At 34.9% G+C, this 107916-nt stretch overlaps 1 protein-coding gene across 1 annotated transcript; it reads left to right on the top strand.

Moving 5' to 3' along the window:
* The first annotated feature begins 16145 nt into the window (after window positions 1-16145).
* On the top strand, window positions 16146-74182 carry LOC136041945 (uncharacterized). The gene is made up of 8 exons (XM_065726759.1): window positions 16146-19559; window positions 25717-25845; window positions 32137-32280; window positions 38670-38759; window positions 59921-60040; window positions 68341-68592; window positions 72694-72848; window positions 74017-74182. The coding sequence occupies exons 1-8, from the start codon at window positions 16485-16487 to the stop codon at window positions 74165-74167; spliced, it is 4116 nt and encodes a 1371-aa protein (XP_065582831.1). The 5' UTR covers window positions 16146-16484; the 3' UTR covers window positions 74168-74182.
* The last annotated feature ends 33734 nt before the right edge of the window (window positions 74183-107916 follow it).

Below are 107916 nucleotides of genomic sequence, written 5' to 3' on the forward strand. Positions count from 1 at the left end.
TAGAGGGATATTCGGCCATTTAACGAACCGCTAAGTTTCTCAAAAAATATATCCCCTTAGTCAATGCGCAATCCGAAAAAAGACAAAACATTAGGATCTTGGAGTAAAATAATCCTCTTTATTTCTCAGTAAATGCTAGATGGTATTCTATTTGATTACAGAGGAGTCTATGAGGGAACAAATTCACTTAAAAGAATGGCTATTTTTGTTTTGTTTGAGATTTTATTGCTGTTGGCCGAAATATGACAAAAAAGTTAAGCGTTTTAATTTTTATATAAAAGTTGTATAAATTTACTATCAACTGTTTTGCTTTAAAATGTTAAAATGTTTTTTTTTTTTTTGTCCATTATTACAGTTGGAAATGAAATAATCGAGAATAGGGACAAACGACGTCTCATTCTGTAGTCAGTTCAGGATTATAATATTAGTTGTTTTCTTAAAATCTGTGGGATTAGAACTCCACAACTAATTTTCTTTCTTCTTATTCTCTTTATTTCTCCAACCGCATGCGTTTATTTCTCCTTCACGTATGTGAAAAATTGTACACTGTGCTTTATTTATAGGATGCCATAATTGAGACGTTGAGAAAATCACGGCCAAAGTTTGTGTATTGTTTCCTTCCCCACCACAATGCCGGAATATCAGTTGAAGCGCCAAAAGTTGGTGATGAATGTGTCAATTTGCCTCTTTTAAGATCTCAGGTTTGTGTTTCCTGGGACTTTAGCGATATTGTACTTATTATTTCAGTGCCCATCGTAGGGAGTGAATGAATTGATTGAATGAGGGAAATGGATTATTGAAAAAATATTTATTATTTAATAATTACAATGCAAGTTGGGATAGAGGATAAGTATTTTATTTCCCTCAAGTGTTTTTTTCTGAATCAGGTAAATTTTCTGAAGAATATATTCAGCAAATTCTTGTATTTTTAAATTTTTTGTGGGGGGGGGCGTCCATGGTTTGTCGTGAAGCTAATACTTTCCAACTCTTCGCATGAACTCCCATTGTCTTTATTTTGGAATCAGCAACAGCAAAGAAAAGGGGAATCATAAGAAGTCGTGATGCAGTTGTTCACTTCAACAACGGTTTCAGGAATGGGTAAACATTCCAAAATAAGTGCAAAATAAGTAATGTTTTTCCCCACCTCCACCTCTTCCCTTCGTGTTCAGCTTGAAAAGTTTTTTCAATATATTCATGCCTTTCTTAACTTAAAAACAATACTTCAAAAAACGATCTCTGGTCCTGAGGATCACCGTCAGAAAAAAGAAACTCAAAACATGTCCTAAAATAGACGTGAAAAATTTATAATAGACGACATACAGAATGCGTTTGATTTATAAACAAAAGAAGAATGTGCCGTAGGATTGTCTTTAGCAATATCACCCCGTTAATTTTGCGTTAATTTTGTCGCGTTAATTTTGGCAAATCTGGTTATCTAGCTTTTAGTTCTGCTAGTAGTAATGCAGTTATTAGCAATTCGAATAGCAGCTCTACTCACTAAATCTAACAGCAGTAATATGGGTATCATCATTCTTGGTAGATACCCTGGTGACTGTTTGCCCGCTTGCGTTTTTATACTTCTTTTTCTATCTAATATACTATCTGTTCAGGTAACAAATCTATTTATTACCTCAATACCTGAATTCAGGTTTCTATCTTATATACTATCCATTCAGGCAATAAATCTGTGGTGCAGTGTAAAAGGTTTTTGATACGGAAGAAGTAGATCGTATAGGACCCGTCTTCATTGAATTATTCAAGCTTTGTAAATAGAAAAACTCTCTCTCTCTCTCTCTCTCTCTCTCTCTCTCTCTCTCTCTCTCTCTCTCTCTCTCTCTCTCTCTCTCTCTCTCTCTCTCTCTCTCTCTCTTTCCGTCTTTCTCTGTCTCTCTCTTTCCCTCTTTCTCTGTATTTCTCTCTCTCTCTTTTGTCTAAGACTGCTATATTTCGCAGTACGAACCAGGAAAGTCCAACTCATTTTCTTAAGGTAACCTCCATATGAAATTTAAAGAAATTACAATTCTATAGAAAAAAAAAATGCTTGATTTTTTTATGAAGGTATCTACTATAATTCGCTTGCACTATCATACTAACAACGTTATCAATTAGTAGTTATCGTCAGGGGATAATTGAGCCTAGTGATAATTAGCTCACGGAGAACATCTACTTTGGGGTAATCAAGAATTTGATTGCAACATTGCTTATTTAGAACTTTTTGTTTTTAAGAAAGTCCACTGTTTGGGTCTCACAATGAAAATCTTTCTAAAATTTTAGTAAGATACTTAATATTGTCTCTTTCTTTTTCCAATACCATGTTTGATATGCCGGAAATTCCTTATTCACAGTAAATTTTACTAATATCAAGATTTAACTAGCACTAAATTAAGCCAATCAGAATTTTGTTTTGAATTTTTCAACCAATTCAAAATTTCTAAGGAAGGGCTGATTGCATCAAATTAACGCTAGCTGTATCTCAGTATTACTGAAATCCCATTGAGAGTAGGCGTATTGTACATAATCAGAACAAACGCATTAGTTATTCATACTAAATAATGTTTCGCTTTCTGTTAGTTATAATAATGGAATTATAGCTATAAAAACTACCATTTTGCTAGTTATAATGGCGAAAAAATCTTCCAGGGAAAAGCATTTAATTCTGCAAGTTTGAATTGAACTTATGATGTAAATTCTGACTTCATATTCTTTCAGAGGAAAGTAACTACAAATAAAATACTCGTGATTAGGAACGACCCGGCTCAATAGTAACCGAAACTCTAAAAACGGATGATAATAGATACATCATTTTGATGTCCATTCCGATGACAATACATACATCAAAAGAATGAGCTCTGAGTCAGGAGGTCCTTCTAAATATCAAAATTCATTAAGATCCGATCACCCACTCGTAAGTTAAAAATACCTCAATTTTTCTAATTCTGCCTCTCCCTTCAGCCCCCCAGATGGTTGAATCAGGGAAAACGACGTTATAAAGTCAATTTGTACAGCTCGCTGACACGCCTACCAATTTTCATCGTCCTAGCACGTCCAGAAGCACCAAACTCGCCAAAGCACTGAAACCCATCACCTAACTCCCCCAAAGAGAGCGGATCCAGTCTGGTTACGTCAATTACGTATCTACGACATTTATAAGCGTTTTCCAAGATTTCCGGTCTCCCCCTCAACTCCCTTCAATGTCACGGGATCTGGTAGTAAAATGAGTGTTCTAAAGCACGAGATCCTTCTAGATATCAGATTTTATTAAGATCTGATCACCCGTTCGTAAGTTACAAATTCCTCATTTTTTCTAATTTTTCCGAATTACTGCCCCCCCCCCCAACTCCACCAAAGAGAACGGGTCCGGTCCGCCTATATCAGTCACCTGTCTTGGACTTGTGCTTATTGTTTCCACCAAGTGTCATCCTGATCTCTCCACTTTAAGCGTTTTCCAAGATTTCCCCCCCCCCCCCAATTACACTTGATCCGGTCGGAATTTAAAATAAGAGATCCGAGTTTCGAGTTTCTTCTAAATATGAAATTTCATTAAGATACGATCACTCTTTCGTAAGTTAAAAATACCTCATTTTTTCTAATTTCTTAGAATTAACCCTTCCCCCCAACTCCCCCAAAGAGAGCAGATCCGTTCCGGTTATGTCAATCCTGTATCTAGGACTTGTGCTTATTTTTCCCACCAAGTTTCATCGCGATCACTCCACTCTAAGCATTTTCCAATATTTTAGGTTCCGACCCCCCCCCCCCCCAACTTCCCCTTCACCACATCCGGTCGGGATTTAAAATAAGGGCTCTGAAAAATGAATCCTTCCAAACATCAAATTTCAATAAGATCTGAGCACTCCCTCGTAAGTTAAAAATACCTCATTTTTCTAATTTTTCAGAATTAACCCCTCCCCAACTCCCCCAAGAGAGCAGATCTGTTCCGGTTATGTCAATCACGTATCTAGGATTTGTGCTTAATTTCCCCACCAAGTTTCATCCCGATCCCTCCACTCTAAGCGTTTTCCAAGATTTGAGGTCCCCCCTCTCAATTCCCTCCAATGTCACCGGGTCCAGTCTGGATTTAAAATAAGAGCTCTGAGACACAATACCCTTCCAAACTTTAAATTTTATTAAGATCCGATCACTCTTTCGTAAGTTAAAATACTTCATTTTTTCTAATTTTTTTTAGAATTAGCCCTCCCCCCCCAACTCAACCAAACAGAGCAGATCCGTTCTGGTTATGTCAATAACGTATCTAGGACTTCTGCTTATATTTTCCCACCAAGTTTCATCCCGATCCCTCCATTCTAAGCGTTTTCCAAGATTTTAGGTTCCCCCCTCCAACTCCCCCAATGTCACCGGATCTTGTCGGTATTTGAAATAAGAGCTCTGAGGCACTATATCTTTCCAAACATCAAATTTCATTAAGATCCCATCACCCGTTCGTAAGTTAAAAATACTTCATTTTTTTTTTTTTTTCCGAATTAACCGGCCCCCACTCCCCCCAGATGGTCAAATCGGAAAACGATTTCTAATTTAATCTGGTCCGTTCCCTGATACGCCTGCCAAGTTTCATCGTCCTAGCTTACCTGGAAGTGCCTAAGTAGCAAAACCGGGACAGAACGACAGACCGACAGAATTTGCGATCGCTATATGTCACTTGGTTAATACCAAGTGCCATAAAAAATTGTGAAAATAAATCAGTGAAAAAACTAGACAGCCGGTCATAACCAATAAAATCTTAAGTACCCGGTAACGATACTGGAGTCAGATGGTGTGAATCGACAAAAATCATCTCCCCGTATTGTGGTACTGGGTTTCTACCCGTATCAGTTGATATGGACGGCAAACAGCTTCATTACGATGACGCACGAAGAAGGATACGGCACTGTTTAGATCGTCAATGAACAATTTTTGGTTTGCAGCACCCGAGAGGTGCTCCGTGGAGAGGCACCGTTGTTGCCTTATGCGACAGCTGGCGAAGTAAAACCTACGTCTAAGTAATTATTTTTTGCAGAGCCAATGTTACTCTTTGCTAGATGTTAAGGAAGCACTAGTAACTATTTCTTTCTTAGATCCGTGGCTCTCAAATTCTTGCGGCTCTTCGTCTCCATCGACTTGGATTTCCTGAATGCATATTGATTGAAGAATTCTGCCGACGTTTTTCATTTAAGTCAGAGAGCCAAAAGCTGACTGGAAATGAAGTTGGTAGAACAGTTGAAGTGTGCAAAGACATCCTACTCCAACTTGATGTTGAACCATCAGCATATCAAATAGGACTTAGTCAGGTGAGCAACATTGTGCTTCTCATTTTGACCTTAGGCTGGTAAGAGAGGATTCATTTTTTTGGGGGGGGGATCAGCTTCTCCCCTGAAACTTTTATTAAGCAAAAGTTATTGAAAGTTCGGCTTGATAATTCGGCATAAGCAAAGTAAGGGAATAAAAAAGGAATAGAGACCACTTAACCAAAAAAAAAAAACTTTTCTACTTATCATTCACAAATACTAAAAAAATAAGTTTAACCTAAATCTTATGGTAAACGGCTCCAAAAAGAAAACGAATGCAGAATCCGATTGAACCATTTCAAGTTGAAGATATTCTTTAATGTTTCTCGTTTTATTATTTAAGTGACATTACTAGCATACTGATTTCTAATATTGGAAAAGGTAGCTGTATCGATCAGAAATACAAACAACACTAAATTATCGGAGCCTCCAATATTTTAATTTTTTTTTCAAGCTTATTCATGCTTATTGTCATTCATTTAAAGTCTTTCACTTATGAAAAAATATCCTTCGTCTTGGCTATTCTGCTTTTTACATCTTCACTGTATCCATAATCTTTACTACTACTCATACTCAGGTAAATGAAACTATCCACTTGAGTGACTTTCTCTCTTCCTAAAATTATTTGTTCATCTTTCTTTATTCCTAGTCTAAGCCACTTAGTCGTCCTAACATAAATTTCTAAATCTACTCTTGTCCAAAGTTTCGAAATATCCCAAAGTTTATTCATTTTACATTTACATTTTTATCATGAACACTCAAATTGTCTGCACAATCTAAGTATGGTAGAATATTAGATTCCAATTTTATGACAATTTCTACATTTGACATTGACATTTTGACATACACATTTTACAAACATTTTTGTCTTGGACTCTCAAACTGTCGGCATAATTTAAGTATAGTAGAATATTAGATTCCAATTTGACTACTTGTTCTATTATGGTCTTATATGACAATTTTGACACTTCACAAACATTTTTGTCTTGGTCACTCAAATTGTCTGCATAATTTAACTATAGTAAAATATTAGATTCCAATTTGACTTTTCGTCCTCCTATAGTCTTTTTTATACGGCAAAATCTGTCAATGTAATCCACATAAAGGGGGGGGGGAGGACAGAACCTGCTTAACCCCCAATTCTATACCAAACCAAGAACTAAAATTACTTCAACCTAACTGCAACACTATTATTTCTGTATATAGCCCTAATTGTTTTAATATACTTATCTTGTATAGCATATAAGTATAGGACTTTGACTGAGGCTTTTATTTCAGTTGAATCAAATGCCTGTTCACAATCGATGAAACTGAGGACTAAAGGGATTTGAGCATTCAATCACTTCTCAGTTACTAATTTAAGAGTAAAGTTTTGTTCCGCACATCTTCTTCTCTTCTTAAAACCAAACTGTTTTTCTTTGAAAAATTTATCTGTAACGTCTTAGTCTAATAATTATCATTATAGCAAGCTATTTGCTTCCTACGGAAATTACGCTATTGCCTCTGTAATTACCAAACTCACTATTGTAATCTTTGAAAGTGTTAAGTTATAGTGTTCCTAAAATCATTAGGTACTTTCCTCTTCTCAAAAATCATATTCATAATCCTCAGTATTTTTTCTCTAATTTCACGACTACCATATTTCAGAAAATTTGTTTGACATACTATCTGCACCTCAGGCCATCTTGTTTGTTAATGCCTTTATTTGTAACCTTAACTCCTCCCCTCAAAATAAATCTTCCTTCACTTCTAAATTGTTGATTTTTTTTTCTTATTCTTTTCTGTATCAGTTCCTGCAGCTTTATTACGTTTTAGTCATCTTTTTGCCCTACTTTCTTCAACTATTTCCTTATAACTAATTGAGGCTCCCTTCCTATCTTTAGCTGGGACAAGTCCAGATTGACTATTTTCTCTCAAAATGCAATATTTTACTAATTTTCAGATACTTGGCAATTTGTTCATGATCTCAATTTCCTATCTCTTTAATACATTAGATAAAAACGAGTTTTTTTTAACTGCAAGTAAGGAGCGATATTAAAACCTAAAACGAACAGAAATTATTCCGTATATGAAAGGGGTTGTCCCCTCCCCAACGCCCCGCTCTTTACGCTAAAATTTGACTCTTTCTCTCGTAAAGATCGAGGTGATGAGGAGGGGACAACCCCTTCCGCATATGGAATAATTTTTGCTCGTTTTAAGTTTTAATGTCGCTCCTTACGTGTAGCTAAAAAAATTTCTTCTTATTTTTTAATTTCTCAACGTTTTTCAATTAAGGCATGTTTTGATTTTGGCTCACCGTAAATGAATAAATAAAACGAAAGTTGCATATTTTTATTTTTTTTTGTTGCTAAATGGCTTTCTCATAGTTTTGATCGGACGATTTTGCTAAAAAAAGGGATGGTTTATGGGTCTTTAATGTCAGTCAGTGCGAAAGCTTTCGAAAGATTAAGAAAGTCTTGGGGAGGGGAAGTGCATACCTAAAACAGTCGAAAAAGGGTACGCAAAAACTTCTTAAAGTTTTCGGAAGGTTGGATGATCAGTGTACTAGTGCAAACAGGACAAAAACATACATATGATTTTACTTATATAGACAAGACGTTAGAACATCGCTCAGAAGCTTCTTGTACAAATACCTTCTCTCTTCTATCAAGCTGAAAGCATTTGCGCTAATATAAGTCAACTTAGTTTATTATTTTTTAACCTTTATCCTTCTAATGGTATTTATCCCATCTTCTGAATATACTTCGGAGGTTTGGAACAGTACACATTTGAGTCATAGAAACGTATTTTCTTCGCATTTTCTATAATTTCGTTACAAAAATTGAAGTTTCGTTGCAGAAAATCGGAATTCACACATTGAAACGTATTTTCTCCGTCTTTTTATAATTTTGTGCAGTTCAAGCTATCTAACTATGTCTTCACTAATTATTTGGAAAATACGAGAAAATGTTTTATCATAATTTTTCTATATATTTTTAACTAAGTATATAAATATTAAATATTTCAATATTATTTAAAATATTTGTAATATTTGACCAAAAACCAGTGAAGGACAATATCTGATTCTTGCTATCAAGATCTGTCGAGATCCGGTAAACTTCAAAAGCCAACTCTTATCCCAAGTTCTTAGGATCAGAAATATATAAAAAAAAGAAGAATATAATTTTTGTATTCAATCCTAGCTTCCACAGCAGTGGGAAGGGACATGACGCTTGAAATGTACGAAGTTGGACACTAGATTGGCTAAAAACCCGATTGAGAACCAAATATAGGTACTGGTAGATATTTTAATAGCTAAAACCCGGCAGCCCCCTACTTTTGCTTCTGTAGTCACAATTAGTTCAGTTGCCCTTAGTTCTAACCATGTTTGGTTGAAATCTCACCATCCTTTCTGGCAGATATCCTAGCTGCGAGTATTGAGGAGCCGTTACCCCCCAAAAGAGATCAGATCGGGTTCAGACCCCAAAAAGCCACAGGGTGGGTTTTAACATTTTCTTTTCATCAGATATTGCTGTGGTCTGACAACTTGTTCTGGCTATTATCCCAAGCTCATGAAGCACATCTCCATTCCTGACAAAAACTAATTAGATCAGAATGGATCCTGAAAATGCATCAATAGGAAATCATACTTGACCGAGATCCCATCTAGCGTGTTATAATGATTAGTATTTATGGTCGTTCTCTTCTTCTAGTAAATGTCGACCCCTTCGGCAACTCCTAGTGGACGTTGCAATGATTAGTATTTATGGTCGCTCCCTTCTTCATCTCTGCTAATCAGATCGGGTACGATGCCCCAAAATGCTCAATTGCAATAAAGGTTGCCAAATCAGGAAAATCAACGGTTAAGCAAAAAATAGCGGAGGGGGTAATTACCCTTTCCCCTCATTGGTACCCTGATTGTGGAACTTAATCTTGCTTCATACCAAGCTTAACTGATCTTTGACCACATATTCCGGTAGATATTCTGTTCCTTTGAATTTATTAACCATCTCTCTGGCCAGAGGTCAAGGATTGTTACGAATCTCTGAAATTCACTATTAGTATACTTGGTCTTAATTCTGTCGAAGTTAGGCTGGGATCTGATAACCACGTCTTCTGGATATTCTGATCATAAGGACTTAGGTACTCCTCCGCCCAGAGGTCAAGATATGTCAACAACCCTTAAAGGTATAAACTGTAAGGGCTCCCTCCCTTAATTGCGGTCGGTTGGCTCAACTAGGATGCCTACTTTCGTTTACCTTCTGCTATGTGTCCTGATGAGAAACCAAACCAAATCCTTCTTGACCTAAGAAACTCACAAACCGGCAATACGCTGAAACTTGTTTTGTCTCTTCATAATATTTAATGCACAATGAGTAAAGACCTACAAACAAAGTAAATATTCATTCATTTTGCTAACATTTTCATCTAGGATACTTAAATTATCAGCATAATCTAAGCCTAAGGGAATGTCACTTCCCCAGATCCCTTCAGTTACATGGCTAGATGGCACAAATTCATAGATCTCTCCTCACTCGATCCCACAAGGGGTCAGATCAAGCACAAATGCAGGTTGATGGTCAAAAAATAAGACTTTGGGAAACCCTTCGACGATATTTCAGAAATTATAAAAATGGCACGAAATTTTCTTACAGGAAAACATGAATTCGAGATTTCCATATTGACTCTCCCAAAACTATTTCCTAGATATCCCAAGTGATTTAGCGCTTTTGCTTTGAAGTCACGTAGACAGGATTCCATGTGCTACATGGTCCCTTAAACATTAAAACTTAAAACGAACAGAAATTACTCCGTATATGAAAGGGGCTGTTCCCTCCTCAACGCCCCGCTCTTTACGTTAAAGTTTGACTCTTTCTCTCAACTCTACTGTTTAAAACAGTAAAAAACAATGAAAAAAGGAGCGGGGGAGGAGGCCTAGCTGCCCTCCAATTTTGTGGCTACTTAAAAAGGCAACTAGAACTTTTGATTTTTTACGAACGTTTTTATTAGTAAAAAATATACACAACTTACTAATTAACTCACGTAACGAACTTCTATATTCGTATGTTTTTATTACATATATGTCTCCCCCTCGTCAACACTTTACTCTTTACACTAAAGCTAAAATTTTGTCCCAATTCCTTAAGAATGACCCCTTAATCACAAAGGCCGTAGAATAAATAGTTGAAATTACTAAAAATACTTTAGCGGAAAGAGTGAGATATTAGGAGGAGATGAACCCTATTTTCTAATAATTTCTGTTCATTTTAAGCTTTAATGCTGCTCTTTACTTTCAGTTGTAAAAACTTTTTCATATTTATTTTTTCATTGTTTTTTAAATAATGATAGAAAATCCTGCTCCCCTTTCATGGACATTCTCTTCCCCTATGACAAATTCCTCCATGGAAAGATCCCCCCACGCAACCGCTCCCCTTAACCCCTCCTCTCCCCAACAAAAAAATCCCCCTGAAAACGTCTCTACGTGTCCCAATAACAATTACTATACCTAAATAATGGTCAAAGTTTGTAACTTGCAGCTCCTACCCTGGGAACTGTGGGGGAGTAAGTCGTCCCGAAAGACATTATTATTAGGTTTTTCAACCATGCTGAATCAAATGGCTATCTCAAAATTTTGATCCGGCGACCCTGGGAAAAAAATGAGCGTGGAAGGGGGCGTAGGTGCCCTCCAATTTTTGGGTCACTTAAAAAGGGCACTAGAACTTTTAATTTCCATTAGAATGAACCCTCTTGCAACATTCTAGGATTACTGGGTCGATACGATCACCCCTGGAAAAAAAACTACCACAAACAAATAAACACGCATCCGTGATCTGTCTTCTGTGAAAAAATACAAAATTCCACATTTTTGTAGATAGGAGCTTGAAAGTTCTACAGTAGGGTTCTCGAATACGCCCAATCTGATGGTGTGATTTTCGTTAAGATTTCATGACTTTTAGGGGATGTTTCCCCTTATTTTCTAAAATAAGGTAAATTTTCTCAGGCACGTAACTTTTGGTGGGTAAAACTAAATTTGATGAAACTTATATATTTAGAATCAGCATGAAAATGTGATTTTTTTATGTAACTATTGGTATCAAAATTGTATTTTTCAAAATTTCATTGGTATTCCTTTTTTTAGAGTTTCGGTTACTATTGAGCCGGGTCGCTCCTTACTACAGTTCGTTACCACGAACTGTTTGACTAGAGGAAGGTGATTAGGCTCACATGTAGTTTTGAATTATCTGGTATCAATGGTTCATTTAGGTAATATTTCGACTGCTCCTTTACCATGTCATCAAGCATTGTGGAATTGATATTATTTTTGTATCTACGTGTGTTTTGACTGTGAACCTAAGTTCAAAAAATCTTGATGATGACATATGGTTAAAAGGACCGTATAGTTTGTGGACTTCATATTAGTCCACATACCCTTATGGAAATTCTAGAACCAGGATTGACACTGCAGAGGACCGCTCGAAATATCGGTTAATTGAGCAGTTGAAGGCAGACCATGTATGGCCAATAGGGAGCCTAACTGGTTCGTCTAATTATGTCCAACAATCAGGCTGGTATAAGAAATTAACCCTTGAATTTTTACCATTAGTTAAAAGCATCTATATATTCCTTGATCAATTTGTCCCTGTTTTCTGACAAATTTTTATTTCCACCTACATTACTGCCTCAGCCTCAGTGAATCGATATTCATATCCTTCGACCATGGACCTCAAATATTTTCTGAACAGATTTTCAGCTTAGATCTTGTCAAAACGCAGCTCATCCAAGACTTTGTGGTTCAGTTTTTCCTTTTTTTAGTCATCCGATAATTCATCCCTATTATTGTCTTTCTGTAACTAATTAGTGCGGTTTGATGGCTCTTTGTAATACACTTCACTGTGGCAAGCTAATTCCACTTTAATGCAACTGCGGTAGGTAAACAAGGATCTTTCACTCGAATTCAAGATGACTAGCAGCTATGAGCTGCTATGTACCTATTTACATCTAGCTCAGGGGCCTCCAAACTTTTCAATGTAAGGGCCATATTATATGTTCCCCATACTTATGCGGGCCAAAGGGATAAAAAATGAGAGAAAAAAAAAACAAATCAGTGCCAGTAATTTAATTTCCTCAAATATTAGAGTATAAACCTAAAAAAAAATTAAAACATATCTAGTTGGAAAAAATCAGGGTAAACTAAATAGACTCCTGCCTATAGTTTTATGCAACAAAATTAGTGTGACGAATGATACTGTCGTTTTGACTTTAAAATTTCATTAAAATCAGGTCCCAGATTAGATGAGCCAATTGTAAGAATAGACTTCAAATGATCATCAGACAAATTTGCCCGATAGTTAGATTTCACATACTTCATTTTGGAAAACGTTTGTTCACACGAGTATAATGTACCAAAAATGGACAAAAAACTACAAGCAAAATTTATCAAATTTGGAAACTGATCTGGCTGCAGACATTTATAAAACTCAAATCAGGTTTCCTTCTCTATACTTATCTTTCACCCTGTCATCTGCCTGGAGATCCATAATTTCCATTTGAAAATGGGCTGGAAGATTTTCAGCATTGTGGTCAAATGGATTATGAAAGAGCCTGATTTCATTTTCTTTGGCATCAAGGTCAGCAAATCCCTCCTGAAACTGCTTTTTCAAATCTGAAATTATTTCATTTGCAAATGAAATATGAATCAACTTTAAGTTCTGCATGAAATTTTTCACAACATGGAAAATGAGCAAAATTCTTAACTTTCACCTGGCCTTCTAGTAGCGCAAGCTTTGCTCTGAATACCAGCGAAAGCTTTTTGTTTTTTCCTTTATTTGCCGACTTATGTCGGCTCCTAAATCTTCAATTCTACGAGCAACAGTATTTGACCCAAGACTTGTCATTTTGAAGGGGTTTACTTTTTATGGACATACCTCTCCTGCTGCTTCCACTATTTACTCTTTTATGATACTAACATCAGTGAAAGGTTTTCCTTTTTTAACCAACACATAGGCAACTTTGTAACTGGCTCTAGTTGAAGTTTCATTTTCAGATTTTTTCTTACTGAAAACAGCTTGTTGAGAATGTAGACTGTGCTGAAATGATTAAACTTATTAGTGCGTTCTGCTCCTGTGATGTGAGAATAACTTGAGCCATGTTTAGATTCATAGTGCCGACGAATACTGTATTCCTTCAGAAAAGCCACACTGTCTCTACACATGAGGCATAAAGCTTTATCATTTGGTTTCACAAAAAAGTACTTTATTTTCGTTCCGTCATTGAACTGACGACACTCACTGTCTACTTTTCTTTTCTTTTTCTTTTCCGAATCTGGAAACATAACGGTAAAATAAATAAAATTATTTCTACAGGAAACACAGCTTGTATGTGCTGTTAAAAAGCACACGAAATCCTCCATAGCCAATGGTTCGTTGTGAGGGCCGCCGATCTGCTTACATGTGAATGCCCAAACGCGCCGCTGAGCTCCATTCCGCTCGGTTCTGCTCGTAGTGCGAAAGCACCCTAACCACACACCACGCAGCCGATGACAACACTGTTCGCAACACGTCATCAGCGATCAAACCCTATCAACACCTCAGTTCACTAAACCCCACGCTCTATCTTACATAACCACGCAGAATACAGTGAAGCCCCACTCGCCCTTCATCCCTACAATATACAGTTATACACGACTGATTGGTTGTAATGCACAACACATACCTACCGGTACTACTATCTGTGATTCACAAAATCGAGAGAGGGAAACTGACTCGGGCTGAGCCGCCTGACCGCCATTAGTCAACAGCTCAGGCTTTGAATAATTCTACGATGCCATTCGAATGATAATTTTTTTTCAAGGCCACCACACGGGGATTTGTTTTGGCGGGCCGGATGAAATTATGTGGCGGGCCGGATATGGCCCGCGGGCCATAGTTTGGAGACCCCTGATCTAGCTGATACCATAAAAATAAAAAGTCAGATTTTAGCAGCCTTACCAGACAAGAACATGGGAATGTATCGAAGCTTCCTTTGCCTTCCCTCTTATATTGATTTTTTTTCTGTTGTTCCTTGACAAAAAAAATTGTACATCTTGTCTTTAGGGTAGAGGAAAATAGATCTTATAGCTGGGGGAAGAGTACCTAAAGCGTCAAAAATTGCATTTTCAGACCTGAATTTACAAATTTTTTACAATTGGGACCTCAGATAAATATGGAGTAGGTTGGAATTTAACCTCCATCTCCTTTAATTGGACGTAATATACCCTGACTATACGTACAGGGTTGGTGACAAGGGCTGAAAGATACTGTGTCAACGGCAGTTTTAACGGGAAACATTATTCTAGAATTTCGAAGAATTGTCGAAAAAAATGTTTGCTTAATTTTAAAGTGGAGGCTTAACGGGTGCAACAGTCCCCCTTGTATTTTTGAAAATTCTTTTTAATTTTGAAAACAGGTACTACGTGATTGTACAAAAGTTAAACTTTATATTGTAAGGAATTTTGGGTTGAGGGGGCTCATTCGGCACACGTATGATGGGATTGTAACCACCCTAGACTCCCCGCTCTTTGCTCAATAGTTTGACTTTTCACCTTTGCTTCAGTAACAATAATTCTCAAACAACAACAGTCTTATGAAGAGCGGATTTTTTTTATGTCTAAAAAAATTTTAATGTCTGTTAAAGTTCTATAGTGTTTTATATTCAAATTCAACGGCCCTTGGATATGAGCAGTGGTTCTTAAAAATTGGGACAAAAAGTCAAAATCTAGTATAAAGAGATGGGGTTTAGGAGGAGCCACCCCCCTCCCCTTGTATACGGATTAAATTCTGTTAGTTTTAAGTTTTAATGTGCCTCTTCACTTTCATTTGAGAAAACTTGTTTTTTATATATAAATCGAAAAACCAATCGATTTAAAGACACTTAATTTTTAACGTCCAAATGCTCAGCGTTTTACTTGGGTTGTTATTCGAAACTAGGAAGTGCTTTGATGAAAGAGGTGTCCACGGGGCCTTCTAAATAGTGTTTTTTTTTCACTCATGGCCCTATAAAAATTTACTTTCCAAAATTTTCTATAATTTACGTTTTTCAATTCTTTGTGGTGAAACGAATTTATAGTTACCAAATAGCCCCCCCCCCTCCTTGTCTTTTTTGCCTTGTCTGAATCTTTCTTTTTTTGAATATTTTCTGGGCTAGATTCAATTGAAATAATGAGATCTCTTCGTCTGGCTGAAAACTTAAAACTTGTTGATATCTAATACACAGTGCAGAACTTCTTATTCATTTTTTGAGTCAACAACATTTTTTGTCGTTGGCTGAAATAGTGCAAAAATATAACCAAAAAAAGACCATCAGAAAAGGGATAATACGAGTATACGAATTTTTTTTTAAACTTTAAAGTTTCCAAATTTTTAGAAATTCCAAATTTTTTATGGTAAAGATGAAAACAGTTTTAACCGTTAAGAGGGTTCATTATTTCCTCAGTACAAATAATATATAAAAGTTAAAAATTAACTTACATAACTTGTAGAGGGTAAATGATAAATGCGTCTAACTTGAGACGTTTTACAAATTTTCAAAGAATAATGCATTTCAAATATTTTATCTACCCCTCAAACAAAAGTTTGTCCTTTTTTAGAATTGAGGTCGGTATGAAAGTCTCATAGTTTCGTATTGTGGCACACTTTTCACTTGTTGTTGTATGTGGTTTTTATTGTTCGTATTAAGTAGACCAAATAGTGAATAAGTCAGTGGTATTTATTAATTATTTTTTTATTTGAAGTATAGTAAAGCGAAAGTGTAGTTTTTATAAACGCTTACATAAATCTCTGAGTTAAATTTTGGATGTCAATGCAAAAAACAAGGTTTTTCTCACGCAAGAAACTACTGTTTGTAATTAAGATGAATTTTTTGCATTTATTCAAACTGATTTTTAACTGCATGTAATAACTTTAACCACAAAATTGCCATGTTGTGCGATTCGCTTAGAGATACGTTCCATTTGAACGGAGAAAATCTCAGTTAGATTTTGGGGTTTATTGGTGAAGGAATTATTTTTGGATGAGAATCTTTTTTTCTCTTGTGATTGTGCATGTTGTTGATCTATTGATGTTGCTTGAAAACTTGAGGGAGCTTGCAATAGTGTTGGATTTGTTCTTAAGCTTATTCTATTTCTTAAGTTAAATAACTTGTAAGGCTGAGAAATAGTCTGATTTAGTATCATCATCAATAGTCAGCGGAATGAGGCCTATTCACAGGAGCTATTCGGTCACTACTTCAAAATCAGACAAATCTCACTTAGAGAAAAATATAAAAGTTGAAAACCCTAAGGAGGAAGCACATCGTTCAAAATTGATTGAACTTATCTCCCGATTTAATGGTAATAGTTTAAAACGGAATTCTGAAGTTGAAAAATATACTTCCATAAATGATGAAAATCTTAGTGTTCTCCTCAACAAGCCATCTGGGTCTGTCAAAAGGCTATTCTCCAAACGTGTTACTGACGAAATTGAGTCAGTTTTGAAATATGATTCAGCGAGAAAACTTCCAGATGTGGCCAAGGACTGCTTTCTTCGGCCATCTATTGGTGTTCCTATTGCTTTTAAAGATGAACCCATTTATGATATACCCAAAAGATGGGACCCGAATGCTGATTTGTTAAAAGTTGAAGATGCTTTATTTGATATTGATGGGGTTCAAAGTTTTGCAAAAGAGTTGTTACACAAGAATGTGGCTTGTGAAACTGCCACCACAAGTGAAGCAAAAATCATGGATAAAGTTGAGCTCTACAACCAACTTAGTGACAGTGTAAAGAGTAAAACCAAGAAAAATTACCATAATCTTAGAAGCTGTAATGCTGAAATAGAAGTGGTATACAAGACGCCTAAAATTAGAAGCTTTAGCACATTTCAAGAATCCCAACCTAATAAAAAGCTAAATATCGGCTCTCAGAATGCTATTTTAGCCAAATATAATGTTCAATCTACAAAAACAGTTCAGAAAGACACTGAACCAAGTAATGACAGAAAGAACGATATTGACAAAAATACAGTATTTTCATTTTTAAAGCCCAAAGTCGATGAATCAAATAAAGAACCATATTTTAAAAGCGATAAAACCAAAGAAATATCTGGAGAAAAACTTTACGATATTTTACCAGCGTGTCGCATAGATTTTTCTGACTTTCCCAAATTTCCCACGTTTGTAACCTCTTCACAGGTTTGCAGTTTAGATAGTGTACCATCTATAAATGACAAAAGCTTGACTCTCTCATCATCAGACATGAAAGCTGATGACCATGTCATTGAGAAGTTACAGAATGTCATGAAAAAGTTTCATTATGCAAAGAAGGAAAGTGGACCAAGTTCTTTTGAAGATGAAATAAGGTATAAATCACACGAAAATATTTCACCTTTTAATTCCAGTGAGGGAAATGAAGGAATGGACATAAAAAGAAAGAATTCCATCCACAACCTTAACAAAACAGGCTATGCTGACATATCCCAAGGTTCCGAGCATGAAGAACGTACACAAACAAAGAATGCGAAAAAAGTGACTGTGGTGGCGTCTTCAAAGAAAAATGTCTTTAATGAAGAAGTAGAATTAAAGACAAATAGACAGTCGTCTCATCAAAATCTTTATGAAACAGAAAATTCTGATACGTTAAAGCGTTCTGGGCATGCAGAGAACGTCCGAAAACAGTCTAATTTTAAAAAAGCAACTGCAACTTTCAAGAAGAATTCCTCAGATGGCGAGATAGAATTAGGGTTGAGTAGTGTTTCGTCTGATTTAACACGGTTAAATTTGCTTTTGGACGACTGGGAACGCAAAGTATTAACACAAATGAACGATAAGAATACAAATATTGACAACTGTCTTTCCTATCAAATGGTGTATCCTCCATATAATGCTAAAAATATGACAAGTTCTTTTGAGAAAAATTATCCCAATCCTACGAATCCTTTATCCGATATTCCCTGGATGTTAACTAAAGTTGGGGAACCCGTTGATTCCAAGCAGAATTTTAATATGGGTAAATATCCGGCCAACGAACTTTGTGACTTGAAGTCATGTGATATTCAGAAACCTGTTAAACCACAAGACGAAATTGCTCATGTAGCTAATCTCAGTAGTGTTCGTGAATTTTGGAATTCACGCGATAGCGGAACTTGTAACGGTGGGAAATATGGGTTAAGAAGAACAAAGTCTTTGTCTAACTCAAATAAAAGAGATTCTGCTCCAACGGGACCGGATGTAGTAGATGGATTTAAAGAAAAACTCTATCAAGCTTCATTAGCTTCAAGTATCGGTAATGATCTTTCAAGATTAGACAGTTTAACGAATAAAAGTAAAAATATGGTGCAACTTGATTTAAGAAAGGATCAAAACCTTATAAACGCCAAAGGAAATAAAGTTGTCGATCCCAACACTAAACAGGCACACAAAAAGCGCGTTGTTGTTAAAAGTGACTCATTTAAAGTTCATGAACTGAAACGGTTTTGGGAAAATGCGAAAAGGCATAATTTAGTACCCTTAAATAATGAAAACGATGAAGTTTGTTCTTTCAAATCTGATTGTAGCTCTGGTGAATTCGTATCTGCTTTAAATAGTCATCTGGTTTGTGGAGTAGAAGGGACATTCCCAGCAAACTCTCAAAGTTTTTCTCATTCAACAAGTAATACCTGTGACAAAATTAGTTTTGGATCCAACACAGTTATTTTGTCTGACGGCTATAATAAAGAAAGCCTAAATTATGATAGTAATTCTCGCATTTGCAAGAAGATTAGTGTTTCCAGTGGTACATCAGGATATTCAAGTGGACATGACTTGACTGAATCGTTTGGTCCAGATTTTTCTGAAATTGAAAAGCAGTTTGATCAGATTGAAAGTAATGATTTATCGATTAACTTGGATAATTTTGAAACGGGTTGTAGCTTTGCTCGGGAGGCAGTACCGCCGCTTCCACTCCGTGCTGCAACTCGAACCAAAGTACCAGAGAGACCAAATCACCCAAAACCAAAAACACACATTGATGAACAAAATAGGGAATCGGAATTGCCACCTGTGAAGTTCATATCCTCCATTAGTAAATCCCCGTTATTTGACCTGAAAGGGAGCTCAAACTTACAAAGTTTGGCTTCTCCTACCACAACCCCGGCTATCTCTGGTGATTTTAGTACTACTGAGCCTACGGTCTTACCTCAAAAACATGATGTATTCTTTAAGGCTTTAAGCCAAGAAAGCAAAGTTTCTATCAAAGAAGCTAAGACTGCATATTGCAGTACTGACAAAGATATTTGCAGGGATAAACTAGAGGTAATAGTTATAATTCAAGTTTTTCCTTTATTTATAGCTTTATGTATTAACGAATTTTCGGTGGGAAAGCAATATTTTCTAGCGAAACTCCTAAGTATATCGTAGTTTACAGTGAATTAAGAAATGGTTTCGGGTATATCTGGCCAAACCCTCTTGCCTTGACACACATTCAACCCTCATGCCAGTATTTAAGGTTGAAAATGTTGCCCTACATGCTTGTGACCAACATTCTTAAACAAGTAGGGAAGATGGCAACCAAAAAGCTTTCTGATTGGCTGAATTTTTCAAGCAGACACAGAACTCTAGGATCTAAGTCTAGTTGCTAGTCCTGAAGTATGTTTAGCCAACAATAGAATTGAATGTGTTGCACACGCTCCAGAGACCTATACAGCTAGACTTGGATGCATTTCAACCCCCGCTTATGGTTCAAACCGGAGCTGTTGCAAAGCCAGGCGATTATTTTAATTTTTTTTTTTTTATTTAGTGAGAAAACAAATATTGAATTGCACATAGTTTTTAATTTCTTTTGGCTGACACTATCATTGATTCACTTTTACATCCCACAAGTTTATCGGGCGTATAGAAAAAAGAAAGTGAAAAAATAAGAGTTCTATGCATGTTCTTTTACTTTTGATGTGTTGAGTTTGTATTTCTCGTAAAATGTTTCCTAAAACAAACTTGATATTCGAAAACAGTGAAATCTTACTTGAGATGGATGTGTTAACTTAGATAGACAAATCTTTGACTTAAAAAAAAAAAAAAAAAAAAAAAAAAATCAGTATGTGAATTCCTTGGTGCAGGGCTGTTTTAAGTTTGTAAGACGCCATAGGATTGCCATTTAGCCTCTCCGATAAAAAAAAATCAGGAGACATATCGTCCAGAAATAGCAGACGAGAGGAAATCACTTGCAACAAAAATCCATTAAATTAAATGGACGAACTTCTTTTTTTTTATGAGAAATCAGTCACATTTTTAACTATCTAAAAGTATTACCCAAAAAATAAATTCTGGAGACGTTTAAATGCAAAAAAGAGAAATTAGGAAAGCAAATAGACAGACACAAACAGTTTTGAATATATATCGCTTGAACATACTACAGGAAAAAATGTGGCAAAGCAAAAAAAAAATAAATCTAAAAATAAATTATTTTGGTTTATTGAAATGCCAACAACTACTAGTGACTAACTGGAATAACTCGGTCCAACTTTCATGATACTACCAACACATACACACTTAATGCTCTACTGTTCTAGCAGTGGTAATAGGAAAGAATTACTTGGAGTGTTGGAGATACTGACAAAGGAAATACATTTATACATTACCGTCAAACTAATGGTTGAAGTTGAAAACGGCTTGAATTTTAAATTTTGACTCGCAAGTTCATTTTAGGGTTCCGAAGGTCCACACGTCACCTAGAGTAACTCAGAACTCAGAATTAGGCATCAAGCGCTGTCTTAAATTTCAGTGAATGAATGAATGACTGTATTTAAAGCCATTTTTCAGGCCGTATACATACATATATAACGACAAACAAACTAAATTATGTAACAATCGACTTTCGAATAACAAGACCCTTCTGGACAAAATTTGCCACTGCTACTATATTTATTTTCGACGTCGACTTCCAAGTTCCAAGAAGGGGCTCACGACCATCCACCCCAAGAAAGCTCCCTCTTAACTCATTTAGCCCCTGACACCTGAAAAGAAAATGGTCTAGCCCATCAAGATCACCGCAAATTCGACAAGTATACCGCATTTCCGGGTGACACCTATTTTTCCAAATACTGTGATGAGGGGACAGTTTGCTCGCACTTGTATCCAAGACCTCAGGGATTCTTTTGGAATCCCTAATTTAAAATATAACTCTTCACCATAATGTTCTTTCACCTTATAGTAAGAACTTAAGCTTTCCTACTGGCTAAGGTCATTCCACCATTTCTGAATTTCTTGGTCTTCCAGCCTTGTTTGGATCTCTGAGAGAAAGGCTTTTTGGTCTGAGATTGGGCCCTCTCCTCCATTCCATGCATACGATAGACCTGTGCTGTCCAGTAGTTTTTTGACATGGAAGGGCCATGACGATTTTTGTCCCAGGGTAAGTAATACATCATACGCTGCTCTGATGAGTCTTGAGGAGGGACATTGCAGTATTTTCAGCCAAAACTTAATGAATTGGATCTGTCTATGTTTTCTCATGGAGAAAAGTCCCAAATCTCCCTTGATGAAAAGTGTGTGAGTTGTGGCGTGCAGACCGAGCATTCGTTTATAATATTGTAGCTGTAGAGTTTCTAATGAATTTGCCACTTCTAGGCCCCATACTTCCCCTCCATAGTGGAGGATTGGCCTTATTTTGAGTTGAACACGTTTTTGTGCATCTTTAAGTCACCTATTCCCGTCAAATTACTGTTCCTGAACAGCGTTGCCGTTGCTGCTTTTCCTCGATTTGCCATCTTCGAAATATGATGTTAGATGGAATCTTAAATATATTGCCTGAGACACAACCTTCACAGCTTCACCATGTGATACTTTTGCTAAATCACAGATTGCTTTTATTGCCTCTACGATTAAATTGAGTGCAAACGATAGCTAGTCTTCCGATAGAAGGTTATTAGATTTCGCCCATGATGCAAAATTTCCTATTCTTGCCATTTTCAAACGAACAGTACCAACGGAAATGACTCCGTTTGTGGATTGGTGGATTATTAAGTAACAAATTGAGATAAATAACCTTTTGGGATATAGATTTATCGAACCGATATAAATAGTCTCTTGGAGTCAAGCACCAAGAACTAACACAGTAGCAATTTCACTTTTGGAATGATTTATTTATGTAAATCATTGTGTATATATATATATATATATATATATATATATATATATATATATATATATATATATATATATATATATATATATATATATATATATATACATCTATCTATATATATAAAAATAAGTTGTCTGTCTGTCTGTGGATGTGTGGATCAGGTGACGTCACCTGAAAAAACTGGATCAGGTGACGTCAAAACTGAAAAAACTAAAAAAAGGCAAAAACTACAAAAAAAACTAAAAACTAATAAAAAAAATAAAAAAGCTAAAAAACTAAAAAAACTAAAAAAAGGCAAAAACTACAAAAAAAAACTAAAAACTAATAAAAAAGCTAAAAAACTAAAAAAACTAAAAAAAGGCAAAAACTACAAAAAAAACTAAAAACTAATAAAAAAAATAAAAAAGCTAAAAAACTAAAAAAACTAAAAAAAGGTAAAAAACTAAAAAAAATAAAAACTAAAAAAAACTAAAAAAAAGGAAAAAACTGAAAAATAAGCTAAAATAAAGGTAAAAAACCAATAAAAAACTAAAAAAAAAACTGAAAAAACTAAAAAAAGGCAAAAACTACAAAAAAAAACTAAAAACTAATAAAAAAAAGTAAAAAAGCTAAAAAACTAAAAAAACTAAAAAAACTAAAAAAAGGTAAAAAACTAAAAATAATAAAAAATAAAAAAAAAATAAAAAAAAGGAAAAAACTGAAAAATAAGCTAAAATAAAGGTAAAAACCAATAAAAAACTAAACAGAAAAAACGGAAAAAACTAAAAAAAATTTTCATCTAAAAAACTAAAAAAAACTAAAAAAGGTAAAAACTAAAAGAACTAAAAAAGAAAAAAATAAATGACGAAACTCAAAGAGAAAGCGACCAGGACAAAAGGAATGTTCGATTAGCAATCAACAAATCACCGGGACACAGGGAGTATAAATGACGACCAGGACATAAGTAAAAAAAAAAACTATATAAAAATAAGTTGTCTGTGGATCTGTGGATCGTGGATCAGGTGACGTCACCTGAAAAAACTGGATCAGGTGACGTCAAAACTGAAAAAACTAAAAAAAGGCAAAAACTACAAAAAAACTAAAAACTAATAAAAAAATAAAAAAGCTAAAAAACTAAAAAAACTAAAAAAAGGCAAAAACTACAAAAAAAACTAAAAACTAATAAAAAAGCTAAAAAACTAAAAAAAACTAAAAAAAGGCAAAAACTACAAAAAAAAACTAAAAACTAATAAAAAAAATAAAAAAGCTAAAAAACTAAAAAAACTAAAAAAACTAAAAAAAGGTAAAAAACTAAAAAAAAGGAAAAAAACTGAAAAATAAGCTAAAATAAAGGTAAAAACCAATAAAAAACTAAAAAAAAACTGAAAAAACTAAAAAAAGGCAAAAACTACAAAAAAACTAAAAACTAATAAAAAAAGTAAAAAAGCTAAAAAACTAAAAAAAATAAAAAAACTAAAAAAAGGTAAAAAACTAAAAAAAATAAAAAATAAAAATAAACTAAAAAAAAAGGAAAAAACTGAAAAATAAGCTAACATAAAGGTAAAAACCAATAAAAAACTAAAAAGAAAAAAAGGAAAAAACTAAAAAAAATTTTCATCTAAAAAACTAAAAAAAAACTAAAAAAGGTAAAAACTAAAAGAACTAAAAAAGAAAAAAATAAATGACGAATGTATATACAGACCGGTACACCGGGATACAAATGACGACCGGGACACAGGGAATATAAATGACGACCGGGACACAGGGACACAACTACAACGGGGACACCGGGGGAAACAGGGGGATATAAATGACGACCGGGACAAAAAAACTAAAAAGAAAAAAAAACTAAAAACTAATAAAAAAACTAAAAAATCTAAAAATCTAAATAAGCTAAAAAAGAAAAAAAAAGGAAAAAAATAAAGGAGAAAAACAAAACTAAAAAACGAATGTATATACAGACCGGGACACCGGGATACAAATGACAACCGGGACACAGGGAATATAAATGACGACCGGGACACAGGGACACAACTACAACGGGGACACCGGGGGAAACAGGGGGATGTAAATGACGACCGGGACACCGGGACAGGGAATGGTCGATTAGCAATCACCATCAACAAAGCTCAAGGGCAATCATTAGAATCATGAGGTATAGATCTGAATACAGATTGTTTTCCCATGGACCATTATATGTTGCATGTTCAAGAGTCGGTAAACCTGACAATCTATTTATATGCAAAGACAATGGGACAGCAAAGAATGTTGTATATTCGCAAGTTTTACGTAGTTAAAACCATATATATATATATATATATATATATATATATATATATATATATATATATATATATATATATATATATATATATATATATATCTATATTCACAGGTGGGACATAGGGACACAACTACAATGGCGCGTAACTATTATGGCGCGTAACGACTTACGCGCGCGGGGGGGCTTGGGGAGGGCGCGAAGCGCCCCCACCAACTAGGTGTTGGGGTGGCGCGAAGCGCCACCCCAACAGCTAGTATATATATAAAAATAAGTTGTCTGTCTGTCTGTCTGTCTGTCGAGTGACGTCATGTTTTTCCGCATATGACGCCTGAATTATTTCATCATATACCAATTCAAAAACGAATGTATATACAGACCGGGACACCGGCACGCAAATGACGACCGGGAAACAGGGATATAAATGACGACCGGGACACAGGGAATATAAATGACCGGGACACAGGGACACAACTACAATGGGGACGCCGGGGGGCACAGGGGGATATATAAATGACGATGGGGACACAGAGAATGTTCGATTAGCAATCACCATCAACAAATCTCAAAGGGAATCATCAGAATCATGAGGTATAGATCTGAATACGGATTGATTTTCCCACTGACAATTATATGTTGCATGTTCAAGAGTCGGTAAACCTGACAATCTATTTAAATGCCAGACAGTGGGACAGCGAAGAATGTTGTATATTTGCAAGTTTTACGTAGTTAAAACCTATACATATATCTGTATTCACAGATGGGACACAGGGACACAACTACAATGGCGCGTAACGACGACTTACGCGCGCGGGGGGGCGAAGCGCCCCCACCAACTAGGTTTTGGGGTGGCGCGAAGCGCCACCCCAACAACTAGAATATATATATATATATATATATATATATATATATATATATATATATATATATATATATATATATATATATATATGTATATATATATATATATATATATATATATATATATATATATATATATATATATACATACATATATATATATATATTCCTTCCGTCTAAATTCTCAATTTTAAGTCTTCACTTTCTTCCAGATATTTTTCCGTGCTGGCACTCTGTCCAAGCTTGAATCTCAGCGAGATGATCATATTACTACTAAGATCACGCGACTGCAAGCCTGGTCCAGAGCTTACTTGGCGAGAAAGCGTCTTGAAAGACGAAAGGTAATGCTCCACTTTAATCTTACAATGTATATTCTAGGCTTGCCAAATAATTGTATCTATGTTTATTTGTTCTGCATAATCCCCTGCTAGCCAAACACTGCAAAAAAAACTAATTATTTATTTAATTCTCAGTCGGCTGTACTAATTCCCTTTGACTCCCTTTTTCTGGATTTATTAAAAATATATGTCGTCCATCAGAAGCGTAGCTCTAGCATTTTTATTGGGGGGATTGGAGGGAAGGGGCTCAAATTTAGAGAGTCAGGGCGCGTGGGTTATATAATAATTTTTTCTCTCCAACTCATTGGGGGGAAACTGCCTCCCCCCTCCCCATATGACATCACTGTTGTCCAAAAATGACATTGACTACTTTCAATTTTTCAATTTATTTACATAAATTGGGAATTTGAAAATTCTACCTTTACAAAGAGCACGCAGTCTAAAAACATAAATATTACCATCTTTTGCATTTGTATCTATTCTTCTAGCTTAGACCATATAAAACTAAAAAAAAACTTTTAGTTCTAGGGAAAGGATCTAGGCCAAAAACTTGTATAAATAGATTGCGAGGAAAAATCAAGAAAAAATTTGGCTTTTTCAGTTTGATTATAGAAGAAACATGGACATGGTTCATCTTACAAAATTCCAAATCATGCAGAGGTTGGTCATTTGCATAAGTGATTGATTCTTTAAGAAAGAATACTCAAGCACAAGGACCATTGAATTTGAGTGATTCGTATGTGTAAAGAACTTTAAGCTTTTTGTGCAAAGAAAGGGGTAAAGAGAAAAAATGGTAAAAAAGAAAAACTTTTGCGCAAAGAGCGATGGTTGAGGTATGGGTAGCTCTCCTCACAAACAGAATAATTTTTGTTCATTTTAAGTTTGAATGCTGGTCCTTACTTTCAGTTGAAATAAAATTATAAATATATATATATATATATATATATATATATATATATATATATATATATATATATATATATATATATATATATATATATAAATTACCAGGACTGACTTTTTAACCATGATGGTCTTAATGTAGAGATGCATCTTCAAAGTGAACTACAATTAAAGGTCACAACATGAAGATACAATTTAAGTATTATTAATGATACTTAGGAGATGTATGATGAATCTATACTATTTGTATGAACCTTTATATGGATAATTTGGTTCTTTCTTTTCGGGAAATGTTACAGAAGCCTCTTTAAAAGTCTATTATATTTCCTTAGTTTACTGAACAAAATTCAGTATAGAGTACGCCAAGACCCGCCAATACCATTTAATTTAGTTAGTCAAAATGTTAGCACAATAAATCCTTGAGCTTTGTAATATGTTGCTAAAGAAATCAAAGCCTCTTACAGAAAGATTAATTTGAAGGAAAAAAAAATATCGAATCACTTCAGCTTCTTAGCAGGAAAATAGAGCAAGGGAGTCCAAAACACTGTAGAGGGTTTTATTCGATTAGGCTCATTAAAACGATATGTTAAAAGTTGGTCAGGTCTATATCACGACCTACTTATTTCAAGGCAAAAAAAAGACGGCTTTTGTTTTTTAATAGGCCAGAACGGTGGTCAAAACAGGCCTTTTCAACAGGAAAGTAGAAGAAGGGAATCCCGAACCACTCCAGAAGGTTTTTGACGGATAAGGGTATATTAAAACATATTGATTTCAAGACTAAAATTAGACGTATTTGGGTTTTAAAAGCCCTGACCAAGTGCTGCTTACAAGCTAAACCTCGCAAGCATAGATTATCGGAATATCTCCAAAAACGAATGCATCTTGGAAGGGATCGGAGAAGACTAGAGAGAACATGCTTAGAGATACATGGAGAGAAAGTATGCTGTCTTGTCGGAAGCAATTTTTTATTGCTATTGGCTCAGATGGCAACTGAGACAGACATTTGCGTCGTGCAAAGGAATTAAAAAAGTACCTTAAAATAACTATAAAAGAAACGCTATTCTTTGAAAGAAATGCTTTTTTATACACAGGATCTTTCGTTACTCGTCTTAGGATATCGTTACTCGTTTTAGGATAATATAGGTTTTGTGTAAAGTCAATCCTATTTATAATTGAAATTGAAACGAAGTGGAATTATTATTTTTTTACAATATCAGCGAGCAGAACGTACTCCAAAATTCGACTTTAAGAAACATCGACAGTATGGGTCGATAACTTTACAAATACTATGGATCTTTGTCGCGTTTTAGAACAAAAGGAACGTTACCCGTCAGGAAATTACTCAGACCCGATGCCTCGTTCAAATTTGAGTTGAGAAGTTGAATACAGGGCGTAAATTGAGGAGTGAATTGCACATGTCCTTTCCTTATTTTGTCCCCCCCCCCTAGGGTTTGCAAAATACCTTTTTGGTGTATTTTGATCAATTTGCCCCCCCCCCTCTAGAATTTCCTAAATTGACGCCATGTGTCGAATGTAGTTTCAATCAGTCAGAAGAAACAATAATCAAATGAAAATAGTCTTTTTCGTTTTTATGGCACTTGGTATTAACCAAGTGACATATAGCAATCGCAAATTCTGTCGGTCTGTCGGTCCCGGTTTTGCTACTTTAGGCACTTCCAGGTAAGCTAGGACGATGAAATTTAGCAGGCGTATCAGGGACCGGGCCAGATTAAATTAGAAATAGTCGTTTTCCAGAATTATAAATAGTCGTTTTGACCATCTGGGGGGGGGGAGTGGGGGCCCGTTAATTCGGAAGAATTGGAAAAATTCAAATATTTTTAACTTATGAACGGTTGATCAGATCTTAATGAAATTTGATGTTTGGAAGGATATCGTGACTCAGAGTTGTTATTTTAAATCCCAACCGGATCTGGTGATATTGGGGGGGGGAGGGGGAACCTAAAATCTTGGAAAACACTTAGAGTGGAGGGATCGGGATGAAACTTAGTGGGAAAAATAAGCACAAGTCCTAGATACATGATTGACATAACCAGAACGGATCCGCTCTCTTTGGGGTATTTAGGGGGGGGGGGTTTAATTCTAAAAAAATAGAAAAAATGCGGTATTTTTAACTTACGAACGGGTGATCGGATCTCAATAAAATTCGATTTTTAGAAGAATATCGTTTCTCAGAGATCTTACTTTAAATCCCAACGGGATCTGGTGTCACTGGGGAGGATCTTGGGAGGGGGAAACCTAAAACTTGGGAAACACTTAGAATGGAGGGTTCGGGATGAAACTTGGTGGGGAAAATAAACACAAGTCCTAGATACATGATTGACATAACCGGAACGGATCCACTCTCTTGGGGTAGTTGGGGGGGGGGGGGGGTAATTCTGAAAAGTTAGAAAAAATGAGGTGTGTTTAACTTACGAACGGTGATTTGATCTCAATGAAATTTGATATTTAGAAGGATACCGTGTCTCAGAGCTCTTATTTTAAATCCCGACTGGATCCGGTGAAATTGGGGGAGTTGGGAGGGGAAAACCTAAAACTTGGAAAACACTTAGAGTGGGGGGATCGGGATGAAACTTGGTGCGAAAAATAAACACAAGTCCTACATACATGATTGACATAACTGGAACAGATCCGCTCTTTTTGGGGGTAGTTCGGGGGGGGGAGTTAATTCTGAAAAATTAGAAAAAATGAGGTATTTTAACCTACGAACTGGTGATCGGATCTTAATAAAATTTGATATTTAGAAGGATATCGTGTCTCCAAGCTCTTTTTTTAAATCCCGACCGGATCTGTTGACATTGGGGGAAGTTTGGGGTGGGGGAACCTAAAATCATGGAAAATGCTTAGATTGAAGAAGATCGGGATGAAACTTGGTGGGAAAAATAAGCAGAAATCCTAGATTGGCATTAACATAATTGGAATGGATCCGCTTTGTTGGGGGGGGGGTTAATTCTGAAAAAATAGAAAAAATGACGTATTTTTAATTTACAAATTGGATCGGATCTTCATGAAACTTCGTATTTAGAAGGATCTCGTAACTCATATTTCTTATTTTAAATCTCAACCGGATCCAGCGTTATTGGGGGGGGGGGGGTTGGGGGAGCGGACATCTTAAAAACTACTTAAAGCGTTGAGATCAGGATGAAACTGGACGGGAAGAATAAAAACTTGTCTAAGATACGTGACTAACATAACCGCACCGGATCTGCTCTCTTTGGTGGAGTTGGGGGAGGAGTAATTTTGAAAATTGAGGTATGTGTAACTTACGAAAGGGTGTCTAGATCTTAATGAAATTTGATATTTAGAAGGATCTTGTGCTTTAAAGCTCTAATTTCAATTCCGACCAGATCCTATGACATTGGGGGGAGTTGGAGGGGGGAACCGGAATTCTTGGAAAACCAGAAAATTGGGGTATTTTTATCTTACGAATAGGTGATCGGATCTTAATGAAATTTGATATTTAGAAGTAATTCATGCCTCAGAGCTCTTATTTCAAATCCCAACCAGATCTTTGACATTGGGGGGAGTTGGAGGAGGAAATCTTGGAAAACACTTTTAGTCGAGGAATCGAGATGAAGCTTGGTGGATAGAATAAGCAAATGTCCTTGATACATGTTTGAAGGAACCGCACTGGATTCGCTCTCTTTGGGGGAGTTGGGGGCAGGGGTTAAGTGACTTGATGAGTCAGGTGCTTCTTTGACGTGCTAGGACGATGAAAATCGGTAGGCGAGTCAGGGACCTGCACAAATTGACTTGATTATGTCGTTTTCACAGATTAGACCGTCTGGGGGGCTTAAGGGAGAGGAAAAATTAGAAAAAATTAGTTATTTATAACTTACGTTCGGGTGATCGGATCTTAATGAATTTTGATATTTAGAAGGACGTCATGACTCAGAGCTGTTATTTTAAATCCTGATCGGCATTAAGCCTCTTGTTTTCCTTTTAAATCCATCTATTGATTCATAGAATTTTGTTACAGCTCACACCATATGATCTCTTGGCTCTTAGCTCTTCTCAGCCTCTGGATTTATTGCCTGTACTAACGATTGAACTTTTATGAACTATATATATATATATATATATATATATATATATATATATATATATATATATATATATATATATATATATATATATATAATATATATATATATATATATATATATATATATATATATATATATATTATGTGTATGTATGTATGTATATATATTTTCTGGGGAGCGAGGAATGTGCCCTCGGGTGCTAGTATAGTGTTCTAGACTTTTGCATCTGAGACTTAGAGGCTATTGAAATATCATAGATAACTTCATCCCTATTTTGATATATTTGATATTTTGATAAATGTTTCATCCCTATTTTGAACTGTTTTACTTTCGTTATTGAAATATCATCTCAATAGTCTAAAGCTAATTAGCTATATCCGAAATTTTGCTTTGTGACCTTTTGACCCTGTTCGGACTAAAATGGTTTCGAGGGAAAATGGTAAAAATCTACGCTTTGCTGGATCTGAGTCTACGTTTTGGTCTTGTCGTTAACTCCGTCGAAATATCGAAAATGGATTTTCCGTCGAAATATCGAAAATGGATTTTAAGAGTACTGTTTTCACGTTCTCCAAGAGTGCTGTTCTGACAAATCCTGAATGAAGGAGTTTAGCGAGTATCCCTCTTTGTTTGCTCCTTCATATTTGTTTGTAGGAACTCTTATTGAGAATTAGAAAAATCGGCCTAAAAAAAAAAAACTTGTTGAGAATTCACTACCACACGGAAACATACATCGAACCACAGAAAGGTCCATCGGCCCTCATCTCTAATTGTTGATGAATAATTGTACACCGTTGCATATAAATCAATGAGGCTTCAATTATTTGTTGGATAGCTCTTCTTGTTTCTTCCTTCTGGCTATAAAACCCCTTGTTTTCCAAGTTTTTCTTCTTTGTTCTCGATCTCTCTAAAATTTGCTTAAATTTACCTAAATCACACTAAAGAATATAAAAGAAAATGAACAATTTAGTTTTGTCGAGATTATTACTACCAGACAGGTCGTCCATTTTATGGAAAAAATTGCAAACGCTGTTCTGTTGGGAAATTATTACAAGTTAATAGGGATGCTAAGAAAATACTTGCAAAACTGAAAAAACAACAATCGCATTTGAAGCAGCAGAAGAAAATTTCCCAACTGGTTGAAAAAAGCTTACATGTGGTAAGGCAGACGCGTTATAAAAAAACGTCAAAGTATAAGGCTTAAATCCAAAACTTTGAATTGGATTCTTACCTATCGCACTCTGCCAACTGGACTAAACATATGACTTGGTTTTGTGTCGCATATGTAGTTAATGAAAGTGGAAGAGTACATTGATTTGTTGTGTTTTAGGTAGAGGACACAGCAGTACGTTGCGTTCAGCGCAATGTTCGAAAACTGCTTGGAGTCCGTGAATGGCCTTGGTGGCGTCTCTTAATCAAACTTTCTCCTCTTTTGAATGTTCACCGGACAGAAGAGGAGCTTCGCTCTGCTACGGTAAGATTACATCTCATGAATATAACCTATTTATCTAGGTAGGTAGGAAGGTAGGTTTTATTTTTACCTCCAACATAAACATAAATAAAAATGATGTCACTAATAAATTATTGCAGCAAAAAGGAAGTCCTGAGGACTTGTACTGCAAATTCATGTTATGATTTATATCTTATAAATAAATATCTAAACAAAACAACTCATGATTATCCACCTAGCCTTTCTTAAATATGAAAACAACAACACATACACATGAACACAATACAACAAAATAATCCTATTAAATATTATTTACCGGTTCCAGCCCCCACTCCACCCGAAAAAACTGCGAAAGAAACATCAAGAACCTCCTGCCCTTGAAAACCTGTTAGTTAAATAAAGTGTTTTCAATTTATTTTTAAACTTTTATAAAGTTACAGACTCACTGATGCTAGCCGGCAGACTATTCCAAACAGAAGGCCCTATTTATCTTACAGAAGGCTTTGGCTTCTCGCTATACCCATTCAGGATTTTCTCTCAGAAAAAGAAAAGTGGAATTTTGCCTCTTCTGCAGTATGGGAGGGGAAACAGTATGTGTTAGGCAGTTACAAAGTTTTTAAGTATAATAAACATACGGCTAAGTAGAAATCGGTCCTCATATAAAACATGCCCAAACGGTATATATATATATATATATCTATATATATAAAAATAAGTTGTCTGTCTGTGTGTCTGTGGATCAGGTGACGTCATGTTTCTATGTTGACTGACGTCATGTTTTCGACTGACGAAATTACAGACCGGGACATCGGGACACAAATGACGACCGGGACACCGGCACATCTATCTATATATATAAAAATAAGTTGTCTGTCTGTCTGTGTGTCAGGTGACGTCATGTTTCTGTGTCGACTGAAGTCATGTTTTCGACTGACGAAATTACGAAATTACATTGGGACACAAATGACGACCAGGACACCGGCACATAGGGAATATAAATGACGACCGGGACACTTAAAGAGAAAGCGACCGAGACACAAGGAATGTTCGATTAGCAATCACCATCAACAAAGCACCGGGACACAAATGACGACCGGGACACAGGGAGTATAAATGACGACCAGGACATAAGTAAAAAAAAGCTAAAAAAAAACTAAAAAAAGGTAAAAACTACCAAAAAACTAAAAAGAAAAAAAAACTAATAAAAAAAATTAAAAAAACTAAAAAAGAAAAAAAATAAAAAAAGGAAAAAAAATGAAAAATAAAGGAGAAAAACAAAACTAAAAAAAATAAAAATAAAAAAAAATAAAAAGAAAAAAAGGGGAAAAATACAAAAATTTATTTCATCATATACCATTTCAAAAACGAATGTATAGCCTATACAAACCGGGACACCGGGATACAAATGACGAACGGGACACAGGGAATATAAATGACGACCGGGACACAGGGACACAACTACAACGGGGACGCCGGGGGGCACAGGGGGATATATAAATGACGACGGGGACACAGGGAATGTTCGATTAGCAATCACCATCAACAAAGCTCAAAGGCAATCATTAGAATCATGAGGTATAACTAAAAAAACTAAAAAAAGGTAAAAAACTAAAACCTAAAAAAAGACCAATTCAAAAACGAATGTATATACAGACCGGGACACCGGGACACAAATGATGACCGGGACACAGGGACACAAATACAACGGGGATGCCGGGGGGCACAGGGGGATATATAAATGACGACGGGGACACAGGGAATGTTTGATTAGCAATCACCATCAACAAAGCTCAAGAGTAATCATTAGAATCATGAGGTATAGATCTGAATACGGATTGTTTTCCCATGGACCATTATATGTTGCATGTTCAAGAGTCGGTAAACCAGACAATCTATTTATATGCACAGACAATTGGACAGCAAAGAATGTTGTATATTTGCAAGTTTTACGTAGTTAAAAACATATATATATATATATATATATATATATATATATATATATATATATATATATATATATATATATATATATATATATATATATATATATACAGGTTGGACATAGGGAGACAACTACAATGGCGCGTAACTAATATGGCGCGTTACGACTTACGCGCGCGGGGGGGCTTGGGGGGGGCGCGAAGTGCCCCCACCAACTAGGTGTTGGGGTGGCGCGAAGCGCCACCCCAACAGCTAGTATATATATATATATATATATATATATATATATATATATATATATATATATATATATATATATATATATATATATATATATATATATATATATATATATATATACAAGAGAATTAGAAAAATTTTACAATTGATTTGAATGTTGGCTCAAAATATTTAAACTAGAATTAACTTTGTCTGAACTATTACAGTTGAATTTCAAAGTTGAGCTGAGGATCGCAATCATTCTTTCAGTCAGTTCGCAATCAAATAAATCAGTTTATTCTCAGAATACCCAAAAAACACAATTCAAACTTCTGGCCCCACAAAAGGCTCTACGGCCTATATGTGCAAGGGGAAAAACTGCACAACTAAATTAACACATAAAAAAATTAGTTAAACACTAATGAAAAACTGTCGTCCATCTTTCAAAACCAGATTAAACCAAGCCACGAGAATTACTTTGCACAAGGAAAACACTACTCACAACAAAAAATTTCAACCCAGCCTAGGGACATCCATCCCATCTTGAAAAAAAAAATGAATAGTAGACATAATTAATCTAGACGTTAAAAAAATTTAGATCCTTTTGAAGGTGCCAAACTAGTGACATTCGGGACCAGATCCATGTAGGGCATTCTACACGATATGACAAGCAGTTATCTCATTGAGATTGGACCTCACCGATGGAGCAAATGGAATATTAATATTCTTTGAATTAAGAAGATGATGTGCAGACCGATCAGTGACAGAAGATGTAATAGTTTTTAAGGCCATAGGACCCCCATGGAGTTGAAGAAAAGTGAAAGAGGAATACAAAAGAATTTAGAGTGACTGTAAATCAAGTAATGGGCTGGGTGAATTTTTATTTATTTCTTGTATAAGGATTCTTGACCTATCATGTAACTTTGACAGTGGTTCCAAAAAAAAAGAGACAAAACGTGAAACAGCTTCAAATGACATGTGTTACGAGAAATTGACTGAAGCAGAAAAAAAGACTGACAAATCAAGGGATTGTTGTACAAGAAAAGGAAATGTTGGGCACCTTTCAAGACACAAGAAAATGTCCTTGCTGTCACGCAATTTTTAGCATAGCACAAACTAGCCTCAAGAGGGACCCTTGAAACAGATTACATACTAGACAACGGAAACTACTTAGGTCTTGTGAAACTCAAAACCAAGTTTAATCCAGTAATGAAAGAACACATTTCAAGAGTTATAATAAAAAAAGCGAATTTGTGTGTCTTTTGTTAGGAAAACCCTCCAAAACGAGCTTCTTTCCTTAAAGGGAAATAAAGTACGGGGGACTAATTTAAAAAGAGCCGAAAAAAAAAGCAAGTACTTTGCATTAGTTCCAGACTTCACTCTAGATTTAGGCAGAAAAGAATAATTTTTTATATTCATGCGAAATATCCATGCAAAAAGTGACAAAATAGTAGAAATATGTGAAAGTTTCGTTGGCTTTGTTGAAATCGCAGACGCCAATGGCAAAGGCATATCTGAAACCGTTTTTAAGGCCTTAGAAAAACTATGATCTTGAAATTTAAAATTCTAGAGACCAAGGCTACGACAACGAGGCCAGCATGAAGGATAAACATTATGGGTTACAGAAATGAATCAGCAAATAAAATAAAAGAGCCTTTTTTGTCCCTTGTGACTGCCACAGCTTATACTTCAGGGTTTGTGATGCAGGTTTCTGAAGTTTCCAGTTCCGAAAGTGACCTAACCATTGCTAGAGCTTGCTCCTAGAGTGGGTTTTGACGTCTGAAGACTGGGCCTTTAACTGGGCATACTTCGCCATTGAAAGATCTCTATATAACACTGCTGGACCACGAATCAACTCACTGAAAATAGTTGAGATATCAGATTGTCCAAGTTCACTTAGCTCTCTGCGATCTTCGGGATGATCTCTCATTTGAGATTAGAAGCAAAGCAAACTCTTTGGCCACAACGCTTGCTGTCATGACATCTTTTTTTAAATTAACTTGGTCAGTAAGATGCTACAATCAAAGGTAATCAGCTTTCCTATAATTGTAGACACTTTCTAAACCTGAGTATCCGAATTCTTGTTTAGCTTTATTATTCTGGATATCCAGACTAGGTGTGATTTTAAGACAAAATCCATAAAACAGCAAAAATCTACCAGGGACAGTGAAAATGGAAATTTTATATATTTGTTTTTATTGGTCGAGTGGAAACTTACACACAGTTTCAAACAGCTTACACACAGCTTGAAGATTAGGATTTTTTGTTTCTCGAATAACCTGGCATGGCGTACTCTTTTAAATCAACTTGGTCAGTAAGATGCTACAATCAATGGTGATAAGCTTTCCTAAAATTGTAGACTGGTTGAAATCCATTTCAAAGTTTCAATCGACTGTCGTTAGAATCGATATTGTATCTAATTTGGTGAAAGTGAAAACGTTAGCTGAATAGCAGAACGTTTAAGTGAAATTCAAAATCACAAGATTCAGGAAGAAGAAGAAACATTTTGACTATACAGGTAGAGACGAATATCTATCTTGCCCACAAGAAAAATTTAAAGTTGATTTCTTCTTATCGATAGTCGATTCTGCTTACTCAATTGTGGAAGAAAAGTTTGAGCATACTTCAAAATTTTAATTTTGAACTGCTATAACTGAATAGCTGCCCGAACTGAACTGACTGCTGAACTGCTGAACTGAATAACTGCCCGATCGACAAAGACTTTGTCAAATGCAAACAGATTGTATAGTTAATATAAAATGGAAATGATCAAGGTGATATTAGAGGGGACGAACTGTGCGACGAGCTGGTTTCTTCTGAAGCTTTTATTAGTTCATCAATTGAACTATATGTTCAATTACAAGAACTATATATCAATATATATGGAAGAAAATTTTCATAAAGGGGCCGCAGGATTTTTTAGCATTATTTAAAAAAAACAATATATGAATTATATATCAATAGCAATAAATAATTTTTTTTTTAATTTCATAGAGTTCTCCTTAGAAGCCTAATTTTAAAATTTAGTTGAATATCCTTAAATTTAACATAAAATTGCTATAAACTACAACTAAGAATATTGAACCTGTTGAAGTCAATCAATAATAAACAAATTGAGGCATCAACTTAATGTTCTAAGTGGTGCAAAAGCGCACAAAAACAATGGTTTTAGACCTTAAATTTCTATTTTTATGCCCCAGACTCCCCACCATTTGGGGGATAAAATGTGAGTCTTGCATACTTGTACGTCTCACCTTAGACCAGCCTTGAAATTAAAGATAATTTGTTAAAAATAATAGACAACCGTAACAACCGAGATAATAAATCGCAAAATACAACACAACAGTCTAATCGATTGAATAAGGAAAATGGAAAGAGAAATGCAGGGAACAAGGAAAAACATTTCCTTGAATAACTATTTTGAATAAAATGGTGTATTTGTAATGTGGATTGTAAGTTATGAAATATTTTACATATTATTTAATATGTAAAACGATTATGTGGATCGCCAGCTCTATCGTAAGAAGATATATTCTAAAATATTTCTAGTGAAATTTTCCTATTTATGGTCGTGTTTAGAAAATAATAACAATAAACATTGTAAAAATAATCTTCTCCTTTTTTTTTTTACCAAATTTCGTAAAGGTATTCAAAATACTGGATTGTTAACGATATCAGAAAAAAAAATCTGAAAAAAAAAATCAGTTGTAAACTAAAACAATAAAACAGACATGCTCTGACACAACATTATTCTACTTTGTATGACCGCTATGTCCTTTATGTCTCATCCCTATTCATATGAAAGGTAATTTAGATAGATTACAAGCAAGATAGATTTACAAAAAATAAAATCTTCTATATCTTCCACCTTGGACAAAACTGGCTTCTTGTGAGTAATTTGGACGTTTTGTTTGGTCTTTTAACAAATTTTTTTTCGGTATATTCATAGATATATTAATTTTTTCGTTAATTATTTCTTTTTTACTGTTTTTTTTTTGTACTCTGTTTTGTGCCTGTTGGTTATAAATAAAGAAATTAACTAATGACAGTCTCTTTCTAACCCTAAATTGATAAACGTCTTAATCCTTTCCTCCCCCCTACTTTGTCTCTGTTCATGTGAACTGACATGGTATGATGGTTAACCGTTGATTGAGGCAAAAAAATAATGGGGATGATAGTAATTTAATTTATTTACTAGTTAAGACATTAAAAACGATTATCTACGAAGCTTTTCAATTTTCGTTTTATTTTAGGATGAATTGACGACCCTGCGCTCACGACTTGATATTCTCGAAAAAGAGAAAACTGAATTGAAAATGCTGAGCAGTAAGCTAGAAATTAAGGTATGGCTGTGTTTTGAGCATCTTGGAAAAAAGAAAATTAATTTTCTAATTAATCATTTGTATTTTTTTTATTCTGTCATGTCAACATTTGTCTATTAGGAAAAAAAGAGGCTATACTTTTCCTATTATGTGTTCAAGGTTTGATTGCAACAACGTTATTTTTTTTTCCGTTTTTAACTCAGAAAGGTGAAAAAGAAGACATAATTTCAAACTCGTGACCTGTCTAGATGAATTTTTAGGCAAAAAATTCTTTTAGGCATATATATACCTTATATATATATATATATATATATATATATATATATATATATATATATATATATATATATATATATATATATATATATATATATATATATATATATCATGAGAAGAGAAATCACCAATGCTACAGCACAAACACAAAAAAAAAAAAAAAAAAAAAAAAAAAAAAAAATTTATTTTTAAAAAAAAAGAGACAGAAGGAGAAAAGGAAGACTGTTTTCTTAAATTAGTGATTAATATAGACCAGCACTTGAATGAGGCCTTAACCCTACTCATCCATACAATCACATAGGTCAAACAGCATAGCTACACACAATCAACCATAAAGAATAATCCATGGACAGGCAGTCATGTCGTCAATAAGTATAAGTCGTCATTTACCAAACAATAGAAAAAATAATATAGACAAATAATTCAGAGGCAACACCCAACATAAGGGCTCATCAGGAGAATACACTGGCCTATATAGGGTTTCGCCACTCTAAATTCTCTACCCAGCACAGTGTTGTGGCTACCACAGAATATCCATGGCATCCCCGCGTCAGGGGATATATATATATATATATATATATATATATATATATATATATATATATATATATATATATATATATATATATATATATATATATAATAGTAACGTGTCAAAAATGAAATTAAAAAACAAAAAAATTGTTCGGTTAGAAATCAAGCGAAAGCGAGATTCTAAAAGAGTCAAAAATGAAAGTAAAGGAGAAAGAAATATTATGTTAGAAGAACAACGTTGTTGCAATTTTCGACGCCATCAAACCGTGGTACAAAACCAGTACAAACCAACAAAGATGGCGTAAACTACACAAGTGTTAGCTACAAGTAATTGGGACCCTTCAATGTTGTATGTATTGATTGTGGAACCCTCCATTTTCCTAAGGAGAGAATAGCAAACAAGGGTGATTCAATTGAAGATAGCTACTTCCTAGGTTGAATTTCATTACCACCTCCATCATTTCCAAATGAACTGGTTTGTTGTTTCAAGGATGTCAATTACTCTCTTAAGAGTTCCAGAAACAATCGAAAATTGAATTCATGTTTTGCTTTAGTTCCATTCAACGTAAACGATGATCAAATCATCAATAGTCGTGATGTTTTCAGCTTCAAAGGATCGTAAACCCCTAAAGGTGACTTTGAACCACCTTCGTATGGCCAAATGTACTTTGTAAACCCCGATGAAGCTGTTGAAGAACGCCTGAATATCCATTGAACATCCATTAAAGAGGATGATTTAAATCAGTGTGCTACTTCACTGAAACAGCCTCGGTTAAAAGACAAGCGACAAATGGAATCAATGTATAAAAGTCTGCAGTGTAGATGTGCTGGGGGCCGGCGTCTTCCTTACTGTTCTCGTGGTATTATACATAATGTATATACTACTACTATTGCTACTAGTAACTCACCCCAGCACCAAGCTACTTGAGGCCAACACTGCTACGTACGCTCCTCCTCTATCCCAATCTATTCAAAGCCTACCTCTTTACACCTTCCAGGAAGTTCTCATTTCCTTTAAATCTTTCTTTATGAAAACCTCCTACCCCAAACGAGGACGACCTGCTTTCCGTTTAGCCGTAGGCGGTTGGCCGAAAAGGACAATCTTCGGCAATCTGTCATCCTTCATCTGCAGAACGTGTCTTAGCCATCTCAAACTTTTTTTCCTTATAGCCCTAGAAAGCGGGATTGAATTACATTTTCCTTACAGCCTACAGTGTGAAACACGGTCAGTCTGCCGAGTACTCAGAACAATCCAAAGCAATTTCTCTGGAAAATATCTAGTAAATCTTAATCCGATTTATCGGAGCGCCCATGCTTCAGAGCCATATTTGACCACTATCATCATCGTACCTTCTAATATTCTCATCTTGGTTTGCAGACTTATCTTCCTACTCTTCCAAACTTTTTTCAACTGTGAAAAAACACCCTGAGTCATTGCTATTATACTTTTGACATTTTCACTCGTCCCGAAGTCTTTACTAATAATACTATCAAGGTAAGTGAAGCTGCCCACCCGATCAATCTTTTCGTTACCCAAAGTCACCTTTTCATCTTCGCTTAGTCTTCTTAGCATTAATTTTCAAACCTTTTCTAGCACCCGGAACTCGCAAAACCTCTAAAATTTCATTCATTTGCTCACACTTTTATCTAGGATGATGAAATCGTCAGCATGATCCAAGTCCAGGAGAGTTTTTCCTCCCTATTTGATTCTCTGGTCTCCCATTGCCTTTCCTGCGCTCCTTAAAACAAAATCCATCAAAATCGTCTAATAAAGGGGGATAGAACGTAAGCCTGCTGAACTCCTGATTTAATACAAAACCAGCTGCCAACCTCATTTCCTGCCTTAACAGCAGCAGCGTTACTCTCTTACATAGCACTAATCATTTTAATTTATTGTTTGGTATACCATACAATTATAAGACCTTTGCTAAAGTTTTTCTAGCAACAGAATCGAACGCTTGTTCATAATCTATAATACTGAAGACCAAAGGTATTTGACAACTAAGGCACTTCTTAATTATTAACCTAAGAGCGAAAATTTGGTATCTTCTCTTCAAACTTTGTCCACAGCATCTCTCGGTCTAAAAAGTATCATATTACTAAGTAATTTGCTACCTATAGAGACCAGACTAATGCCTCGATAATTACGACACTCACTCTTGTCACCTTTCTTATACAGTGGTTTAATTAAGGTTTTCCTAAAATCATTAGGTACTTCCCCAGTACTTCAAACAGTTCATATTAACCAACTATAACAATTTAAACTGAAACTCGAACGAAATTTTAAAAATGAAGAATCGAAGCTGACATTAGCTTAAAAACGAAGTTTTGTTTTTAATACATGGATCAACAGAAATCAACAGAATCTACTATTTAGGCTGATTCTAAATATGCAAAATTATGTCCTTTTTATGTTCTTAATTATTGACCTAAGAGCGAAAATTTGGTCACATCCTCTACCTTTTCTAAAACTACACTGTTTTTCTCTTCAAACTTTGTCCACATGATACTAATCTCTCAGTCTAAAAAGTATCATATTACTAAGTAATTTCCTACCTATAGAGGTTTGACTAATGCCTCAATAATTGCGACACTCACTCTTATCACCTTTCTTATGCAATGGTTTAATTATTGTTTTCTAAAATCTTTAGGTACTTCCCCTTTTTCAAAAATCATATTCATAATCTTCAGTTCCATATTTCTAACCTCCGAGCCGCCATTATTTTTTAATCCTTTCAGTACAGTAGCTCATTCTTTCCCAAAAACAAATCTTTATTCACGTTCAAGGTATCACAGACTTTTTCATTTTTCATTTCCTCTATATCTTTTCCTGCAAATCTATCTCGGTTTAGCACATTCTCAAAATTGCCCACCCATCCTTCTTTAACTCCTTCCTTATCATTAATTGTGGCCCTGTTCCAATCTTTAAAAGGGATAAGTCTGGATTGCCTAATCTTATCCCTGGCTTCCATTTCACGCCTCCTCAGTTCATATTTTAGTTATTTCTCCGCTTTCTTTACATTATTTTGCTTTCAAATGATCTATCGCTCAGATAATGGTTTTACAAACCCCTTCTCCTCTGTATTAAACATGCAGTTTTTTCACCAATATTCCTAGGTGCGGTCTTAACTATCTTGCCTATGACACCATCAGCAACTTCACAAATCGTTTTTCTAAAATTGTTCCGTCCATCTTCCACATCAAATTCTGATGTCAAATTCTAAACTGTCAAGTTTAGTATTCAACTGTTTCTGGAAAGTTTCTCTTAAATCTTATTCTGGAGTCTACCAACATCATAATTTCCAGGGAGGTAGTTACCCTTCCAAAATTTTAGCTTTAAGTTAACCCTAGACAATGCTAGATGATGATCTTTACTTTCAAAATCAATAACAGCACTCCTGTATACCCTAGTATCTTGTATTGATCCTTTCAGTCTCCGTTTGACCATAACATAATCAATAAGTATTAAATTTGCTCGGAAGAACACCAGCTGACAGACCACTGCTCGAAGAGCTCCTTTATAAGTGTATGAAGCGGAATCGATCCCACAAGCGGGGCACTAAACGAACTCAACGGATGATCCCAGTTATCGTGTCATTAAGAACAACCAGTCACGCTTCAAAAACTTAACCCCGTCAACCTATTCTTGTTGAGATAGATTACCCAATAAATGCCAATATGCCATCTATTATTCCTTTCAATCAAGCTCTGGTATGTTCGGCTAGTAGTGTTCAGCCCCCCCCCCCTATTAAGGTCAGTGAATTTTAATTAGAAAAATAGAATGCCAAATTTTCTCGTTATAAACTGCCAGTCATTATGTAACAAAATGGAAGAATTTGAAGTTATCATCCGTCAAACATCCGTATCCCAGTTATCGCAGTTACAGAAGCGTGGAATCTTGATAGGTCATCAGGTCATATAGCAGGCTACGAAATTTTCCTGAGCACAATGTGTTGATCGAGGTGAACATATACTAGGTGGAGGTGTTGCCTTGTTCAATGGAAAGACATCCCCTGCAAATTATTACTGGAGTTTTTGATCCAGCTCATGAAGTATTTTGAGCTATTTGCAAACCAAAATCTCTTTTCCGTTGTTTTTTCTTGTATTATAGTCGCTTCACTATATTACCCACAAAGTTCCAGAAACCGGGGTGACTTGGTTCTCCACCTCCAAACGACTATTGATCACCTGAGAAGTATATACATTACCCCAGCTTTTATTATAGGAGGAGACTTTAACCAGACCAAGAAGAGTTGGTTATCATCTTGTTTGTCTTTAAAACAAGTAGTGCACATACCTACCCATTCTTCGGGGAGCATATTGGGCCTTATAATCACAACCTGTGATGATTGTTACTCCCCCTTCGTTTTCTCTTGGTCCCGTTGGCATGTCAGACCACATCGCAATTCTTTGGAAAGCAAGAGAGTCCTTTCCAAAGCCCAAACTATCCCGTGTCACTGTGCGTCCTTGTATGGATCCGAACATCTGTGAATACGGTCGATGGATCGGCATGTGTGACTTCCCCGAAGTGCACAGTAACAAGCTGTTAGATGCTATGGTATCCGATTTCAAGGCCACTTTATACTGTAAATACCTAGAGATCTTTACAACAAATTCATTTGTTGTAGATGAAAACGACAAACCATGGATGTCTCTAGCTGTTAAATCACTAATAAAAGAGAGGTCTTTCCTCTACTGCTGTGGTGATATTGTCAACGGCAAGAAATTTTGAAATAAAATGGTCTCTTTAGTAAAGAAAGCTAAAGCTCGCTACGGTTGTGAAACCATGCCCTACCAGATACTTATTTCAGACCCCAAAAAGTGGTACAACGTGAAAAAAGTGGCCGGCGAAGCTCCTGACAGCAGTAAAAATATCAGCAGTGCTGATGGATCTTTCATCGGTGCAAAAGAAGTTAGCAAATTCCTCACCACGATCTGCACTACCTATCCATCCATTACGGCTGATGAAAAGTCCACCATACTTGAAAAATGTGAGCCTGAGAGCGGCATATTTGCAAGTGAGTTTGACGTTTACATTGAATTACGTAAGATTAAACCGTATGCATTTTCATACCCTGGTGAATTACCTGTCAAATTGCTACTTGAATATGTAGCTGTCATAGCATTACCACTGTTCATCATCGTAAACGAGTGTTTTACTTCCGGCTATTTCCCGTCCCAGTGGAAACGGACCTATATCAAAGTTACTCCTAAAAAGCGCCCTCCTAGTACATGCGACGATCTCCGCTCGATCTCACTTACACCTTGTTTGGCGAAAGTAGCTGAGTCCCTCATACTCAAGTTTCTTCTGAAACAAATTCATGGGCGTATTGATAAATTCCTGTATAATGGACTCCCCAAGTGTAGCACTAGAATCTACCTAGTACGGATGTTTGCGTACGTCTTCCAACGGCTCGAAAAAGATAGCTGTCTTGTCGACATTTGCGCAGTGGATTTCAGAAAGGCTTTTGACCTAATCCGCCACCTGACCACAGGCATGAATCTTCCGGAAATGGGTGCCAAACGACGCACCCTTGGCCTTGTGTTTGACTTCTTAGCTGTTGAAAACAAAAAGTCTAAGCACTCCACGAAAACAATTCGGATTCATCAGGGTCATATACTTTTTGCGGGTTCCCACAAGGTGCGAAACTAGCTGGAATAATTTTCCTGGCTGTAATTAACTCCCTGCTTAGTTATCGCGACGACCGTTACAAGTTTGTAGATGGTCTATCCATATTGCTCGCTTACCTAGTCAAAAATACTATCATAACAAAGGAATTTTCAGACCATTTATTTGATTTTCTAAAGACCGAATGCTCAAGTCATGACCTTACCGTCAACGTAGCCAAGTGAAGGTAATTCGTTTCAACCCTCTGAAGCAGAGTATAGATATGCCTCTATTCCGTTTCCCGATTGTGAACGAAATGAAAATCTTAGGATTATTTTTCACTAGTGACTGCAGTTTCAGTGCCCATATTAATTTAACCGTCCACAAGGCTACTGCAAGCCTTCAGACACTTACCAAAATGAGGCGTTTCGGGTGTGATGCTGAAAGTCTTTTCCATGCCTACATGTGTTATGTTTACCCGTTGCCCGAGTACGTGAGCCCGGTGTGGGGTCTATCTGCTATCCACACGGCATACCTATTACGCGACATAGAGTCCGCCCAGAAAAGAGCAACAAGGATTATACTCCGAAACCGAGACATACCTTATGATCTAGCGAAATTAAATTTATCTACACCTAAAGTCTGGCTTGAACACCTGATTCTACAATTTGGAAAATCCGTCCTAGCCAATACGAGCCACCGATCACTAATACCCGAACCAGCCCCTCCCAATAGTCGAACTCGGTTACTAAACATACTTCCACCGCATAAAGTACGAACTAATCGTTACACCAACTCATTTGTGCCTTTTTTCACATCGATTTTCAATGCTGAGCCGTAGTATTTGATTTTTATTTACATGCAAGAATTTGTGAAAAAAAAAGCAATTAGCAGCTTCCGATTTCAACGCCACTTGATATTGTAAAACCTAGAGATCTTTACAACAAAATCATATGTTGTTAGTGAATGCGACAAACCGTGGATCTCTCCAGCTATTAAATCACTAATAAAAGAGAGGTCTCGCCTCTACTGCTGTGGTGGTATTATCAACGGCAAGAAATTGCGAAATCAAATAGTCTCTGTGGACTATTTGATTTAAAAGAGCAATTAGTATACTATTATTAATACCTTCCCAGCCTAAACAAGACTTAGCAGCTTCCTTATTCATCATAAGCCCTACTCCCTGTCTATGTACCACATCCTTCCTGCCTGAGTAAAGAAATTCTATATTACCTAATTTCATGCTTCTTACCCCTGTGATATGAGTTCTTGAAACTCCTAATAAGTTTAGTTCGAATCGTCTGAATTCGTCAGTCTAAATGTTGATACGATCGTCATTTTTTAACGTCATAACATTCCAACTTCCAATTTTCGTGTTCTTTAAATCATTTAATTTGTTTTGGCCTCAGGAAAAGCAATGATCCCGAATACCAGTGCAGGACGGGGAGCAGCATATCTTCTCAAGTCTACAGCGAAACGCTTAAGCCGGCTTACTACCGGACAGCAAGACGTCACTGGGACCTCTAGTATGAATGTAGGCTGTGTGCAATCCTGGGTACTGGGCCCATCTTGGTCGCAACGTGGTTTTCAACCTTTGGCAGCGCTCTTCTATCAACAAGAGTCGAAATTCCGCACTGAAAGTCCCAAGCCTATTACCTCCGACTCATTATATATTCATGCCTACAAATATTATGCTAATGGTTTATACATATATGTATATATAATATAATATCACATATTCAGCGTTTTTCTCACAGTTACTTCGCTATGCAAGGATTTGTAGTAATAATATTGATTTTAAAAATAGATGTAAAATCTTCAGCCAAAAATTGATATCAAGAGGTCTTTCTGCAAATAAATTAACTTGGCAATTTAAAAAATTTAGTTCTGATTATAACGAACTTTTAAATAAATATCAAAAGAATTATCTAGAAATACTTAAAGAAATTTTCAACTAATTTCGGAGGTTTGAGAAATGTTGTCACAGCGCCATTTATTTTGAATTGTGTTTCTAATTGAGCGGATTTTCTTAAAAAGTAGCCACATGGTAAAGATGAATTCTATAATTGTTTAGTTCATTCAGGTTTTTTGCAATGTGTTAATATTTGTGATTTGGTAAAATTTATAATATTTAGTTTACCTATTGTTGCTAAAGGGAGGGATATATTAACAGGATAAGCTTGTTTTGGTTTTACTTGGTTGTTTTACATTTGCTGTTTTTTTTTTTTCATAGGCATGTATTTTGGGGGTGATACCTGACGCGGGGATGCCATGGATATTCTGTGGTAGCCATAACACTGTGCTGGGTAGAGAATTTAGAGTGGTGAAACCCTATATAGGCCAGTGTATTCTCCTGATGAGCCCTTATGTTGGGTGTTGCCTCTGAATTATTTGTCTATATTATTTTTTCTATTGTTTGGTAAATGACGACTTATACTTATTGACGACATGACTGCCTGTCCATGGATTATTCTTTATGGTTGATTGTGTGTGGCTATGCTGTTTGACCTATGTGATTGTATGGATGAGTAGGGTTAAGGCCTCATTCAAGTGCTGGTCTATATTAATCACTAGTTTAGGAAAACAGTCTTCCTTTTCTCCTTCTGTCTCTCTTTTTTTTTCTTTTTTTTGTGCTGTTGCATTGGTGATTTCTCTTTTCATGATATATATATATATATATATATATATATATATATATATATATATATATATATATATATATATATATATATATATATATATATAATCACAGTCATAGCCTAGATCACCGAAAAAAAACTACTGAATGTGGATTGACAGTTCAATACAGCCTATATATATATTGATATTCAATCCTGAAAGTCATCATGATTTAGCATTTATTAAAGCTAAAAATAGAGGAAACATTTTAAATGTATTTTGTTTTCAGTGATGTGCAAACTATGTTCTGGTCTTTAGAAATTGTGGGGCCCTACTCCTCTAGTTTCAGCCATTTTTTAGTTTGAGTCAGAGTGAGTTTGTTATTTATTTTAATTTTTGTTCATTTTGGGTTTCACTTAAATACAGGAAATTTATTTAAATAAAGCTGAAATATAGGAAGAGTAACTCCCTCCTTGGAAGTTATCACGTTGGTGGACTCCAGGATGACAATTTCACAGACTTTCCAGGAACAGTTGAATACTAAACTGGAGAGTTTGAAGTTTGACTATATAGATGATGGATTAAACAATTTCAGCAAAATAGTTCGTGAAGCTGCTGTTGATGTCTTAGGGAAGAAATTTAGAAACGCAGCTATGAAAATATTAGTAAAAATGCTTTACTTTTCAAAGAGAGGAGAAGGGGACAAGAATTATTGATATGATTGCTTTAAAAGAAGGATCAGAGGCTGAATGCCGGTAGGGATTTAAAATAAGAGCTCTGAGTCACGAGGTCCTTCTAAATATCAACATTCATTAAGAACCGATCAGCCACTTGTAAGTTAAAAATACCTCAGTTTTACTAATTTTTCCTCTCCCTTCAGCCCCTTTGATGGTCGAATCGGGGAAACGACTTTATCAAGTCAATTTGTGCAGCTTCCTGACACGCCTACCAAATTTTCGTCGTCCTAGCACGTACAGAAGCACCAAACTCGCCAAAGCACCTGAACACCACCCCCTAACTCCCTCAAAGAGAGCGGATCCAGTCTGGTTATGTCAATAACATGTTTATGACATTTATAAGCGTTTTCCAAGATTTCCGGTTTCCCCCTCCAACTCCCCCCAATGTAATCAGATCTGATCGGGATTTAAAATAAGAGCTCTGAGACAGGAGTTGCTTCTAAATATCAAATTTCATTTAGATTCGGTCACCTTTCTTATGTTAAAAATACCTCAATTTTTCAAATTTTTCCAAATTAACAACCCCAACTCCCACAAAGAGAACGGATCAGTTCCAATTATGTCAATCTCATATCTATAACTTGTGCTTATTTTTCCCATCAAGTTTCATCCCGAACTTTCCACTCTAAGCGTTTTCCAAGATTTCTGGTTCCCACCTCCAACCCTCTATGTCCCCGGATCCGATTCGAGTAGAAAATGGAGCATCTGAGACATGAGATTCGTCTATATATCAAGTTTCATTAAGATCCGATCACCCATTCCTTGATCAACCTTGATTTTCACGTTTACCAAGAAATCCAGTTTCCCCTTTCAACTCCCCCAAATGTCACCGGATCTGGTCGGGATTTAAAAATAGAGTTCTAAAGCACAAGATCCTTCTAAATATCAAATTCCATTAAGATCTGCTCACCCGCTCGTAAGTTACAAATATCTCATTTTTTCTAATTTTCCGAATTACTCCCCCCCCCCCCCAACTCCACCAAAGAGAGAGGATTCGGTCCGGTTATGTCAGTCACGTATCTTGGGCTTGTGCTTATTCTTCCTACCAAGTTTCATCCTGATCTCTCCGCTTTAAGTGTTTTCTAAGATTTCTGCCCCCCCCCCCCCAATGACACTGGATCCGGTCGGGATTTCAAATAAGAGATATGAGTTACGAGGTCCTTCTAAATATGAAATTTCATATAGATCCGATCACTCCTTCGTAAGTTATAAATACCTCATTTTTTCTAATTTTTTCAGGATTAATCGCCCCAACTCCCCCAAAGAGAGCGGATCCGTTCTGGCTATGTCATTCACGTATCTAGGACTTGTGATTATTTTTCCCACCAAGTTTCATCCCGGCCCCTCCACTCTAAGCGTTTTCCAAGATTTTAGCCCCCCCCCAACCCTCCCCTATGTCACCGGAACCGGTTGGGATTTCAAAATGAGCTCCGAGACTCGATATCCATTCCAAACATCAAATTTCATCAAGATCCGATCACTCCTTCGTAAGTTAAAAATAACTCATTTTTTCTAATTTTCCGAATTACTCCCCCCCCCCCCAACTCCACCAAAGAGAGAGGATTCGGTCCGGTTATGTCAGTCACGTATCTTGGACTTGTGCTTATTCTTCCTACCAAGTTTCATCCTGATTTCTCCGCTTTAAGCGTTTTCCAAGATTTCTGCCCCCCCCCAATGACACTGGATCCGGTCGGGATTTCAAATAAGAGATATGAGTTACGAGGTCCTTCTAAATATGAAATTTCATATAGATCCGATCACTCCTTCGTAAGTTATAAATACCTCATTTTTTCAGAATTAATCGCCCCAACTCCCCCAAATAGAGCGGATCCGTTCTGGCTATGTCATTCACGTATCTAGGACTTGTGATTATTTTTCCCACCAAGTTTCATCCCGGCCCCTCCACTCTAAGCGTTTTCCAAGATTTTAGCCCCCCCCCCAACCCCCCCTATGTCACCGGAACCGGTTGGGATTTCAAAATGAGCTCCGAGACTCGATATCCATTCCAAACATCAAATTTCATCAAGATCCGATCACTCCTTCGTAAGTTAAAAATAACTCATTTTTTCTAATTTTTCAGAATATTATATATATATATATATATATATATATATATATATATATATATATATATATATATATATATATATATATATATATATATATATATAATATTCTTTTAAAAAGTATATTCTTACTCTTTCAAAAAGTAGAGTTAAGAGAAAGATTCAAACTTTAGCGTAAAGAGCGGGGCGTTGAGGAGGAAAAGCCCCTTTCATATACGGAGTAATTTCTGTTCGTTTTAAGTTTTAATCTTGCTCCGTACTTTTATTTAAAAAAGTTGTTTTTTTCTGTTTAATTTCATTAAGATCTGATCACCCGTTCTCTAATTAAAAACACCTAATTTTTTCTAATTTTTTCGATCTAACCGTCCCCCCACTCCCCAGATGGTCGAATCGGGGAAACGACAATTTTTAATTTAATGTGGTCCGGTTCCACGCCTGCCAAATTTCACCGTCCTAGCTTACCTGGAAGTGCCTAAAGTAGCAAAACCGGGACTGACAGACAGACCGACAGAATTTGCGATCGCTATATGTCACTTAGTAGATAACAAGTGCCATAATAGTAAGGTCCTAGGTGCTGTTAGTGTGGTAGATGACTTTAATATGGTGGTTATGAGGTCAGACACAAGATATTGAAGATTATGAATAGGATTTTTGAACAAGGGGAATTACCTAGTGATTTTAGAAAAAAAACTCCTATTAAACCCTTCTATAAAAAAAGGTTTATTTATTTACGGTGTGAGGAAGAATTAGTGACAGTACTAAAAGGACTAAAAAAAATAATAAGGCCCAGGTGCTGTTAGTGGGGTAGATGACTTAAATATGGTGGTTATAAGGTCAGACACAAGCTATTGAAGATTATGAATAGGATTTTTGAACAAGGGGAATTACCTAGTGATTTTAGAAAATAACTCTTATTAAACCCTTCTATAAAAAAGGTTTATTTATTTATGGTTTGAGGAAGAATTAGTGACAGTACTAAAAGGATTAAAAATAATAATAAGGCCCAGGTGCTGTTAGTGCGGTAGATAACTTAAATATGGTGGTTATGAGGTCAGACACAAGCTATTGAAGATTATGAATAGGATTTTTGAACAAGGGGAATAACCTAGTGATTTTAGAAAAAATTCTTATTAAACCCTTCTATAAAAAAGGTTTATTTATTTATGGTGTGAGGAAGAATTAGTGACAGTACTAAAAGGATAAAAAAAAAATAATAAGGCCCAGGTGCTGTTAGTAGGGTAGATTACTTAAATATGGTGGTTATGAGGCTAGAAATAGTTATTGAAGATTTTGAATAGGTTTTTTTAACAGGGAGAATTACCTAGTGATTTTAGAAAAGCTCTAATTGAACTCGTCTATAAAAAAGATGGTAAAAGAGTGTTGTAACTATAGAGGTACTTGCCTGAATTCTGTAGTTCAGTAAATTACTTATTATGATGACACTTTTTAGACTTAGAGAGAATGTAGATAAAGTTTTGAGAAAAAAACAGTGTGGTTTTAGGAAGGGTAGAGGATGTGTCGACTAAATTTCACTCTTTGATCAATAATGGAGATGTGTCTGAGTCATCAAAAACCTTTAGTCACCAGATATATAGATTATGAGCAAGCATTTGATTCTGCTGGTAGAAGAGTTTCAGCCAAGGTCTTATCCTTGTATGAAAAACCAGACAAATACATTAAACGTGGAATATGAGAAGCGTGGTTAATTGTTGGTTTCGTGTTAAATCTGGTGTTAAGTGGGGTTATGTTTTGTAACCATTTTGATGGATCATTTCGATGAATTTTGTCCTAAGGAGCGCAGCAAAGACAATGGGAGAACTCAAAATCAAATAGGGAAATAAAATTCTTCTGGGCTTAGATTATGGTGATAATTTAAGCATCCTAGATGAAACTGTTAGAAACATGAACAAACTTTCAGGGGTTTTGCGAGTTCAGGGTGCAAGAATTGGTTAGAAAATAAAATTAAGAAGACTAAGTAGTTAAGACTAGGAATGAGTGAAGGTGAAAAGGTGATCTTGGGTAATTGGAAGATCGATCATGTGGATAGCTTAACTTACCTAGGTAGTATTGTCAGTAAAGACGGTGGGTTCAGTGAAGGTGTTAGATAAATAAGAATAGAATAGTCGAGGCCTAGGGAGTTTTTCACAGCTGAAAAAAATTGGACGAATAGGAAGATAGGTCTGCGAACCAAGATTAGAATATTGGAAGCTACAATGATGATAGTGATTAAGTATGGTTCTGAAGCTTGGGCGCTCCAAAAAAATGGAGAAAGTCTTGCTACATTTTCCAGAGAAATCCCCTACCGATTGTTTTGGGTACTCAACTAACTGACCGTATCTCAAAAAGTAGGCTGCACGAAAGTATGGTTCAATCATGATTTCAGGGGCTATAATGAGAGAAAGGTTGAGATGGCTAGGGTACGTTCTGTGGATGGAGAATGACAGATTGCCAAAGATTTTACTTGTCGGCCATCCGTCTAGAGCCAAACGAAAAGCACGTCGCCCGAATTTTAAGTGGAAGTATGTCGCAAGGGAAGATTTAAAGGAAATAGGAACTCCCTGGTTGGGTGCAAAGAGGGAGACTTTGAAAATGCTAGGATGGAGGAGGAGGAGTGAGCTTAGCTGTGTTGGCCTTAGACGGTTTGGTGCCGCAGTGGGTCATTAGTAGTAGAACTATTGATATATATTTGAGCCGTCCTGGCCGAGTGGATTGGTGCGCTGGATTCCCTATGTCTGAGAGGATACAGGTTCGATTCCCAGTGTACCCAATTGTTTGGTTTGGGACGGGGGTCAGTGGCGTGACTCTGTAAGCTTAGCCAGAGTCGACCCAGCTCTAAATGGGTACTTTGAGATATCTGGGGAAGGTAAACAGTAAAGGTGTGCGAAAGCACAGGATGGTTGGCCCCCAACTTCCTGGATTAAGGGCCAAGAAACGGAGATCAGCACACTGGGTAGGGACTGTAAAGTCTAACGCCGTATCCTTTTTTCTTTTTTTTTAGTGGTATATATGCTCAAATACGTATAATAATTAAGTAATTGCAGAATTTGGCTTATTAACGGATCGCATAGTTCATAAGGTAGAGACGTTGATATCGGTAAATTCTTAGAAGAGTACTTTTCTAATTAAATGATTTCTTTAAAAATGACATAAAATACAGATACATAAATCAAAGTTAAGTATATCCTAATGACCTTCCTATGGATTACCTGATATATATCCCCAAAATACACTCGTAATTCAAACTCCACGGACATTTGTTTTCCTCTTGAATTTAAAGATTTGACTGCATAACTTAGGCACTATTTTTGATAAAAAAAAAGCTTTTGTCCAATTTACATATTAAAGCTATTTATAAATATATATATATATATATATATATATATATATATATATATATATATATATATATATATATATATATATATATATATATATATATATATATATATATATATATATATATTAAAGCGATTTATAAAGCCAGACTGGCATTGTACCCACTTAGTAGAATAGTATATCGGTTAATTTCTTTGCTCTTTCAATAAAAAATGATAAATGTCATGCTTTTTGTCGGTATGTTACGTACCTGATGAGAACCTAGAACCAGATGCAATTCGCTGCTTTTTGTGAGTAATTCTCCCCCCCCCCTTCTCTAAAATAAATGGACTTGAAAGTCCTCAATACAACCCATCAGCTTGTTCTGCTAATATACAAAGGCTCGACTAAGTTCTACATAATGAGCCCTACTCCCTTTCATAAAAAATGTAAACTTAGTACATATGAGTATTGTATAGTGTTTAGTGTTAGTATATAGTGATTAGTGTGTAGTGTTAGTATTGTATATGGTGTTTAGAGGCAAAAATAGGCGAATTCCTATCGATAGATGTTTTTGCGAAGTTTTTACTTTTCGAGATTTGCTGGTACTTTTGACAAATCTTCCATATGGTTAGGCCACCCTGGTCTTAAACGAAGGTGACTGCTGATTCCCATGTCTCGTCTTTTTCATCTTCTGTTCTTATTCCTAATTCAGTGACGCCAGGTACTTTTAAGTATCGTATTTACCGGTAGTCTTTTATGTCGGTCCATCACCGGATTTTAAATGTGAAACGCCGAACGAAGTTGTTCTTCAATTACTCTGTTCTTGGCGTTTCAACCATGAAATAGTTGGGTCGAGCTTTGAGCCTTCGTATCTGTCTTGTCGGGCGGACGGTGGGTGGGAACACTATGAGGAAACTTTGAAGGAGGTGAATTTATGTACGTGTAGAAAACAGCGACAATAACCGGATGTATCATTTTGCTAGAGGTTATATCCACTCTTGGTACTGGCCACAAGGCAGTCAAGCCTTGAATGTCTCCAGCGGAATACATATTTGCAATCGTCTAATAGGTCATATACATATATACTTATATACATACATATATATATACATATATATATATATATATATATATATATATATATATATATATATATATATATATCATGAAAAGAGAAATCACCAATGCTACAGCACAAACACAAAAAAAAAAAAAAAAAAAAAAAAAAAAAAAAAAAAAAAAAAAAAAAAAAAAAAAAAAAAAAAAAGAGACAGAAGGAGAAAAGGAAGACTGTTTTCCTAAATTAGTGATTAATATAGACCAGCACTTGAATGAGGCCTTAACCCTACTCGTCCATACAATCACATAGGTCAAACAGTATAGCCACACACAATCAACCATAAAGAATAATCCATGGACAGGCAGTCATGTCGTCAATAAGTATAAGTCGTCATTTACCGAACAATAGAAAAAATAATATAGACAAATAATTCAGAGGCAACACCCAACATAAGGGCTCATCAGGAGAATACACTGGCCTATATAGGGTTTCGCCACTCTAAATTCTCTACCCAGCACAGTGTTGTGGCTACCACAGAATATCCATGGCATCCCCGCGTCAGGTATCACCCCCAAAATACATGCCTATGAAAAAAAAAACAAAAAAAAACAGCAAATGTAAAACAACCAAGTAAAACCAAGACAAGCTTATCTTGTTAATATATCCCTCCCTTTTAGCAACAATAGGTAAACTAAATATTATAAATTTTACCAAATCACAAATATTAACACATTGCAAAAAACCTGAATGAACTAAACAATTATAAAATTCATCTTTACCATGTGGCTAATTTTTTAAAGAATCCGCTCGATTAGAAACACAATTCAAAATAAATGGCGCTGTGACAACATTTCTCGAACCTCCAAAATTAGTTAAAAATTTCTTTAAGTATTTCTATATATATATTCTATGAATTGTTAAGAGCATACTAAAGTTTGTGTGTTATCTTCCAAAGTTCCTATAGAATCTTGACTATCCCTTCAGTTTTCTACTAAGATTTAAGTTGCTATAGCCTAGGTGTGTGAACCACCCCTGTGGAAATCCAAAATCGTTGAATAACTATTAGCGTTATATAATTTATTATTATTATAAGCATTATTTTGACTTAATGTGTTTAATAGCTACTCCGTCCCATCTTCCCCAAATGGTAGGCCGATGATCATAATCAGTAGTGCATCTAATAATTATTTGTATTATCCAGTGAAAGTTATTCATATTTTCTAGAAATTAGTTTGTTTTTCCATCAGATTTGATTCCCGCAGGGTGTTGTAAATCTCTAGAACAATTATTTCTGTATTCCCCGGGTGGATAAGTGCCAAAGAGACGTGAACAGGTTGAAAGCGACCTAGATTAAGTTAGTTCCAAGTGCTAGGTGGTCGAGGTAGTATGTGACATTTTTTTTGGTATTGGTTCAAAACAATACTTTTCAGTTTCAAAGAGTGTATCTCTGGTAAATTGTTTTCTGTTTTAAAACTGGATTTTACTTGTATGTTTAGAAACTAAAAACAGCGACTCGTCTTCACTTCTTGCAATTAACTCTTGATTTATAGTAGACAGAGTGGAAAATACTTTGTCTAGGTGCTTTGGTTGTCGTCAATGAATTTTATTCTGAACAGTGTATTTTGAACAATTTGTTTGTGCTCATCTCAACTAACTGGAAGACTAGTACGCAAGATGCGACCTCTCCCGAAGGTGTCGCAGCCACCGCAAACCTCATTTAAACCGAATCCATTTGGAGTTCAGCTTAAATCAGTGAGCCGTTCTTCACAGAACCCGAAACCGGATTTTTCTGAAGCAAAAAATAACAGTACAGGGAAAATCGTACAAATAAAGAGAAATCCAGAACCAGCTTGTGTTCAGCAAGATACAAGAAATATTAAAGTAATATCTGAAATTTGTCCTGGAAATATGACGGCTAGTGTTTCAAAACCAAAAAGTCTTTCTAAAGTAACTACCCTTAAAAGGTCTAGTTCATCTACTAGAAGCAGTGAACAAGAGAATGGGATTAGACCGTCTCTGTCGGTTTCTCGAGATGCTGAAGGTCAAAAATCAAAGAAAAGGGATAAAAGTCCACTAGTAAAGGCGGAAACTGAAGTAGCTGATACTACCCAATTGCAAAAACCATCATCGCTGCCTCATGTCGAAAAGTTAATGGAATCAAAGTGTTACGGTAAACTGAATACAAATAAAGAGGCTGCGGAAGCAAATTTAATGCCTCCATCAGCCGCTAAGATTGAAGGTACGCAACCAAAAATCCAACAGAATGAAAGTGGAGCTAGATATTTAGCCTCTGACAGCTCCTCATCTGATTGTGGTAAAAATGTAGGAAAAAAGAAAAGAGAATCCAGTCCAGTGACAAAGACTTTTACTGAAACTCTGCAGCGCTTGAGACGTCCCCAATCAAAAGAACCCCCAGTTTATTCTAACTCTTCAGTCTCGAGGCGTGAAAACACACCGACTCGAACCTCTTCTTTTTTGCCTAAATCGGGAGACCAATTGACCAAAAAAAGAGAACCTAGTCCTATAGCTAAGAGCTATGCTGATAAATATGATGAGTTAGTTGATCGTCAAGTGGAGTCTCTTCGAACGGTGCGTGATAAGCGATCACAATCGGGAGAGAACAAAGTGATTTCAATTCGGCGTTCTCCCTCAGTTCCACGTAATAGTAACAGCCGTGCACCAAGCTCAGAGCGTTTCACTTCAAGATCTACTTCCTTATCACGCAATATAAAAGGATCATCTCTTTCTCGACAAGAGAGTTTAAAGTCTGAAAAATCTACAGGAAAAAATGTGCTGCACGAAAGATGTTTTGAAACCTCCGTGAATAAATCAAATTCAGTTGGTTTGGAAAATGGGAACTTAAAACCTCGAATTAAGGCGACTGGCTCCTCGAAAAATGAAGCATCGGAGAAAATTGATAATAAGAAAGGTAAAAATAAAGACGATAGTAAACGTTTGCTTTCTAAAGAAACTATAAATTGTGATTCCAACGTGATAAAGGAAGGGGAAACCTTATTACAAACAGAGCCAAATATTTCTCTTGCAAAAGATGATATTTTATTGATAGACGATTTAATTTCGCAACCTTTATCGTTTTCTACAAAAAATGAGAAATGTAACCAGATAGACTCTAAGGCGTTTAATAATTTCGTTTTGACTAATGAAAATTCTGATTTAAATCCTATGGTAGCTGAAAAATGTGAGAAAGAAACATTGACAGTCGCAGCCGATCCACTTTGTTCAGACGCTGAGCCGTCCAAGAATTTGATTGATGTAAAGGCTTCTGAAAGTAGTTCCCCTATTCTCATTAAAAATAAACTCTCATCTCTAGCAAGTACTTCAAATGAAACGAAAATAGACGCACCAAAATACGCTGAATCGACAGAAGGACAAACAGGAACTTTCTCTTTGAGGAATGATAGCTTTGATTGCACACATGAGAATTGTTCGGAAATAATTACCCCGATAACCTCAAGTAACAGCCGTACTTCATTTTCTTCAATTGACAGTGGAATTGACACCAGAAAACATATTTTAGAAAATAATTTGTGTAAACCGTCCACTTCTTATGAAAGTAAAACAGAAGAAGTAAAGAGAAAAATCAATCAAATAAATAAATCAATATTGAAAAAATCTATTAGTGATGAGACTGGCTGCTACCCGAGCCTGTCTCTTGCTTTATCCGCTTTTCCTACTTCGGAATTTTGTAGTGAATCTTTAAGTCAGTCTATGCGTGCAAGAATGTCTAAAGACATTCGCTCTAAATCTGTTGCTCCTACTCATGAAAATGAAAGTGTTGTCATCAATGCTGGAATGAGCTTTTTGATGGGCTCTCGTAAGCGTCCTGTGGGCGTCAAACATCATTTCAGCACTGCTCCTGCTCATAAGCTTGACAAAACAGTTAGTGCAAAACTAACCAAGTCAGTTAAAGAATTCCTTTCTCGGACTGATCATGTGATGGAAGAATGGAAACAGGTAGGAAACTATAAACCAAGGAGTAAAAGCGTAACAGCTTTTGGTGAGACTTTTTATGATCCTGAGGATGATGAAAGTGAAGAGTGGGCAAAGAGTGAACGGCGATTTAGTTGGAAAGCTTGGAAAAAACAGAGAAGTGGTAGCTCTGAAGAATTTAAATCTGCAGCAGAGGATGGAGGAAGTGAAGTTTTGTCAGAAGATGAGGTTTGTAGTTATTTGAGTACTTTCACTAAATTATATATATATATATATATATATATATATATATATATATATATATATATATATATATATATATATATATATATCTGACCCATGTTCAAAATCATATCGTATAGTTAGATGTAAGGAACCTGTATCTTAGATTCAAACATTTTTGCCAATTTCCTTGTTTCAATGCCAAGAAACATGCTTAAATATACTGGCCAAATTCTTGTTCATGTTATGAACCGCCATTTAATGGTTTTATTCATTTATTTAGGAGATTTGTGCTGCGAAGTTTATAAACAAGACTAATGCAAAAAGCTTTAGACCAATTGCAAAACTCGGCATTTAAAAAAAAAAAAAAATGGTTGCCAAAACTATGAAGCATCGTGTCAGTAATTTTTATGATACAACCCTAATGTTATAATATAACTATAAATACCTTTGTATGTAGACGAAATATTTAACAGACTTACAGATAATGCATTCAATTACCTCTCATGAAATTCTGTCAGATTCACTATCCTGGCAAGTATCTGGGTGTTTTCTTGAGTTGGTCTTTCGTGAAATATATCCGTCCATCTTCTTCTTGTAATATGGATAAGAATTGGCCTAATCTGCACTTACAGTTGGAGCTAGTTTCCGTTCCTCTTCTGGGTTGTGATGCCAGCTAACTGTTGTATGTGTTTGAGTTTGTACGGGTAAAGTTGAAACATATTCATGATTTTTTTTGCTGCCTGCAAAACAAACAACCAAGTTTGATAACCTTTGAATTGTAATTTCAGGTGAGCGAACTTACCAATGATCTAGCTGAAGAACATTCAACGGCTGTTTTAGCTACTGAACGTTTGGAAGCTGAGACGACGGAAAGACTCAAACTTGAAAAAGATGTAAAAGAACTACAGGTATGAGCCACATGTCACACTAACTAATAGATTTTTTTTTTTATCTTGTCATACCCAAAGGCATAGTTATTGGGCCTTTCAACTATGATGAGCAAAATGGCTATCACAAAATTTTGATAGGACGATTTTGGGAAAAAATGGACGGGGGAGGGGGTCTAGTTGTTCTCCAATCTTTTTGGTCACTTTAAAAGGGAATTAGAATTTTTAAAAGAATTTACGAAAGAATTTTTTTTTGAATGAGGGGTGGGTCACAAATAACTTTGAAATACGCATCAAAGATTCGTTTATATTCATTTTTGTTACATTATTTACGAGTCAGACAAACATTTCGGGGGGTTCAAACCCCTAACCACCAGGATACGGCCTGGTACACTACAGTCGTTAAATGATGACTAGGTTTGGAAACTGAGACCACAGAAATGGAATTGGAATCAAACCATGGAATTGTGACATCCTGTAATGATGATTGTAGTCCCTAACTAGCTGTTGTTGAGTATATGGATTTGGCTGCTCTGCTTAAACCCTAATGAGGGTGTGAGGTACCTTGAACAGTCTATTGTTTCAAATAAGTTCTTTTGCCCAAAAAAAAAAACTATAAAACAATGTCACTATCATAAGAATGTCCAAGGTTGAATTAATACATTTAGCATTGATTTATTACTACACTTTGTAAAGTTTAATCAGCTCTAGTAAACATAATTTCGAAAGTAACTATAGTATATTCTGAAATGAATATTAAGCAGATTGAAATCATTTCCGTATCATTTCCAAATACTTGTCAATATGTCAATATTTTTTTAAATTGTCAATTGAGGAACACGGTTTTTTCACCATCCACTTTAGTATAGCCTATTCTGTCATTTTCAGTCTCACTTCGTTCGCTATGGGGCATGGGTTTATCTAGGATTTTGTTTCTGTTTGGGGGGAGGGGGGTACAAAAAACTTCAAAACGAACAAAAAAAAATTTATATGCATTTTTGTTGAGTTTTTACTAGTCGGACTTTTTTTTGGGGGGGGTAATGGTCAATCCCCGTAACTCCTCAACTTGGATACGGCCTTAGTATGGGGGTTAGGATGGCTTGACCCTTGTAGAGGACCAAAAATGATGCTTATTTTCAGTCCTTATGATTGAAAATTTTCTTTCACGTTCATCCTGAATATTTTGTAGCAATATTGATTAAAAATTATTTCCAAAAAATGCCGCTGGTCGAGAATTTTACTGGATTTTCAAAGAGGGGGAGGATTCCATGGGTACAAGTACAAACAGAGCTTCAGAGCTCTTGTACAAAGTACAAGAGCTTCAAATCTAAAAGTTATCAAGTTTAAGTAAAACTTGTGTAATATTTAGCAGGGATGTTAAAGGGTTGAAGTATAGGGAATGCGATGCATTCTCAAGGAATGTGCAATATAAAATTATTGGACCAAAACTTATGTCACTAATGGGTGAAAAGAATCCTGAACGGAAATATTGCCCTTAGCCACCAGTTGTGCTTGTCGGGACAGGCGATCTGAAAATTTTTAAGTAAAAGTTGTGTAATGTTTAGCAGAGATGATAAAGGGTTGAAGTATAGGGAATTCAATGCATTTTCAAGGATTGACATTATGCCAATTTAAAATTATTGGACCAAAGCTTATGTTACTAATGGGTGAAAAGAATCCGGAACGGAAAATTTGCCCTTAGACACCACTTGTGCTTGTCGGGACAGGTAAGTAAAAGTTGTGTAATGTTTAGCAAAGATGTTAAAGGGTTGAAGTATAGGGAATTCAATGCATTTTCAAGGATTAACATTATGCCAATTTAAAATTATTGGACCAAAGCTTATGTTACTAATGGGTGAAAAGAATCCGGAACGGAAAATTTGCCCTTAGACACCACTTGTGCTTGTCGGGACAGGCGATCTAAAAATTTTTAAGTAAAAGTTGTGTAATGTTTAGCAAAGATGATAAAGGGTTGAAGTATAGGGCATTCAATGCATTTTCAAGGATTAACATTATGCCAATTTAAAATTATTGGACCAAAGCTTATGTTACTAATGGGTGAAAAGAATCCGGAACGGAAAATTTGCCCTTAGACACCACTTGTGCTCGTCGGGACAGGCGATCTAAAAATTTTTAAGTAAAAGTTGTGTAATGTTTAGCAAAGATGATAAAGGGTTGAAGTATAGGGAATTCAATGCGTTTTCAAGGATTAACATTATGCCAATTTAAAATTATTGGACCAAAGCCTATGTTACTAATGGGTGAAAAGAATCCGAAACGGAAAATCTGCCCTTAGACACCACTTGTGCTTGTCGGGACAGGCGATCTAAAAATTTTTAAGTAAAAGTTGTGTAATGTTTAGCAGAGATGATAAAGGGTTGAAGTATAGGGAATTCAATGCATTTTCAAGGATTGACATTATGCCAATTTAAAATTATTGGACCAAAGCTTATGTTACTAATGGGTGAAAAGAATCCGGAACGGAAAATTTGCCCTTAGACACCACTTGTGCTTGTCGGGACAGGCGATCTAAAAATTTTTAATTAAAAGTTGTGTAATGTTTAGCAAAGATGATAAAGGGTTGAAGTATAGGGAATTCAATGCATTTTCAAGGATTGACATTATGCCAATTTAAAATTATTGGACCAAAGCTTATGTTACTAATGGGTGAAAAGAACCCAGAACGGAAAATTTGCCCTTAGACACCACTTGTGCTTGTCGGGACAGGCGATCTGAAAATTTTTAAGCAAAAGTTGTGTAATGTTTAGCAAAGATGATAAAGGGTTGAAGTATAGGGAATTCAATGCATTTTCAAGGATTGACATTATGCCAATTTAAAATTATTGGACCAAAGCTTATGTTACTAATGGGTGAAAAGAATCCGGAACGGAAAATTTGCCCTTAGACACCACTTGTGCTTGTCGGGACAGGCGATCTGAAAATTTTTAAGTAAAAGTTGTGTAATGTTTAGCAGAGATGATAAAGGGTTGAAGTATAGGGAATTCAATGCATTTTCAAGGATTGACATTATGCCAATTTAAAATTATTGGTTCAAAGCTTATGTTACTAATGGGTGAAAAGAATCCGGAACGGAAAATTTGCCCTTAGACACCACTTGTGCTTGCCGGGACAGGCGATCTAAAAAGACTTCGATCCCTACAAACATTAAATTTTTGAATCTGAATATATTGAAATGGCAACTTTACACCATATTTAAATAATTTCAATAGTTTCTGTCATCGGACATAGTGACATTGCTTATGTCACATAGTGACATTACTTATGTCACATAGTGACATAAGTATCACTGGTATTGTTTGCCATAGCACAACTATCATCCGCTTGTGAAAAAAAAGTGTTATCGTTTTCTTATCATAGGATAAAAGGGCTTGGTCTTGTGCATCATTAAACGCTGCTGGTTGTTTATGTGCGTGATGGTTTTATCTATTGAGGTCGATTTTCCGTGGGTGCGATAATATATCGACGTAGTTTTACGCAATTCACATTCATCTGAATATTTATTAGCAATATTAGTTAAACATTATTTGAAAAACTACCGTTTTTGTTTTGTTTTGGGGGAGGGGGTAAAAAAACTTTAAAAACATACAAAAAAATTTGTTTATATGCATTTTTGTTAAGTTTTTACTAGTCGGACATTTTTTTGGGGGGGGGGGGTAATGGTCAACCCCCGTAACACCCCAACTTGGACACGGATTAAGTATATGGGTTAGGATGGTGACAAACCATGTTCCTAAATCGATAGTTTAAAAAACATTGACATATTGACGAATATTTGGAAATGATATGGAAATGATTTCAATTTGCTTAATATTCATTTCATAATATATTATAGTTACTTTAAAAATTATGTTTACTTCGATTGATTAAACTTTACAAAGTGTAGTAGTAAATCAATGCTAATCAAAGCCAATGAAACAATTTGGAAAGTGATCGGGAAAAAAAATGTAACTTTCATATCATGCCCGTATATTTTCTTTTTTTTTTTATCGGGTGGTTCAGAAGAATGAGAAGTGATCCGAATATCCGAAGAAGAAGAAGAACCCCTGAAATTTAGAATTTTTGCTGCATACGTCCCTGAAACAACTCCTAAAAAAGAAAAAAAAATACGCGGAAGTTATTTTCAAAACTTATATGCATACCCGGGAACCTGGTAATTTTCCTAGAAATATCCCGCAATTACCTAAATTACATATCCAGAGGGAATTAGACAACCCTATTAGTAATATTCTGGATTTTATTTGTGTTTTACAATACTGATGATGTAGAAATTGGTTGCTTTTGCAGGCCAATTGAAACAATTTGAAAAGTGAAGGGGAAAAAAAATATAACTTTCATAATAGAAACTCTTTAAAACTAACTGTTTGGAAACTGTTTAAAATATTTTAAACTAAGCATCATACTACTTTGATTGCAATTTGTCTAAGCATCACTATTTACTTTTCTTTGAATTTTTTTGAATTATTAGTTAATTGAAGGGATACTTACAAAGTTTTTTTAAGGCCGATTTTCCGTGGGTGCGATAATCTATCGGAGCAGTCTTACGCGGCTGCAACTTTGTATGAATATAACTATCCATTGAGGCAATTTCCTTGAAACCATTGACCTTGCTGAGGATAATATGCAGCGAAAAGAATAATGTTTGGGTTTTAAGGGGAATACCTCTTCGGCCGTGAGGCAATTACATAGAGAAGTGTTGGCACTTATTGTAATGACGCACAAATCAGAGAAATCTTAGGTGACAAAAAATTTTGGTGACAAAAAAAAACTATGACAGTTTTTTTTTATAAACTGAATGAAAGATGATACTTCTGCCAATTATGGTTGCAGCATTAGTTGTCACCTAGTAAAGAGTGAACCACGGTAAATCGTAACCTAATGTTAAAAACCTGATTTTTACAAAAAAGAAAACTGATTCGAGAAAAAAAATCTCTCATTAAAGAATTTTCAGGAATGATAATTATTATATCAATTTAACTCAACAGTAAAGTTAGTTGCTGAAAGAGGTTTTCGAGGACTGAAAGTGCTTGAGTTCCCTCAAAATCATGGCTGATCCAGACGGCAAATGTTTCATCGGAATAACCATTGCCTAAAACTCTAAACTGAAGACTTATAGTCCTCGACCTTGAACAACAGGGAAAATCACTTCTGCATGAATCGCACTGACGTGTCTCCTTCTTTCGGTCTGTTTTTCCCAGGAGTGATCTTGTCAAACTAGTTGTCGTAGAATATTGGGAGTGGGCACAATTGAACGGAAATGAGAAAAATCTAGTTCCGTTCTTGTGAACAAATGATATTGCGCCACGGATTTGAAAAAAAAATTGAAAACTAAAAAACCTTGCTTCTAAAGAAAAAACTGCGTAGTGAAAATAGTTCATTTGTTTTTTTGTTTTTTTTTTTTTGTTTTTTTGAAAACAACCGATTTTTTTCTGCAGCATCTGAAAGGTACTGGTGATGATACACTCAGAATCCATATCTTAGTGACAAAATTTAGCGTTTTTTTTTTTTCATGGCAAAATTTAAGGAGGTAAAAAACTACCCTCTCAGGATTTTCATATTGAAAAATTGCTGTTTTGGTATATTTTCATAGAAAAAAAAGATAATTTTTCCCCACTCCTTGGATATTCAAAAATATATGTCCCCCCCCCCAGATATAAAAATAGACAAAATTGTAATTGTAACATCACTGAATGCCATTTCAGCAGTTATTCGGGTTGTGGTAGATGAAGCCAAGACGTATGCCGAGATCACAGCGTTACCTGCAAAAAGCTCATTTTCATAAGATTCTTGAAAACTAGGGAGAGAGCCCTCATATTCGTATTGCTGAAGTTTTACTTAAAACTATAAACTAAAAAAGTATAATAATAAGACAGACTTACACTCATTCTCAAAGGATCATTATACTAATTTTATCATCATCATTATTCATTTATACTAAGTCATGTAAGTTCTCTTCCATGGAAAATCTCTTCAGAACTAAGCGTGCAGGATACAATTAAGACAGTTGGGTTCTCCAAAATTAGCTCTCCCCAAATTTTTTCAGAAGATCATCTTCTTGATCTAAACTTTGAAAGAACGTATAACATTCTGGGCTATAATGATTAAATATAACACTAAAAATAACAAGCCAATTAAACGTAACGAAGTACAAACAAAACTTCACCGTAAAAATATTTTTCAGTTTGATTACCAAGAAAAAGTACACAATAAATTGAATGTCGTATTTTAACAAAAACGCATGTTGACATTTTTGGTTTCATCTCCTAAATTAGACGGAGATCTTCCCATGTCTTGGTTGTCCAAATTTAAGAAACAACCAAAAGAAAATTATTTTTAACATAACGAAGTTTTCATACGGCTTAAAATGCATAGTGCTTAAAATGAACAAATTCTTTATATACAGCTCATGTCTACAAAGATAGCTCAAATAGACTAAATTGTGGTATTTAGTTGTTGTTTTTTTTTATTCTAAACTCTAGGGCTTTACTGAAAACCGAGCTTATATTCGTTTCTTCTAGCATTTTAATTGTATACTAAAAGTTATCGATTTTAAGTTTTGGCAAAGATTATTAAAAATCTTAAAAATTTGTATTTTATTATTTGCTGTTTATTTATGGGCTTGACTCCTCCTGGGAGAACATCATTTATTTTTCGATTCTATAAAGATAGGGAATTCTTATGAATCAGTTTATTTGAGCTAGTTTTGTAGATATGTGTTGCATAATCTGTGAAGCTGTGATTATTTAAACCTCAACTTTCCTCTTTACTCTCCTGACAAAAACTAAAAAAAAGAAAAATCAATAAAAACAATGAATATTTTGCAATTCCAACTTTTGAAACCGACTAAAAAAACGACAAATATATGTGTTCCCAGCTGTCTGAACACCTCAGTTAACTGAGGCTTATAATACCTAAGAATCTTTTAAGCTGCTTATTGGCAAGAGCTCTGCGTTCAATCAACATCAAGTCTATCCTGTCATAATTACTGAAAGTATAGGTCTTGGATGAGCTCTTAGTAAAACCATAAATTAACTTACCATAGGATATTCAAGAAAACTATTCATAATTCTCCCCGTGGATCCCTAGAATCCCCGGAGTCCCCATGAATCCCCTTTTCCCGGGGCCCTACACTCCCTAAAAACAGTCGAAATATCCTTGTTGCCTAATCCTTGGGGATCTCTATAAAACAAAAATTGCTGGCTTTGCGTTGAATTTTTGGACTTATTTCACAGAATAGTAATTTTTCATACAAAAAAGTTAACTCTAGTCTTTTTTTAGTGCAGAATATGAATTATAAAGAAAAAAAAGTGTTTTGTTGCCTTACGACACGACCTGCACACAAATTTCTCTGATTCAAGCAAAAATACGAGATACGTCTTTTGGTGATTCATATTTATCAAAGAAAACCCACTTGTTATGTTGGTTTTATTGTTTTTAATTTTTAGACTTTACATAGCTTTGAGAATTGTACGTAGCGAAATCCTTTTACTTCATTTATCCTGAATTACCCTGTTTCAGCTCAATCCAAGCACCAAAATAATAGCACATGCTTTAGTGTTCATTGTGAAAACTTTCGTACGTTTCACCAAAATTCCTGAATTGCTCCTAAGATTTTCACCTCATACAAACCGTCCTTTTTTGTTTTGTGTCTCCTTACTTTTACTACTTGTGGTTTATCTTGGTCTAGGCTAGTGCTGACATTGCATCTCTATACCACTAATTGTTGCACGCTAATTCTTCGTATGACAAACGAAATGTCTTTTTATTGATTAGTGAAAATTAACCTTGACTTGATGCCCACTTAATTGCACTATCTGTCTTGGCTTTTTTCTACAATTGGCTATGACTTGACTTTTCCCACAACTATTCCACTTTCCATTCAAAAAGCCAAGAATACTCCGTGAATGTAAAGCTGGCGATTGAACTCCATATAAAATTTAAACTTAAGGCTAAGAGATAATTCAATACCTTAGTATAATTTTGTCGTATATAGCGGTTTTTATTCTTTGTTTTCTTTCTTTTTGTATCCTGCAGTGAGAGGGTAGATGCAAATGACACAGAGCTCTATAATGAGCTAAGGTGAATAATTACCCTCGTTACGCCTATAAATTTCTGCTTTGTATTCCTAGTAAAACATTTATTAACATTCTTTAGACACTGTTTATTATTTTATTTTTCTTTCATATTTATATAAAGTGGACCGTATGTTAAATTGGTGAATATGCTCTGCTATTATATGTTAATATTCTCCTTTATTTCTTCTTTTATTATATGTTCTTACTAATTGTATCAACATTTCCTAGGAAAAGTTGAACTCGATAACCAGTGATCACGACCGTCTTGAACTTGAAGTTTTATGCTCAAGGTCAACTAGCCAGTATCTAGCAGCTAGTGTAACCTCCGAAGATTTCGATGCTGAGGCAGATGCTGCCATCTATAAGCAAAAATACGAAAGATGCTGTCGTGATTTAGAATTTATGAAAGAGAAACTTCGAGCTCAACACGAAGATGACCTTGATCAAATGGTTTCTATTAAGAAGCAACTGGAAAAGAAGGTAATAGTCAGGAAATGGAGCTTATGTCTAATTTCAAAATAGAAACACTTTCATTATCAGCACGTTTGAAACACTGTTCAAAGATTTCATTTCTAGTGTTTGGCGTTTCTTTGCATTTGTTGGTGTAATGATAACGTTAAATTAGTCTAAATAGGCGAAATCTGTATAGTAATAAGAAAGGTCTGGGTTCAGTTTGTGAAAAAAAACACGATTACTAAGCTTAAAAAGATACCAAAAACGTCAAATGCTAGATGGCGTGTGTTTTTTTTTACACTAGCACCCATTTCCACTGTTTTAAGTTACCCATACTTTTGGGGAACGCCTTCTTCATAGGCTTCTTCCTATTCATCCTAAGAAATTCGTTTCTTTTAAATGAATTTACAGTATCATTGTGTTGTAACTAAGAAACTTCACATTGACTAAAAGCAAATAACTAACTCCACAATGACTAAGAAAATAGAATAAGAGTTCTATAATGGAATATATAAATGCCCTATGGCTCTGTCAAAATATATTCTAAATTGACTCTAATTTCATCTTGTAACCAATCACCATATTTGACTTTTTGCCTGTATTTAGACATTTGTAATTGCTTTGATTAGTAGTCTCTCTATGGAATGTTTTCCGTGTCCGATCGAGTGTATTTGCCGTCTCTAGCTGAAATTCGTTGATTATTTGCTGTTTTCCTAAAATAATTTTTTAGTCTCTTCCAAAGAAAGAAGTGAATTCAGATGAACCACTAATTTTCAGCTACAACCATTTGATACGGTTCGCAAAAGCACACCTTGTATTGAAGCCAGAGGAAATTTCATGGAATTTTAATACTTATCATCTACTTTTAGATTGACCCCATTTACCTCCTGAATGAAAATATCGGTGATAGCCTATCCTTTCATTGATTACTCAAGTTGATAAAATACCCTCAGTTTTATACAAGTCAATTCAAATTGTGGGAAAATGTTAGCGTTAAATCTTAGGAATTTGAAATATGCTATATATGCTAAATATGCTTTATCTTTGTTAGGTTCAACGAGTAAGGATGCTTTTTTGAAGCAATTAGGCGAACTGAGATTTTAAAAATTAAGTACTCGTGTGGTAAGAAAAAAGATACCCCTAGCGAATTTTTGTTGGCTCTTATCTGTTAATTTAGTTTTTGTATAACATAATTTTTGTTATTCATATGCTTAAGATAGTTTCCATCAATTTAAGAACACTGATACCATAATATACGCAATTTAGGAATTAGGGTTCTTATGAGTTATTTTAGTGTGATTTATTTATCTTGACATGCTAATGTTATTCTTTAAGTTTGAATTCATTTTATTATTGAATTTAAATATTCATGACCAAGATCAAGTCACTAGACCCATCCTATTCCAGAAAACTTGTATAATGTCGTTGAAAAAGGAAATCCTGGGTTTCTCCCCCTTTCTCCTTTGCTCTCTTTCTCTTCTCTTCTCTCACTCTCTCCCTCCTTCCTTCTCTCTCCATCCTTCTGTCTCCTTCCTTCTATCTCCCTCCCTCTTTCTCTCTCTCTCGCCTCCTCTCTCTCCAAAACAGCAGATTGCACTGACTTTGAAGTAAGTACCAAAGATTCTGTAAGGCTCTTGGGTGTTTGGTCATGCAGTGAGCCAGGGGTGGTTTTAGTGAGGGACAGGGAGGCGCTTGCCACGAGGGCAGAAACTTTAGGGGGTGCAAAATTTAAGAAAAATGATCTAATGTTGGTAATTATTTTGTAATCTTAGAAATTTTATTTTTATTGAAATAAAGTAGAGGATTTACCTTTCCATTGTCATTTTATGCATATTTTACGAGAAGAGTAATTTCTTATGCACCGTACTACTACTTCCATATGTTTTTCTCAACTACGCTTTTCCCATTTGGTATTTTTGTCTCACCAACGATCAATCAATAAATTCGAGAATATGGCTCTAAAAATGATCTTTAGCTCTCCCTTTACTTCTTATGAAAATGTTCTATATCAGCTTTATCTGACTCCTTTTGAAATAATACGACATAAACTTATTACGGAATTTGAACTGAAACACCCGCAGTCCATATTTTATTCGAAGTCTCAGTGAGCCTTCAGGTAAATATAGAGGGAGATGTAGAAATTATGTCTGGTCTCTCTTCATTCAAAGGAATATTTTTGGACTAGGCTTGTAATCCAGGAACAACGGGTTGGTAGCTCACCTCTTACTGCAAAAATAAATTGTAATATAAAGTATTGCATTCATATGCTTACCACGCCAAAAAGTGGAGAGGGTCGCACTAAGATCTAACTCTAAATCTTCCTCAATTTCTTATTTGTATTCATTTTGAGTGTTTTCTCGTTTTTCTTTCGATAGGAGGGAAGAAGGGTGGTGGCATAACTTACTGCCAGTATCCATGGGAGATATCCTCCCTACCCAGGCAACTTAGAAACTAAACACTATACTAAACTAATTGAAAAAATATGCGTAGAGTTTGGCTTCTAAGGAATTTTAGTTGGGCAACACAAAGATGTTATAGTTACTTCGTGCAGTGTATAACTCGTTGCCTTTCCAGCTTGTTTTATTGCATGATGTTTTCCAAAAATCTTTTTGTGTTGGTTGTGAAAAGGTGAAAAGGTATTTGCTACCATGCGTTTTCGTTGTTGCTGTTTTTTTAGTGCCACCAGCCTACACTTCAAACTCCACTCTGTTTGACACACTAATTCATGCCAATTCACAGACCCCCAGCTTAACTAAATAACCGCCTTCCCACATTCCACACTCAATCCAAGTATCGATCCCTCGACTGATGATTTCATTCAATTTTGTTTTTATTATTCTTATTGACAAGCTCATGTTAGTTTTAAGCTATTGTAGTGAAGAAAGAAAGAGAGAAAGAGAAGAGAAATTATTTTCTTCACATACAAAACCAAGAAACATTTTTTACAAAATGCTGCCGCACCAAGTAAAACTTTACAGTTTTGTAGACGTATGCCAATAACAAGTAAAAATGTATATTCCATCAAAAATCACAACATAACCCTAATCAACTCAAACTTCAAATCAATCTCTCTTATTTAAAAAAAAAAAAAAAACACAATATTTAACCCTCCCCCCTAAAAAACCAAACAGCCCCAAAAATCTCCCTATACCACACTCCACGGACCCCTTCCCAGCCATTCCCCCTAAAAAAAAAAAAAAAAAAAAAAAAAAAAAAATTCTAACAAATACTCTTTTTTTTTTCTTAAATGAAAGCAGGTGTTCCTAATACTCACTGGAAACTTATTCCACATAATCATATTTATGCATAGAAGTATATTCTATTTCTGAAATGGCATAGTAATTATGAACTAACACGAGTATAAAGACAAGATGCTAAGGATATAGCCCTTATACTCTGCCTAACCTTGAGATACTACTCACAATGTATTACTGATTGTAAATTTTATGAAGAATGGCCAGCTTTTGCTAGAGATTTATTATGTCTAAATCTAACATAACACATTAAATATCTGCCGGAGACTGTTGGAGGTGTTAAAAGGGAAGGGCTCTAGTTCATCGTAAAGTGGAAATAAGATATATTCTTGAGAACTATGGCCGAAGGTTGAAACGTTAGTACTGCTCAGTTTTAAAAAATCGCTTATAACATATCCTTTTCGTAATAAATCTTAGTTGGTTTCACCTTTCCAAACTTTACAAGAGTCTAACTGTGCCCCATCTTCTTGCTATGTCCACCATTTGGATTTTTTTTCCTGCTTCAAATAAAAAAAATATTAACCGAATCTATTTTAAATTTGCCAAGTATCTTCTGCATCTGCCTCCTTGGACCGGTAATTCTTCTCTGATACAAAAATTTAAATTGATTCTGCCAGCAAACATTATTGATGAAAGAGTGGAGGATTTCAAATCCTCCGCTAGAAAAGTCAACCAGCAGTGGTCTTCCCTCTTCGTATACTATGTAGTTATGTTTGTGTTTGTTGGTTGTAATCTCTCTTTTCGTTGATTGTTTATTTTCTCTTTTCATTTTTTATTTTTTGTCTTACTCTGTCACTGGGGCTACATACCCTCTTTCAATTTGTTGACGGGTCAGAAATACATTGAATTGAATAATTACAAATATTTTTTTTAGCTGAACGACGCTTATGAAGAAGTTGAAGAACAGCGCCAGGTGGCAGCACAGTGGAAGCGAAAAGCTCAACGCCTTGTGCAGGAAGGAAACGACACCAAATTATTGCTAGAAGAGCAAGTGAATCGTAATGCCATCCTGGAAAAGAAGCAGAGAAAGTAAGTTTTGGTTCGTCAACAGTGTTTTCGGCTTTAATGGTCAAAATGTGTACTATTTAACTTCTGAGTATAAATTCATTTAATTATGGATGCTCTTTAATAGAAAAGCTGTACTTCACTAAGAAATGAGTTTAGCTTTCTAACCAAATAAGTTGAATCTTTAACGGCTGCAGTGGCCAATCTCCTTGCTATGCTTTTTCATTTTTTTATCCTTTTATATTTTCTGCTAATAATTGACTTTTAAGCTGTTTAATATTTAACAATCAACTATAAACTCAGAAGTTTTGATTTTTAAACGTTACTAAATGAGAATGGGTTTTTAAGTCTTCTAAATGCAATTCAGTGCCTTTTTCTGACGCTCAAGCTCACTTCCTCAAAATGCTTATTCTACAATTTCTTGAATTATTCTATTTTAGGCTTAGTAAAGGATCTGAGGATTCAATCGACCATTTTATTCAATAGAAAACCCATTTTCATTTAGTAACGTTTAAAAATCAAAATTGCTGAGGTTTTCTGTGGAGGTCCTCCATCTTGATGATTTTGTCAAGGAAGTCTTAAGTTGACAGTAGAATACAGCAAGTGACATTGTCCTTCAAAATTCCAAGCCCATCAGTTATCCCTTTTGTTTGCACCTTCAATCTGGATGTTCAGTTCTCTCTGAAAATCTCTGTTTAGGATGCAAGATATACAGTTAAGCAGTTTATCCTCCGGGTAATACAGTGCTTCAATTGCCAAGGTTTTGACCACATAGCTTCAAATCGCCGCAGAGGCAGAAGATGCCTACTATGTAGTGGACAACACACCCATAATGAATGTCCCCAATTCAAAACAGTAAAGCAAGATTAGGTATTCAAGTGCCCTAACTGCAGTGGTAACCATCCTGCTAATGCCAGGGAGTGTCCAGTATTCATGGAGAAGAAAGCAATGGTAACTTATTCTTTCACCAATAATGTCCCCATAAGAACTGCTGCTGAGGCCTCAAAGAAGGGACGCACTCGTAGATTAAATGTGTGAAATCAGAACGTTTTTATGTGTTAAATTGAGCTTTTAGTTTCTTAAAGGAGGAACTTAATCGTTAAAATATTATATGCGATCATCTCGAAATTCTTATTTTCGTCTTAAAGAATATCTAAAAATCTGTATACTTTATTCAATTCTTTTTTTGCAGGTTTGATAGTGATATGCAAAATTATCAAGAGGAAATCAGACAAGAAAAATCTGTGAAAGAAAAAATGCAAAAAGAGCGTGACTTTGCAATTTTAGAAAAAGAACAGATTGAACATGATTTGCAAGTGAGTTCACTCTATTATTTTATCTAAGTTATGATTTTAATTCTTCAGCTTCTTCGGGTGTATCGAATCAGGTTTACTTGAACCCCCCCCCCCCCGAAAAAATAGAGCCAAAGTAAAAAAAAAATAAATACGACTAAAATTTAAAAATTTCGAGTTGAATATGAATGAAGATTAGTGTTTTCAAAATAGGAGAAAATGGTAATTTAGTAATTTTAGGAGTAAATGGGAATTTCGTAACTTTCGTTAAAAATCTGTTCTGTTTTAAGTTTCAACTACTACGGGACGTGGTTCGGTCATTACTAGGTTTTAGCTTCTGCTCCAGTGACTGTCTGCGACAAATCTAATAAACACCAAATGAGTGTAGTACAGGCTTTGTGCGGAATGTAGCTCACTTTAAAGTTTTAGAGAGCTTGAAACTTTTCATCAGAACACTTGTTTTAATGGCTGTAAATAACTTATGGGATTTTGATTTGTAGAATTTCATCAGGGTAGTAAATTGAAAAATTGAAACTTCGAAAGCAGTCTTTCAAGAACCGATACAATATAATATGCATACTATTCTTGTAAAAAAAAAACAAGAAAAAAGAAAAAAAACCTTTTTCAAATCTAAACGACGATTTAAACTTAAAATTAGTAAGTTACATTGAAAAGAATGGGGGGTGGGGCTCCTTTCACCCTTAGCCCCACACTAGTAACGTCCATGTGCGTGTGCTTTCCTGAAAACAGAATGTTTTCGGTATTTTTTATTGAAAACATGATAATACCTCTAATTTTTGAAAATTGACAAAAAACATTAATGGTCACCAATGATCTGCTGTATTGTAGTAAGCTCTCTGTAAAATACTAGGAGCTACTTGCTCGTAAAGTATGGTGGAGGCTGATCAGTAGAGTGACAATCCTAGTCTTGTTTAAAGTAATTCTCGCTCTTTTAAGTTTTAAGTTCGCTCTTTACTCTTGCGGAAGTTTTTTTTTTCTAATTAGATAGCTTAAATATTTCTGTTTTTTTTTGTATTTCTTTTTTTTTTTTGCATTTCTATCGTACAGCCTCTACAACTTTGAACAGTGGGCTACATAAATAAATAAAAAGTAAGAAAACGAATATTTGAGACCATTTTCTTTTCCCAGTCAGCATAAATGATGATATAGCGCTTTAACAGGTGAAATGACATAATTTTTATACCATTCTAAAAAGGACTTATGCCAGATTTGCCTCTCACTTATTCTTACTATTTGTCTTGGCTTTTTCTACAATTAAATACTGACTTGATGCCCGCAACTAATTGATTTTAATTAAAACTGATTTTAATTAATTTTAATTAAAAAAGGAATATTCTTAATTTTAATTCAATCAAGAAAATATTTTCTCTTAGGCTACCATCTAATGTTCAATAACTGGTTTGCTTAAGATATTGCTTCTTTTTTTAAGAAGAAAGTGTTTATTAATCAACACAACATAACCTGAAGCAAAGTTTGTTTAAGTAAATAATCACCCCACTAGGCCTAACTATAAATCAATTTATGAAAGGTGACGACAAAAATCAACTAAACAACCTTCGGTACTTCCATCATCAGTCCCTCAAAACTGCTAGTGCTTGTCAAGAGAAATGAAGAATGAAAAAGGAGAAATTGGTTCTACCATGCTAATAAAAGCTCTTATAATTTTGAAATAAGGAACTGTAAATTTCAAGGTAAAGGTTTTGACTGTCGCTATTTCGAATGGATTCCTCGTTTTTAAACTCACGCCATTTTCAAGGAATGCCTCTTCCAAAGTATTTTGAAATTTCTTTTTCTAACTGGGAAAATATTATTATGCAAGGTCCAGATAATATTTATCTTTTCCCAATAAGTATTATTTACAGTTTTTTCCTGCTAGACAATCTGTTCAAGAACACATTTGCATTTTATTTTTTACTTTGAAGCCATACTTCACCTTTTACAGGGGCACATTTGCCAATGCAAGCTTTAAATTTTTTAATTTTATTGTACCAAATCTTGGATTACATAACTTGCACTGAAACAGAATTACTTAACGATTCAAATATATGTAACAGGAAAAAGTTTACCGGGACACAGGACCAATGTATAAAAAAATATCATGCAAAACAAAGAGTCCCCCTTTTCCCCTTTCTTTTAAGAAAGGGACATGAGACTTGAAAAAGTGTATTTTGGCCAAACATCCCAACTTCTGTATATATCATTCTGCTCCGAGACAAATTCAATTTGGAGCTCCTCAGCAATTCTTGGTGGAGAGTAGCCCTTCAAATCATGTGCAGATGCGATGTTTGGTTCTTCAGCTTATATATATATATATATATATATATATATATATATATATATATATATATATATATATATATATATATATATATATACATATATATATATATATATATATATATATATATATATATATATATATATACTAGCTGTTGGGGTGGCGCTTCGCGCCACCTCAACACCTAGTTGGTGGGGCGCTTCGGGCCCCCCAAGCCCCCCCGCGCGCGTAAGTCGTTACGCGCCATATTAGCTACGCGCCATTGTAGCTGTGTCCCTGTGTCCCAACTGTGAATAGAGATAGATATAAATATATTTTTTTAACTACGTAAAACATGCGAATATACAACATTCTTCGCTGTCCCATTGTCTGTGCATATAAATAGCATTTATATTCCCTGTGTCCCGGTCGTCATTTGTGTCCTGGTGTCCCAGTTTGTATTTTCTCTTTGAGTGTCCCGGTCGTCATTTATATTGCCTGTGTCCCGGTGTCCCGGTCTGTAATTTCTATTCAAACAATCCCTGTGTCTCAGTCGTCAATTATATATCCCGCCTGTACCCCCGGCGTCCCCGTTGTAGTTGTGTCCCTGCGTCCCGGTCGTCATTTATGTTCCCGGTCGTGATTTGTGTCCGGGTGTCCCAGTCTGTAATTTTTCTTTGAGGTTCCTGGTCGTCATTTATATTCCCTCTGTGTCGGTCTTTGATATGTTTTGACTCTCGCTTTCCAGGCGGATTTTCATCTAACTGCGCGGTTTTGCGTTCTTTAGCCGCAAGCCTGTTTTCTTGCTGTTCTTGTGATTCCTCGGCACGCTTTCTTTTCTTACTTTCCCTATCAGCTGCAAGCCTGTTTTCTTGCTGTTCTTGTGATTCCTCGTTATGCTTTCTTTTCTTACTTTCTCTATCAGCAGCAAGTTTTTTGGCATAAACTCTTTGAGCAGCTTCCTCGGCTGTTGCCATTGTACAGCCGTCATTTTACAATTAAACACTTTTCCGTGAACGCATGTCTTAAATACCATTAATGACGTCACCGTCAAAGCAAAAATGACGACAACTAATTTCATGACGTTAGTCAACACAGAAACATGACGTCACCTGATCCACAGACAGACAGACAACTTATTTTTATATATATAGATAGATATATATATATATTTATATATATATATATATATATATATATATATATATATATATATATATATATATATATATATATATATAGATATATATATAGATATAGATATATATATAGATATATATATATATATATATATATATATATATATATATATATATATATATATATATATATATATATATATCAATTTAAGTTAATGAAGTTATACAAGAATTGCTTTGTATTACACCTTGCGATAACGTAATGGATCAGGCTCTGTCTCTCGAGTAGAGATAGACCGGTTCAAAACCAACGTTTCGCAAGGCGGAAGGTTGAAATAAGAAAGGTAGAAGGTTGTTGGAATAAGTTGTAAGTTTGTCAATATTTTGTGTTTGTCCGCAATATTTGTGTTTGTTTGTCCGCATATGACGTCTGAAAAATAAAGAAGAAAAACCTAAAAAGAAAAAAAAGAAAAAAAATAAAAAAGGTAAAAACTAAAAAGAAAAAAAAGCTAAAAAAACTAAAAAAGCTACAAAACTAAAAAATAGAATAAACTAAAAGAGAAAAAAAATTAAAGCATGTTTGTTTTTTGTATGTTTGAGGGTTTGCATATGAGGTTTGAAAAATAAAGAAGAAAATGAAAACTAAAAAAATAAAAAAAAAGGTAAAAAAAATAAAAAAAAATAAAAAAAAATAAAAAAAAATAAAAAAAAATAAAAAAAAATCTAAAAAAGCTAAAAAACTAAAAAAACTAAAAAAAGAAAGAATAAAAAAGAAAAAAAACTAAAAAAAAAGAAAAACCTAAAAAAGAAAAAAAAGAAGAAAAGAAGAAAAACTAAAAAAGAAAACAAATTAATAAAAAGAAGAAACTAAAAAAAAAGAAAAACTAAAAAAGAAAAAAAGTAAGAAAAGAAAAAACTAAAAAAGAAAAAGCTAAAAAAGAATATCTGTCTTCTATTCTATCTATCTATATATATAAATATCTATTATATATATATCTATATCTATATATATATATATATATATATATATATATATATATATATATATATATATATATATATATATATATCTATATATAAAAACGTCATGTTTTCGACTGACGAAATTACAGACCGGGACATCGGGACACAAATGACGACCGGGACACCGGCACATAGGGAATATAAATGACGACCGGGACACTCAAAGAGAAAGCGACCGGGACACAAGGAATGTTCGGTTAGCAATCACCATCAACAAAGCACCGGGACACAAATGACGACCGGGACACATGGAGTATAAATGACGACCAGGACATAAGTAAAAAAAAAAAAAAAAAAAACTAAAAAAAAGGTAAAAACTACAAAAAAACTAAAAAAGAAAAAAAATAAAAAAAGGAAAAAAATGAAAAATAAAGGAGAAAAACAAAACTAAAAAAAAAATAAAAACAAAAAAACTAAAAAGTAAAAAAACTAAAAAACTAAAAAACTAAAAAAAAAAAAAAAAATAAAAACCAAAAAAAACTAAAAAGAAAAAAAGGGGAAAAATACAAATTTATTTCAACTTATACCATTTATTTCACCATATACCATTTCAAAAACGAATGTATATACAGACCGGGACACCGGGATACAAATGACGACCGGGACACAGGGAATATAAATGACGACCGGGACACAGCGACACAACTACAACGGGGACGCCGGGGGCACAGGGGGATATATAATTAACGACGGCGACACAGGGAATGGTCGATTAGCAATCACCATCAACAAAGCTCAAGGGCAATCATTAGAATCATGAGGTATAGATCTGAATACGGATTGTTTTCCCATGGACCATTATATGTTGCATGTTCAAGAGTCGGTAAACCTGACAATCTATTTATATGCACAGAAAATGGGACGGCAAAGAATGTTGTATATTCGCAAGTTTTACGTAGTTAAAAACATATATATATATATATATATATATATATATATATATATATATATATATATATATATATTCACAGGTGGGACATAGGGACACAACTACAATGGTGCGTAACGACTTACGCGCGCGGGGGGGCTTGGGGGGGGGTTGCGCGAAGCGCCATCCCAACAGCTAGTATAAAAATAAGTTGTTTGTGTGTCTGTCGACTGACGTCATGTTTGTGTGTCGACCGATGTCATGTTTGTCGACTGACGTCATTATAAGGATTGAGCTGTATGTCGTCATGAAGTTGTTTGTCGACTGACGAAATTGCAGACCGGGACACAAATGACGACAGGGACACTCAAAGAGAAATTACAGACTGGGACACCGGGACACAAATAACGACTGGGACACAGAGACACAACTACAACAGGGACGCCAGGGGGCACAGGGGGGATATATAAATGACGACTGGGACACAGGGAATGTTCGATTAGCAATCACCATCAACAAAGCTCAAGGGCAATCATTAAATGAGGTATAGATCTGAATACGGATTGTTTTTCCCATGGACCATTGTATGTTGCATGTCCAAGAGTCGGTAAACCCGACAATCTATTTATATGCACAGACAACTATATTCACAGGTGGGACACATGGACACAACTACAATGGCGCGTAACTAATATGGTGCGAAAAAAGCTAAAAAAAGAAAAAACCTAAAAAGAAAAAAACCTTTAGAAAAGGAAAAAATAAATGTAAAAAAATAAAAAGAAAAAAACACCAGAACACAAATGACGACCGGGACACAGGGAATATAAATGACGACTGGGACACAGGGACACAACTACAACGGGGACGCCGGGGGGGACAGGGGCATATATAAATGACGACGGGGACACAGGGAATGTTCGATTAGCAATCACCATCAACAAAGCTCAAGGGCAATCATTAGAATAATGCGGTATAGATCTGAATACGGATTGTTTTTCCCATGGACAATTATATATTGCATGTTCAAGAGTCGGTAAACCTGACAATCTATTTATATGCACAGACAATGGGACAGCGAAGAATGTTGTATATTCGCAAATTTTACGTAGTTAAAAACATATATATATATATATATATATATATATATATATATATATATATATATATATATATATATATATATATATATATATATATATATATATGTATATATATATATATATATATATATATATATATCTGTCTATATTCACAGGTGGGACACAGGGACACGACTACAATGGCGCGTAACTAATATGGCGCGTAACGACTTACCCGCGCGGGGGAGCTTGGGGGGCAGGAAGCGCCCCCAACTGCTAGTATATATATAAAAATAAGTTGTATGTATGCTTGTTTGTTTGTTTGTGGGTTTGCATATGACGTCATTATAAGTATATAAGCCTTTGTATATGAAGTCATTATAAGATGACGCTACAGAACGGGACACAAATGACGACCGGGACACAGGGAATATAAATTACGACCGGGACACTCAAAGAGAGATTACAGACCGGGACGCCGGGACACAAATGACGACTGGGACACCGGGACACAGGGAATATAAACGACGACCGGGACACTCAAAGAGAAATTACAGACTGGGACACCGGGGCACAAATGACGACCGGGACACAGGGAATATAAATGACGACCGGGACACAACTACAACGGAGACGCCGGGGCACAGGGGGATATATAAATGACGATAGGGACACAGGGAATGTTTGATTAGCAATCACCATCAACAAAGCTCAAGGGCAATCATTAGAAAATGCGGAACAGATCTGAATACGAATTGTTTTTCCCATGGACAATTATATGTTGCATGTTCAAGAGTCGGTAAACCTGACAATTTATTTATATGCACAGACATTGGGACACGACGCGCGCGGGGGGGGGGGGGGGGGCTTGGGTGGGTGGGGCACAAAGCGCCCCCACCAACTAGGTGTTGGTGTGGCGTGAAGTGCCACGCCAACAGCTAGTATCTTATATAATCTATTTGGTATTATAAAGCTATCCGTAACTTTTCAGGATCAAAATACCATAGATGACACTATTAATTATTACGAAACTGCCTCGTTGTTTTACGTTATCGTTTGTACCTGCTGCGTAAACACTTAATTCTAGGTTACAGTGAGTATGGGTAGGTTACACCAACTAGCAAAAGTTACAAACCCCTCTTCACTAAAGATGATTGTAACCTAACAGATGGTTATTACTTACCAAGTCCCCTACATGTCTTATCACTGGAACCAACTCGGTCTTACCATCAAATACACTGGAACCAAATAATAGGTACACCAAACAGCAAAATTTGCAAACTCCTCAGTGCCGAAGATGATTATGAGCTAACAGCCGACCTTTTCTTACAAGTCCCCTAAATGTCTCACAATCGGTATCGGCTTATTTTTGGTTTCTGTGTGTACCCTAATACTGAAGTTATCAACCCCTTGAAACTTTCAAACTAGTATATCTCACGAAGGCATTTATGTACCAAAAAAATGGATGACATATTGATCAGCTCATCATGAGCTATCGATTGCCGTCGAAAAAAATTCTATCTGTCTTAGTTCAAAAGTTGATTTTTTTTTGCCGTAGGCCAGCTTTCTAACGTCACCACTTAGAAAGGAGCAAAGGATAAGCTCCAATTTCTTTAGCATTTAAAGTTTAAGAGGTACATCTGATAATATTTCTCTACCTCAATCCTAAGTCCGAAAAAACAAATGATAAACCCAGCCAAAATCACGGCAGCACTTTCAGACCCATGGGAAAATGCCGCTTTTTTGCTTGTGTAAATTTTTCTATTTATCACTCAATGAATATATATTGATATATATTCATTGATATGAATATATATTTTTTTTGCGATATATGAATATATATTTTTTTTGCCGTAGGCCAGCTTTCTAACGTCACCACTTAGAAAGGAGCAAAGGATAAGCTCCAATTTCTTTAGCATTTAAAGTTTAAGAGGTACATCTGATAATATTTCTCTACCTCAATCCTAAGTCCGAAAAAACAAATGATAAACCCAGCCAAAATCACGGCAGCACTTTCAGACCCATGGGAAAATGCCGCTTTTTTGCTTGTGTAAATTTTTCTATTTATCACTCAATGAATATATATTGGCTGTGGGGCCGGGTAACTGCCATGTATATTTAACACTTATAGATTTCAGTCCATCTTCAATTTGAAAGTGGTGCCTGCCTGCTTGCCTGCTACAACGGAGCTTTCCACTCGAAAGCAGAAACATGGTTTGATGAAACGAAAGCTTGGCTGCACAACTTCAGATACTCCTTTCTGACATAGGCTACATAACTGCACTTCACTTCGCACACCATAGGCTCTGGCTCGTGGACAAGCAAAAACCATCCTTTTTGGCCCCAGGCAAGAGTTCTGTGGAGCTTTCCAAAATGTAATGCCATATTCATCAATCCAGCCTGAGGTCCACAATTTCTGTAAAAGCCGCACAGGTTAGACCCTTACCAGTTTCCAGGAATAAGCCGACATCGGCGGCATTGGAAAAAAACAACAGAAAAACGGGACAAAACCAAAGTGTTGCTCTCGCAACACAATACAACTGATAACATAGAAATAAAAATGGTTTGCTTCCCTAATCTTTACATGGAAAACTCAGTGTTTTTTTTTTTCTAGCTAATATTTTAGTGTAAGAGTCTTCTGAGCCTATGACTTCTATACTGTACAGCCTTGCCCTGTTTCTTTTGTTAAAATGAAAGCATTGGGGCCATAGTAAATGCGGACTTTACACCCATATTTGGACACTAAATCTTCCCTATACTACATAGTGTACACCCTTATTTGGTCATTAAAGATTGCCTATATTAAACTAGAGCACTGACCTACATACATGACCCGCTGTCCAGACAGGTATCCGACGCTCTTGGGTGAATGACCTACTAATTCCTTTCAGGACATGATTAGCAAATATTCGATCTTCACTGAATGAAAGGAGAGACCTGTTATTGTAATACTGAAAAAAGAAAAAAGGTAAAAAACTAAAAAGAAAAAACACTCAAAGAGAAATTACAGACCAGGACACAAATGACCACCGAGACAGAGGGAACATAAATGACGACCGGGAACCTCAAAGAGAAATTATAGACTGGGACACTCGGACACAAATCACGACCGGGACACCGGGACATAGGAAATATAAATAACGACCGGGAGTCAGTAAACAGTAAATATAAATGATGTTCAAGAGTCAGTAAACCTGACAATCTATTTATATGCACAGACAATGGGACAGCGAAGAATGTTGTATATTCGCATGTTTTACGTAGTTAAAAACATATATTTATATCTATCTCTATTCACAGGTGGGACACAGGACACAACTACAATGGTGCGTAACGACTTACGCGCGCGGGGGGCGCGAAGCGCCCCACCAACTAGGTATTGGGGTGGCGCGAAGCGCCACTCCAACATCTAGTTATCTACTTATATAAAAATAAGTTGTCTGTGTGTGTGTCTGTCGAGTGACGTCATGTGTCATGTTTTCGACTGACGTCATTATAAGGATTGAGCTGTATGCGTCATGAAGTTGTTTGTCGACTGACGTCATGTTTGTCAACTGATGAAATTACATACCGGGACACAGGGAATATAAATGACGACCGGGAACCTCAAAGAGAAATTACAGACTGGGACACCCGGACACAAATCACGACCGGGACACGGGGAATATAAATGACGACCAGGACACAGGAACACAACTACAACGGGGACGCCGGGGCACAGGCGGGATATATAAATGACAACGGCGACACAGGTAATATTCGATTAGCAATCACCATCAACAAAGCTCAAGGGCAATCATTAGAATCATGAGGTATAGATCTGAATACGGATTGTTTTTCCCATGGACAATTATATGTTGCATGTTCAAGAGTCGGTAAACCTGACAATCTGTTTATATGCACAGACAATGGGATAGCGAAGAATGTTGTATATTCGCAAGTTTTACGTAGTTAAAAACATATATATATATATATATATATATATATATATATATATATATATATATATATATATATATATATATATATATATATATATATATACTACTACTACTAATAACTCACTGCAGCACCAAGCCGCCTGAGGCCAACACAGCTACGCACGTTCCTCCAACCTAATCTATTTAAAGCCTCCCTCTTTACACCCTCCCAGGAAGTTCCCATTTCCTTTAAATCCTTATTTATGACATCCTCCCAACCCAGACAAGGACGACCTGCTTTCCGTGTAGCCCCAGACGGTTGGCCAAAAAGGACAATCTTCGGTAATCTGTCATCCTTCATCCGTAGAACGTGGCCTAGCCATCTCAACCTTTCTTTCATTATAGCCCCAGAAAGCGGGATTGAACCACACTTTTCGTACAACCTACTGTTTGAAATACGGTCAGTCAGCCGGGTACCCAGAACAATCCGTAGGCAATTTCTCTGGAAAACATCTAGTAAATTTTCATCTGCTTTTCGGAGTGTCCATGCTTCAGAGCCATATTTGACCACTGTCATCACTGTAGCTTCCAATATTCTAATCTTGGTTTGTAGGCTTATCTTTCTATTCTTCCAAACTTTTTTTAACTGTGAAAAAACACCCTGAGCTTTAGCTATTCTACTTTTAACATCTTCACTGCTCCCACCATCTTTACTAATAATACTACCAAGGTAACTGAAGCTCCCAACCTGATCAATCTTTTCGTTACCCAAGGTCACCTGTTCATCTTCACTTATTCATAACCTTAGTGACTTAGTCTTCTTAACATTAATTTTCAAGCCTATTTTAGCACCCTGAACTCGTAAAACCTCTAAAAATTCATTCATTTTGCTCACACTTTCATCTAATATGCTTAAATCATCAGCATAATCTGAGTCCAGGAGCGTTCTTCCTCCCCATTTGATTCCATGGTCTCCAATTGCCTTTCCTGTGCTCCTTAAGACGAAGTCCATCAAAATGATCCATATAAAGGGGGATAGAACACAACCCTGCTTAACTCCTGATTTAATACAAAACCAGTTGCTAACCTCATTTCCTACCTTAACCGCAGCAGTATTATTCTCGTACATAGCGCAAATCACTTTAATGTATTTTTCTGGTATACCATATAACGATAAGACCTTTGTTAACGCTGTTCTATCAACAGAATCGAAAGCTTGCTCATAATCGATAAAACTAAGGACCAAAGGTGTTTGACAACGAAGGGACTTCTCAATTATTAACCTAAGAGTGAAAACATGGTCGACACATCCTCTACCTTTTCTAAAACCGCATTGTTCTTCCCTTAAAACTTTGTCTACAGCATGTCTCAGTCTAAAAAGTATCATATTACTCAGTAATTTGCTACCTACAGAGACCAGACTAATGCCTCGATAATTCCGACATTCACTCTTGTCACCTTTCTTATACAGTGGTTTAATTAAGGTTTTCCTAAAATCATTGGGTACTTCCCCTTTTTCAAAAATCATGTTCATAATCTTCAGTAGCTTATTCCTAACCTCAGAGCCACCATATTTAAGGAACTCATTAATCATACTATCAGCACCTGGGGCCTTATTATTTTTTAATCCTTCTAGTACTGTCGCTAATTCTTCCTCACTAAACAAATCTTCCTTCACATCCAAGGTATCACAAACTTTTTCATTTTCATCTATATCTTTTCCTGCAACTGTATCTCGGTTTAGCACATTCTCAAAATGTTCCACCCATCTTTCTTTAACTTTTTCCTTATCACTAATTGTGACCCCATTTCTATCTTTAACTGGGACTAGTCCGGATCGGCTACTCCCTTTCAATTTATTAACATGCCAGTATAATATTTTACTATTATGCCGTCTAGCCGCATCTTCCAGATCCTCAGCAATTTTATCCATTGCCTCCATTTCACATCTCCTTAGTTCATATTTTAATGCTTTCTCCACTTTCTTTACATTCCTTTTGTTTTCATACGACCTATCGCTCAGATAATTCTTATACAAACCCCTTCTACTCTCTATTAAACCTAAAGCTTTTTCACTAATATTCCTAGTTGCTGTCTTAGCACTCTTCCCTAGGACACCATCAGCAACTTCACAAATTGTTTTTCTGAAATTATTCCATCCATCTTCCACATTGTCAAATTTTAAACCCTCAAGTTTAGTACTCAACTGTTCCTGGAATTTTTTTCTCAAATTTTCATCCTGAAGTCTACCAACATCATAACTTCCCGGGAGGGAGTTACTCTTCCGAAATTTCAGCTTTAAATTAACCTTAGACACTACTAGATGGTGATCTTTACTTTTAACATCAATAACGGCACTCCTATACACCCTAGTATCTTGTATTGATCCTGCTAGTCTTCTGTTTACAATAACATAATCAATAAGGTTTGCTGTCTTACCATCACGTGAATACCATGTCAACTTATGGGCCAATTTGTGACCAAACACCGTATTGGTTATAACTAGGTTGTTATACCTACAAAATTGCAAAAGCCTATAGCCATTACTGTTTTCTTTTCCTACACCAAAATTACCTAGGCTAGGATACCATCTATCCCTATTTCTACCAACCTGGGCATTAAAATCTCCTAGCAAAAACACCATATTTCTACCTGGTACCCTGTCTATTTGCTCCTGTAACTGTAAGTAAAATTCATCTGAGTCACTAGTATCTCCATCAGTTGGTTCAATGGGGGCATATACTACTATAACTGATACCCTAAACTTTTTAGTCATAAAATGAGCAATTAGTATTCTATTATTAATACCTTCCCAGCCTAAACAAGACTTAGCAGCTTCCTTATTCATCATGAGCCCTACTCCCTGTCTATGTACCCCATCCTTCCTTCCTGAGTAAACAAATTCTATGTCACCTAATTTCATGCTTCCTACTCCTGGGATATGAGTTTCTGAAACTCCTAATAAATCCAGTTCAAACCGTCTGAATTCGTCAGTCAAAATGTCGATGCGATAGTCATTTTTTAACGTCGTAACATTCCAAGTTCCAATTTTCATGTTCTTTAAATCTTTGAAATTATTTTGGCCTCAAGAAAAGCAGTGATCCCGGATACCAGTGCAACCACCCTTGAGTTGCTTAGGATTGAATTGAATTGAATATATATATATATATATATATATATATACTAGCTGTTGGGGTGGCGCTTCGCGCCACCCCAACACCTAGCTGGTGGGGGCGCTTCGCGCCCCCCCCCAAGCCCCCCCGCGCGCGTAAGTCGTTACGCGCCATATTAGTTACGCGCCATTGTAGTTGTCTCCCTATGTCCAACCTGTGAATATAGATATATATATATATATATATATATATATATATATATATATATATATATATATATATATATATATATATATATATATCTATATATATAAAAATAAGTTGTCTGTCTGTGGATGTGTGGATGGATGTGTGGATGGATGTGTCAGGTGACGTCACCTGAAAAAACTGGATCAGGTGACGTCAAAACTGAAAAAACTAAAAAAAGGCAAAAACTACAAAAAAAACTAAAAACTAATAAAAAAAATAAAAAAGCTAAAAAACTAAAAAAACTATAAAGGTAAAAACCAATAAAAAACTAAAAAAAAACTGAAAAAACTAAAAAAAGGCAAAAACTACAAAAAAAAACTAAAAACTAATAAAAAAAGTAAAAAAGCTAAAAAACTAAAAAAACTAAAAAAACTAAAAAAACTAAAAAAAGGTAAAAAACTAAAAAAAATAAAAAATAAAAAAAAACTAAAAAAAAGGAAAAAACTGAAAAATACGCTAAAATAAAGGTAAAAACCAATAAAAAACTAAAAAAAAAAAGGAAAAAACTAATAAATGACGACACTCAAAGAGAAAGCGACCAGGACAAAAGGTATGTTCGATTAGCAATCAACAAAGCACCGGGACACAGGGAGTATAAATGACGACCAGGACATAAGTAAAAAAAAAAAACTATCTATATATATAAAAATAAGTTGTCTGTGGATCTGTGGATCGTGGATCAGGTGACGTCACCTGAAAAAACTGGATCAGGTGACGTCAAAACTGAAAAAACTAAAAAAAGGCAAAAACTACAAAAAAAACTAAAAACTAATAAAAAAAATAAAAAAGCTAAAAAACTAAAAAAACTAAAAAAAGGCAAAAACTACAAAAAAAACTAAAAACTAATAAAAAAGCTAAAAAACTAAAAAAACTAAAAAAAAGGCAAAAACTACAAAAAAACTAAAAACTAATAAAAAAAATAAAAAGCTAAAAAACTAAAAAAACTAAAAAAACTAAAAAAAGGTAAAAAACTAAAAAAACTAAAAAAGGTAAAAACTAAAAGAACTAAAAAAGAAAAAAATAAATGACGACACTCAAAGAGAAAGCGACCAGGACAAAAGGAATGTTCGATTAGCAATCAACAAAGCACCGGGACACAGGGAGTATAAATGACGACCAGGACACAAGTAAAAAAAAAATTAACAAAACTAAAAAGAAGGTAAAAACTACAAAAAAACTAAAAAGAAAAAAAAACTAAAAACTAATAAAAAAACTAAAAAATCTAAAAATCTAAATAAACTAAAAAAGAAAAAAAAAGGAAAAAAATAAAGGAGAAAAACAAAACTAAAAAACGAATGTATATACAGACTGGTACACCGGGATACAAATGACGACCGGGACACAGGGAATATAAATGACGACCGGGACACAGGGACACAACTACAACGGGGACACCGGGGGAAACAGGGGGATATAAATGACGACCGGGACAAAAAAACTAAAAAGAAAAAAAAACTAAAAACTAATAAAAAAACTAAAAAATCTAAAAATCTAAATAAGCTAAAAAAGAAAAAAAAAGGAAAAAAATAAAGGAGAAAAAATAAACTAAAAAACGAATGTATATACAGACCGGGACACCGGGATACAAATGACGACCGGGACACAGGGAATATAAATGACGACCGGGACACAGGGACACAACTACAACGGGGACACCGGGGGAAACAGGGGGATGTAAATGACGACCGGGACACCGGGACAGGGAATGGTCGATTAGCAATCACCATCAACAAAGCTCAAGGGCAATCATTAGAATCATGAGGTATAGATCTGAATACAGATTGTTTTCCCATGGACCATTATATGTTGCATGTTCAAGAGTCGGTAAACCTGACAATCTATTTATATGCAAAGACAATGGGACAGCAAAGAATGTTGTATATTCGCAAGTTTTACGTAGTTAAAACCATGACATAGGGACACAACTACAATGGCGCGTAACTATTATGGCGCGTAACGACTTACGCGCGCGGGGGGGCTTGGGGGGGGCGCGAAGCGCCCCCACCAACTAGGTGTTGGGGTGGCGCGAAGCGCCACCCCAACAGCTAGTATATATATATATATATATATATAAATATATATATATATATATATAAAAGCTATTGCAAAACGGGTACTTCTTAGCTTTTTAGTGTCGAAAAGACCTAGAAGTAAAGTTTCCTTACTTGCCCCTCATCCATCGAATTTTGAATCAACCACCCTTGAGTTGCTTAGGATTGAATTGAATTGGGTTTGAGTCAAACAGGTCTTGAATTGCATGGTTGAGATGCCCAAGAGATGAGTTGAAAGGGGCTGAGCTCCATGGGAACCACTGAGACTGTACCCGAAGAGATGGCTCTGCGTATGCCATCCCTTCCAAAACATTAAAAATTACTACAAAACGGGCGTTTATTAGTTGTTTAACGCCTAAAAGAACTAGAAATTACATTTTTTTTTTAGTCCCCCCCCCCCTCTTGAATCATAATCTCGGACATAGACATTGGTTTTTGAAGGCTAAATATTTAATTTATTTGATGTGTTTAGTCTTTTCCGTTTATTTTTATGTTAATCGTTATTATCAATAATTGGGAATCTAATAAAAACTCATAGAAACATATTTTCCAAGTGAGTTAATTCCCGTGTCCACTTTTTTTAATTACTTTACTAATATCTCTGAAACTCATTTTTAATGAAGTGACTTCTTGCAGGTGTGAATCTAAACTCAAACTGGCTTTGGACTCGCTCGATAACGCTCTAAGTTGCAGTGGGGTCTAAAACAAAAAAGCGGTTTATTGTAAACTCACTTAAACAAGCTTAAATTAAACCTGGTATTCAATAAACGGAACTGTTTTTCATCCAAAAGACCCTGGGGAGTGTCTTCTGGCATGAGCTCTTTCTCCAATCAATTAAATCTCATTCACATCGCCATTTTTTTGTATTTATTTTCTCTTTAATCCAAACGCGATCGTGAAAATTATTATTGGTAAATATAGTAAGAAAAACCATTTCGACTGAATCTTCGTCGAGTTGTTTTCAACTCCTGAAAGAGACTCGCCAAAACAAGATAGACAAAAAAGTTGGATGAAAAGTGTTTTTTTTTTTTTTTTTTTTTTTTACGTATAGTATAGCCAGAATTATCTTTTAAAGTTAGAATTCAGGTGACAAGTGGCCAGTTAAGAAACTACTATCAATGCTAAATCAGTAAGTTTTTAGGGGGCATTCCTGTAAAAGGCTGGAGGGGCTAACATTATTGTACTTGATTTTTTGAAAGGTAATGGCATAAAAGTGCATCTGTTCTTGAATAAATTGAGAGCTAATAATTTACTATGTGAATAAATCGTGTTTTTTTCAACTAGGGAAGTATAACTTGTCATTTGGTTTTCATTTATCAAATGTCTGCCCTTAGCCTGATCTCTTTTAATTTCCATCCTTGCCTATACTCCAGCAGCTGACAGGAAGTAAAGAGGGTCTCTCGAGATTAATTGCTTCATGATAACGCCATTTTAACAAATATCAACAGTTTGTTCGAATAGGCTTGTAGATAGGGATCCCAGTGGAGGAGGGAGGGGATGGAGAGGTGTATGTTTATTACCTGAACTCGTCACATTCGTTGTTAAGCTATCCCTCAAATGGCTTGGGTTTTCAAGTTTTTTATTCGTTTTTTGTTGTTGCTTCTTTACTAGCAATAAATACCAACTACAGCAACAGTAATTAGTAATAAAACTAAAAATGTAACTTTTTTTGTCAATAATCTGGAATTGTTGCTTCAAACTACACAAATGTAAACACAACCGTCAATATTGTCGTTCCCAATGCTGAACGGCGTATCTTATATTTTTCATAATTTTACAGGCGAGCGAATATAAGGTTCTTTAGCCTTTCGTGAGAACAGATGTTTACTGAATGGTGGAAATAATAAGAAATATTCGGTATCACAATGTGCAGGCTGAAAACCTAGCCTTTTCTATGTATTATAAAATTATATTCGGTAGTCTCAGCGCTAGAGGTGCTGAACCATTATTTGTACTAATCATTGCAAGTGTGCCCTACCTCCTATGAAGTAGATAGGCCCTTTGGTTTTGTAATTGAAGATGTTTCAGTGTAGATTACACAACATGCTAAGAAATTCAATTGGCTTTTAATTGTATCTGTTACTTGTCAGCTTTAAACTCTCTTACTGCTTGTGGCATTGGTTCTTAGTACGTGATCATGGGTTTGTTCATGCTTAACAAATAGAAAAAAAAGTTTAAAAAATGGTACAGATGCACTGGTGGTAACAACTGTTGGAACTGCGTGTAAAAACTCCTGCCGTTACATTTTTCTGGTTTGTGGGCCACTTAAGAGTTTTATGGTTTGTGGGACACCTTAGGGAGCTCCAAGATTACACTTTCTTAACTCGCTAATTCCGAATCTATTCAAGCTCGATCAGGACAGAAAATTATTGACGAGTAGAAATTACAGCCAAATGAGCAATGACGCCCTTAGATGAATAAAATAAAATTTTGTCAAATTGTCATATTGATTGTCAAATAGTCAAATTAATTGACTAAGATGATTTTCAAAATTTATGAGAAAGAGTAATGCTTATCCTTTTTAGGTATCTTAATTAATAGCCTAGGAAACAGAGGGAAAATAAGCTAGAAACCTTTTAAACGAGAATCAAAACAGCTCCCAGGGGAATGAATCACATTTAACTCCGGCTCGCCACCATGGTCATGATTCAGCTTCGGATCAATATCCCAGAAATGAATAAGAAATTAATTGAGGAAAGAGATTGTATACTGCTGATTTGGGCTCCCTTTTGGATGACATTAGGGTCATCAATTTGTCATTGGCTGACGGTACTTCCGCTCTTTGTTTCTTCTCTTCCGTGACCTTATTTGAATTAGGAATCCGTTCCACGCGTAGCCTAGAAATAAATTTATAAAACATAAATAGTTTAAAGACTAATGAAATCTTCCAGGGTTGAATATAAGCCTAAACACTTGAGAGTTAGCCTACGTTGTACCATCATGACTTTTTGTAAAGGGATCTTTATATATATATATATATATATATATATATATAAATATATATATATATATATATATATATATATATATATATATATATCTATATATATAAAAATAAGTTGTCTGTCTGTCTGTGGATGGATCAGGTAACGTCACCTGAAAAAACTGGATCAGGTGACGTCAAAACTGAAAAAACTAAAAAAAGGCAAAAACTACAAAAAAAACTAAAAACTAATAAAAAAAAATAAAAAAGCTAAAAAACTAAAAAAACTAAAAAAAGGCAAAAACTACAAAAAAAACTAAAAACTAATAAAAAAGCTAAAAAACTAAAAAAACTAAAAAAAGGCAACAACTACAAAAAAAACTAAAAACTAATAAAAAAATAAAAAAGCTAAAAAACTAAAAAAACTAAAAAAACTAAAAAAAGGTAAAAAACTAAAAAAAACTAAAAAAAACTAAAAAAAGGAAAAAACTGAAAAATAAGCTAAAATAAAGGTAAAAACCAATTGAAAAACTGACGTTAGTTTTTTTAGTTCAGGTGACGTCAAAACTGAAAAAACTAAAAAAAGGCAAAAACTACAAAAAAAAACTAAAAACTAATAAAAAAAATAAAAAAGCTAAAAAACTAAAAAAACTAAAAAAAAAAGGCAAAAACTACAAAAAAAACTAAAAACTAATAAAAAAGCTAAAAAACTAAAAAAACTAAAAAAAAAGGCAAAAACTACAAAAAAAACTAAAAACTAATAAAAAAAATAAAAAAGCTAAAAAACTAAAAAAACTAAAAAAAAGGTAAAAAACTAAAAAAACTAAAAACTAAAAAAAAACTAAAAAAAGGAAAAAACTGAAAAATAAGCTAAAATAAAGGTAAAAACCAATAAAAAACTAAAAAAAAACTGAAAAAACTAAAAAAAGGCAAAAACTACAAAAAAACTAAAAACTAATAAAAAAAGTAAAAAAGCTAAAAAACTAAAAAAACTAAAAAAAGGTAAAAAACTAAAAAAAATAAAAAATAAAAAAAAACTAAAAAAAAGGAAAAAACTGAAAAATAAGCTAAAATAAAGGTAAAAACCAATAAAAAACTAAAAAGAAAAAAAGGAAAAAACTAAAAAAATTTTCATCTAAAAAACTAAAAAAACTAAAAAAGGTAAAAACTAAAAGAACTAAAAAATAAAAAAATAAATGACGACACTCAAAGAGAAGGCGACCAGGACAAAAGGAATGTTCGATTAGCAATCAACAAAGCACCGGGACACAGGGAGTATAAATGACGACCAGGACATAAGTAAAAAAAAAAACTAACAAAACTAAAAAGAAGGTAAAAACTACAAAAAAACTAAAAGAAAAAAAACTAAAAACTAATAAAAAAACTAAAAAATCTAAAAATCTAAATAAACTAAAAAAGAAAAAAAAAGGAAAAAAATAAAGGAGAAAAACAAAACTAAAAAACGAATGTATATACAGACCGGTACACCGGGATACAAATGACGACCGGGACACAGGGAATATAAATGACGACCGGGACACAGGGACACAACTACAACGGGGACACCGGGGGAAACAGGGGGATATAAATGACGACCGGGACAAAAAAAAATAAAAAGAAAAAAAAACTAAAAACTAATAAAAAAACTAAAAAATCTAAAAATCTAAATAAGCTAAAAAAGAAAAAAAAGGAAAAAAATAAAGGAGAAAAACAAAACCAAAAAAACGAATGTATATACAGACCGGGACACCGGGATACAAATGACGACCGGGACACAGGGAATATAAATGACGACCGGGACACAGGGACACAACTACAACGGGGACACCGGGGGAAACAGGGGGATATAAATGACGACCGGGACACCGGGACAGGGAATGGTCGATTAGCAATCACCATCAACAAAGCTCAAGGGCAATCATTAGAATCATGAGGTATAGATCTGAATACAGATTGTTTTCCCATGGACCATTATATGTTGCATGTTCAAGAGTCGGTAAACCTGACAATCTATTTATATGCAAAGACAATGGGACAGCAAAGAATGTTGTATATTCGCAAGTTTTACGTAGTTAAAACCATATATATATATATATATATATATATATATATATATATATATATATATATATATATATATATATATATATATATATATATATATATATATATATATATATCTATATTCACAGGTGGGACATAGGGACACAACTACAATGGCGCGTAACTATTATGGCGCGTAACGACTTACGCGCGCGGGGGGGCTTGGGGGGGGGGCGCGAAGCGCCCCCACCAACTAGGTGTTGGGGTGGCGCGAAGCGCCACCCCAACAGCTAGTATATATATATATATATATATATATATATATATATATATATATATATATATATATATATATGTGTGTGTCAATTTACAATTAAATTTTCTTATTAAAAAAGAAGAACAAATTGTGTATGTTTATGTAAAAAATTTAGAATTTGATTATCTCGTCACCTTTGTTCTCAAACATTCCGGGGGGGAGGAAGGTGATTTCACATTTATACGTGATTGTTGGCAGGTGTCTATGGAAAGAAGATACAGCAAGTATAAAAAAAAGAAAAGGAAACAATTGTTCATAAATCGGTTAAGTTGATAAGCAGTTCTTTAAAGTGAAGACCAAGCGAATGCCACGCAATTTTTTTTATTTTATATATATATATATATGAAATTTGGAATTTGATTATCTCGTCACCTTTGTTCTCAAACATTCTGGGGGGGGGGAAGGTGATTTCCCATTTATACGTGATTGTTGGCAGGTGTGTATATATATGGATGTCTATATATATATATATATATATATATATATATATATATATATATATATATATATTATGTCTATATATATATTATGTCTATATATATATATATTATGTCTATATATATATATATATATTATGTCTATATATATATATATATATATATATATATATATATATATATATATATATATATATATATATATATATATATATATATTATGTCTATATATATATATATGTATTATGTCTATGCATATGTATATTATGTCTATATATATGTGTGTGTATATATATATGTGTTGTGTCTATATATGTGTGTATATATATATATATATATATATACTAGCTGTTGGGGTGGCGCTTCGCGCCACCCCAACATCTAGTTGGTGGGGGCGCTTCGCGCCCCCCCCAAGCCCCCCCGCGCGCGTAAGTCGTTACGCGCCATAATAGTTACGCGCCATTGTAGTTGTGTCCCTATGTCCCACCTGTGAATATAGATAGATATATATATATATATGGTTTTAACTACGTAAAACTTGCGAATATACAACATTCTTTGCTGTCCCATTGTCTTTGCATATAAATAGATTGTCAGGTTTACCGACTCTTGAACATGCAACATATAATGGTCCATGGGAAAACAATCTGTATTCAGATCTATACCTCATGATTCTAATGATTGCCCTTGAGCTTTGTTGATGGTGATTGCTAATCGACCATTCCCTGTCCCGGTGTCCCGGTCGTCATTTACATCCCCCTGTTTCCTCCGGTGTCCCCGTTGTAGTTGTGTCCCTGTGTCCCGGTCGTCATTTATATTCCCTGTGTCCCGGTCGTCATTTGTATCCCGGTGTCCCGGTCTGTATATACATTCGTTTTTTAGTTTTGTTTTTCTCCTTTATTTTTTCCTTTTTTTTTCTTTTTTAGCTTATTTAGATTTTTAGATTTTTTAGTTTTTTTATTAGTTTTTAGTTTTTTTTTCTTTTTAGTTTTTTTGTCCCGGTCGTCATTTATATCCCCCTGTTTCCCCCGGTGTCCCCGTTGTAGTTGTGTCCCTGTGTCCCGGTCGTCATTTATATTCCCTGTGTCCCGGTCGTCATTTGTATCCCGGTGTACCGGTCTGTATATACATTCGTTTTTTAGTTTTGTTTTTCTCCTTTATTTTTTTCCTTTTTTTTTCTTTTTTAGTTTATTTAGATTTTTAGATTTTTTAGTTTTTTTATTAGTTTTTAGTTTTTTTTTCTTTTTAGTTTTTTTGTAGTTTTTACCTTCTTTTTAGTTTTGTTAATTTTTTTTTTACTTATGTCCTGGTCGTCATTTATACTCCCTATGTCCCGGTGCTTTGTTGATTGCTAATCGAACATTCCTTTTGTCCTGGTCGCTTTCTCTTTGAGTGTCGTCATTTATTTTTTTCTTTTTTAGTTCTTTTAGTTTTTACCTTTTTTAGTTTTTTTTAGTTTTTTAGATGAAAATTTTTTTTAGTTTTTTCCTTTTTTTCTTTTTAGTTTTTATTGGTTTTTACCTTTATGTTAGCTTATTTTTCAGTTTTTTCCTTTTTTTTTATTTTTTTTTTATTTTTTATTTTTTTTAGTTTTTTACCTTTTTTTTAGTTTTTTTAGTTTTTTTAGTTTTTTTAGTTTTTTAGCTTTTTACTTTTTTATTAGTTTTTAGTTTTTTTGTAGTTTTTGCCTTTTTTTAGTTTTTTCAGTTTTTTTTTTAGTTTTTTATTGGTTTTTACCTTTATTTTAGCTTATTTTTCAGTTTTTTCCTTTTTTTTAGTTTTTTTTAGTTTTTAGTTTTTTTAGTTTTTTACCTTTTTTTAGTTTTTTTAGTTTTTTTAGTTTTTTAGCTTTTTTATTTTTTTATTAGTTTTTAGTTTTTTTTGTAGTTTTTGCCTTTTTTTTAGTTTTTTTAGTTTTTTAGCTTTTTTATTAGTTTTTAGTTTTTTTTGTAGTTTTTGCCTTTTTTTAGTTTGACAACTTATTTTTATATATATAGATAGTTTTTTTTTTTTACTTATGTCCTGGTCGTCATTTATACTCCCTGTGTCCCGGTGCTTTGTTGATTGCTAATCGAACATTCCTTTTGTCCTGGTCGCTTTCTCTTTGAGTGTCGTCATTTATTAGTTTTTTCCTTTTTTCCTTTTTAGTTTTTTATTGGTTTTTACCTTTATTTTAGCTTATTTTTCAGTTTTTTCCTTTTTTTTAGTTTTTTTTTATTTTTTATTTTTTTTAGTTTTTTACGTTTTTTTAGTTTTTTTAGTTTTTTTAGTGTTTTAATTTTTAAATTTTTTTATTAGTTTTTAGTTTTTTTTTGTAGTTTTTGCCTTTTTTTAGTTTTTTCAGTTTTTTTTTAGTTTTTTATTGGTTTTTACCTTTATAGTTTTTTTAGTTTTTTAGCTTTTTTATTTTTTTTATTAGTTTTTAGTTTTTTTTGTAGTTTTTGCCTTTTTTTAGTTTTTTCAGTTTTGACGTCACCTGATCCAGTTTTTTCAGGTGACGTCACCTGACACATCCATCCATCCATCCACAGACAACTTATTTTTATATATATAGATATATATATATATATATATATATATATATATATATATATATATATATATATATATATATATATATATATATAGTGCTGGTCTATATTAATCACTAATTTAGGAAAACAGTCTTCCTTTTCTCCTTTTTTTTTTTTTTTTTTTTTTTTTTTTTTTTTTTTTTTTTTTTTTTTTTTTTGTGTTTGTGCTGTAGCATTGGTGATTTCTCTTTTCATGATATATATATATATATATATATATATGTTTTTAACTACGTAAAACTTGCGAATATACAACATTCTTTGCTGTCCAATTGTCTGTGCATATAAATAGATTGTCAGGTTTACCGACTCTTGAACATGCAACATATAATGGTCCATGGGAAAACAATCCGTATTCAGATCTAAACCTCATGATTCTAATGATTGCTCTTGAGCTTTGTTGATGGTGATTGCCAATCGACGATTCCCTGTGTTGCCGTCGTCATTTATATATCCCCCTGTGCCCCCCGGCGTCCCCGTTGTATTTGTGTCCCTGAGTCCCCGGTGTCCCGGTCTTCATTTGTGTCCCGGTGTCCCGGTCTGTAAATACATTCGTTTTTGAATTGGTCTTTTTTTTAGGTTTTAGTTTTTTACCTTTTTTTTAGTTTTTTTAGTTATACCTCATGATTCTAATGATTGCCTTTGAGCTTTGTTGATGGTGATTGCTAATCGAACATTCCCTGTGTCCCCGTCGTCATTTATATATCCCCCTGTGCCCCCCGGCGTCCCCGTTGTAGTTGTGTCCCTGTGTCCTGGTCGTCATTTATATTCCCTGTGTCCCGGTCGTCATTTGTATCCCGGTGTCCCGGTTTGTATAGGCTATACATTCGTTTTTGAAATGGTATATGATGAAATAAATTTTTGTATTTTTCCCCTTTTTTTCTTTTTATTTTTTATTTTTTTTGGTTTTTACTTTTTTTTAGATTTTTTAGTTTTTTTTCTTTTTTCTTTTTATTTTTTTTTTATTTTTATTTTTTTTAGTTTTGTTTTTCTCCTTTATTTTTCATTTTTTTTTCCTTTTTTTATTTTTTTTTTCCTTTTTAGTTTTTTAGTTTTTTTATTAGTTTTTAGTTTTTTTTTTTGTTTTTTGGTAGTTTTTACCTTTTTTTAGTTTTTTTTAGCTTTTTTTTACTTATGTCCTGGTCGTCATTTATACTCCCTGTGTCCCGGTCGTCATTTGTGTCCCGGTGCTTTGTTGATGGTGATTGCTAATCGAACATTCCTTGTGTCCCGGTCGCTTTCTCTTTGAGTGTCCCGCGTCATTTATATTCTCTATGTGCCGGTGTCCCGGTCGTCATTTGTGTCCCGATGTCCCGGTCTGTAATTTCGTCAGTCGAAAACATGACGTCAGTCAACACAGAAACATGACGTCACCTGATCCACAGACAGACAGACAGACAACTTATTTTTATATATATAGAAGATAGATATATATATATCTATATATATAAAAATAAGTTGTCTGTGGATCTGTGGATCGTGGATCAGGTGACGTCACCTGAAAAAAACTGGATCAGGTGACGTCAAAACTGAAAAAACTAAAAAAGGCAAAAACTACAAAAAAACTAAAAACTAATAAAAAAATAAAAAAGCTAAAAAACTAAAAAAAACTAAAAAAAGGCAAAAACCACAAAAAAATCTAAAAACTAATGAAAAACCTTAAAAACTAAAAAACTAAAAAAGGAAAAAACTGAAAAATAAGCTAAAATAAAGGTAAAAACCAATAAAAAACTAAAAAGAAAAAAAGGAAAAAACTAAAAAAAATTTTCATCTAAAAAACTAAAAAAAACTAAAAAAGGTAAAAACTAAAAGAACTAAAAAAGAAAAAAATAATGACGACACTCAAAGAGAAAGCGACCAGGACAAAAGGGATGTTCGATTAGCAATCAACAAAGCACCGGGACATAGGGAGTATAAATGACGACCAGGACTTAAGTAAAAAAAAAACTAACAAAACTAAAAAGAAGGTAAAAACTACAAAAAAACTAAAAAGAAAAAAAAACTAAAAACTAATAAAAAAACTAAAAAATCTAAAAATCTAAATAAACTAAAAAAAAAAAAAAAGGAAAAAAATAAAGGAGAAAAACAAAACTAAAAAACGAATGTATATACAGACCGGGACCCCGGGATACAAATGACGACCGGGACACAGGGAATATAAATGACGACCGGGACACAGGGACACAACTACAACGGGGACACCGGGGGAAACAGGGGGATATAAATGACGACCGGGACACCGGGGCAGGGAATGGTCGATTAGCAATCACCATCAACAAAGCTCAAGGGCAATCATTACAATATTGGGGTATAGATCTGAATACGGATTGTTTTTCCCATGGACCATTATATGTTGCATGTTCAAGAGTCGGTAAACCTGACAATCTATTTATATGCACAGACAATGGGACAGCGAAGAATGTTGTATATTCGCATGTTTTACGGAGTTACAAACATATATATATATATATATATATATATATATATATATATATATATATATATATATATATATATATATATATATATATATATATATATATATATATATATATATATATATATATATATATATTATATATATATATATATATATATATATATATATATATATATATATATATATATATATTGACAGGTGGGACACAGGGACACAACTACAATGGCGCGTAACATATATATATATATATATATATATATATATATATATATATATATATATATCTCTATTGACAGGTGGGACACAGGGACACAACTACAATGGCGCGTAACAACTTACGCGCGCGGGGGGGCTTGGGGGGGGTGCGAAGCGCCCCATCAACTAGGTGTTGGGGTGGCTTCACCCCAACAGCTAGTATATATATATATATATATATATATATATATATATATATATATATATATATATATATATATATATTACTACGTAAACCTTGCAAATATACAACATTCTTTGCTGTCCCACTGTCTGTCCATATAAATATTTTGTCGGGTTTACCAACTCTTGAACATGCAATATAATAATTGTCCATGGGAAAACAATCCGTATTCAGATCTATACCGCATTTTTCTAACGATTGCCCTTGAGCTTTGTTGATGGTGATTGCTAATCGAACATTCCCTGTGTCCCCGTCGTCATTTATATATCCCCCTGTGCCCTCGGCTTCCTCGTTCTAGTTGTGTCCCTGTGTCCTGGTCGTCATTTATATTCCCTGTGTCCCGGTCGTCATTTTTGTCCCGGTATCTCAGTCTGTAATCTCTCTTTGAGTGTCCCGGTCGTCATTTATATTCCCTCTGTCCCGGTGTCCCTTTGCGTCCTGATGTCCCGGTCTGTAATTTCTTTTTGAGTGTCCCAGTCGTCATTTATATTCCCTGTGTCCCGGTCGTCATTTGTGTCCCGGTGTCCCGGTGTGTAATGTCGTCTTATAATGACGTCATATACAAAGCCTTATATACTTATAATGACGTCAAATTCAAACCCACAAACAAACAAACATGCATATATACAACTTATTTTTATATATATAGATACAGTTTCAACTTTGTTTTTTTTTTCTTTTTTAGTTTTTTTTTAGTTTCTTCTTTTTATTGATTTGTTTTCTTCAATTTGTCAATGTTCATTCTAATATTGACACTTGGAAAAGTCTTTACGTGCCAAGCATGCTAAAGCTCCAACAATTTATATTAAACCTCAAAATTTGGGGTATCTGTTTTAAGGTTTTCGAATTACTTTAATCTATTGTCAAAATATATTGAAATATTTGTGCAATTCCCAGTTTTTTTTTTAGTTTTTTCTGTTTTTTAGTTTTTTTAGATTTTTTTCTTTTTAGTTTTCATCTTTTTTATTTTTTTTACGTTTTTTCTTTTAGGTTTTTTCTTTTTTTATTTTTTATTATTTTTTTAGTTTTTTCTTTTTAGTTTTTTTAGTTTTTTACCATTTTTCTCTTTTCGAATTACTTTAATATATTGTCAAAATATTTCGTAATATTTATGCAATTCCCAGTTTTTACATTTAAACCCTCAACACAAAAATGCAAACAACTTATTTATATATATATATATAGAAGATATAATATGGCGTAACAGACATAGTGTAACACACATAACAGACAGACAACATGTTTTTATATATATACTAGCTGTTGGGGTGGCGCTTCGCGCCACCCCAACACCTAGTTGGTGGGGCGCTTCGCGCCCCCCAAGCCCCCCGCGCGCGTAAGTCGTTACGCGCCATATTAGTTACGCGCCATTGTAGTTGTGTCCCTGTGTCTCACCTGTGAATATAGATAGATTTATATATGTGTTTCAAACTACGTAAAAATTGCGAATATACAACATTCTTGGCTTTCCCATTGTCTGTGCATATAAAAAGCCGTATGTACTAATAATGACGTCATATGCAAACGCTCTTTTTACAAACAAACAAACATGCATACACACAACTCGTTGGGAGAATTTCGCAACGTGCATTCAATTCAGAATTTCTATCACTGATGAAGTACAATTGTAAAAATTTATGATTCTCGCCTGAGAAATGGTAGTGCATGCCAAGCTCTGAATTTATTGGAGAATGACCAACACTGGGATAACTGCATCAATGACGCGTGCGAAACGTCAACCCCAAGTCAAATTCGTGCATTGTTTGGCATCATTTTAACAACTTGCTCTCCATCAGCTCCTACAGAGTTATGGGAAAAATATAAGTCAAAAATGTCCAAAGATATACTCCATCGAAAACAGTTAGAGACGTCAGATATGAATTTTGATTTTACATCAGAAATTTATAACTACATATTAGTTATTATAGAAGATTTGTGCGTACCTATGGCAAACAAACCTCTTCAGGATTTGGGAATGCCTTCACCCAACCGTATCGCTGCTGTTTCGACATGTGTAGAATTGGATCGTGAACAAAGTTACAGTACGAGTGATCTATTGTCGTATGTAAAAAATAACATTTCCAAGTTAACGTCGGATCAAAAAGACATTTATGATACGATAATGCATTGTGTCGATAACAACGTTGGAGAAATTTTCTTTTTGGATGCGCCAGGAAGTACTGGTAAAACGTTTGTGATAAAACTGATTCTGGCATCAATTCGATCAAAAATGATATAGCGTTGGCAATTGCGTCGTCCGGAATAGCCGCAACATTGCTGCCTGGTGGAAAAAATGCTCATTCCGATTTGAAATTGCCTCTGAATTTGCATTCTACAGAAACTCCCACGTGCAATATTTCTAAATCATCTGGGATGGGTAAAGTAATGCAGCAATGCAAACTTATTATTTGGGATGAGTGCACAATAGCACACAAAAAATCGCTCGAGGCTCTGGATCAATGCTTGAAAGATTTGAGAGGCAAGTCGAAACCCTTTGGCAGCACATTAATATTGCTTGCGGGAGATTTCAGGCAAACATTACCTATAATACCTAGATCAACTCCTGCAGACAAAATGAATGCTTGCCTGAAAAATTCTAATTTATGGGCACACGGAAAAATATTAAAATTAACTACAAATATGCGTGTCCGATTGCAAAACGATGACTCTGGTCAAACATTTTCAGATCAATAAATGGCAATTGGAAACGGAAAGCTCCCAGTAGACTCGATTTCAGGACGTATACAACTACCTACTGATTTCTGTAATTTAGTAACGTCCAAAAATGAATTGACTGAAAAAGTATTTCCGAATATTCTAAAAAATTATAAACATAATAACTGGCTAAGTGAAAGAGCGATTCTCACACCCAAAAATATAGACGTCCACGAAATCAACAATACTGTTTTGACCAAGATTCGAGACCAGGCAGTCCTTTACAAGTCAGTCGACACAGTTTTGGAACCAAATGAGGCGGTAATTATCCATCTGAATTTTTAAATTCCGTGGATCTTTCAGGGTTTCCACCACACGTGCTACAACTAAAAATAGGCGTACCAATAATATTGTTACGTAACATAAACCCACCAAGCTTTGCAATGGCACGCGACTTGCCGTAAAAAAACAATGGAAAACGTAATTTTTAGTTTTTATCTTTTTTATTTTTTTTTATTTTTATTAATTTTATTAGTTTTCTTTTTCTCTTCTATTTTTCAGTTTTTTCCTTTTTTTTTAAGTTTTTTTTTTAGTTTTTAGTTTAGGTTTTTTTAGTTTTTAGTTTTTTCGTTTTTTTAGTTTTTTAGCTTTTTTATTTTTTTTATTAGTTTTTAGTTTTTTTTTGTAGTTTTTGCCTTTTTTTTAGTTTTTTCAGTTTTTTTTTAGTTTTTAGTTTTTTACCTTTTTTTACGTTTTTTACGTCACCTGATCCACAGATCCACAGACAACTTATTTTTATATATATAGATAGATACTAGCTGTTGGGGTGGCGCTTCGCGCCACCCCAACACCTAGTTGGTGGGGCGCTTCGCGCCCCCCCAAGCCCCCCCGCGCGCGTAAGTCGTTACGCGCCATATTAGTTACGCGCCATTGTAGTTGTGTCCCTGTGTCCCACCTGTGAATATAGAAAGATTTATATATGTGTTTCAAACTACGTAAAAATTGCGAATATACAACATACACCTCTTATCGACATTTTATCAGGTATTTCAGCGGAAATCACATCATCAATTTCGTTCGAAGTCCTTTTTTTATGTAGCCAGATTAGTATTTGTGCGTGTGGCAAACCTCGTTTTTGCCATTCCACTGAGTACATCGAGCATCGCACTGACCCAAACACTTCAAGTTTTACTGTGTAGTTTATCAGTGATTTCAACTTTTGCCGGAAGACACGGGCCGTAATGTCATGCCTATGAACCGCCGATTGTCCTTGAAGTAAAAGCTGCAGTATCTCGTCCCAAGATTGATTACATGTAAATGTAATAAATAAATCTGGACGACCATAGAGACGAACACACGCAATAGCATCTTGAGCATGTTCATGCGTATGACGGGGACTGCCAGCATATGGCGAAGGTAAAATTGTTAATCTTACAACGTTTGTGGTATTACCGTCATTTATAAATGCATCTCGCAAATGAATGTATTGTTCAGAGCGGAGCTTGGTCTGATTCAGGCGGATATATAGCAAACGTTCTGATTCAATTTAGCATACATATCAACGACAAATTGGTGAAACAATTCACGGCATTTTAAAATATAATTTTCTTCATCCTGCCGAATCATTAGTCTATAGGAATAATAATGCATTGCACTGCATTTCTTATTCATTTCTTTGTTAGTGGCTGGATTCATCAATTTAATATTAAAGTGATAGCCGTCGGCTCCATCCCAAAAAATGATAGGATATTGTAGGGCATCGCAGCATCGATGAGTTTCAGCAATTCTTAACAACTGAGCGTTTCGCTTATGAAGAATAATATCTCGAGGTAAAAACTGATCACCGACCATAACGATTGCCACTTCGTCGATAGTTGGAGCATTGTATCTACGCACAAGTTGGCCAGGAGGCGTTTTGTCAGCGGAAATAACAACTTTATGCGTATCAGTAGGCATCAAATCGATGGCTGTTTTGAACAGACGCACTAAATTATTATTTTCGTGGAAAAGATGTTGCAATTGGGAAACGATTGTCCTTTCAACGTTGGGAGAATTTTCGCAACGTCAATTCAATTCAAAATTTCTATCACTGATGAAGTACAATTGTAAAAATTTATGATTCTCGCCTGAGAATGGTAGAAGGGATGCCCTGCCCTATGATAAATTTTCCCTTTTACTTTGAAAGTAGACATAAATTTATCTGGATTTTCGATTTGGGCTCCAAACGACGTCATTTGGAAACATGAGTTGTATTTTCTGATTTTTGACAAAAAACAATTAGATTCTGACATAGTTCCAGTAAGGAAAGTCTTCAATGGCTCTGGTGGTGCAGCCCTTGTGATTCCTCGGCACGCTTTCTTTTCTTACTTTCTCTATCAGCAGCAAGCCTGATTTCTTGCTGTTCTTGTGATTCCTCGGCACGCTTTCTGTTCTTTCTTTCACTATCAGCCTCAAGCCTGTTTCCTTGCTGTTTTTTTTATTCCTCGGCACTCTTTCTTTTCTGACTTTCTCTATCAGAAGCAAGTTTTTTGGCATACACTCTTTGAGCATCTTCATCGGCTTTTGCCATTTTAAGTTCATCAATCATTTTAAACTTAAACATTAATAGATTTCTACGTGAACATATGTCTTATATACCTTTAATGACGTCACCGTCAAAGCAAAAATGACGACAACTAACTTCATGATTAAATATCTTTAATGACGTCACCGTCATAGCAAAAATGACGACAACTAATTTCATGACGTCAGTCAACACAGAAACATGACGTCATATGATCCACAGACAGACAGACAACGTATTTTTATATATATAGAAGATATATCTATATATTCATGTTAATGAAGTTTGACAAGGATCGCTTTCTATAACACCTTGCGATAGCGTAATTGATCAGGCTCCGTCTCTCGAGTAGAGATAGACCGGTTCAAAACCAACGTTTCGCAAGGCGGTATAATGGATGAGGAGAGGGTGAAGGTTGTTGGAATAAATTTTAAGTTTGTCAATATTTTGTGTTTGTCCGCATATTTGTGTTTTTTTTTGTCCGCATATGACGTCTGAAAAATAAAGAAGAAAATGAAAAGAAAAACCTAAAAACTAAAAAAAAGAAAAAATAAAAAAGGTAAAAACTAAAAAGAAACAAAAGCTAAAAAACTAAAAAAGCTACAAAACTAAAATAGAATAAACTAAAAAATAAAAAAAAAATAAAGCATGTTTGTTTTAAGTATTGAAGGGTTTGCATATGACATCTGTAAAATACAGAAGAAAATAAAAACTAAAAAAGAAGAAAAAAGGAAAAAAACTAAAAAGAAAAAAAATAAAAAAAAATCTAAAAAATAAAAAAAAATAAAAAAAGGAAAAAAGGAAAAAACTAAAAAAAAGAAAAAAGACTAAAAAGTAAAACCAAAAAAGAAAAGAAAAAAACTAAGAAAATAAAAACTGAAAAGGAAGAAACTAAAAAGAATATCTAGCTTCTATATATATAAAAATAAGTTGTATATATGCTTGTTTGTTTGTTTGTGGGTTTGCATATGACGTCATTATAAGTATATAAGGCTTTGTATATGACGTCATCATAAGAAGACGCTACAGACCGGGATACCGGGACACAAATGACGACCGGGACACAGGGAATATAAATGACGACCGGGACGCTCAAAGAAAAATTACAGATTGGGACACCGGGACACAGGGAATATAAATGACGACCGGGACACAACTGCAACGGAGACGCCGGGGGGCACAGGGGGATATATATAAATGACGATGGGGACACAGGGAATGTTTGATTAGCAATCACCATCAACAAAGCTCAAGGGCAATCATTAGAAAAATGCGGTATAGATCTGAATACGAATTGTTTTTCCCATGGACAATTATATGTTGCATGTTCAAGAGCCGGTAAACCTGACAATCTATTTATATGCACAGACATTGGGACACGACGCGCGCGGGGGGACGCAACTAGGTGTTGGTGTGGCGTGAAGCGCCACACCAACAGCTAGTATCTTATATAATCTAATTGGTATTATAAAGCTATCCGTAACTTTTCAGGATCAAAATACCATAGATGACACTATTAATTATTACGAAACTGCCCCGTTGTCTTACGTTATCGTTTGTACCCGTTGCGTAAACACTTAATTCTAGGTTACAGTGAGTATGGGTAGGTTACACCAACTAGCAAAAGTTACAAACCCCTTTTCACTAAAGATGATTGTAAGCTAACAGATGATTATTACTCACAAGTCCCC

Source organism: Artemia franciscana, unplaced genomic scaffold, assembly GCF_032884065.1.
Source record: "Artemia franciscana unplaced genomic scaffold, ASM3288406v1 PGA_scaffold_51, whole genome shotgun sequence".
NCBI lineage: Eukaryota > Metazoa > Arthropoda > Branchiopoda > Anostraca > Artemiidae > Artemia > Artemia franciscana.

What these genes read in the sequence shown, in the direction of transcription:
- LOC136041945 (XM_065726759.1), top strand. Translation starts at nt 16,485, where the DNA reads ATGAGGCCTATTCACAGGAGCTATTCGGTCACTACTTCAAAATCAGAC. An exon ending in TTTGCAGGGATAAACTAGAG is followed by an intron (nt 19,560 to 25,716) that starts GTAATAGTTATA and finishes ACTTTCTTCCAG; the next exon opens with ATATTTTTCCGTGCTGGCAC. An exon ending in AGAAGCAACTGGAAAAGAAG is followed by an intron (nt 68,593 to 72,693) that starts GTAATAGTCAGG and finishes TATTTTTTTTAG; the next exon opens with CTGAACGACGCTTATGAAGA.